General features: G+C 44.0%; 4 protein-coding genes across 14 annotated transcripts; 1 reads left to right on the top strand and 3 right to left on the bottom strand.

Moving 5' to 3' along the window:
* Positions 1–7,317: 7,317 nt before the first annotated feature.
* On the bottom strand, positions 7,318–15,182 carry LOC118398045 (E3 ubiquitin-protein ligase TRIM8-like). Of its 2 annotated transcripts, none has more exons than XM_052473705.1 (6): positions 14,998–15,182; positions 11,863–12,498; positions 10,300–10,395; positions 9,906–10,171; positions 9,575–9,690; positions 7,318–9,444 (listed from the first exon to the last, which is right to left on the bottom strand). In XM_052473705.1, the coding sequence occupies exons 2-6, from the start codon at positions 12,463–12,465 to the stop codon at positions 8,780–8,782; spliced, it is 1,746 nt and encodes a 581-aa protein (XP_052329665.1). In that variant the 5' UTR covers positions 12,466–12,498; positions 14,998–15,182; the 3' UTR covers positions 7,318–8,779. The 2 variants fall into 2 exon arrangements, with proteins under 2 accessions (XP_052329665.1, XP_035648915.2); XM_035793022.2 differs by lacking the exon at positions 14,998–15,182 and adding an exon at positions 14,601–14,729.
* A 15,694-nt stretch (positions 15,183–30,876) lies between these two features.
* LOC118398033 (uncharacterized) lies at positions 30,877–57,370 on the bottom strand. Of its 3 annotated transcripts, XR_004828552.2 has the most exons (5): positions 56,695–57,370; positions 34,731–34,890; positions 34,360–34,462; positions 33,344–33,433; positions 30,877–32,056 (listed from the first exon to the last, which is right to left on the bottom strand). XR_004828552.2 is itself a non-coding variant. In XM_035792997.2 (4 exons), exons 1-4 carry the CDS (start codon positions 57,094–57,096, stop codon positions 31,942–31,944), a joined length of 780 nt encoding a protein of 259 aa, XP_035648890.1. In that variant the 5' UTR covers positions 57,097–57,365; the 3' UTR covers positions 30,877–31,941. The 3 variants fall into 3 exon arrangements, 2 of the variants coding, with proteins under 2 accessions (XP_035648890.1, XP_035648899.1); XM_035792997.2 differs by lacking the exon at positions 33,344–33,433 and having other exon boundaries at positions 56,695–57,365; XM_035793006.2 differs by lacking the exon at positions 33,344–33,433 and having other exon boundaries at positions 56,713–57,363.
* A 2,097-nt stretch (positions 57,371–59,467) lies between these two features.
* LOC118398007 (serine/arginine-rich splicing factor 2-like) lies at positions 59,468–64,765 on the bottom strand. 6 transcript variants are annotated; one of them, XR_004828549.2, is made up of 4 exons: positions 64,251–64,765; positions 62,520–62,802; positions 60,967–61,042; positions 59,468–60,029 (listed from the first exon to the last, which is right to left on the bottom strand). XR_004828549.2 is itself a non-coding variant. In XM_035792970.2 (3 exons), the coding sequence occupies exons 1-2, from the start codon at positions 64,610–64,612 to the stop codon at positions 62,553–62,555; spliced, it is 612 nt and encodes a 203-aa protein (XP_035648863.1). In that variant the 5' UTR covers positions 64,613–64,765; the 3' UTR covers positions 59,468–61,042; positions 62,520–62,552. The 6 variants fall into 6 exon arrangements, 2 of the variants coding, with proteins under 2 accessions (XP_035648863.1, XP_035648841.1); XR_004828547.2 differs by having other exon boundaries at positions 61,315–62,802; positions 64,251–64,764; XR_004828548.2 differs by having other exon boundaries at positions 62,528–62,802; positions 64,251–64,764.
* Positions 64,766–71,415: 6,650 nt separating this feature from the next.
* On the top strand, positions 71,416–116,317 carry LOC118397990 (E3 ubiquitin ligase RNF157). 3 transcript variants are annotated; one of them, XM_035792927.2, is made up of 18 exons: positions 71,416–71,922; positions 73,312–73,409; positions 74,504–74,622; positions 81,321–81,409; positions 81,667–81,816; positions 82,120–82,237; positions 82,417–82,527; positions 82,908–82,955; positions 83,177–83,248; positions 85,308–85,467; positions 85,697–85,809; positions 96,576–96,808; positions 98,340–98,442; positions 98,525–98,633; positions 98,737–98,945; positions 103,946–103,994; positions 109,813–109,920; positions 115,256–116,317. In XM_035792927.2, the coding sequence occupies exons 3-18, from the start codon at positions 74,530–74,532 to the stop codon at positions 115,399–115,401; spliced, it is 1,911 nt and encodes a 636-aa protein (XP_035648820.1). In that variant the 5' UTR covers positions 71,416–71,922; positions 73,312–73,409; positions 74,504–74,529; the 3' UTR covers positions 115,402–116,317. The 3 variants fall into 3 exon arrangements, with proteins under 3 accessions (XP_035648820.1, XP_035648803.1, XP_035648812.1); XM_035792910.1 differs by lacking the exon at positions 73,312–73,409; XM_035792919.2 differs by lacking the exons at positions 73,312–73,409; positions 115,256–116,317 and adding an exon at positions 111,373–112,428.
* Positions 116,318–127,966: the final 11,649 nt, after the last annotated feature.

Below are 127,966 nucleotides of genomic sequence, written 5' to 3'. Positions count from 1 at the left end.
ATGGGGTTGAGGTCAGGGCTCTGTGCAGGCCAGTCAAGTTCTTCTCCACTGATCTTGACAAACCGTTTCTTTATGGACCTTGCTTTGTGCACGGGGGCATTGTCATGCTGAAACAGGAAAGGTCCTTCCCCAAGCTGTTGCCACAAAGTTTGAAGCACAGAATAGTCTAGAATGTAATTGTATGCTGTATCGTCAAGATTTCCCTTCACTGGAACTAAGGTGCCTAGCCCAAACCATGAAAAACACACCCAGACCATTATGCCTTCTCCACCAAACTTTACAGTTGGCACTATGCATTGGAGCAGGTAGGGTCCTCCTGGCATCTGCCAAACCTAGATTTGTCCGTCTGACTGCCAGATGAAGCGTGATTCCTCACTCCAGAGAACGCGTTTCCACTGCTCCAGAGTCCAATAGCGGCGAGCTTTACACCACTCCAGCCGACGCTTGGTATTGTGCATGGTGATCTTAGGCTTATGTGTGGCTGCTCGACCATGGAAACCCATTTCATGAAGCTCCCGACGAACAATTATTGTGCTGACATTGCTTCCAGACGCAGTTTGGAACTCTGTAGTGAGCGTTGCAACTGAGGACAGATGATTTTTACTCACTTCAGCATTCGGCGGTCCCGTTCAGTGAGCTTGTGTGGCCTACCACTTTTCGACTGAGCCATTGTTGCTCCTAGACGGTTCCACTTCACATTAACAGCACTTACAGTTGACCAGGGCAGCTCTAGCGGGGCATATATTTGATGAACAGAGTTGTTGGAAAGGTGGCATCCTATGACGGTGCCATGTTGAAATTCACTGAGCTCTTCAGTATAAGGCCATTCCACTGCCAATGTTTGTCTATGGAGATTGTATGGCTGTGTGCTCAATTTTATTTTTTACCTGTCAGCAATGGGTGTGGCTGAAATAGTTGAATCCACTAATTTGAAGGGATGTCCACATACTTTTGTATATATAGTGTACCTTACTGTGAATGTTTTCAATTAAAATAGTCAAAAATAGCATCTCGGCATAGAGCAATTTCTCAAGCGATAATTTTCTGGGAGATTTCTAAGTGGGCAGCGGAAAACTAAAAATGAGCTGTTATTGGCAGAAAGGTTTGGAACTCTTTCTTATTGGTCTATTAACTAATTTACTGCCTGGGGATGACACTAGGCAGGCAAAAACTTTGTCCCACCCTAACAGGCTGACATTTCAGGCAGTCTTTCAAACAGCTTACATTAAAAAGACATGATAATTTTCACTATTTCACAGTATTATTCCAGCCTCCAGAGTGGCACAGTGGTCTAAGGCACTGCATCTCAGTGCTTGAGGTGCCATTACAGACACCCTGGTTTGATTCCAGGCTGTATCACAACCGGCCGTGATTGGGAGTTCCCAAAGGGCGGCGCACAATTAGCTCAGCATCATCCAGGTTTGGCTGGTGTAAGCCGTCATTGTAAACAAGAATTTGTTCTTAACTGACTTGCCTAGTTAGAGGTTAAATTTGAAAAATGTATAGTGTGAAAATAGATATAAAATACAGGACAATCTGGGCCTTAAAGGCCTGTTATCTACAACAATCTGAATGACTAAGTTCTGTGGTTGGTTTATCTGTGCATAAAAGTCGTGTGTGTGGGCGATGTGGGGAGCCAGACAGAGGGGAGTGTGATGCCTATCTTTGTGGTGACGGGATTACTGTCTTTTTCTCCTCTTGAATCAAGACCGCTGAAAGTGCGAGAGATTGTGTGTGAGAGAGAGAGAGAGAGAAACCAGCACGCTTCATACCGGCCTCTTTCTCTTCAACCAATCACGTCTGAGTTGTGATGATTACAGATGAAACAGGAAACCGATTTCATATCCCACCAACAGATAGGAAATAGGTGGAAGTTGTACAGAAGGTGGGGGAGACGTGGAGGGGAAAACGATCATGCATTATAAGAATGTGAATCACTTTGAAATGTTAAGAAAAATTAAGCCATACTCTCAATACATCTCATACATCTTCCTCCCTCACCCACTAAGCCCATGTCTCCCTGAGTCTATCCTCCCATGAGCGCTACAGATAATAGGGTTAGCATATCAAATTATATTTGTCACATACACATGGTTAGCAGATGTTAATGTGAGTGTAGCGAAATGCTTGTGATTCTAGTTCAGACAGTGCAGTAATATCTAACAAGTAATCTAACAATTCCCCAACAACTACCTAATACACACAAATCTACAGGGGTGAATGAGAATATGTACATGTAAGTATATGGATGAGCGATGGCCGAGCGGCATAGGCAAGGTGCAATAGGTGGTATAAAATACAGTATATACATGTGATGAGTAATGTAAGATATGTAAACATTATTAAAGTGGCATTATTTAGAGTGCATTGTAGAAAGTGACTAGTGATCCATTTATTAAAGTGCCCAGTGATTGGGACTCAATTCCGGCAGCAGCCTCTGTGAATTAATGATTGCTGTTTAGCAGTCTGATGGCCTTGAGATAGACTGAAAAACAGTTTCTCTCTATCCCAGCTTTGATGCACCTGTACTGACCTGGTCTTCTGGATGGTAGCGATGTGAACAGGCAGTGGCTCGGGTGGTTGATGTCCTTGATGATCTTTTTGGCCTTCCTGTGACATCGGGTGCTGTAGGTGTCATGGAGGGCAGGTAGTTTGTCCCCGGTGGTACGTTGTGCAGACCGTACCACCCTCTGGAGAACCTTGCGGTTGAGGGTGGTGCAGTTGCCGTACCAGGCTGTGATACAGCCCAACAGGATGCTCTCAATTGTGCATCTGTAAAAGTTTGTCAGGGTTTTGGGTGACAAGCCAAATTTCTTCAGCTTCCTGAGGTTGAAGAGCCGCTGTTGCGCCTTCTTCACCACACTGTCTGTGTGAGTGGACAATTTGTTTGTCCGTGATGTGTACGCCGAGGAACTTCAAAACCTTCCACCTTCTCCACTGCTGTCCCTTCGATGTGGATAGGGGGACCTCCCTCTGCTGTTTCTTGAAGTCCACGATCATCTCCTTTGTTTTGTTGACATTGAGTGAGCGGTTGTTTTCCTGACACCACACTCCGAGTGCCCTCACCGCCTCCCTGTAGGACGTCTCTTCGTTGTTGGTAATCAAGCCCACTACTGTTGTGTCGTCCGCAAACTTGATGATTGTGTTGGAGGCGTGCATGGCCACGTAGTCATGGGTGAACAGGGATTACAGGAGGGGGCTGAGCACGCACCCTTGTGGGGCCCCAGTATTGAGGGTCAGCGAAGTGAAGATGTTTCCTACCTTCACCACCTGGGGGTGGCCTGTCAAAGTCCAGGACCCAATTGCACAGGGCAGGGTTGAGACCCAGGGCCTCCAGCTTGATGATGAGCTTGGAGGGTACTATGGTGTTGAATGTTGAGCATTTAGTTCAGTTTCTTTTGCCTTATTGGGTACAGGAAAAATGATAGCCATCTTGAAGCATGTGGGGACAACAGACTGGAACAGGGAGAGATTAAATATGTCTGTAAATACACCAGCCAGCTGGTCTGCGCTTGCTTTGAGGACGTGGCTAGGTTGCCGTCTGGGCCAGCAGCCTTGCGAGGGTTAACACGTTTAAATGTTTTACTCACATCAGCCACAGAGAAGGAGAGGGGAGGGGCGCAGTTCTTCGTAGTGGGCTGTGACAGTGGCACTGTAGTATCCTCAAAGTGGGCAAAGGTGTTTAGTTTGTCTGGAAGAGTGACTTCGGTGTCCGTGACGTGGCTGGATATCTTTTTGTAGTCCGTAATTTCCTGTAGACCCTGCTACATACGTCTCGTGTCTGAGCCATTGAATTGCGACTCCACCTTGTCCCTGTACTGGCATTTTGCTTGTTTGATTGCCTTGCGGAGGGAATAGCTACACTGTTTATATTCAGACATATTCCCAGACCTCTTTCCATGGTTAAATGTGGTGGATCGCGCTTTCAGTTTTGCCAGAATGCCACCACCCATTCACGGTTTCTGGTTAGGGTAGCTTTTAATAGTCACAGTGGGTACAACATCTCCAATGCACTTCTTTATAAACGCACTCACCGAGTCAGCGCATAGGTTGATGTTGTTCTCTGAGGCTGACCGGAACATATTCCAGTCCTCGTGATCAAAACAATCTTGAAGCTTAGCTTCCGATTGGTCGGACCAGCGTTGAATGATTCTCATCACTGGTACATCCTGTTTGAGTTTCTGCCTATAAGACAGAAGGAGCAAGATGGCGTCATGGTCGGATTTGCCAAAGGGAGGGCGGGGGAGGGCTTTGTATGCATCGCGGAAGTTAGAGTAGCAGTTGTCGAGGGTATTGCGTATGCGCGTAGCGCAATCAATATGCTGGAAGAGTTTAGGTAGACTTGTTCTCAAATTTGCTTTGTTAAAAATCTCAGCTACAATAAATGCAGCCTCGGGATGTATGGTTTCCAGTTTGCATATAGTCCAGTGAAGTTCCTTGATGGCCGTCTTGGTGTCTGCTTGAGGGGGAATGTACACAGCTGTGACTATAACTGACGAGAATTCTCTTGGTAGGTAAAATGGCCGGCACTTGATTGTAAGGAATTCTAGATCAGGTGAGTAGAAGGACTTGAGTTCCTGTATGTTGTTATGATTACACCATGAGTCCTTAATCATAAAGCATACACCCCAGCCCTTCCTTTTCCCAGAGAGGTGTTTATCTCTGTCGGTGCGATGCATGGAGAAGCCCGGTGGCTGAACTGATTCCGACAACATATCCCGAGAGCCATGTTCCCGTGAAACAGAGAATGTTACAATCTCTGATGTCTCTCTGGGAGGCAACCCTTGCTCGAATTTCATCTACCTTGTTGTCAAGAGACTGGACATTGGCTACTAGTATATTCGGGAGCGGTGTGCAAGTCTGCGGAGCCTGGCCAACTAGCCGCTTCGTCTGCTCCTTCGTTGTTTTGGATCGCCTACTGGAATTAGCTCCATTGTCCTGGGTGGTGGTCCGAATAGAGCATCCGCTTCGGTTAAGTCGTATTACTGGTCGTAATGTTGGTAAGTTGACATTGCTCTTATATCCAATAGTTCTTCCCGGCTGTATGTAATAAGACTTAAGATTTCCCGGGGTAACAATGTAAGAAATAATACATTTAAAAAAAATACTGCATAGTTTTCTAAGAACTCGAATCGAGGCGACCATCTCTGTCGGTGCTATGCTGGCTCGTTTATTAACAGAGTCATGTGATACTGTTTGTTGGCCAGGGTTGGTCTAAACTCCGTGCTTTGCTGCAGATTATCTGATCTACAATTCACCTCACTGTCCAAACCATTGTACATCAACTAGCTCTGGTCCAGGGCATTAAGTGCAGCTTGCTAATACTGAGCTCAGCGTTAGCAAGCCACACTAATGCCCTGGACCAGAGCTAGGTATCGACATGCTGATGATGAAGAGATTAGTGAACCTGCACATGCATAGCCTAGCTAGGAATATGGGTTTAAAGAAACGTATTAGTCAAGCCAAACCTTGTTGACGACGAGCAGATAGTAATGTCCTCCTCTCTTCACACACACAAAATCTCCCTATGCTAAAAGCTCATGATCTGTAATAGAAGACCATGTACTGTATCATGTATACTGGACATTTCTGAGTACCATTTAATGTGTAAATCAAACTATTATATATCATAAATGTGAAATGTATGATTAATGTATATGTAACAAAATAGCTGTAAAAAAAACAAAGTTACTGTTATCATCCAAAGGAGAATGAGCTAGCTTGCTGATGGGCTAATAAAAATACAAAAATAAAAACTCTCTCTCTGACACACAAGCGCACACACTAATAGTGGATCATCCCTGCTAGCTGAAGAGGATTGAGGTCCAAAGTGCTAGGTGGCAGAAAGCTTTAAAGCTACAGCGTAGTCAGCCTGAAACACACCCACCCTGATAGACAGATTCCTCTCTCTTTCTCAGATGTGCCTCCACTACCCATGAAGTTGCCACTGCAATAAAAACCTGCTGATATTACACTACTGATGTTAGTATGTAGTTCTGTTGGTGGGCGAAGTGGGTGGATCTCGGTCTCTCTTTCGGTAATTTCTCTGGTTAACTGACGACTGTGTGTGTGAGCTGCATGGGTGAGGGGGCGGACAGCCAACTCAAGATTCTGACCCAGATTCAGCCACCCGGCCCTCCACAGACCAACCTCGCCTCAGAGACAAGATGACTTCTCCAACCAGATTGTTTACTGGAGCTCAGCTTTCTTTATAACCTATCCTCAAGGTTTTACCAACTTCCCCACCCCTGACTCCACCAGAGACGGAGCTGAAAAACTTTGATCCAGTGTGTGAGATTGAGTGAAAGAGAGGAAGAGGCTTCCACCCATGACTCATCACTACAGAGAAAGAGTAGCACAACTTTGACTGTATGTCTACCACCCCTGACCACAGGGTCTTCTGGCAGCTTCACTCAGACGAACACCCAGTAAATGACAGGGTCAGTTGGATGTCCAATAATATGTGTGGTGGTTGTATTCTTATGTCTTTATGGGAGTCTCCCCTTCAACCCACTACATACCAAGCAATGATATTTACAGTGCCCTCTCATTTTTGGCACAGTGAAGCATTGTCTTTTCTTTTAATTCTATACTCAGATTTGAAATCAAACAATGACTGAGGTTAAAGTGCAGACTGTCAGCTTTAATGAGTGTATTTTCATGCATATTGGGTGAACCTTTTAGAAATTACATCACTGTTAGTACATATTCACCCCCATTTGGGGGGAGCAAAAGTATTGGGACAACTTCACATGTGTATTAAAGTAGTGAAAAGTTAAGTATTTGGTCCCATATTCATAGCACACAATGACTACAATTATCAAGCTTGTGGCTGCACATTTGTTGGATGCATTTGCTGTGTGTTTCGGTTGTTTCAGATTATTTAGTGCCCAAAAGAAATGAACGGTAAATCATGTAGGGGTCACTTAAAGTAAATAAGAATATGTTTAAACACTGCTACATAAATGTGGATGCTACCATGATGGTTAATCCTGAATGAACCTTGAATAATGAGTGAGAAAGTTAGACACACAAATGTCATAACCCCCCCAAAAACAAAATGCTCACCACCTGTTATTGTAATGGTGGGAGGTTATGTCTTGGGGGTATGATATTTGTGCGTCTAGCTTTCTCACTCATGATTCACGGTTCAGCCAGGATTATCCGCTATCATGGTAGCATCCACATTCACGTAGAAGTGTAGTTCAGTATCAGTAAGTAAAACTATTAACTTCACAGATCTGAAAATAAAGGCTGACAAGAGAAAAGAAGAAGAGACTTGAGTTGTGATCAAGAAATGGGGGGAAGTATCTTAAATGCCTTGATTTATTTGGAACCCTCCAATTGACATCCTTTATTTTTCATTTCAAAATATTTACAAAAAAAAGTTTCCCATTTTTTTTCATCTATTGGTTGACTGTTCTTGTAACAGTTCCTTTACAGCATTTTTTTAAACCAATGCTTAAGTCAAACAGTCCAGTTTCTCAGAAAAAGTTCATGAAAAAAAACCTCAACCATTACTTCCACTCATCTTTTTTATTTTTCACTTCTTGTTTTTTTATTTTTTATTCCAGAGTGCTTTATAAAACTCTTCCCCGCATGCTTACAGCTGCAAACAGGAAGCCGAAAGCGTGTGCTTGTTAAAAGGAAGTGACGTCACCCTGCAGGAAGTACATTATTAACGCATAGTCACCGTCACACTCCCAGATGCTTGAGTTGATTTGTTTGGTCTGTCCAGTACAGGCCATGTAGTTGCTCGCCGAGCCACCATCCTGTCTACGAGTCCAATTGTCTTCAAGACAAACATGATACCTGCTCATATGGTATGATTACTCATATGCCATATGGGAATCACTCATGTCATGATCTGAATATTAATAAAAACTTTTAAAAAAGGAGCTCTCTCAGATGGAAGAATTCAATCCAATGGGAAGCCTGGCAGCACAACGGAAGGGGGTCGGATCCCCTCTCTGATGGGATTTGGATAAATGGGAATAAAGAAGGTCCATAATGAAGTAAGTTTACAGTTGCCCCAAAACCATGATCTAGGGACAGGTTCTGCCATTTGACCCACTGATGTTTAAGGTTGGGACAGGTCAGCTGATCTTGGACCTGGGTCTACAGGGAGGGTAGCTAATCCTTGACCTGTCTACAGAGCAACTTCTACACAGAGAGAAATCCCAACACACCCCCACCCCCCCCCCCAAAGTGCATGGGAGGGGGTCCCAGTCCACACACAGAAGAGAACTTGGAAGAGCGAGTGTGTTCAAGCTGCACAGTACATCCCTGAACTCAGCAAGGGGAGGAGACAAAACCAGAGCTGTAACAGTAATAAACCATTGTTCTCTTTACAGTTCAGACCATGTTCAATAAACATGGAAAATAATTATAACATAAGGCTATCGATCTCACTACAACGGGGAAGGAGATGTCGCTAAAACATTTCAGTTGAGCTGAAGTGCTTCAGCGTCAACAGTTTTTGCACAAAGACACGTATATCATCATACAGTACACTGTGTCTGACAGAGAAAACTAATACATGTCAACCCTGCCCCCGAGAGTGCTTGTAAGTGCATCTATACGAGTCGTAACATGGTGCTTAGCAGAGGACTGTCCGTATAACATGTAGAAGTGAATGTCTGTGTGTACCTGTATGTATGTAGGTTCTGTGTTTGTCTACATATGTAGACGTGTTTATTTAACTAGTAGCGTAGTGCTTAGTAGAGAGCTGTTTGCCTGTAGAAGTATGTGTGTGTATAGATAAATGCATGTATGCGTGTTAACTGGTGACATAGTGCTTGGTGGAGGGCTGCCCATACAGGCCATAGAAGTCTGTGTGTCTGTGCGTCTGCTGTGCATCTATCCAGTCTCTGACAGCCAGCCCTTGCATGGCTGGCGCTCCAGAGGCCAGGCCAGGGGGAGGGGGGTAGTCCTGGGTGCTTACCCAGGGAAAGGAGCCTGAACGTGGGTAGGGAGGGTGGCCGCGGTGGCCCGACACAGAGGGTACCCCAGAGCAGTAGCAATTATCCATGGTACACACCAGGATCTTACGCCCGCCATACTGGGGGAGCACTGCCTGCTGAGAAGTATGGGAGGAGCTACCGCCAGCAGGGGGGAAGTGGGAGGGACCGAACACAGACCCTGAATGGTGATTTGTTAGAGAGCCACTTCCACTTCCTGTTCCGCCATTTTCATTCATGTGGGAGGAGCCACAGGGAACCAGAGGCTGCTGATTGGAGGATTGGCCCTCCCCGGGGGCAGAGTTTGGGCCTAGGTAGGGCTGCTTGGATGAGGAGTCCTTGAACCCGGAAGCAGAAGTTTTCCCAGTGCTTCCGTTGCTTTCTGGGAACGCAGAGGAGTGTTTGCGTTTCTCTGCCCCGGAGCCAAGGCCGCTGGGATACGCCTGGACGGACTGGAGGAATGAGGAGGGAGGGGCTAGGGGTGCTGGAGGGGGAGAGGTAGAGAAAGAGGGGGATCAGACTTACAAAGCTAAATATGAATTCCCTTGATCTACCAACACAAACAATCAGATACAGGTGTGAAGATTCTGTAAAGATGATTCTCTTAATCCTACCTTCCAGTGTTTTCCGTAGGCTCTTCTCCCTCTTGGAGAGTTCTGACAGGAACAGCTTAGAGTTGAGACTGCCCACCTTGTAGGGAGGGAGCGCACTTCCCACGCACGCTTGAGACCTGCAACACACAAATATGTATGCAACAAGCCTGGTATATTAGCGCTCCATTAAAAATATAGTTCCGGTTTGGTCTCCCTGTTACATGTCTGATCCTGTCATAAAAAGATATGTAAGGTGTTTGGAATTCTGTTCAAAATAAATAAAATAGTAATATGTATCATGACAATTGTAACATGACTACAGTTGTAATGTGTGCAATAAGCCATCTCTCACCTCTCCATGAGGATCTTGACAGGTTTAGTATTCTTCATGAAGCCCAGCTCCTCAGCCTTGCCGAAGGCCGTGTGGACCGAGCTGAGCAGCTTCTGGGCCTCGTGTCTCTGTTCTCCCAGAGCTAGAACCTGGCCCGCGTTCTCCTGGCAGAACCTAGAACGCGCCCGCTCTAGAACCTCCAGTGTTCGGGACAGGTCTTCTTCCAAGAAGTGCTGCATCCGCTGGTACTGCACACGCACCTCCTCTTTTAGCTCACACACTCTATCCTGTAGGAGAGAACACACACCGTTATACACACACACACAGTATACATGCATGTACATGGGTGTGTGCAGCCTGTGCTCACTGGCTGAGGTGTGGGAGAGAAAGTGTTTGTGAGAGAAATCAGACATACCTCCACCACACACTTGTCAGAGTCGAGTTTACAGAGCTGCTCATCGATATCCTGAACTCTCTCCTCAACCCTCTCCTGCTGCCGCAATAGATTTTGCTGAGAGAGAGAAAAGGTAATGTCATTAATAGTTGGGTTCGATAACTCCTCATACATACCTGAACAAATAAAATCATATGAGAAGAGAAACGCCATCAGGCCTCTAGGTGGCTGAGGCAGCCAATTTAGTCTCCATCTAACAAACAGTTTATCTGAGGGAGGGAGCTGTCATGGCAACCAAGCGCTATTTCTGGTGAATGAGGAATGAGCGAGAGAGATACTCTTCTCTCCTCCTTTCTCAGAACACCACATACACTAGGCCCACTCATGGTACTGTTGTCAAAACACTAGTTATTCTGCGATGGTGTTGGCACGGCTACAACACACATGCCCAGATTGGCCAAACCAGAGTGCCACGCCACAATTACACTTCCTGGGGGCAAAGATTATAAGTAGGGCAGGACACTGCTCTTATACCATCTCACTGCATGCCCACTGTAGTAGTGGTCTGTCACCTGAATGCTGATAGATTCAGGCTCAGAGCAGAATCCTGGGGCAGGGATGATGGGGGATGTTCAGTACCTTTAAGGGGTACTGGGGGGTGACTGATGGATAGAAATGGCATATCTAACATATTTTCCACCAGGACCCCCAGTGGAAAAGAGTGATATGGGGAGGTAGGTCAGTCATGCCCTGAGGAGGTGGGGTGGAGCTGGGGACCATGGTGGAGAGGTCATGGGGATCATCTCTACCCCCTCTGCCACCAACACAAGATGCACTTAAGCAGTAACACTGTCACAGTACATTAACTTCAGGCTCCCAGAGTCACTCATTACAAAAAATGGAGATGGTAGTCAGTCACAGGGAGAAAAAAAAAATCAGAGGACAGGAATTCACACTGTAGTTCACTATACAAGAACCTTCCTAACCATTCCAATGTGGTTGATCTCCCCCCCACACACAAAAACACAGACAGAGAGTAGGCTACTAACAAGGTAATGCACACAGAGTATTAACAGAGCCATAAAACAGAGTCAGAGGCAAGAAGTAGTCACCAATATGAGTCAGGAGAAAAGCCTGTATGACTGACTTGCCCCTCATATCCCCAACCAGGGGATAGTTTGTCATTTTTAAACCAACCACAGCTTTCCTTTCTAGAACCCAGCAAATAAGAGCATCACAAGAACAAAAAGGAAACCATAAACAACCATTCCTCCTCTTCTACCACAGAAGAATTGCACTTCATTCCTCCCCCTCCATACAACCCCCCCTTCTCCCGGCTGGCGGTCCCAGGCGAGGATGCACCTGTGCTGGGGAGATAAGGCTGGCTTAGACCCCTCATTGTTCCACCCCTCTAACACATTGTTTGTCACTCTCAACAGATGAGAATGGGGGTTGGATTGGATCACAATTGGAAAAATGCATACACCCGAGGACTGACAGTCCGACACACACACTTATCCCCAATTTGAGCCGCTTTGTTCTTAAATCAAAGAAGTGTGTGTAAAAAACAGATTTTAGTCTTACCCGTATATCGTTGCGGCGTAGCTCCACGTCAGTGACTCCGTGTCCGTGACTGGGATGGCATCGTGTGAAGCAGCAGTATTGACACACGGCTGTCTGTTCTGCCTCACAGTGGTACAGTCTGTACTCGTCGTGCTGAGGACACGTCCAGGCCTTGACTGCCTCAGCCTCCACCAGCAGGTGTCCCAGGGCGGAGCAGGGCTGCTGCAGGTGTGTCTGGACATGGCTCTGGCAACAGGGGGCACTACAGCGCAGGCAAACCTTGACAGCCGGGAGTGGGGGGCCACGGCGGCACAGAATACACTGCAGCACCGGCGAGGCGGCCTTCTCTACAGACAAAGCGTTGAACTTGTCCACGATGTTGGACAGCTTGTGGTTCTTCTCCAGAGCAGGCTTCTGACTGTAGGCGTGGTTGCACTCAGGGCAGCGGACCAGGGAGGAGTCTTTAGCCCAGGCTTCGGAGATGCAACCCCGGCAGAAGTTGTGCTTGCAGGGCAGCTGGATAGGTTCGGAGAAGACGTGCAGGCAGATGGGGCAGATCAGCTCCTCTTCGAAACAGTTCCTCCATGTCTCGGACAGGTCGGAGGTTGCCATGTTGGAAGCCATTTTGGGAGCGGCGGACAGACACGCGATGAAGACCTTCTCACATGAAAAAAAATAACAATCCTATGGATTGACTATGGATTTGTAGCCATGAAATAAGCCCCTGACTATAGATCAAATGTCTTGAGGACTGAGGGAAGACCTATGACTCTGTCCAGTATGTTACTAGTCCTTTAGTGATATTTGTCTATTGTGCAACAAACTCAGCAATAAAGTCTTATTATTATCACTAGCACTTTCAACCAGTTTAGTCCAACCGACTGGTGAATGATGTCCTCAGCTCTCAACTATTGCTTTAAATCCAGGCAGCAGTGCACATCCTGTTTGTGCAGAGCAGGTAAACCTAGGCAGATTCCACAGCCACCAGGAAAGGCCTCAGGGAAACGATGAAAAACACCCCGGTGATTACGACACACGGTCCGGGCTGACGTTATGCAAATTACCGTAAAGGGTTAGCAAGGCCTTCGCTTCTCTGAAATCACACGGTTAGGCAATAACCGGCTACTGTAACGGCTGACGAATGGTTCACTTTGTGCGTAGTATAGCCTAGGCCTAGTTCTCGCAGCTAAAAATGGTTCGTATTTCCAGCTACGGTATGATAGCAATAAAGGCACAGAGATCTACCAAGCAACACGGTTCAGACATTAAATTGAATCGGTCTAAATTAGGGTCGTTTGTACGGTTACATCACCGCCGAGGCGAATTTATTTCTATACAGCTGATGAAAGGCGGACGCTCACCTTTTCCTCTCCGTCTGCGTAGCCCTTCACTTTAGCTTGACAAGCTAGCCTTGACTTCCTCGTCCGCTTATGTTTGTTTCTCAATCGATTGAGGTCCAGAAATGAAGATAAGTAAAAGATTGCGTTTTCGAAATTATTCCTATACAGTCACCCTGAATAAAGCCATCTTTAAATCGATGAAGCTTGCCCAAGGTTGCTACAACGGCGATGTTCCAAAGGGCACATTAATTGTTATTTTATCCTCTTCCAATAATACACCGACTATTTTGGGTACGTTCACAATTAATACGATTACTCTCGTGACATCTTTTTGGTACAAGGATGAAACAAAAATACAAGGATTGCAAATCAGATACATGTGACAAGTGTCCTTAGCCCTTCAATAAACATTGCACCACGTTGCGACGGACTTTGATCCTCACAATAGCGACATAACTACAGCCTATTTGTTTGATGTGTAACGTCGTCAGCTATAAAGCTTCCACAGGCAACACTCGCATATCTGTACACAAGGCCTAGACTTTTCTCACCAAATACTCTTCTCGGCTACTTGGGCCTAATAAAGACTTAATTATTAAAAAGGTCCAACAATTCTTCGTTAGAAGGCGATTTACTGCATAGTTTATGGTTTACCCGACTTCAGTTCATAAGCACAAAACAAAGGCCAGGGTTTTTAGAATCCACTGGAATGTTGGCTTCTGTGGCGAGCCTTCGGATCATACACACAGACCGATCAAAACGTATCCAGGCCCAAAGATGTGTCCTGGCTTCATTCCTTTGGTTTATCAGGGACGGATCATAACTATTATCAGCTCACGTTCAGCTAAAACCATTTCACTCCACTGACTTCGTAAGCTTAATGAAATCGTTTTAATTCTGAGAAGTCATCTCACCATTTTCTGTCGCTGCACAAACAAATAAGACTACCTTACAATATTTACGACTACCACGGTTTTACATATTATTACACAAATGCACCAGTCTAATCTTAATTTAAAGGGGATGTCGCTATTCTGGCCTTGTTAAAGGTAGCGGTCATCAATCTTGCGGTCCTCATCAAAAAAAGAAAAATAATGAATCCACCGAGGATATAGGGCCTCGGTTATTCCCAAAACTCGTTTGGTTTGCAAATCACACCGAAACAAAAAGATTCCGTCGCGTTCAAACACGCCTCGCCAGTTCTTTCGGGTTAAGCGGTGTATATGTGGCCATTTTTCGAGTCCTTCTGTCCCGTTGTTAATAGCCGAGTAGCCTTGATCATCCAAATCCAATCCGTCTCTGAATTCTAATTTGCGACCCTCGTTTTTAAATCTCTCTCTCCCTCTTTCTGAGCGTAGGGGCAAGGAGGAATACTAGCTAGATAGACTAGTCGTTCAATCGGGTTAAACATCGGCTCACCCCTCCTTCCGGCTGGTCCCGTTGCTCCTCTACCATCACGTGACCTGTCACACAACCTATGCGTGTCACGTTTTTAAAGGAAGGCGTTGATGCGTAAGAACTGGAGATGAGCATATTCAAATATCTATTAAGAAGTTACGATACGTTTTTATTTTTCACAACTATAGGAAAAAACGTGTTTATACTCAAATGTTTCTCTCCACAGAAATCTTTAAAAGGATATACATTGTTTTACACGATTCAAAGATAAAATCATTTAAAAAATAGCCAAATAAATAAAATAAAATGGTATATGTCGCATACACATATTTAGCAGATGTTATTACAGATGGTGGCCTTAGGCCTCACTCCCCCTATCTGAGATATCTACTGCAGCCCTCATCCTCCACATACCCACCGATCCTGTAGAGGTTTTAAAGGTCCCCAAAGCACACACATCCCTGGGTTTCTTGTCTTTTCAGTTCGCTGCAGCTAGCGACTGGAATGAGCTGCAACAAACACTCAAACTGGACAGTTTTACCTCATTCTCTTCATTCAAAGACTCCATTTCAAAGACTCAACTTCATTCAAACACTCTTACTGACAGCTGTGGCTGCTTTGCGTGATGTGTTGTTGTCCCTACCTTCTTGCCCTTTGTACTGTTGTCTGTGCCCAATAATGTTTGTACAATGTTTTGTGCTGCTACCATGTTGTGTTGCTACTATGCTGTCTTGTCATGTGTTGCTGCCTTGCTATGATGTTGTCTTAGGTCTCTCTTTATGTAGTGTTGTGTTGTCTCTCTTGTCATGATGTGTGTTTTGTCCTATATATATATATATTTTATATATGCATATACATTATATAGACTGCTCAAAAAACGAAAGGGAACACTAAAATAACACATCCTAGATCTGAATTAATGAAATATTCTTATTAAATACTTTTTTCTTTACATAGTTGAATGTGTTGACAACAAAATCACACAAAAATTATCAATGTAAATCAAATGTATAAACCCATGGAGGTCTGGATTTGGAGTCACACTCAAAATTAAAGTGGAAAACCACACTACAGGCTGATCCAACTTTGATGTAATGTCCTTAAAACAAGTCAAAAGGAGGCTCAGTAGTGTGTGTGGCCTCCACGTGCCTGTATGACCTCCCTACAACGCCTGGGCATGCTCCTGATGAGGTGGCGGATGGTCTCCTGAGGGATCTCCTCCCAGACCTGGACTAAAGCATCCGCCAACTCCTGGACAGTCTGTGGTGCAACGTGGCGTTGGTGGATGGAGCGAGATATGATGTCGGAGATGTGCTCAATTGGATTCAGGTCTGTGGAACGGGCGGGCCAGTCCATAGCATCAATGCCTTCCTCTTGCAGGAACTGCTGACACACTCCAGCCACATGAGGTCTAGCATTGTCTTGCATTAGGAGGAACCCAGGGCCAACCGCACCAGCATATGGTCTCACACGGGGTCTGAGGATCTCATCTCGGTACCTAATGGCAGTCAGGCTACCTCTGGCGAGCACATGGAGGGTTGTGAGGCCCCCCAAAGAAATGCCACCCCACACCATGACTGACCCACCGCCAAACCGGTCATGCTGGATGATGTTGCAGGCAGCAGAACGTTCTCCACGGCATCTCCAGACTCTGTCACATGTGCTCAGTGTGAACCTGCTTTCATCTGTGAAGAGCACAGGGCGCCAGTGGAGAATTTGCCAATCTTGGTGTTCTCTGGCAAATGCCAAACGTCCTGCACGGTGTTGGGCTGTAAGCACAACCCCCACCTGTGGACGTCGGGTCCTCATACCACCTTCATGGAGTCTGTTTCTGACCGTTTGAGCAGACACATGCATGTTTGTGGTCTGCTGGAGGTCATTTTGCAGGGCTCTGGCAGTGCTCCTCCTGCTCCTCCTTGCACAAAGGCGGAGGTAGCGGTCCTGCTGCTGGGTTGTTGCCCTCCTACGGCCTCCTCCATGTCTCCTGATGTACTGGCCTGTCTCCTGGTAGCGCCTCCATGCTCTGGACACTACGCTGACAGACACAGCAAACCTTCTTGCCACAGCTCGCATTGATGTTCCATCCTGGATGAGCTGCACTACCTGAGCCACTTGTGTGGGTTGTGGACTCCGTCTGATGCTACCACTGGAGTGAAAGCACCGCCAGCATTCAAAAGTGACCAAAACATCAGCCAGGAAGCATAGGAACTGAGAAGCGGTCTGTGGTCACCACCTGCAGAACCACTCCTTTATTGGGGGTGTCTTGCTAATTGCCTATCATTTCCACCTTTTGTCTATTCCATTTGCACAGCAGCATGTGAAATGTATTGTCAATCAGTGCTGCTTCCTAAGTGGACAGTTTGATTTCACAGAAGTGTGATTGACTTGGTTGAACTTGATTTTTTTGAGCAATGTATACATACAGTGTAGCAAAAAATTATTTAGTCAGCCACGAATTGTGCAAGTTCTCCCACTTAAAAAGACGAGAGAGGCCTGTAATTTTCATCATAGGTACACTTCAACTATGACAGACAAAGAAAATGAGAAATGAGAAAAAAAAATCAAGAAAATCACATTGTAGGATTTTTAATGAATGTATTTGCAAATTATGGTGGAAAATAAGTATTTGGTCAATAACAAAAGTTTATCTCAATACTTTGTTATATACCCTTTGTTGGCAATGACAGATGTCAAACATTTTCTGTAAGTCTTCACAAGGTTTTCACACACTGTTGCTGGTATTTTGGCCCATTCCTCCATGCAGATCTCCTCTAGAGCAGTGATGTTTTGGGGCTGTTGCTGGGCAACACGGACTTTCAACTCCCTCCAAAAATGTTCTATGGGGTTGAGATCTGGAGACTGGCTAGGCCACTCCAGGACCTTGAAATGCTTCCTACGAAACCACTCCTTCGTTGCCCGGGCAGTGTGTTTGGGATCATTGTCATGCTGAAAGACCCAGCCACGTTTCATCTTCAATGCCCTTGCTGATGGAAGGAGGTTTTCACTCAAAATCTCACGATACATGATTCATTCTTTCCTTTACACGGATCAGTCGTCCCGGTCCCTTTGCAGAAAAACAGCCCCAAAGCATGATGTTTCCACCCCCATGCTTCACAGTAGGTATGGTGTTCTTTGGATGCAACTCAGCATTCTTTTTTCTCCAAACACGACGAGTTGAGTTTTTACCAAAAAGTTATATTTTGGTTTCATCTGACCATATGACATTCTCCCAATCTTCTTCTAGGTCATCCAAATGCTCTCTAGCAAACTTCAGACAGGCCTGGACATGTACTGGCTTAAGCAGGGGGACACGTCTGGCACTGCAGGATTTGAGTCCCTGGCGGAGTAGTGTGTTACTGATGGTAGGCGTTGTTACTTTGGTCCCAGCTCTCTGCAGGTCATTCACTAGGTCCCCTCATGTGGTTCTGGGATTTTTGCTCACCGTTCTTGTGATCATTTTGACCCCACGGGGTGAGATCTTGCGTGGAGCCCCAGATCGAGGGAGATTATCAGTGATCTTGTATGTCTTCCATTTCCTAATAATTGCTCCCACAGTTGATTTCTTCAAACCAAGCTGCTTACCTATTGCAGATTCAGTCTTCCCAGCCTGGTGCAGGTCTACAATTTTGTTTCTGGTGTCCTTTGACAGCTCTTTGGTCTTGGCCATAGTGGAGTTTGGAGTGTGACTGTTTGAGGTTGTGGACAGGTGTCTTTTATACTGATAACAAGTTCAAACAGGTGCCATTAATACAGGTGGAGGACAGAGGAGCCTCTTAAAGAAGTTGAAGGTCTGTGAGAGCAGGTCTGTGAGAGCCAGAAATCTTGCTTGTTTGTAGGTGACCAAATACTTATTTTCCACCATAATTTGCAAATAAATTCATTAAACATCCTACAATGTGATTTTCTGGATTTCTTTTTCTCATTTTGTCTGTCATAGTTGAAGTGTACCTATGATGAAAATTACAGGCCTCTCTCATCTTTTTAAGTGGGAGAACTTGCACAATTGGTGGCTGACTAAATTAAACTATGACACACTGTATGTATATATATACAGTACCAGCGAAACATTTGGACACACCTTCTCATTCAAAGATTTTTCTTTATTTTTACTATTTTCTACATTGTAGAATAATAGTGAAGAGATTAAAAAAAAGATATGAATAACACATGTGGAATCATGTAGTAACCAAAAGAGTGTTAAACAAATAAAAATATATTTTATATTTAATATTCTTCAAAATAGCCACCCCTTGCCTTGATGACAGCTTTGCACACTCTTGGCTGGCATTCTCTCAACCAGCTTCATGAGGTAGTCACCTGGAATGTATTTCAATTAACAGGTGGGCCTTGTTAAAAGTACATTTGTGGAATTTCTTTCCTTCTTATTGCATTTGAGCCAATCAGTTGTCTTGTGACAAGGTAGGGGTGGTATATAGAAGCCCTATTTGGTAAAATACCAAGTCCATATTAAGTCATTTCCCTTTGCTTGTTTGCGCTGTTCTTGTTCATCGTTACTTTAAGACATGAAGGTCAGTCAATGCGGAAAATTTCAAGAACTTTGAAAGTTTCTTCAAGTGCAGTCGCAAAAACCATCAAGCCCTATGATGAAACTGGCTCTCATGAGGATCGCCACAGGAAAGGAAGACCCAGAGTTACCTCTGCTGCAAAAGATAAGTTCATTAAAAAACTGCACCTCAGATTGCAGCCCAAATAAATGCTTCACATAGTTCAAGTAACAGACACATCTCAACATCAACTGTTCAGAGGAGATTGTGTGAATCAGGCCTTCATGGTCGAATTTCTACAAATAAATCACTACTAAAGGACACCAATAAGAAGAAGAGACTTGATTGGGCAAAGAAACATGATCAATGGACATTAGACCTATGGAAATGCAAATTTGAGATTTTGATTCCCACCTCCGTGTCTTTGTTAGATGCAGAGTAGGTGAATGGATGATCTACACATTTGTGGTTCCAATTGTGAAGAATGGAGGAGGAGGAGGTGTGATGGTGCTTTGCTGGTGACACTGTCAGTGATTTATTTAGAATTCAAGGCACAGTTAACCAGCATGGCTACCACAGCATTCTGCAGCGATATGCCATCCCATCTGGTTTGCGCTTAGTGGGACTATCATTTGTGCTTAGTAAGACTGTCATTTTCAACAGTACAATGACCCAACACACCTCCAAGATGTGTAAGGGCTATTTGACCAAGGAGAGTGATGGAGTGTTGCATCAGATGACCTGACCTCCACAATCACAGACCTCAACCCAATTGAGATGGTTTGGACTGCAGAGGGAAGAAAAAGCAGCCAACAAGTGCTCAGCATATGTGGGAACACCTTCAAGACTGTTGGAAAAGCATTCCTCATGAAGCTGGTTGAGAGAATGCCAAGAGTGTGACTTGGCATTAACACGTTTTTGTTTACTACATGATTCCATGTGTTATTTCATAGTGTTGATGTCTTCACTAATATTATACAATGTAGGAAATAGTACAAATAAAGAAAACCTTTGAATGAGTAGGTGTGTCCAAACTTGTGAATGGTATTGTATATACAGTGAATTCGGAAAGTATTCAGACCCCTTAACTTTTTCCAAATGTTGTTCTAAAATGTACTAAATAGTTGTTTTCTCTCATCAATCTACACACAATAGCCCACAATGCTAAAGCAAAAATATATTTTTTGAAATTTTTGCTCATACAGGGGCTTGCGAAAGTATTTACCCCCCTTGGCATTTTTCCTATTTTGTTGCCTTACAACCTGGAATGAAAATATATTTTGGGGGGGGTTGTATCATTTGATTTACACAACATGCCTACCAGTTTCAAGATGCAAAATATTTTTTTTACTGTGAAACAATCAAGAAATAAGACAAAAAAAACTGAAAACGTTTCACCCCCCCAAAGTAAGTACTTTGTAGAGCCACCTTTTGCAGTAATTACAGCTGCACGTCTCTTGGGGTATGTCTCTATAAACTTGGTACATCTAGACACTGGGATTTTTGCCCATTGTTCAAGGCCAAACTGCTCCAGCTCCTTCAAGTTGGATGGGTTCCGCTGGTGTACAGCAATCTTTAAGTCATACCAAAGATTCTCAACTGGATTGAGGTCTGGGCTTTGACTAGGCCATTCCAAGACATTTACGTATGTCCCCTTAAACCACTCGAGTGTTGCTTTAGCAGTATGCTTAGGGTCAATGTTCTACTGGAAGGTGAACTTCCGTCACAGTCTCAAATCTCTTGAAGACTGAAACAGGTTTCCCTCAAGAATTTCCCAGTATTTAGCGCCGTCCATCATTCCTTCAATTCTGATCAGTTTCCCAGTCCCTGCTGATGAAAAACATCCCCACAGCATGATGCTGCCACCACCATGCTTCACTGTGGGGATGGTAATCTCGGGGTGATGAGAGGTGTTGGGATTGCACCAGACATAGTGTTTTCCTTGATTGCCAAAAAGCTACATTTTTTGTCTCATTTGACCAGAGTACTTTCCTCCATATATTTGGGGAGTCTCCCACATGCCTTTTGGCGAACACAAAATGTGTTTGCTTATTTTCTTCTTTAAGCAATAGCTTTTTTTCTGGCCACTCTTCCATAAATTGGGGATGCTGGAAGGGGTGAAGGCGGCTCTGAGTCTGGGGGTCTGGACTGAGGCGGCCTGGTTTGCTGCTGTGCAGGATCAGAGGCAGAATGGGGAGTCAGGGCAGGTAGGGCCATGGAGGACGGATGTGGGCCAGTAGTGGCTAGGGTGGAGGGATCAGGGGTGGAAAAGAGTGGATGATGTAAAACTGTCACAAACAAAATAAATAGAAATGTTGTTTGGATTGGTGACATAACGAAATGGAAACAGAAAAAGGGAGCGCAAGAAGCACCATCCCGTATTACAAGCGGTTCTATGGCGATTTTACAGAAAAGTTCAGGCAGCTACAAATTAATTGGTGCACTCAGTCAAGCAAAGACATCTATGATTCAATTGTGATATACATTTACGGTGGAATTATTATGTACAGGAACCTTGTCATATCAGAATGTGGACAACTTGTCAAAGGACTATGGACAAATCAATTGTCAGAAAAATTAAGAGACATGGCGAGGCTAATTTCATTGCGAAGGCTCCCGGTGAGAGCAGTAATGCAATGAGGTTGTATGTTAAAACAAAAAAATGCCCAATGTCATCATGTAAGGATGATGAAACACCTATTGTTAGAATGTAGCAGAACAAAGGAAATCTGAGAACTCAGGCAAGATATTGGAGTTATCATTCAAATTGAACCAAATGCCATACTGTATGGGAAAATCGATGGGAAATTAATGAGATCTACAATTAGCTTTACGCCTCATCATATAAACCATCATCATGTAAACCCGGTGCCAAATGACAATTGAAAATATTTTGGTTTCCAGCCAGAGAGTTTCCTTCGACCTCATGTATGAGCAAAACATTTTTTTTTTTTTTTTTTTTTTTTTAATGCTTTGTCATTATGGGGTATTGTGTGAAGATTGATGAGATAAAACAACAATTTAATACATTTTAGAACAACATTTGGAAAAAGTGAAGGGGTCTGAATACTTTCCGAATGCATTGTATACAGTACTAGTCAAAACATTGGACATTCTACAATATTTTCTACATTGTAGAATGTTAATGAAGACATCAAAACTATGAAATAACCCATATGGAATCATGTAATAACCAAAAAAGTGTTAAACAAATCAAAATATATTTTAGATTTTAGATTCTTCAAAGTAGCCACCCTTTTCCTTGATGACAGCTTTCCACATTCTTGGCATTCTCTCAACCAGCTTCATGAGGAATGCTTCTCCAAAAGTCTTGAAGGAGTTCCTACATATGCTGAGCACTTGTTGTCTGCTTTTTCTTCACTCTGCGGTCCAACTCATCCCAAACCATCTCAATTGGGTTGAGGTCGGGTGATTGTGGAGGCCAGGTCATCTGATGCAGCACTCCATCACTCTCCTTCTTGGTCAAATAGCCCTTACACAGTCATTGTCCTGTTGAAAAACAAATGATACGCCTACTAAACGCAAACCAGATGGGACGGCGTATCGCTGCAGAATGCTGTGGTAGCCATGCTGGTTAAGTGTGCCTTTAATTGTAAATAAATCATCACAGTGTCACCAGCAAACCCTCCACACCCTCACACCTCCTCCTCCATGCTTCACGGTGGGAACCACACAAATCATCCGTTCACCCACTCTGCGCCTCACAAAACACGGCAGTTGGAACCAAAGATCTCAAATTTGGACTCATCAGACCAAAGGACAGATTTCCACTGTTCTAATGTCCATTGCTCGTGTTTCTTGGCCCAAGAAAGTTTCTTCTTCTTATTGGTGTCCTTTAGTAGTGGTTTGTTTGCAGCAAATAGACCATGATGGTCTGATTCACGCAGTCTCCTCTGGCCAGTTGATGTTGAGATGTGTCTGTTACTTGAACTCTGTGAAGCATTTATTTGGGCTGCAATTTCTGAGGCTGGTAACTTTAATGAACTTATCCTCTGCAGCAGAGGTAACTCTGGGCCTTCCTTATCTGTGGCCGTCCTCATGAGAGCCAGTTTCATCATAGTGCTTGATGGTTTTGGCCACTGCACTTGAAGAAACTTTCAAAGTTCTTGATATTTTCCACATTGACTGACCTTAATGTCTTAAAGTAATGATGGCCTGTCATTTCTGTTTGCTTATTTGTTCTCTTCTTGCCATAATATGGACGTGGTCTTTTACCAAATAGGGCTATCTTCTGTATACCACCCCTACATTGTCACAACACAACTGATTGTCTTAAAAGTATTAAGAAGGAAGAAATTACACAAATGAACTTTTAACAAGGCACACCTGTTAACCTGTTGAGTGTAGGGGGCAGTATTTTGATGTTTGGATGAAAAACGTACCCAAATGAAACTGCCTATTTCTCAGGGCCAGAATCTAGAATATGCATGTAATTAGATATCAGATTAGAGCAGACATTGTCTCTCTTGGAGCAGACATTGTCTCTCTCTCTCCTATTGAAAAAGCTATGGTCCGGTTGAAATATGATCAATTATTTATTGTAAAAACAACCTGAGGATTGATTATAAAAAACGTCTGACATGTTTCTACAAACTTTACGGATACTATTTGGAATTTTCATCTCCCCGTCATGGCCTGCCTGTGGATTTCTGAACATAACGCGCCAACCAAATAGAGGTTTTTGGATATAAAAATAATCTTTATCGAACAAAAGGAACATTTATTGTGTAACTGGGAGTCTCGTGAGTGCAAACATCTGAAGATCATCAAAGGTAAGTGATGAATTTTATTGCTTTTCTGACGTTCGTGACCAATCTACTTTGCTGCTAGCTGTCTGTAATGTTTTGTCTGCTGAGAGAGATGTCCTAACATAAATGCTTGGATAGCTTTTGCTGTAAAGCTTTTTTGAAATCTGACATGCCAGGTGGATTAATAACAAGCGAAACTGTGTTTTGCTATATTGCACTTGTAATTTATTGAAAATGAAATATTTTTAGTAATTTGAATTTGGCGCTCTGCAATTCAGCGGATGTTGATGAAAATGATCCCGCTAACGGGATGGGTGCGCCAAGAAGTTAATTGAAATGCATTCCAGGTGACTACCTCATGAAGCTGGTTGAGAGAATGACAAGAGTGTGCAAAGCTGTCATCAAGGCAAGGGGTGGCTACTTTGAAGAATCTCAAATCTCAAATACATTTTGATTTGTTTAACACTTTTTTGGTTACTACATGATTCCATATGTGTTATTTCTACAATGTAGAAAATAATCAAAATAAAGAAAACGGCAGTAGGTCTTCGTCCACCATAGCAGGCCATCCTTACCTGATGTAGGATGTGAAGCCTTGTGAGCCGCTTGTCATCCTGTGATGCCTGTTTGCGTTCCTGCATTGTGACTGTAGCTTCCAGTGGGGCATGTAGCATGTGGACCCAGATGTTGTCGCCCCCCTCTGTTGTCATGCACACCATTGATGCAGGTGAGATCGTCCTGGAGAGCAGGTCAGCCATAACATCGTTGCATCCTAGGGTGAACTCAAGATCATACTGGTTCAGATGATCTGCCCATCTGAAAAGCCATAGAGGCTTGTGTCTGGAAACCTGTGTGATCAGAAGTGCTGAGGGCCTGAGGGCTTGACGGTCTGTGCAAAGTTTAAATGGTCTGTCGTACAAGTACAAGTGCCAGCACTCGCATGCCCACATGCAAGCCAGGGCCTCCAGCTCTCCCACAGAGTACTTTTGTTCAGTCGGAGACAAAACCCGTGAGGCAAAAGCCAATGGCCGTTCCACACCTCCATGCAGTTGAGACAAAACAGATCCAAGGCGAGTGCCGAGACATCACAGGTGACAATCGTTTGTGCTGATGTGTCGAAGTCAGCCAGTGTTGGGATCGATGCGAGCTCTACCTTGAGCTCCTGCGTAGCATTTATTGTAGCGGGTTTGGCCGGGATAGGCCGTCATTGTAAATAAATAAAGGGTAAAAAAAATGTAAATAAATAGCATTCCAACAGTCCTGACCATGTTGATGGTGCGTCTTTTTTCAGAAGCCGTCGAAGAGGATCGGTTGTCTCAGCGTAGTTTGGAAGAAACCGTAAGTAGTATGTTGCCATGCCAAGGAATGACGTCAGCTGTGCTGCGGACTGAGGCTCATGCAAGGTGAGAATGGCATCCACATGGGACAGGATGGGGGTGATGCCCTGGCTGGAGAGCCTGTATCCAAGGAGCTCAACGTCTGACACCCCAAACACTTTTCAGTGTTGAGTCTGGCCCAGTTCTCAAAGAGCTGATGAAACACCTGCTGCAAGTCAGATTTGTGCTCTGTCTGTGATGCACCGTACACCACAATGTCATCCAGATAGATTGACACTCCAGGGATGCCTGCCAGAAGAAGAGTCATAATCTTTTGGAAAACAGCTGGGCGCGGAGCTGAGCCCGAATGGCATTTGTTTGTACCTGAACAGCCCCATACGTGTATTAATGCAGTGAGATCTGGACTATCATGTGCCAGTGGAACCTGGAGGTATCCCTGCCTCAGGTCAAGTTTGCTGAATACCGTGGACACCTTTATTTAACCAGGTAGGCAAATTGAGAACAAGTTCTCATTTACAATTGCAACCTGGCCAAGATAAAGCAAAGCAGTTCGACACATACAATGACACAGAGTTACACATGGAGTAAAACAAACATACAGTCAATAATACAGTAGAAAAATAAGTCTATATACGATGTGAGCAAATGAGGTGAGATAATGGAGGTAAAGACAAAAAAAGGCCATGGTGGCAAAGTAAATACAATATAGCAAGTAAAACATTGGAATGGTAGATTTGCAGTGGAAGAATGTGCAAAGTAGAAATAAAAATAATGGGGGTGCAAAATAAATAAATAAAATAAAATAAATACAGTAGGGAAAGGTAATTGTTTGGGCTAAATTATAGGTGGGCTATGTACAGGTGCAGTAATCTGTAATCTGTGAGCTGCTCTGACAGCTGGTGATTAAAGCTAATGAGGGAGATAAGTGTTTCCAGTTTCAGAGATTTTTGTAATTTGTTCCAGTCATTGGCAGCAGAGAACTGGAAGGAGAGGCAGCCAAAGAAAGAATTGGTTTTGGAGGTGACCAGAGAGATATACCTGCTGGAGCGCGTGCTACAGGTGGATGATGCTATGGTGACCAGCGAGCTGAGATAAGGGGGGACTTTACCTAGCAGGGTCTTGTAGATGACATGGAGCCATTGGGTTTGGCGACGAGAATGAAGCGAGGGCCAGCCAACAAGAGCGTACAGGTCGCAATGGTGGATAGTATATGGGGCTTTGGTGACAAAACAGATGGCACTGTGATAGACTGCATCCAATTTGTTGAGTATGGTATTGAAGGCTATTTTGTAAATGACATCGCCGAAGTTGAGGATTGGTAGGATGGTCAGTTTTACAAGGGTATGTTAGGCAGCATGAGTGAAGGATGCTTTGTTGCGAAATAGGACGCCAATTCTAGATTTAACTTTGGATTGGAGATGTTTGATGTGTGTCTGGAAGGAGAGTTTACAGTCTAACCAGACACTTAGGTATTTGTAGTTGTCCACGTATTCTAAGTCAGAGCCGTCCAGAGTAGTGATGTTGGACAGGCGGGCAGGTGCAGGCAGCGATCGGTTGAAGAGCATGCATTTTGTTTTACTTGTATTTAAGAGCAATTGGAGGCCACAGAAGGAGAGTTGTATGGCATTGAAGCTTGCCTGGAGGGTTGTTAACACAGTGTCCATAAAAATGGGTTGTGAGCCCCTCAGCTGTTGGTAGCGGGTACTTGTCGGGAATAATCTCTTTGTTCATGGCCCTGCGGTCCATGCAGATTCGAAGATCACCTTTTTAATTGGGCGCAACGACCAGGTTAGAGACCCAAGGACAAGGTATCAATGGGCTTGATGATGTCATCGTCCAGGAGGTTGTCAAGTCCCTTGAGAATGGGCTACCTCCGCAATGGCTGGATTACTGGCTTGGCCTCTTTGGTGACTGTAGGCCAATGGACAAAACCTCTGAGGTTACCTAACCCCTCAAACAGTTGTGAGTACTCCATACACACTGGTGTAGGCAAGTGCTGCACATGTGCAATCCTAGGGCATAAAATAAAGTCTAGTCCCAGGATGTTAGCGCCATCTATTGCAATGCAGAACTGTGTGGCCAGTGTGGATTTGTAACACACTGGCAGTGGGACAGTCCCAATGATTGCGATCGGTGTGTGGTTGTAGCTTTAGAGGGATACTGCTGGTCTCTGCAGTGGAACTTGTGAGAAGAATGATTCTTAAGTGGCATTGTTCAAAAGTGACACTTTTGCTTCAGTGTCACGGCCGTCAAAAAGAAGTGGACCAAAGTGCAGCGTGGTGAGCGTACATTTTATTTTATTTTAAAATGTTGCCAACAAAACAACAAACGAAAGAAACAACCGTGAAGCTTACAGGGCTAAGTGCCACAAACAAAGTTAACTACCCACACTGAAAGGAGGGAAAAGGGGCTACCTAAGTATGATTCCGAATCAGAGACAAGGATAGACAAGCTGTCCCTGATTGAGAACCATACCTGGCCAAAACAAAGAAATACCAAAACATAGAAAATAGAACATAGAATGCCCACCCAAATCACACCCTGACCAAACCAAAATAGAGATAAAAGCTCTCTAAGGTCAGGGCGTGACAGTATCCCCTCCAAAGGTGCGGACTCCGGCCACAAAACCTGAACCGATAGGAGAGGGTCTAGGTGGGCATCTATCCGCGGGGGTGGCTCTGGTGCGGGACGTAGACCCCGCTCCACCTCTGGCTCTTCTGTAGCTCAGTTGGTAGAGCATGGCGCTTGTAACGCCAGGGTAGTGGGTTCGATTCCCGGGACCACCCATACGTAGAATGTATGCACACATGACTGTAAGTCGCTTTGGATAAAAGCGTCTGCTAAATGGCATATATTATTATTATTATTATTACTTTGGTAGCGCCTCTGGTGTGGGGACCCTTGTTGCGGGCCCCGGACTGGGCACCCTCGTTGCGGGCCTTGGACTGGAGGCCGTCGCTGGAGGCTCCGGACTGGAGGCCGTCGCTGGAGGCTCCGGACTGGAGGCCGTCGCTGGAGGCTCCGGACTGGAGGCCGTCGCTGGAGGCTCCGGACTGGAGGCCATCGTTGGAGGCTTTGTGCCATGACTCCTCACTGGAGGCTTCTTGCCATGGATCATCACTGGAGGCTTCGTGCCATGGATCATCACTGGAGGCTTCGTGCCATGGATCATCACTGGAGGCTTCGTGCCATGGATCATCACTGGAGGCTTCGTGCCATGGATCATCACTGGAGGCTTCGTGCCATGGATCATCACTGGAGGCTTCGTGCCATGGATCATCACTGGAGGCTTCGTGCCATGGATCATCACTGGAGGCTTCGTGCCATGGATCATCACTGGAGGCTTCGTGCCACGGATCATCACTGGAGGCTTCGGTCTGGGCGCAGGCACAGGACTCACCAGGCTGGGGAGACACACAGGAGGCCTGGTCCTTGAAGCAGGCACAGGACTCACCGGAGTGGAGAAACACACAGGAGGCCTGGTGTGTGGGGCGGGCACCGGATACACTGGGCTGTGGAGGCGCACTGGAAGTCTCGAGCGCAGAGCTGGCACAACCCGTTCTGGCTGGATGCCCACTTCCACCCGGCAAATGCGGGACGCTGGCACAGTGCACACAGGCCTGTGAATGCTCACTCGAGACACCGTGCGCATCACCCCATAACACGGTGCCTGACCAGTCACATGCTTCCCACGGTAAGCACGGGGAGTTGGCTCAGGTCTAAACGCTGACTCCGCCAATCTCCCCGGCTTCCGTGACCGGGTCTTGTCCCCTGCCATTCTCTCCTCCCTGGTCCAGCTCGTCCTCCAGGTTGGCGCACGCTGCTTGGTCTCTTGGTGGTGGGTAGTTCTGTCACGGCCGTCAAAAGAAGTGGACCAAAGAACAGCGTGGTGAGCATACATTTTCTGTTATTTTAAAATGTCGCCAACAAAGCAACAAACGAAAGAAACAACCGTGAAGCTTACAGGGCTAAGTGCCACAAACAAAGTTAACTACCCACACTGAAAGGAGGGAAAAAGGGCTACCTAAGTATGATTCCGAATCAGAGACAACGATAGACAGCTGTCCCTGATTGAGAACCATACCCGGCCAAAACAAAGAAATACCAAAACATAGAACATAGAATGCCCACCGAAATCACACCCTGACCAACTCAAAATAGAGACATAAAACCTGTCTATGGTCAGGGCATGACATTCAGTGTCAGAACATCAGTCTCTAACAACAGTTTCTCCCTCAGTGGAGCACTTTATATTTTTTCAATGAACTGATCACCTACAAACGTTTTTGAGTGGTCCGAATATGCATGGTCCAGCTCTCTCAAAGAGGAGACAAACTGTGCTACGGACTCACCCGGCAGTTGAGCTCTTGTCTGAAGAGAAAACGATGCATGATCATACTTCATGCGCCACTGTAGTGTTCCTCAAGAGCTTGGAACGCCAATGCAAACTTGTTATCCACTGGCTGTAGAGTGGAGAAGACAAGTTGTCCCTCAGCTCCGAGACAGTGGAGTAAAATCTCCTGTTTTCGTGCGTCGGCAGCTCCATACAGATTGATAGCTACCGTATACAACTGAAAGGATTGAAACCAGGGATTCCATGGAACAGGTGGATCTCCAGGGACAGGGAGAAATGGAGATGGTGGAGGTAAGCTAAACACGGCCATCCTTGTCACCAAATGTTACAAATGCAAGGAGGCTTGTCGTGCAATTAAACTGAACACCTTTACTTCAGGTCAACATGTTAACAACTCGCACGCGCACAGTTTAGAGGAAACATTGCTTATAGGATACTTCAGATGTGCTTATGGCACACACTGTTAGGTACTGGTACCGGTCGGTACCGTTAAGGGTACATATGTGCACTTTTCAATATGTTGATGACGGTTGAGCACTTAATTTCTCCACTCCCAGTTCTACAGTTTTTGTAAGAGCTTGTGAAAATCAAGAGCTGCACTGTTAAGAGGGTTTACTGTGCATTTGTCATTAATTTAATGGCAGTTGGTCACCAGGAAGATACTTAATTTTTCAATAATTTACTCTCAGCGTGCTGCAAGAAGATATTGTAAAATTCACAGTAACTTACTGAGGCTGATCTCTGTCACGCTCACTGGCCCGATTGTGTAGCAGGAAGGTCAGTTTGCAGCCAACCAAGAGATTCAGGCCAAGTGAGTCCCAAGTGTGCTCACCACAAAGAATGCTTAGTAGTTGTTAACTAATGTTAAGCTATCTTGTAATGAAAAAAGGTCAGTGAAAGTACAGGAAGTTACTGGCAGCTAGTTGCCAGTTCAGTTTGATAAAATTCACAGAAACTTCCAGGCAACTAACTTCCATTAAGTTACTGTGAAATGCACATCCTCTTAACACTCCAGCTCTTTATTGTCACATGCTTTTACAAAGACTGCAATACTGAAAATGTTAAGAGGTGCTCAACCTTTGACAACATATCCATCAACTACTTAAACCGATACAACACTTCCACTGACGGTTGGCATAAATACAAAAAATGTAATAACTTGTTTCATGTACTTTCACGGCAACCTGTAGTGTACCCAAAAATTATAGTAACTATTTAACAGAGTAGCATTTCATGGCATAAAGAAAAACATGGTGGAGAGAGAAAGAACAGGATGATTCTTGACAACCATCACAGCAGTAAAGAACCCTGACACAATGATGACACCATAACTTGTATCAAATACACTGTGTTTATTGTTTTGAATGGTATTAAACCATTAAGTACCATTAAGAAGTAATAAACAGCAGTATCTAATGTACACAGGAGTATCTAATATACATGTTTGTGTTGGTGCCAATGTTGTGTTTGCTTGCACAGAGCTGTCTAGAGAAGGACATCTGCTGCATTGGAAACAGTAGGAGTGATAGCGATGGGTGAGAGAAGGATATGGGCGAGGAAAGGTAGGGAATAGGTGAAAGGAGAAAGGTGCATTCAGATGTTGTTTCACCATGAGGCTTGCCGAAACTATTGGCTTTCATGCGTGTGTACGGTATAAGAACCTCTTAGATCAGTGGTATTCAAACTCTCAGTCGGGACCCCATTTTTCTCCCAATAATATCTCGCAACTCCACCCCAAATCTAATGACAACACCTTCAAATCTGTACATTTAGATTTTTACATCAACAAAAAACCTTCAATTAATTATATTTTCATCTCTTATCAAAATGAAGAAACCAATAAATACATTTACTCAATAAAATTGTATTTTTCAAATGATCTTTCTCAAAAACATTACATTGTATATTGTCCCATACAATGTGTAATCTTGATTTTTTTGGAAAAACTATACAAAAAACTAAATCATGTTGGCGACCCCACTGCAGTTCCCCTGGTCGCGACCCCGACTTTGAATACCAATGTCTTAGATTGTATCAGACCAATCAAATGACTCAGGTCCAACTATCCAAAACCTTATTGGTTATTTCAACGCCTCAGAGTCTTCAGAGAAGGGTATGCGGTTCAAAATAGAGTGGACCATTGAAACAATGCCCCCTTAATCTTGATTGTCAGTTTCATGTGGGATTAACAGAGTAGAGTTTGGGAAGGTAGAGTTAGAATTAGTACAGAAAACTAGTAGGGTGTGAATAGAGTAGGGCTTCAGATGCTGTAGTCAGTTGAGTAGCGTGTGAGTAGAGTAGGGTTTCAGATGCTGTAGTCAGTTGAAGTAGGATATGAGTAGAGTAGGGGTTCAGATGTTGTAGTCAGTTGTAGTAGGGTGTGAGTAGAGTAGGGGATCAGATGGAGTAGAGTCTGAGCTGCTCCTCCACGTCTCCCTCTGACACCTCCCCAAACGTCTCCTGGTTCTCCTTCAGCAGCTGGAAGATGGCTGCCAGCTGCTCCCGTTGCACCCTGGGAAAAACACACAGGTAAACAAATCTGAGTCTCCACCCTGCTGCTCTCACCTGGTCAATGATAGAGATAGAGCCCACAGGGACCGAGGCAGGTTTAAAAAAAAAAAAAACTCTAGTGTACACACATGCACAGATGGTTAACGACAAGTGGTTCATGATACAGGTACAGAACATAGGTCAGCAAAGCTAGGTGCATCATGGAGAAACACAGCCAAGACAGAACAGGGAACATGGTGTGAGCAAATTGGCCACTGAACCGATCTCTAAAAACAAAAACATATGACCAGGCGGTGGAGGGTGGTATCATACAATCATCCTACAAGCCTTGTCTGGATAAAATCTGAAACAAAATACAATAATTGCACTGTTTGCTCTAAATGATCAAACCAGCAAGCCAGATGCAAAATAACTACCAAATAGAGTTTGGTGAGCGGATTGACATTTATTGGGATGAGTCTTGTCCTGGAGGCAGAACTAAGCGATTTCCGCTAGATGGGCCAGCTGCAAAGTCAAAATTGTCTATATTGTAAAAAACGTTTTTAAGGTTAGGCATTAGGGTTAGCAGTGTGGCTAGGATTAGTGTTAAGGTTAGGTTTCATATCTGCTTTTATGACTGTGGCTGTGCCAGCTCTAAAATAAATTTTAAAAAGCTCCAGTGACCCCTCTGCAGAGCTGCCTCCAGAACAAGACTCATGACAAAAAACAGCAAACTGCTTTTGGTGATGCAATGCACCACCTCTTGGTCAAATGGGGAATTGTCATATGAGTTGTATCAAATAGGGGAAGTGTCATCTGGTTTGAGGCGATCCATCAACTGTTAGGTCCCAATCAACACCTTACCCACCCCTGAGAAACACCTGATTTATATTTAACACATGGGAACCATGGCAACGTCCTCAGGGGAGCTGGGGGGATGGAGCAGGAAAGAGGAGGAGGGGGGTAATGGTTGATGAGCATGAGGTACGGATGAGAGACATGGGGATATGGGACTGGTCCAGTCCTTGAGGGCAGCAGCATCTGCTGGTCTCTCGAGGAATGCAGTTGAGAGACATCTGGTATAAGCGTGAGGCCAGGGGACTGGATGGTAGGTCACTAGATGGCCATGCTTGAAAAGGCAAGGGGCTTCAGAACTGAAACTTTTAAATACCTTTGCTTTTTAGTGTCAGTTTAGTTTAAGGTTAAAAATCACATCGGAGGTTAGAGTTTAAGCACATCCATCCGTTCTAGCATGGTCAGGCAATGACGACCCTAATGAATTAGCGCAATTCTTATGTTCATACATTACCATGTTTTTACTACAGCCCCTGTCTGTCTGCATGTCTGTCTGTCTGTCCGAGGGACTTACAGAGAGGTAAAGTCAGTGGTGAACTCTACCCTGCAGAAATAGAGAGCAGGACACAGATGTTACAGACAGACACCAGGCCTGGGTGCGTCTCTGAATAGGAGGCCTAGGTTTCTGCTGGAGTAAGATGAAGCTGCCCTGGAACACTGTTCTAAGGTCAGTTTTGTGTTATCTCCCTCAACTCATGGGGGTGCTTCCTTTTGTTCTTTCTTTCTTTTTTTCCTGTGCCTTGTGTTCAGAGCCCTGGTCCTAAGTCCCCAGTGGTGCCATGGATAGAAGCAGCTGCTAAGCACAGCCAGCCTCACAGAGACAACACACACTGACACACACTGACGCTTGGAGAGGAGGAGAGGGGCTGTAAGGTAGCAGAGGACGCTGGACAGGAGAGGGTTAAACAGTGGGAAAGACCATTTCTAACGGCCATGTCCAAAATCTGTCTTGCGTACTACTTACTAAAACTACATACTGTGTACTAATCGTACTACATACTATTTAGGATGTACTGTTTAGTTAAAATGTATGCAGTAAGTAACAAATAATAACATACTAAGCTCGTCCATACTGAGAAAGTGCCATGTAATGCGCAGTTGTTCTTGTTCCACGCCATTAATTTGTTTTGGTAGAGTGTGTCCCCTATTCTGATTATCAGTTGTTGTCAAACGCACACGGGTCTGAAAAGACAATTGTATTCTTCAAAAGTGTACAGCAAATTCTACTTGATGAAAAGCTGAAATTAGTATGTCACCCTGGCATTTAAAGCATACTAACTTTTGAAAATGTCACATCCTATAAAACGTTCTATATTCGCATACCCAAAAGGCCTACTATTTAGAAAGCACGTGTGGGTACTCGGACACGGCCAGTTACTGCTGGTATGCAGTAGCAGTTGAATATGGGGAAAGGGGAGGAAACTAGGAGAGGAAGCCCGCCAGAGAACTGAGATGCAGCCCAGCACTGACCTCTGTTCCTCCTCCAGCTCCTCTTTGGTCATCATCTTCTCCATATGGCTGGTCCGCAGCATGCCAGGGACGTATTTCAGGGGCACTTCCACTACCTCCATATCTGCTGAGAGAAAAGGCTCTCTTGGTGCTGTTTGAATCCCAGTGGTCATTCACCAGCCCAAGTCCTGAAGAGCTACATGCTGTGCATGCTTTTTTCCCCAGCCAACACTAACACACCTGAGTCTACTTATCACCAAGACCTTGATTAGCTGAAATCAGGGTGTGTTATTGCTAGGCTGAAACAAAAGCTGGCAAATTGTATAAGTCAACCGGACCAAAGTTGGTGGCCATTGCTCTATCCACAGTGATTGAAGCAGTGGCTTACTCACCGTTGCTGTACTCTGGGCTCTCTGTGGCACCCCCTGTCTGTCGGTAGGAGAAAGGGCACAGTAACGACCCCCCCTCAGGGAACTGTAGGTGACCAAAATCTCTACCTGGAATATCCACTGGCGCTGAGGCAGGGTTTGAGGTCGAGTACCGTTGGCCAGACTGTCAGAGAGGAAGAGAAACAGAAAGGGAGAGGTTGAGAAACATTGGACTAAACCAGCAGTTCCCAAACTAGGGATCACGACCCCACGTGGTTTCACCTGATATGAAAATGGGGTCACAAGAGAATTTCCAAAATCCGGAGAAAATAAATCAATAATATATATATATTATTCCCACGGTGAATGGCTAGGCCCGCTACGCTATGAAACCACACACTATTGCAGAGACTTTGATTTTACTGGCTGCAATTGATATGGTGAAAACAATGTGTGGGGAGGCAGAGGCACAGAAACTCACATCAATACCTTTGTCAGATAACATTGCAATGAAGAATATATGCTATTGCTAGCAATCAAGAGGAAACTCTGACTGAACAACTCAAAAACTCCTAATGCTCTCCAAATGGACGTTAGTTGTGAGGGCCCAGATGCCCATACATTGACTTATGTTCGCTATACATGTCAGGGGATGCTATTCACAAGGACATATTCTTCTGTCTCACGATTCCCGAGTAAGAAACGGCACAGGGGATGTTCAGTGTGCTGCGTGGCAATATTCACGAAAAACAGATTCCATGGGATCGAATGGTGGGCTTTTGTACAGATGGGGCTCCATCTATTGTGGGACAGCGGACAGGCCTCTACACTCTAGTTATGAATGTGTCTCCCTCTGCCATATGGACGCATTGTATGAGAGTAACTGGCAGCAAAAAAGCTGAGCATAGAAGTCAGACATATACTGCAGCAGGGGCAGCAGGTAGCCTAGTGGTTAGAGCATTGGGCCAGAACCAAAAGGTTGCTGGATCATATCCCCGAGCTGACAAGGTAAAAATCTGTCGTTCTACCCCTGAACAAGGCTGTTAACCCACTGTTCCCCGGTAGGCCGTCATTATAAATAAGAATTTGTTCTTAACTGACTTGTCTCGTTAAATAAAAACAATTTTGAAAAAAAGTAACTTTAATTGTAAACTACATCAAACCGCATCCACTGCGCATACGCCTGTTTGCAAAACTATGTGGAGATATGGGATCAGAACATGACACAGCCTGGTCTCAAATACTAGACGTAAATGTAAATCCAAGAGACTCAAAGTGTTGGTCCCATGTTTCACGAGATGAAATAAAAGATCCCAGAAAAAAAGTCCATACGCACAAAAATCTTATTTCTCTCAAATTTGTGCACAAATTTGTTTACATTCCTTTTAGTGAGCATTTAGCCTTTGTCAAGATAATCCATCCACCTGACAGGTGTGGCATATCAAGAAGCTGATTAAACAGCATGATCATTACATAGGTGCTACTGGTGCTGGGGACAATAAAAGGCCACTCTAAAATGTACAGTTTTGTCACACAACACACAGATGTCTCAAGTTGAGGGAACTTGCAATTGACATGCTGACTGCAGGAATGTCCACCAGAGTTGCTGTCAGGAATGAAGACTGCAGATGTGGCCAGGGCAATAAATTGCAATGTCTGTACTGTGAGACACCTAAGACAGAGCTACAGGGAGACAGGACGGACAGCTGATCATCCTCGCAGTGGCAGACCACGTGTAACAACACCTGCACACGATCGGTACATCCAAACATCACACCTACGTGACAGGTACAGGATAGCAACAACAACTGCCCGAGTTTGATTTGATTTGATTTGAGTTATACCAGGAACGCACAATCCCTCCATCAGTGCTCAGACTGTCCGCAATAGGCTGAGAGGGGCTGGATTGAGGGCTTGTAGGCTTGTTGTAAGGCAGGTCCTCACCAGACAACAACGTCGCCTATGGGCACAAACCCACCGTCGCTGGACCAGACAGGACTGGCAAAAAGTGCTCTTCACTGACGAGTCGCAGTTTTGTCTCACCAGGGGTGATGGTCAGATTTGCATTTATCGTCGAAAGAATGAACGTACTCTGGAGCAGGATCGACTTGGAGGTGGAGGGTCCGTCATGGTCTAGGGCGGTGTATCACAATATCATCGGACTGAGTTTGTTGTCATTGCAGGCAATCTCAAGGCTGTGCGTTACAGGGAAGACATCCTCCTCCCTCATGTACCCTTCCTGCAGGCTCATCCTGACATGACCCTCCAGCATGACAATGCCACCAACCATACTGCTCGTTCTGTGCGTGATTTCTTGCAAGACAGGAATGTCAGTGTTCTGCCATGGCCAGCGAAGAGCCTGGATCTCAGTCCCATTGAGCATGTCTGGGACCTGTTGGATAGGAGGCTGAGGGCTAGGGCCATTCCCCACTGAAATGTCCGGAAACTTACAGGTGCCTTGGTGGAAGAGTGGGGTAACATCTCACAGCAAGAACTGGCAAATCTGGTGCAGTCCATGCGGAGGAGATGCACTGCAGTACTTGATGCAGCTGGTGGCCACACCAGATACTGACTGTTACTTTTGATATTGACCCCCCTTTTTGTCACGGACACATTATTCCATTTATGTTAGTCAAATGTCTGTGGAACTTGTTCAGTTTATGTCTCAGTTGTCGAATCTTGTTATGTTCATACAAATATTTACACATGTTAAGTTTGTTGAAATTTAAACGCAGTAGACAGTGAGAGGTCGTTTCTTTTTTTGCTGAGTTTACATGCAGTCCCGTGTGAAAGCAGAGTTTCGATGGTTGACACTAAAAAGAGGAGGATCCCAACTGCTACTATGTTTATTTCTCAGCTGCTCCATTATAAGACCAGAGAAGTATACCAGGCTTAAAAACGAAATGTGGGAATGTGGCCTCCATTCGGAATCGGAGTGTTTATTTTTATTTATTTATTTAACCTTTATTTAACCAGGTATTTATTTAACCGTCTCTCCTTCCAGTTCTCTGCTGCAAATGACTGGAACGAACTACAAAAATCACTGAAAATGGAGACACTTATCTCCCTCACTAGCTTTAAGCATCAGCTGTCAGAGCAGCTCACAGATCACTGCACCTGTACATAGACCATCTGTAAATAGCCCAAACAACTACCTCATTCCCTACTGTATTTATTTATCTTGCTCCTTTGCACCCCAGTATTTCTACCTTGCACATTCATCTACTGCACTTCTACCATTCCAGTTTTTAATTGCTATATTGTATTTACTTCGCCACCATGGCCTATTTATTGCCTTACCTTCCTTATATGTCTTTTTTCCCCTGCTCTTGTTCCTGCCCATTTGATAATGGGCGATTCTAAATCGAAACACATTTGACATATTAGTAAAGACAATATTAAATTGAGTATAGTCTCATGGGTGAAAATATGATCACTTGATGAAAGAACACAATGAATGTACAGCCGTAGCTACACTGGAAGGCCAAAAAGATCAACAACCGCCCGAGCCACTGCCTGTTCCCCCTGCTTCCATCCAGAAGGCGAGGTCAGTACAGGTGCATCAAAGCTGGGACTGAGAGACTGAAAAACAGCTTCAATCTCAAGGCCATCAGACTGTTAAAACAGCCATCACTAACATAGAGAGGCTGCTGCCAACATACAGACTCAAATCTCTGGCCACTTTAATAAATGGACTTAATAAAGGTATCACTAGTCACTTTAAATAACGCCACTTTAATAATATTTACATATCCTACATTACTCATCTCATATGTATATACTGTATTCTATACCATCTACTGCATCTTGCCTATGCCGCACAGCGATCGCTCATCCATATATTTATATGTACATATTGTTATTCATCCCTTTACATTTGTGTGTATAAGGTAGTTGTTATGAATTTGTTAGATTACTTTGTTAGATTACTTGTTAAATATTACTGCATTGTCGGAACTATAAGCACAAGCATTTCGCTACACTCCCATTAACATCTGCATGTGACCAATAAAATTTGATTTGATTTAGCCAACGAACAGAGAGCAAGCTTTTTTTGCGACTTTTTCAAATAGTCAATAGGCTATATATAATCTTTGCAGCCCATATATGTTTATATATTCAAGACATTCTAAGGTTTGTATAATTCAAATTTGCCAAATAACTCTTCATCTAGTGTATAGGACCTGTTTCAAATTATCTCTTTTACGCTCAACAGAGCCACTTCAATTGCATACTTTTTTATTCTCAGGAATAAAATAAAATATAATTTTTGATCTTATTCAGCTAAGTTCAATTATATCTATTTCAGCCACAGATGACAGATGTAGAAAATCAAGCACACAACCATGAAATCTTCATAGACAAACATTGGCAGTAGAATGGCCTTACTGAAGAACTTAATGACTTTCAACACCTGGACTACTATTCAGTCGTGTGGTCAGATGCCACAAAGAGGAACCTTGGGAAAAAATAACATTCCTTAAATGTACACAGAGAGCTAACAATCATATGCATGTAAATCTCTCATGGCTCAAAGTGGAAGGGAGATTGACTTCATCACTACTTGTTTTTGTAAGAAGTGTTGACATGCTGAATGTACTGAGGTGTCTGTTTAAACTACTAGCACACAGCCCAGACACCCACGCAAACCCAACAAGACATGTCACCAGAGGTCTCTTCACAATGCCCAAGTCCAGAACAGACTATGGGAGGTACATAGTACCACATAGAGCCATGGCTACATGGAACTCTATTCCACGTCAGGTAACTGATGCAAGCAGTAGAATCAGATCATTTATTTTTATAAAACTACACCTTAGGGAACTGCGGGGAGTGTGAAGAGACACACACACACACCACACACAGGCAGAGAATCACATACAGATGATAAGACGTTCTACACACACATACACATGGATTTTGTATTGTAGATATGTGATAAAGTAGTGGCCTGAGGGAAGACACTTAATGTGTAAAAAAGTGTTTTTAAATGTAATGTCATTTAATGTTTTAAATTGTATATAACTGCCTTAATGTTGCTGGACCCCAGGAAGAGTAGCTGCTGCTTTGGCAGGAACTATTGGGGATCCTTAATAAATACAATAATACAAATGTGCACCACAAAGTCTGAACAGTATAGGCTAAGTTCTGAGGGGAAGGGGGACCAAATTCTTAGGGTGAGACACATGGGCTACTAACAGCTTACTACACAACATACACTTAGAATTACTGTTTAAAAAAAAAACCTTTTTCCACAAAGCAAAAACAGATTTGTAGAAATGTTGGCAAATGTATTCCATATAAAAAACAGAAATATCTTATTTACATAAGTATTCAGACCCTTTGCTATGAGACTCAATTGAGCTCAGGTGCATCCTGCTTCCATTGATAATCCTTGAGATGTTTCTACAACTTGATTGAAGTACACCTGTGGTAAATTCAATTGATTGGACATGATTTGGAAATGCACACACCTGTCTATATAAGGTACCACAGTTGACAGTGCATGTCAGAGCAAAAACCAACAATGAGGTCGAAGGATACAGGATTGTTCTCCGAGACAGGATTGATCTGGGGAAGGGTACCAAAACATTTTTGCAGCATTGAAGGTCCCGAAGAACACAGGGGTCTCAATCAATTGTCACTCTGACAGAGCTCCAGAGTTCCTTTGTGGAGATAGGAGAACCCTCAAGAAGGACAACCATCTATGCAGCACTCCACCAATCAGGCCATTATGGCAGAGTGGCCAGACAGATGCCATTCCTCAGTAAAAGGCACATGACAGCCCGGTTGGAGTTTCCCAAAAGGCACCTCAAGAACTCTCAGACCAAGAGAAACAAGATTCTCTGGTCTGATGAAACCAAGATTGAGCTCTTTGGCCTGAATACCAAGCATTACGTCTGGAGGAAGCCTGGCACCATCCTTACGGTGAAGCATGGTGGTGGCAGAATCCTGCTGTGGGGATGTTTTTCAGCAGCAGGGACTGAGAACCTAGTCAGGATCAAGAGAAAGCTGAACGGTGAAAAGTACAGAGAGATCCTTGATGAAAACCTGCTCCAGAGAGCTCAAGACCTCAGCCCGGGGCGAAGGTTCATCTTCCAATAGGACAACGACCCTTAGTACACAGCCAAGACAACACAGGACTGGCTTCTCTGAGTGGCCCAGCCAGAGCCCAGACTTGAACTTGATCAAACATCTCTGGAGAGACCTGAAGATAGCTGTGCAGCGACCCTCCCCATCCAACCTGACAGAGATTGAGAGGTTCTGCAGAGAAGAATGGGAGAAACTCCCCAAATACAGGTGTGCTAAGCTTGTAGCGTCCTACCCAAGAAGACTTGAGGCTGTAAATCGCTGCCAAAGGTGCTTCAACAAAGTACTGAGTAAAGGGTCTAAATACACTGTGATTATTCCGTTTTTTATTTTTAATAATTTTGCAACAAAAAAAATGAAAAACCTGTTATTGCCTTGTCATTATGGGGTATTGTATGTAGATTGATGGGGGGAAAAAACAATGTGGAAAAAGTCAAGGTGTCCATTACGAAAAAAGATTGCATTCAGAGTGCAGTATAAATGCAGCAAATACTGCATCCAAAATAACAGTTTTTTTACTGCAGTAATTTTGCAGTGTAACTGCAGTTAGAGTGCAGTATATCTGCAGCTAAACTGCAGTACAATGCAGTTATTCTGCATTTACTGTGTCCAAAATACCAGTTGACGGCAGTTACTGCACTTTTTTGCAATCTTTTTTTGTAAGGGGTCTGAATACTTACCAAATGCACTGTATGTATTTAATCAATTTAGACATATTAGCTATGTTTTTTTTTAAACGCAGTAAATGAGGCTGAATGAACTGTTTCGCTGCCACTGGAGGCTCAGCTGATAGCAAGGTGTAGCCGGTGTAATAATATACTCCATAGTGCTTAAAGGAAAGTGCCGCTGTCGGGGCAGATTTATGTAGGCCCTAACAGTTTGTGGCCACCGTTTGGCACCGTTATAGTGCAATTAATGTATTGTTTAGTGTTATGTAGTGGTTTGCTGGCATGCGTTTGCCCCAGCAATATTTACATGCTAAAATCCCCACGGGTCACAAGTATGCTCATTTTCCACTGATAGGATTACCTGTAAAGCACCAACTAAGTGAGAAGCTTGCAACGTGTTGGATCACTCTATTTATCCTGTCCTGTGTGTTTTGGTGCTGCTTGGGTCAAGCTTTCCTAAAGCATTAGCTATGGGGCGTGTCACTGCGATCAAAGTACCTTTTGTCTACTGCCTGGGAGCTACAGTGGACATGGTTGTCGGTAGGCTAATATTACAGTAACAAAGCCAACGGGATGTGAAATTGTATTTATTAATTAATTTTTTACATTTGCAAAAAATTCTAAAAAATGGTTTTGGCTTTGTCATTATGGGGTGGGGTGGGGGGGGGCAGCAATGTAATCCATTTTAGAATAAGGCTGTAATATAACAAAATGTGGAAAATGTCAAGGTGTCTGAATACTTTCCGAAGGCACTATATATCCCTGGTATATTACATCATTTATGTAACAGCATACAAGGAGTAGGCCTATTTTTGGACTCGTCGTTGTTGTGCTGAGCTCACTTGAACAGGAAGGTGGCACGGTTGTCCTTGTGGGCAAACTTTGTCATCAAAATCTGGCATTCTCTGGATTTATGGTGCTGGGAACTCAGGAAAAGATTAGGTTGAATCATGACGTCAGTGATCTTCAGGTCGGAAAGTCGGAGCTCTAGAAAGAGACCTGAGTTCCTGACTTGGAACTCAGAGTTGGATGACCGTTCAAAACGTATTTTCCCAGTATGAGCTTCCCAGTATGAACTTCCCAGTATGAGCTTCCCAGTATGAGCTTCCCAGTATGAGCTCGTTTTTTTATGCGAGTTCCCAGTTGCCTTGAAAGCACCAAAGTCAAAGTTCTGAGTTCTCAGTTGTTATGAACATGGCTGAAATCATGCTGAATGTATTCAATCTGGCCACGGTGTTAAGTGTGAATGTTTATCCTTTTAAGGTTGGAAAAGGTAACCTTTCAGAACAGATGTTTCAAATCCTTAAAACCAGACTTGGAACATACACCCTCTCCACCAAATAGTGATTGCTTTGCATCGGTTAGCCACAGATTCCTTCCAAACCACTTACTGTTGAATTTGTGATTTCTGACTTGTTTTGTAACATTTATGGCCGATGAGCACCAATACGTTTTATCTATACAGAACACAAATATAAACACTACATGTAAAGTGTTGGTCTCATGTTTCATAAGCTAAAATAAAAGATCCCAGAAATGTTCCATATGCACAAAAAGCTTATTTCTCTCAAATGTTGTGCACAAATTTGTTTACATCCCTGTTAGTGAGCATTTCTCATTGGCCAAGATAATCCATCCACCTCACAGGTGTGGCATATCAAGAAGCTGATTAAATAGCATGATCATTATACAGGTGCACCTTGTGCTGGGGACATTAAAAGGCCACTCTAAAATGTACAGTTTTGTCGCATAACACAATGCCACAGATTTCTCAAGGTTTGCAATTGGCATAGTGACTGCAGGAATGTCCAACAGAGCTGTTGCCAGATAATTTAATGTTAATTTCACAACCACAGATCATGTGTAACCACGCGAGCCCAGGACCTCCACATCCGGCTTCTTCACCTACGGGATGGTCTGAGACCAGCCACTCGGACAGCTGATGAAACTAAGGAGTATTAAAGCCCCTTTGTGGGGAAAAACTCATTCTGATTGGCTGGGGCTGGCTCCCAAGTCATGTGAAATCGATAGATTAGGGCCTAATGAATTTATTTTAATTGACTGATTTCCTTATATGAACTGAAATTGTTGCATGTTGCGTTTATATATATTTTTTATCAGTATATAATTTATCTTTATATGACAAGGATTGAAAAGTATTTGCCAGTAGACTGTCAACGTGATTCATGATGATGACTGTTTGTCTAGCTAGCTAGCTTGCTAAGATTTTTTAAGTATGATGTTAACATGATCAGTCTAAAAGCTACAGTAGATATAACGTGATTTGATGTAATTTTATCTGTGGTCAATGACCTTGTGCCTTCTTGGACGGGCACTTCTAATGTAAATCTATGGCAGCACCCAAGGGGTGAATATGTACAGTATATAAATATAAATATGTATAGTATTTTGCTAAACAGGTACGGCTCAAAACAGGTGGGGCTCGTCCCAAAATGCCCTGAATGACGGGTCGCCACTGATGTTTAATTCGTATTTTTTATTATAGATTTTTTGTATTTTATTTAACCTTTATTTAACCAGTAAGGGCTCATTGAGATTAAATACTCTTTTTCAAGAGCGCCCTGGCCAAGATAGGCAGCACCGAGTCATTACAAAAAAGATACAGACAGACATGAAAAACTACAAGTAATCAAGAAAAAAACATTGAATTCACAAGAGTATAAAACAGCAATTTAAAAACATTGACAGGTCAGGGAATCAGCCTCAAAATCCTTCATCCGTGATTTAAAAACACCAATTGGGACAAGTTCTTCCAGTTTAAAAGTATTTTGTAAGGTGTCCCAGACGATGGTGCAGAGTACATAAAAGCCCTTTTACCAAATTCAGTTCGGACATTTGGAACAGTTAGCAGGATAAAGTCCAGCAAACGAAGAGAGTACCCACCACATTTCTGAACAATAAAAATGCACAAATAAAAAGGTAGTAAACCCAAAATGGCTTTGTAAATAAAAGTATACCAGTGACTGAGCCTACGAGTGACTAGAGAAGGCCAGCCAACCCTGGTATACAAAGTGCAGTGGTGCGTAAGGTTTTTGCAGTTTAAAAAAAATCTCAAAGTGCCATGGTAAAGAGTGTCAATTGATCTCAAACACTGAGCGGAAGCATTCATATATAAAATATCCCCATAGTCTAGTAAAGGCATAAATGTAGCTGATACTAGCCTCCTTCTGGCTTCAAAAGAAAAACAGGCCTTATTCCTAAAATAAAATCCCAATTTCAGCTTCAATTGTTTTGTAAGTTGTTGAATATGCAATTTAAAAGAGAGGCCGTCATCAATTAAAATTCCAAGATATTTATTTGAGGTTACAACCTCAATCTCCTTGCCCTGACAGGTAGTAATAGGTGAAAGGTTCAGAGGTATATTTCTTGCATTAGAAAACAGCATTAGTTTAGTTCTCAGTATTATTGAGGATAAGCTTCAATTGACACAAGGTATGTTGAACAGTATAAAAAGCAGTTTGCATGTTCTGGAAAGTTTTTGTAAGAGACGAGGCACAACAGTAAATAACAGTATCATTAGCATAAAAATGAATTTGTGCATTTTGGACATTTTTGTCTAAATCATTTATATAAATAGTGAATAAGAGAGGACCAAGTACAGAGCCTTGGGGCACACCATTCAAGACAGAAAAATTGAACAGACATAAGCCCATCAAATTGAGTGCACTGAGTTCTATCAGACAGATAGTTAGCAAACCATGCAACTGCATGCTCCGAAAGACCTACACTCGACAATCTCTGCCTTAGTATAACATGATCAACTGTATCAAAAGCCTTAGAGAAATCAATAAAAAGTGAGACACAGTGCTGTTATTTGTTAATGGCTTCAGTGATATCATTTAAAATCTTCATGGCTGCTGTAATTGTGCTATGCTTCTTCCTGAAGCCTGATTGGTACATTGATAAAATAGAGTGAGTAATATTAATACATACAATCTACTTGCAGTGAAGCCGCTAAACATTTACATTACATTCAGTCATCTAACAGACGCCCATCCAGAGCGACCCACAGAAGCAACCAGGGTCAAAGCCTTGCCCAAGGGCACGTCGACAGATCTCCCACAAGGTCAAAATGGGGACCGAACCAGCGACCTATCAGCCACCGGCCCAAGCCACCGCCCTCAAGCCACCGTCCCCCAATGCACCAACAACCAACAAAATTAACAAAAGACAAAAAGGAGAAAAACAAAAGAAAACAGAAATCAACAATGCAAAAACAAAAGACATCAAGGACAACAAAAAATCATAACAGCAAGGCCAACTGAACACGTTTCAGTGCATGTATGGCACTATTTACATGTGTGTATGTGTGCACATTTGAATGCGAGTGTGTGTATATGCATGTGTACACGCGTACAAACACCTGCGCGGCATCAGCCTCGGGCAAACAGGCATTAGATCTCCCGGGTGGCGAAGTGGTTAAGGGTGCTGTACTGCAGCGCCAGCTGTGCCACCAGAGACTCAGGGTTTGCGCCCAGGCTCTGTCTTAACCGGCCGCGACCGGGAGGTCCATGGGGCGACGCACAATTGGCCTAGCGTCGTCCGGGTTTGGCCGGTAGGGATATCCTTGTCTCATCGCGCACCAGCGACACCTGTGGCGGGCCGGGCGCAGTGCACGCTAACCAAGGTTGCCAGGTGCACAGTGTTTCCTCCGACACATTGGTGCGGCTGGCTTCCGGGTTGGATACTCGCTGTGTTAAGAAGCAATGCGGCTTGGTTGGGTTGTGCATCGGAGGACGCATGACTTTCAACCTTCGTCTCTCCCAAGCCCGTACGGGGGTTATAGCGATGAGACAAGATAGTAGCTACTAACAATTGGGGAGAAAAAGGGTAAAATTCAAAAACAGGCATTAGATGTAACAATGTTGCCCCTCAGTATCATTTACAGTGCCGTGCGAAAGTATTTGGCCCCCTCGAACTTTGCGACCTTTTGCCACATTTCATGCTTCAAACATAAAGATAAAACTGTATTTATTTGTGAAGAATCAACAACAAGTGGGACACAATCATGAAGTGGAACAACATTTATTGGATATTTCAAACTTTTTTAACAAATCAAAAACTGAAAAATTGGGCGTGCAAAATTATTCAGCCCCCTTAATACTTTGTCGCGCCACCTTTTGCTGCGATTACAGCTGTAAGTCGCTTGGGGTATGTCTCTATCAGTTTTGCACATCGAGAGACAGAATTTTTTTCCCATTCCTCCTTGCAAAACAGCTCGAGCTCAGTGAGGTTGGATGGAGAGCAATTGTGAACAGTGGTTTTCAGTTCTTTCCACAGATTCTCGATTGGATTCAGGTCTGGACTTTGACTTGGCCATTCTAACACCTGGATATGTTTATTTTTGAACCATTCCATTGTAGATTTTGCTTTATGTTTTCGATCATTGTCTTGTTGGAAGACAAATCTCCGTCCCAGTCTCAGGTCTCCATCAGGTTCTTCCAGAATGGTCCTGTATTTGGCTCCATCCATCTTCCCATCAATTTTAACCATCTTCCCTGTCCCTGCTGAAGAAAAGCAGGCCCAAACCATGATGCTGCCACCACCATGTTTGACAGTGGGGATGGTGTGTTCAGGGTGATGAGCTGTGTTGCATTTACGCCAAACATAACGTTTTGCATTGTTGCCAAAAAGTTCAATTTTGGTTTCATCTGACCAGAGCACCTTCTTCCACATGTTTGGTGTGTCTCCCAGGTGGCTTGTGGCAAACTTTAAACAACACTTTTTATAGATATCTTTAAGAAATGGCTTTCTTCTTGCCACTCTTCCATAAAGGCCAGATTTGTGCAATATATGACTGATTGTTGTCCTATGGACAGAGTCTCCCACCTCAGCTGTAGATCTCTGCAGTTCATCCAGAGTGATCATGGGCCTCTTGGCTGCATCTCTGATCAGTCTTCTCCTTGTATGAGCTGAAAGTTTAGAGGGACGGCCAGGTCTTGGTAGATTTGCAGTGGTCTGATACTCCTTCCATTTCAATATTATTGCTTGCACAGTGCTCCTTGGGATGTTTAAAGCTTGGGAAATGTTTTTGTATCCAAATCCAGCTTTAAACTTCTTCACAACAGTATCTCGGACCTGCCTGGTGTGTTCCTTGTTCTTCATGATGCTCTCTGCGCTTTTAACGGACCTCTGAGACTATCACAGTGCAGGTGCATTTATACTGAGACTTGATTACACACAGGTGGATTGTATTTATCATCATTAGTCATTTAGGTCAACATTGGATCATTCAGAGATCCTCACTGAACTTCTGGAGAGAGTTTGCTGCACTGAAAGTAAAGGGGCTGAATAATTTTGCACACCCAATTTTTCAGTTTTTGACTTGTTAAAAAAGTTTGAAATATCCAATAAATGTCGTTCCACTTCATGATTGTGTCCCACTTGTTGTTGATTCTTCACAAAAAAATACAGTTTTATATCTTTATGTTTGAAGCCTGAAATGTGGCAAAAGGTCGCAAAGTTCAAGGGGGCCGAATACTTTCGCAAAGCACTGTACTTACTTTTTTTTATTTGACTTTACTTTTGACTTTTAACTTTGACAGTCATTCAATCCCCCACCTAGCAACTCCACTCCCACTTGTCTCCAATTCCACTTCCCAACCCTCACCTTCCCTCAACCCATCCCACATATCTCTGCTGGCCACCCTTTTCAGATTTCTATGCTCCATATATCTTCCAACTACGCTGTGATGTTTAACATACAATTGGAATCTATCTAATCGAATTGAATCCACAGATTGTGAGTTGAAGATAAATAATTTTGCTAAGATTATTAGTATATTAGTAATTGACTGACCTGGTCTCTCCAGATTTCTAGGGTCAATTTTAGATTATTGTAGTGTTTTTCAGCCATTCCTGAATTTGAGACCAGAAACAGGCTACCTTAGGGCAATACCATAAAAAATGGTCTAAATATGCAGAGCTCAGATGATTGTATGCACCAAATATTCAACATTTTGTTGGTGGCAAGAATTCTGTACAATAATTTTAGCTGAAAGGCACGAAGTCTTGAATCTTACGTAATTTTATATATCAACTCATACACCCTGTACCATGGAGTTGGTACATCAAAAATCTATTTTTATTCCTCAGCGAGTTTTGATTGTTTATATTTGGCAGATAGGGAATTGGTCTACCTCCTCCCGCTGCCACCTGCCTCCTCCTTTTTTGTGGTAATTCTGAAATCAATTGGTTGTAATCTTGGATTGAGCAGACCTTCCCATACAATTCTGATAACTCCATGAAAGACGTAATTCTACCATTCCAATTTACATCATGATTTTAAAACAAAATACCATTTTCAAACATATTTTCCGTAAATACAGGTATTTTATCAACCAGCATATTTGAGTTCAACCATAATATTTGTTGTATCTTTTCAGGGGGATGAAATTGAAATTGTAAACATCTCTGCAATGCTTGTTCGAAAAAGAGACACTTTGAAAAACGTTTAATCTTCAATTAATTGAAAATGAGACATGGCAACCTGCACAAAGGCAAAAAGGTCATTTTTAAACAATGGATGAGCTTTTCTTAGTAATCTACTTGAGAACCATTTAGGTTTCAAGTAAAAGCCCATCCCAGATAGAACAAAATATTTTTTGCTCGTATTATTTGAAAAACTGGTCATCAGGAGTAGGCTAAGTAAGTGAGTAAACTGAGATATGACTAAGGAGCTCATCAGTGTAATATTTCCATAAACAGAGACGTATTTACTTCTCCATGGTTGCAGGAACTTGTCTATTAATACTAGTTTTCTATTGAAATGTATTGTGGAGAGCTCATTTCTATCTTTTATGATATGAATAATGATATGAATAATTATTGTAGAATTATTACACTGTAGAATTATTACACTCAACGGAACGACTTGATTAGTGTAGTGTCAACAACGCAGCTACTGCCAGCTAGCCTACTTTAGCAGTACTGTATCATTTTAATCATTTTAGTCAATAAGATTCTTGCTACGTAAGCTTAACTTTCTGAACATTCGAGACGTGTAGTCCGCTTGTCATTCCAATTTCCTTGCATTAGCGTAGCCTTTTCTGTAGCCTGTCAACTATGTGTCTGTCTATCCCTGTTCTCTCCTCTCTGCACAGACCATACAAACGCTCCACACCGCGTGGCCGCGACCACCCTAACCTGGTGGTCCCAGCGCGTACGACCCACGTGGAGTTCCAGGTCTCTGGTAGCCTCTGGAACTGCCAATCTGCGGCCAACAAGGCAGAGTTCATCTCAGCCTATGCCTCCCTCCAGTCCCTTGACTTCTTGGCACTGACGGAAACATGGATCACCACAGATAACACTGCTACTCCTACTGCTCTCTCCTCGTCCGCCCATGTTCTCGCACACCCGAGCTTCTGGTCAGCGGGGTGGTGGCACCGGGATCCTCATCTCTCCCAAGTGGTCTTTCTCTCTTTCTCCCTTACCCATCTGTCTATTGCCTCCTTTGAATTCCATGCTGTCACAGTTACCAGCCCTTTCAAGCTTAACATCCTTATCATTTATCGCCCTCCAGGTTCCCTCGGAGAGTTCATCAATGAGCTTGATGCCTTGATAAGCTCCTTTCCTGAGGACGGCTCACCTCTCACAGTTCTGGGCGACTTTAACCTCCCCACGTCTACCTTTGACTCATTCCTCTCTGCCTCCTTCTTTCCACTCCTCTCCTCTTTTGACCTCACCCTCTCACCCTCCCCCTACTCACAAGGCAGGCAATACGCTTGACCTCATCTTTACTAGATGCTGTTCTTCCACTAACCTCATTGCAACTCCCCTCCAAGTCTCCGACCACTACCTTGTATCCTTTTCCCTCTCGCTCTCATCCAACACTTCCCACACTGCCCCTACTCGGATGGTATCGCGCCGTCCCAATCTTCGCTCTCTCTCCCCCGCTACTCTCTCCTCTTCCATCCTATCTTCTCTTCCCTCTGCTCAAACTTTCTCCAACCTATCTCCTGATTCTGCCTCCTCAACCCTCCTCTCTCCTCCCTTACTGCATCCTTTGACTCCCTATGTCCCCTATCCTCCAGGCCGGCTCGGTCCTCCCCTCCCGCTCCGTGGCTCGACGACTCATTGCGAGCTCACAGAACAGGGCTCCGGGCAGCCGAAATGGAGGAAAACTCCTCCCTGCGGACCTGGCATCCTTTCACTCCCTCCTCTCTACATTTTCCTCCTCTGTCTCTGCTGCTAAAGCCACTTTCTACCATTCTAAATTCCAAGCATCTGCCTCTAACCCTAGGAAGCTCTTTGCCACCTTCTCCTCCCTCCTGAATCCTCCCCCCTCCCTCCTCCCTCTCTGCAGATGACTTCGTCAACCATTTTGAAAAGAAGGTCGATGACATCCGATCCTCGTTTGCTAAGTCAAACGACACCGCTGGTTCTGCTCACACTGCCCTACCCTATGCTCTGACCTCTTTCTCCCCTCTCTCTCCAGATGAAATCTCGCGTCTTGTGAGGCCGGCCGCCCAACAACCTGCCCGCTTGACCCTATCCCCTCCTCTCTTCTCCAGACCATTTCCGGAGACCTTCTCCCTTACCTTACCTCGCTCATCAACTCATCCCTGACCGCTGGCTACGTCCCTCCCGTCTTCAAGAGAGCGAGAGTTGCACCCCTTCTGAAAAAACCTACACTCGATCCCTCCGATGTCAACAACTACAGACCAGTATCCCTTCTCTCTTTTCTCTCCAAAACTCTTGAGCGTGCCGTCCTTGGCCAGCTCTACCGCTATCTCTCTCAGTATGACCTTCTTGATCCAAATCAGTCAGGTTTCAAGACTAGTCATTCAACTGAGACTGCTCTTCTCTGTATCACGGAGGCGCTCCGCACTGCTAAAGCTAACTCTCTCTCCTCTGCTCTCATCCTTCTAGACCTATCGGCTGCCTTCGATACTGTGAACCATCAGATCCTCCTCTCCACCCTCTCCGAGTTGGGCATCTCCGGCGCGGCCCACGCTTGGTTGCGTCCTACCTGACAGGTCGCTCCTACCAGGTGGCGTGGCGAGAATCTGTCTCCTCACCACGCGCTCTCACCACTGGTGTCCCCCAGGGCTCTGTTCTAGGCCCTCTCTTATTCTCGCTATACACCAAGTCACTTGGCTCTGTCATAACCTCACATGGTCTCTCCTATCATTGCTATGCAGACGACACACAATTAATCTTCTCCTTTCCCCCTTCTGATGACCAGGTGGCGAATCGCATCTCTGCATGTCTGGCAGACATATCAGTGTGGATGACGGATCACCACCTCAAGCTGAACCTCAGCAAGACGGAGCTCCTCTTCCTCCCGGGGGAAGGACTGCCCGTTCCATGATCTCGCCATCACGGTTGACAACTCCATTGTGTCCTCCTCCCAGAGCGCTAAGAACCTTGGCGTGATCCTGGACAACACCCTGACGTTCTCAACTAACATCAAGGCGGTGTCCCGTTCCTGTAGGTTCATGCTCTACAACATCCGCAGAGTACGACCCTGCCTCACACAGGAAGCGGCGCAGGTCCTAATCCAGGCACTTGTCATCTCCCGTCTTGATTACTGCAACTCGCTGTTGGCTGGGCTCCCTGCCTGTGCCATTAAACCCCTACAACTCATCCAGAACGCCGCAGCCCGTCTGGTGTTCAACCTTCCCAAGTTCTCTCCACGTCACCCCGCTCCTCCGCTCTCTCCACTGGCTTCCAGTTGAAGCTCGCATCCGCTACAAGACCATGGTGCTCGCCTACGGAGCTGTGAGGGGAACGGCACCTCAGTACCTCCAGGCTCTGATCAGGCCCTACACCCAAACAAGGGCACTGCGTTCATCCACCTCTGGCCTGCTCGCCTCCCTACCACTGAGGAAGTACAGTTCCCGCTCAGCCCAGTCAAAACTGTTCTGCTCTGGCCCCCAATGGTGGAACAAACTCCCTCACGACGCCAGGACAGCGGAGTCAATCACCACCTTCCGGAGACACCTGAAACCCCACCTCTTCAAGGAATACCTAGGATAGGGTAAGTAAGGGTAAGTAATCCTTCTCACCCCCCTTCTCCCCCCCAACAAGATTTAGATGCAAGTGGCTGTTCCACTGGTTGTCATAAGGTGTATGCACCAATTTGTAAGTCGCTCTGGATAAGAGCGTCTGCTAAATGACTTAAATGTAAATGTAATGTAAATGAATAACAAGTGTGTCTATTTCACCATTAGTCCATTCTTTAGGTAAACTGCAAGGTAATGTAAAAGTTGTATTTTTATAAAGATCCAATACGTAATATTGTACACTTACCATAATTAGGTTTTAGTCCAGAGTCCAGAAAAGTTATCTAGATCTTCAATGAGACATTGCAGGGATCGAGCTTATATGACCAATATGAAAATGTGTGCACTCACTACTGTAAGTCACTCTGGATGAGAACATCTGCTAAATGACTCAAATTAATGGTCAATTACCACAAGACCGGCAGCTATTTTCATGACAATATTCGGCTTGACAAAATATAGTCTCATCTACTCCTCACTCCCCTCCCCCATTTCATTACCTCTCTCTCGGCAGGCTGCTGACCTGGCACTTGACTCTCCCCATGTGTCACCTTCACAATCACAGGCTTAGGTAGTCTCCCTCCCTCTGTGCTGGCGTGCAGTATGTCACATCTCCAAGGTGCTGACACCCCAGTGTTTCACACCTTTATGGTTTCTTCTCAGTATCTATGGTGATGGTTCATCCAGTCAGCCATACTGGACTGCCACCCACTGTGCACTTCAGCAAATAATTGAGGCGTGCTTGTAGGCTAGGTTACTAGCGGCATAGACATGACTCAGAGGTGATTTACTCTACCATAGAAATGTGACATTTGTGATGTATTGGCCAAGGCTCTTGTAGCCTATCCGTGTGAGAATGTGTGCGTTTGAGTGGTAAGGTGAAAGCAAACGACTGTAGATAAAAGTTGAGGGTGAAGTCAGTGGAGGTGCATCTGCGGCAGCCAAAAGTCAGACACTAATGTGGTTTTCTTTATAATGCCAAATTAAACATGGCACCAACCCCCATATCACACAGTGAAATTGTACAATCTGAGAGAGAGACTCAAATATCATATTTATTTGCATATAGGCTATCCACTGTAAAGCCTACATGAAGTTGGTTCCTGTTTCAGTCATGTCTTTGGTCACATCCGTGTGGGTCAAACAAATACGCCCTAATGATTGATTGACAATAGAGCCTCCCACAATGCAGGCGATGGCTGCAGTATGAAGTTGGTGAAGATCAACCACACCGTGCTTCTACACCTGCATTGCTTGCTGTTTGGGGTTTTAGGCTGGGTTTCTGTACAGCACTTTGAGATATCAGCTGATGTACGAAGGGCTATATAAATACATTTGATTTGATGATCACCTGCAGAAACTTGAAGTCAAAACATCATGACCTTTGATCACGATTTATGTGAAGTTCATGCAGTCAACATGTAGGCACAAGTCGTACTATTATTAACATAATGCAACACACTTTTGAAGGTGGTCACCGACTTGACAATAGTGATCCTCTCGAACGCGACCATTGTCAATGGCCGTGTTCAAGAGGATCAAAACCGTAAGGTATCATGGTTAAATTGTGAGTGACTGATCTACAAATAATAATGAGTTATTTATGATGCAAGGTTCTTTCTAGATCAGTCAGTCGACAGTCGCCTGCACTGTCAGCTGCAATTGCGAACAAGCCCATTGAGTTGGCTGTGTAGCAAACAGTGTTGACTTATTGGTCCAGAAAGCTGCATATAATGTGCATTACCTGCAATACCTACCTGACCAAGGAGAGAAGTGGTGTATTCTGTTGAGGGAATCTGTACTTTATACAATTGTAATGTGTTGTTGTCTCATGTAACTAGCTCTGGATAAGAACATCTACTAAATGACTAAAAAGTAATGTAAAATGTATTCTGTGACTAATATAATATATAAATTATATTATATTTGAATATACTGTTGGGTAAGTTACTTTTAAATGTAATCCGTTACAGTTACCTGTCCAAAATTATAATCAGCAACATAATTTGTGGATTACATTCTCATTAACATAATCTGATTACTTTGATTACTTTTCCCTTAAGAGGCGCAGGCTAGCGATTTTCGTCATGAATCTTTTTCTGGAGGCAGTTTTGCAGAGCGGCCAGTAGCTGGCACAGCCAGAAAATCAGATGATTTTATTATTTTGTTGTCATGGAGGACTGATTGAGCTCATTGCGTCGAGTTGAAAAAGAAATGCTGCTTTTGGAATGGCATGCATTGAGCACTACCGAAAAGTGCTATTTGCATATGAACAATTAATGCCATGTGCAGCATTTGCTATAGGCATATTGTTAACTTTTTTGTTTGTGACACTTTGATATCTCGATCATTTGCAGCTGTGGAAGTCTATCAAAAGTGCGCGAGTTTGCGCATATGCAGTTAGGCCTATGGATTTTGTGGGGGGTGGGGAATCAGTACGAATTAGATTGAGCAATAAAAACCCTACTCGTGGACTTCTTAAATTAAACAAGTTTTTGGAGCACTACAACACGGTTCAGTTCAGAAGAGAGGAACTCCCTTAAACTTTTATTCCTTAGTTTGGGATCCGTACTGCGGCTGTTGCAAGAGTGCATTGTTCCACTGGCTGTCCACTGGTCGCGAAAACAATGATTGATAGGTAGCTTAATCTTCTTCAATTGAACCATTATTGGGTTAAAATACACATATACATTTGTGAACAGCCATCAACAACAACCACAATCGGTACGGAGCAAATGGTTAAATGAGAGAGCAGCAGTGTAATTCCCATCAATGTGCTATGTAGATAACAATAATAATTATATCCGTATCGCCCGTAGTCTACACCACTGCTGTCGTCTTTACCTCCAAGTGTTTATTAAAATAGGATAATCTTTGGATGCCGACAGCAATCGCACCATTGGAAGACAGGCTGTAGCCTACAAAAACCCATACCTGCTATTTTCCCACGATCTACCAAATTAATTTGGTATCACTAACCAGGTCTCCATCCAACCTTTTTATGAGTAACGTAGTTTTCGGATAAAACATGTCATGTTAGGCCTGAAAGAAAAATAAAATTGTAGGTAAACGTTCCAAATGTCGACAAAATAAATGTTAGACACGGTGGGTTCTTTTTGTTTCGGTAAAATGAATTATGCGAGAAATGTCCACTAGAACTCGGGAAAGCATACAGTTTATTAGGCTACAGATTAAATAGCTTCAAGGGGTGGTGAAAGTGCAAGGTGATGAGGTTGATGCTCCTTTCCAATAAATATCAACGGGTTTTATTCTGGTGACATGATCATCTATGCTTGGCTGCCTTTTGACAAATAAAAATAATTTTACTAATTTGTCCATAATAATCTCATCATGTTGGTAGCCTATCCGCACTATTTATGTGAGCTGTTGGCTAGAGCACACCTGCCAATACCAGAGTAGACAAGCTCGCTATAACTCATTTTTTGTTGTTTTTGAGAAAACCGTTAGTAATGTTGAAAATGCGATGGCAACATTTAATTTGTATTTTTTTTATTAGATACATGGGAATTTAACCGCAAAATGTATTTGTATGTGCACTACGTCATCACGCACAGATTTATCCACACGTCAATTTGATATTGTTTATGCCGATTTTTTTATACTTGCATGAAAATCTGTTGCCAATTGAATGGAATAAATATCGAGGATCTTATTCTGGTGACATGATCATCGATGTTTGGCTGCCGTTTGACAAATAAAAATAACCTCGCTCCTGTCCATAATAATCTAATAATGTGTAGACTATACCTACACAGTAGGCACAAAACTATAGGAAGAGTTGAAAATGGGATGGAAACATATTGCATTTTAGATTTTTATTCGATGCATGAAAACTTCAACTGAAAAGTACATTTTGTGTGCACTGTCATCAAGCAGATTTTTATCAGCAAAAAGTATATTTGGTGAAAACACCACTAGTTGGGAAATGCACATATTTTCTTATGTGGATTCTAGAGTATTCCCATTAAAATATGTCACGACTCAATTCAGAAAAAAATAAGTGTCAAATATTTTTTTCGCAAACATCCCTTCTGAATTGAAAAGTAATCCTAGAAGTAATGTTTTCAAATATATGTAATCGGATTAAATGTAACGGAATACATCTAGTTTTATTGTAATCTGCTACTCCCCAAACCTGATGAAAAATATTAGGCATATACACTGCACATTATGTTAGCCTACCATAATGCCAGATTTCACCTTTTTCTCGTGAGCAGCATGGGTCCTAACTTCTGCAGCGGGCAGCCCCTCCTCAACTGTCCTTCTGTCCGCTGCCATCGGATCCATTATTTTTCCGACAGATCGACATTCACTGTCCTCCTCCGATTTGTCCGTTAAGGTTAGCCCTGCTGCTGTCCCCTGTTTCTCCGTAAGATTTACCGACGGTCCTGATTTAGCTAATCCCGTTTTCACATCCTCTCTCCCGGACTGCGCCAAAGATCCCTCCCCTGAGTGATCCGCTTTGGATGCAGCAGAGCCAGAGGACAAGACAGTAGAAGTATCGTTGGTGCTGAACAATGCTGTCACCAGAATAATAGCGAACAGCGTGAAAAGAATAGCAGGCAATATAAAACTTAATTCCATTGTTGCAGACTGAAAGCGAGTCGACTTTTCGAGCCAGCAAAATATGACCCGTTTGTCCTTTTGTCTTCTATTTTTGTCTGTTATAAAACATGTAGGCTCTACAGCCTATACCGGAGAAATACCGTTAAAAAAGCCTCTCCCTGGTATCCTCACTCATGCGATTGTCAGTCGGTTTGCATACCCTGCATCCCGTTCGCTTTGTTGCTGTAATATTAGCCTGCCGACAACCGTGTCCACTGGAGCTCCGAGACAGTAGTGGGAGAAAAAATGTACTGTACTTTGATCGCCTTGACACGCCTCGAAACGAAACGTAATTTCCTAAGGCCACGCCTCCATAGCTAATACTTTAGGTAAGCTTCACCCAAGTAGCACCAAAACACACAGGACAGGATAAATAGGGTGGCCATCACATTGCAAGCTTCTCACTTAGTTGGTGCTTTACAGGTAATCCTATCAGTGGAAAGTGAGCATACTTGTGACCCGTGAGGATTTTAGCATGTAAGTATTGCATGCCAGCAAAGCAACTACACAACACGAATTGCACTATAATAGTGCCCACAAACTGTTATGGCCCACATAAAGCTGTCCCGACACCCTACTGAAGTATTGCCCCGCTACATCAGTGGAGCCTCTGGCAGCGAAACAGTTCATTACAGCCTTGGGTATGATGTTACAGGCTTGGCACACCTGTATATGGGGAGTTTCTACGAATGTTCTCTGCAGATCCTCTCAAGCTGCCAGGTTGGATGGGGAGGGTCGCTCGCTGCACAGCTATTTCGGGTCTCTCCAGAGGCTTGTCCGGAAGCCACTCCTGCGTTGTCCTGTTGGAAGGTGAACCGTCACCTGCTCTGGAGCAGGCTTTTAGCAACAGCATACAAGACATATTTTTGGACTCACTGTTGTGCTGTGCTCACTTGAACAGGAAGGTTGGTCCTTCTTACTCCATACATTTTCCTGACACCCGAAAGTAGTCATTACATTGTGAATGCTTAGCAGGACAGAACAATGGTTCAACTCACACAATAAACACAGACTAACGAAACACAAATGCTTCGTTTGCATAATATAAAGGTATTTTAAATTATTTATACTTTCACTTCTGATACTTAAGTATATTTTAGCAATTACATTTCGATACTTAGTTGTATTAAAAGCAAATACTTTTAGGCATTTACTCAAGTAGTACTTTTTACTGGGTAACTTAATATTTATTGATTTTACTTTTAAAACTCAGCAAAACAAAAATGTCCTCACTGTCAACTGTTTTTTTTCTTCAAACTTAACATGTGTAAATATTTCTATGAACATAACTGAGACAAACTGAACAAGTTCCACAGACATGTGACTAACAAATGGAATAATGTGTCCCTGAACAAAGTAACAGACAGTATCTGGTGTGGCCACCAGCTGTATTAAGTACTGCAGTACATCTCCTCCTCATGGACTGCATCAGATTTGCCACTTCTTGCTGTGAGATGTTATCCCACTCTTCCACCAAGGCACCTGCCAGTTCCCGGACATTTCTGGGGGGGAATGGCCTGAGCCCGCAGCCTCCTTTCCAACAGGTCCCAGGCGTGCTCAATGGGACTGAGATCCAGGCTCTTCGCTGGCCATGGCAGAACACTGACATTCCTGTCTTCCAGGAAATCACGCACAGAACGGCTGGGGTCATGTCAGATCTTCCCTGTAACAGTGTTGAGAATGCCTGCAATGACAAGATCAGTCCGATGATGCTGTGACACACCGCCCCAGACCCTTCACACCAATCCCATTCCAGAGTACAGGCCTCAGTGTAACGTTCATTCCTTCGATAAACACAAATCTGTCACCCCTGGTGAGACAAAACCGTGACTCGTCAGTGAAGAGCACTTTTTGCCAGTCCTGTCTGGTCCAGCAACGGTGGGTTTGTGCCCACAGGCGACGTTGTTGCCGGTGATGTCTGGTGAGAACCTGCCTTACAACAGGCCTACATGCCCTGTCCAGCTTCTCTCTCAGCCTATTGCGGACAGTCTGAGCACTGATGGAGGGATTGTGCGTTCCTGATGTAACTTGGACAGTTGTTGTTGCCATCCTGTACCTGGTGTGATGTTCAGGTGTACCGATCCTGGGCAGGTGTTGTTACACGTGGTCTGCCACTTTTAGTCAATTGGGTACTTTTCCCACCACGGATGTTCAGGTTGGCGCTCTCACCTTACCCAAGAGACCATGTTTGTATTCGGCTTTATTAACTCAAGGATTATGGTTACAAAAAAAATGTATTGGCTCAATAACAATTATTTTATTTGTGTCTTGGCTAACTTTGAAGGAGCAAAGCTGCCATTATAGACCAGGCTCTCGCAAGATCTGCTCAAATAACAGTCCACAACAAAACTAAATTTGACATTTTTATTAGCCTTCACCTGGAGCATTTACAAGACATCTTGCGAGGGTTCACAAAAGAATACCGAGACTAATTTATCAAGCTAATGGGATGCCCTTTATCCAACCCTCATCTATCGAGCCATAACAGACTCTTCCATCAATGGATACAACCAGCTCACAACAGAGGACAAAAGCACAGCGGGGGGGTGTAAGGATAGTTAACCTGTTGGAACCAGCCTGATCAATAATACAATGATCAGACTGGTTCCACCAGGCTAGGGATGGAGAAAGAGAATAGTATTGGTACATCAACAATGGTAAGAGACCATAAGACAACAGAGGGAGAGAGATGGGATGATCAGATCTGCCACCACAGCAGTGATTGATTTATTCTTACAGACCAGAGCCAGGCAAACGGCAGCAGCACCAAGTCAATAGCAGGGCGGCAACTGCACCGGGCACTCACCGGGCACCGCAACACCCCCGCCAGCCACTGCACTGCCACCTCACCATCAGCACTGCATCGCACCTTAACAGCTAACCAGCAATACTCAACTGCTACACAACTGCGCCTAGTGCACAAAAGATGACACAAGAGGGGATTAAGTAAATGCATACCAGAGACAAAAAATTAACAATATACACAGAGTATAGAAAACATTAAGAACACCTGCTCTTTCCATGACAGACTAACCAGGTGAAAGTATGATCCCTCATTGGTGTCACTTGCTAAATAAACTTCAATCAGTGTAGAAAGGGAGGAGATGGGTTAAAGAAGGATTTTTAAGCATTGAGACATGGATTGTGTATGTGTGCCACTCAGAGGGTGAATGCGCAAGATAAAAGATTTAAGTGCCCTTGAACAGGGTATGATAGTAGGTGCCAAGGAACACAGGTTTCACCCAGAGGAGATCCAGCCAACTGGACAACTGTGGCAAGCATTGGAGTCAATATGGGCCAGCATCCCTGTGGAACGCTTTCGACACCATGTAGTCCATTCACCCATAAAATGAGGCTGTTCTGAGGGCAAAGAGGGAGGTGGAACTCAATAATAGGAAGGTGTTCCTAATATTTGGTGTACTCAGTGTACATACATGCATACATAAAAAAAAACTATCTGTACTCCTAGTTAGGTTAGCGAATTACATAAAATGTCAAATGTTTTTTATACAATTTAGGCTTATATGGTTTCTCTCTACATGCTGGTTTAGGGTAACTCTGCTAAATTCAACTCTCCAAAAGAAGAACAGCAGTAACTCAGTACGGGAATCGTTCTGTAGAGAATTAGACTATTAAATAAGGGCTTCAATTAATTTTTAAAAAGGGAGGGGAGGCTACTTCATAAAAGTTTAAATCAAATTAATATGCAACAAACCTGCACTAACAATGAGACAAAATACAATTAACCTCAAAACATGTTCTTCACTCTAGTCAACGGCATTACACGCATTGGTAAATATATAGTAGTCTATTTCTGGGCAACTGAAACATTTTAGACCAAGTCACAACCTTTTGGTCAGTATTCTGTTAGGCGTAGAGGTGTCCACTGGCAGACGTCCACAGAGAAGTTTCAATCGTCTGACATCTGGAAAGAAAACAAGACCAGCTGCATTAGTGGAGGTCGAAGGGTAGGTTGCTAGTTTGACACAACTAGACAATCAACTGTTCTCAATCTAAAATCAGATAGAAAACACCCCCTTTTAACCATTCCATTGAGGGCTCGTCAGTTGTCCACGTTATTGGCATAGAACAGAGTTCCTAACAACGTGGGATGTCTTCTCACTACAAGGCCCCCCCACCCACAGCTACCACTCAATTTGTTCTTATTTTTACTCAGGCATTTTTTGGACAACAAACCTTGGGGTCCTCCCTCCTGCACCAGTGAGACCAGACACAGAGCGGTACAGCCAGCAGCATTCTGTCGGTGGTCCTGTGAACATACAGTACCTCACCAACTGACAGCACGGACCACCGCACCGCCAGTGACGACCTGCTCCATAGCAACCGCCATCGCCCCCCACCAACAGCCTCAGGCAGGTCGCGTCACAACACACTAACTGCTCTTACACTGCCATCTGCCACACCCTCTCGGTTTGACAACAGGACACCGCAGCTTGGAGGAGAGAATTCCACATTTAGGTAAACGAATGTTTGATTTTAGCACCCCGCAATAAATATACCCCATCTCAATTTTTTTTATATAAGCCCTGGCACATTTTATAAATGTTGTAAACAAGTTTGGCCAACTACACCCCTGACCTGCAGATAACATCCACCCCAAACCAATGTTAGCTGATGTGACCGTTTGGGGATAAAACATTGGCAGACACCCACACACGGTTGATTAGATCTGTGGGCACATTCAGTGTGCACTGCAGGTATCCATCTCTATTTCCTGACTTTACTTTGTGTTGCTTGCACGTTCTACACACAACTTAACATTTGTTTTGTACACTAACATTTCCAGTTTCCTCTACAACACCAAGTAAAATTCCAGGGTCAGGATTCTGAAGTACTGACTGGTACACTGCAACTCTGGTTACTAAACACTCATATTCAAAGGACTATTAAGGTTGCAGAACACTGTCCAACTGCATTTGAATTTAACCTGCCCTGTCCTACCATAGAGTTCCTATAATGGCTCCTTACATAATTATGTGCCCTACATTCAGCAAACTATACTCAAACCATAGACAGACTAGTGCCCAGAAGCCAATTTTAGCATGGGCAACACCATTGAGGAATTGTATCACTTTGTAGTCAACGGGGTGGGACTTCCTATGGTTTAAGGATCACATAATTTCATCCAGGTCAACAGCAAATTAAGTATACTAGTGAGCAAACATTCCATAACTGCAGGTGGCAGTAAATCACCAACCATTCAGTTTGTTTACCAACTCATAGTAGAATAAAAATGTATGGAGATGGCCTCAATGGCACTGCACATGCTCTCACAGATGCCATAACAGGACAGGCGCAATGCGGCATCCTATAACTCTCTCTATGACTCAAACATATGTGGCTGTCTGATGGCCACCCCCATTCTCCCATGCCCTGTGTACCGTCTTACTGGGTCTGGCTTGGAACTGTTGTTACTAAGACTCGGTTCCGTTGTCCTCGGGGGATTTGGGCATGCTCTTGGACCTCGACCGTGAGCCTCTGTTAGAAGCCGGGGTGCGGCTGCGGGACCTTGATCGGGATGGGGACTTGCTCTTGCGGGGTGTGCGGGACTTGGAACGGGATCTGGAGTAGGAACGAGACCGTGAGCGGCTGTAGTCCCGGCCACGACTGCGGTTCCTGCTTCGGGAACGACTGTGTCTTCGCCGACGGGGGCTGCCTGAACGACTGGGGAAGGTCAGAAGAAAATGTAATAATGTTTAGTTAGATAAAAATAACCGCAACTTGGTTCATACAAGTCTGTTTTTTATTGACTAATTCGATTTTTCGATGGCAGCTTGCAAACTCAACTGATAACGTAGTAGCTAGCTAACTAGCCCAAAGGCCGGCAAATAGCGATATCACGTTGCTTCATCTTACCATCCAATGGGAAAATTATGTAATGTAAACTCGTACATCACCTTTGTCCGTACAATTGGCCTTATTTTAGCGCCCCAAAAACACAATACTTCCAGATCAACTGTAACATCAATACCATTGTAAATCACAATTTCTCCCCTGTCCAACAGAGTCAATTACATGACCTAAACTATGCCTGTTTTGGCATAATTCAAGCAGGCAATGAGCCCCGTCGGGTCTTTTTAAAAATGGCGGGTGGGGAAGCGAAACTAATGTGCGGTGAGAAGGAGAGATGTGGGAAAATTGCTTTTTTTCACTCGATCTGTCCAACCTTGTTGCCTCTAAAATGTAAATAAAACACTATAAAGAGTTTATATATGTTACATTACATACCTATTTGAAGGTTTGTGTCGAATTTGAATCGGGTTTTTAGGGAGGTGCTAAAGTGATCTTAGACGTAAACAGCAGCTTTGAGAATGTTGATTGCATGCAATGATGACGCAAAAAATGACTAGGTATCCCCCCTTATCCCCGTCACTGTCCATTTCTTGTTTTTAAAGGATGAGAGAAGTGCTACCTACACCTGGTGAAGAGCTATTGTAAGACCGAAATAGTTGCTTTATGCGTGGTGTACGTTAATACATGACACGTCTAGACGTAACAGAGGGTCCGTTTTTTTTCAACTTTTCCCCAATACTATAGAGCCATTAATTACCATGGCGATCAACACTTGAATAGAAACCTAGTTCACACCCCCGATTTTGAAGACAACACAGTCACTAGTCCCATTAGTTTTCTTTGTAGCCTCGTTTGAATGTTGCGGTTGCGCACATTTGTACGGAATGGGGTGAGTTTAAGTTGGCTATATCCCCCGCGGTCTTTTTTACAGAACATTTTCCATTCAGGCCACAAAGGTTTTAGTTCCTCTTTACCCGCCTTCTCGCCATTAAATAGAGTTGAGGAAATCAACACATTTGCAGCCTGAATGGTGAATATTTTATCTACAAAATCAGTCCACGGGGATGTCTATAGCCGCTGAATGCATTGCAATTGGATTGGTCAAATGAAATACCTAATTTGCCATCAGCTGGCCTATTTGCTACCAACTAGCTACGTTAACTATAAAAAGTTAAACTTGTTAGCTAAACTAAATACCATTGCACATTTAGCTGAAATTGGCCAGTATATTGTAGTTACATCAATATTACAATTGCTAGGTACACTTGGCTAAGTACAATGTTTTACTAAATTTAACTAAAACTGGAATCAGAGCTTACCTTCTGCTCCTGCGCCCGTAGCCTCCATGCCTCCTTGGGGGTCCACTGCCGCCTCGGCGCCCGAAGTGAGAGTCCGGTGGACGGCCATATCGCGCCATCTGCACTCGCAGTTCCCGCCCATCGAGCAAGGCCCCGTCCATGGCGTCCATCGCGTCTTCAGCGTCGCGCTTATCGTGGAACCTCACAAAGGCGAAACCACGGCTCTCCTTAGTGTACCGATCGCGGGGGATGTACACGTCTCCCACCCGGCCATACTTCTCGAAAACTCGGCGTAGGGTCTCAGGCGAGGTCCGGTACGTGAGATTGTCCACTTTGAGCGAGGACATACCCTCGACATCGGGCGGAGGCCTTCCGTAGCTCATCTTTGCTCCTCAAAATGAGATAGCCAGACGAAGATTAAAATATTTTTTGTAGACTAAATTTGTTTTTGTTTTGCTGATTTGTATGCTCAACTCACCCCGTTCTCTTAGCTGCTCGCACATGAAATGGCGGCTCAGGACCTTCCTTTCTGTGTTGGCTGGTAGACGGGTTAATAACTACTCCCTCTTGGAACTACAGCGCGCCGTAGCGGATTGGAGTGGCAGAACAGTTAGAATGCTAACTGACGGTGTCAAGATTAAAATAACAACAGAAACCACGTTTCCATCCAGTTTTTATGCCAGTAAAGCATACCATATTTTTTAAAAATCCCTGCAGTTGTGATGGAAACAGTCAATTTCGTTACAATGTTATAAATGCTGACAGATGATTTGTTCGTTAGACGTGGTGGGATCTTTTTGTGTCAGTAAAATGAATGATTCGAGAAATGGTAGTGGAACGAACGCCTTATGCGCAAATACTTATATAATAACCATCATATCGAAGTAAACTTGGAGTCTCACTGTGATATGTTGATGCATATAATTGTGAAAACTGTCTGGTTCGTGTAACTCTAGCTACAGTAGGTTTACTTCCAATTGGCAAGAGATTTTCATGCGAAAATTCTAAAATCCGCATAAAGAATAAGACCCTCGATATTTATTGGAAAGGAGCAACAGTATAGCTTCCGTCCCTCTCCTCGCCCCTACCTGGGCTCGAACCAGGGACTCTCTTACACATATCGACAACAGCCACTCTCAGAAGCATCGTTCGCCATCGCTCCACAAAAGTCACGACCCTTGCAGTGCAAGGGGAACAACAACTTCAAGTTCTCAGAGCGAGTGACGTCACCGTTACCTATTAATGCGCACCCCGCTGACTAGCTAGCCATTTCACATCGGTTACATAGGCACTTTGTGATCTAGGCTTCCCCAACAACCATAGCCGCGAGAAGTGCGGGTACTGAAGCTCCCCCTGATAAATCAGAATACAAATTTGTTTGAGTTTTTTATAAAATATTGTTTTCAACAGAATTAGTGCACTGGGCCTTTATTACTACTGTATGAGGAGACAAAAAAGTTGATTTTGGAGGTTTGGCTACACGAGACTAGCTATTGGGATGCTACCAGTGTGTATCATGTTCTAACACAAAACAGACCTATACATTTATTGTCGAATTGCCTATCAATATTTCTGTGTTGCCTAAGTTGATTGTTTATCTATTTCTTTCTAAATGTAAAATATACATTTGACTTGATAGATAAATATAATTACGCAACTTTGCATTGCATTATTAAGCCATCATCTGCTGTAGCATGGCAGTGATTCATTCCCACGTTTGGGGAAGGTCCAGTGGGAACTGCTTGCCTGCTGAATTGTACTGAGCAAAACCCATAGCAGACCCCATTGTCCAGATTTGTGCATGACGTCATGGGCAGCCATTAGATTTGTTCTTTGGGGCAAGAAGAGCATGGAGAGCATGAGCACACTCAGCACAGATAGCCATCAGCCTTGGTCGAAAATATATGTAAATCTTCAACCTTGCCATCAGCATCCCAGCACAGCCATACAAATGAGAGAGAAGGAACAAAAATATGTGGAACATTATATGGTGCTCAGGGCCGGCCCTAGTCGAGTCGACCGCTTAGGGCCCCACGGCCTCAACAAAGTAAAAAATATATATATTTAGGAACTCAATTGGCAGTCTCAATGTACTGTTGAGTGTTAGAATACTATAATACACAAGGTGCAATTTTGAAATGTGGTTGTGTATCAGCAGTTTTCTCTTGTTATATCAGTCACTGCAGTCACTCAATTAGCCCATGTAAGCTAACATTTTTTGGATTCGTTAACATATTTTAAGGCATGCTTTGTAAGTGGCCATATTTGTTGAGAGTCCTGTACCAATTTAAGTGATATGTGTAGTAGTTCCCTAGCAATTACATTTATATAGGGGACTGATCCGAGTGGCAGCAGGTCTTAAACGTTTAATGGTTAAATATTTAACCATGACCATTTGATCTGTTTTGCCCTGTAATCACAGCCAATTTTTTTTTCACCTTTATTTAACCAGGTAGGCTAGTTGAGAACAAGTTCTCATTTACAACTGCAACCTGGCCAAGATAAAGCATAGCAGTGTGAACAGACAGCAACACAGAGTTACACATGGAGTAAACAATAAACAAGTCAATAACACAGTAGAATTTTCTTTTTAATAAAAAAAAGAGTCTATATACATTGTGTGCAAAAGGCATGAGGAGGTAGGCGAATAATTACAATTTAGCAGATTAACACTGGACTGATAAATTATCAGATGGTCATGTGCAGGTAGAGATACTGGTGTGGAAAAGAGCAGAAAAGTAAATAAATAAAAACAGTATGGGGATGAGGTAGGTAAATTGGGTGGGCTATTTACCGATGGACTATGTACAGCTGCAGTGATCGGGTAGCTGCTGAGATAGCAGATGTTTAAAGTTGGTGAGGGAGATAAAAGTCTCCAACTTCAACGATTTTTGCAATTCGTTCCAGTCACAGGCAGCAGAGAACTGGAAGGAAAGGCGGCCAAATGAGGTGTTGGCTTTAGGGATGATCAGTGAGATACACCTGCTGGAGCGCGTGCTACGGGTGGGTGTTGCCATCGTGACCAGTGAACTGAGATAAGGCGGAGCTTTACCTAGCATGGACTTGTAGATGACCTGGAGCTAGTGGGTCTGGCGACGAATATGTAGCGAGGGCCAGCCGACTAGAGCATACAGGTCGCAGTGGTGGGTGGTATAAGGTGCTTTAGTAACAAAGCGGATGGCACTGTGATAAACTGCATCCAGTTTGCAGAGTAGAGTATTGGAAGCCATTTTGTAGATGACATCGCCGAAGTTGAGGATCGGTAGGATAGTCAGTTTTACTAGGGTAAATTTGGCGGCGTGAGTGAAGGAGGCTTTGTTTTGCGAATTAGAAAGCCGATTCTAGATTTGATTTTGGATTGGGGATGTTTGATATGAGTCTGGAAGGAGAGTTTACAGTCTAGCCAGACACCTAGGTACTTATAGATGTCCATATATTCTAGGTCGGAACCATCCAGGGTGGTGATGCTAGTCGGGCGTGCACGTGCAGGCAGCGAACTGTTGAAAAGCATGCATTTTGTTTTACTAGCGTTTAAGAGCAGTTGGAGGCCACGGAAGGAGTGTTGTATGGCATTGAAGCTCGTTTGGAGGTTAGATAGCACAGTGTCCAAGGAAGGGCCAGAAGTATACAGAAGTATGATCAACAAAGTTTACACTAGTGGCACCTGCATGTCAAAAGAATTCAGAGCAGCCAAATTATTATAGATGATGTCCCACACTCCATAGCGCATGCACAGCATAGCTTTTTTTGTCTTCTACCAAAACCTATACCAAACCAATCAGGTGGTTGTTAGACGAAACAAAGCTTCAGACATCATTGATCACGTGCTTCTGATAAAGTGATACAGGCTTCGGCACACGGCTTTGAAGTACACTGCTGTGTGCGATTTTGACGCATACCTTCAAATTATTTTGAATACCAGTGTATCCTTAACTTAAACATGTTCAGTAATGGTTACAAAGATGTTTTACTTGCTATGACAGTGATCTGTGTTTTATTAATTAACCTTGGTTGAATACACCAATTGTAAATTGCGAAGGACAAGAGCACCCACTAAATAACCAAAATGTAAATGTCTTTAAACCTTTCAACTGAGTTATATGGCATTTGGTAATTACAATTATATGCTGTAATTGTAATTAGAACTGTAAATTAGATTACAGTATCTGACTTGGTACTGTAAATTAGATTGCAGTAACATATTTGTTACGGTAAAATAGATTAGGGTAGAGTCGGGATAGAAGTAACACGTTTAGATCTTTCCTATTTACTCAGAGTTTGATAGAGCTTGTCTGGGCTCTTACTTCTGGTTTGTAATAATATTACCTTCAACAAATGTACTATCAGCCATAATTTCATGTGTGTGTTGATTTGAGTAATCAAATCAAATAATATTTGTCACATACGTGCTCAGCAGATGTTATTGCTATAGGTTCGATATATATGACAATTAACCATGAGATAACATCCACATGTTGCCTTACAATATGAATCAGACTAAAATGGGTTACATTATAGCTATATTAAACATTATTTCCTCATTCACTTTCATGGCAACAGAGTAGATGTTTTTCATCATTTTCAATGACTGTTCTACCCGAATCATCATGCCTTACCAATCAGTTGCGCTCAAGCTTTTCTTGTCAGAATTATTCAAGGTAGGCCTAATTAGTTAAGACCTAAATGGAAAAGTACTGCCAATTTAAACATCAGTAAAGAAAGGGCAATAAGAGGTGCATGAACAATAACCATTAAAAAAAATAATTATAGAAGCACTGTGGAACAAAAACCCTTAGCTAACCCTTGCATTTGTGTTTGTTCTACTCTTCCTTACAAGTGTCAGAGATATATGGGCTGCTCTTTTTTTGTGCAGTCTTCGTGTGACCTCCCAAGCAGAACAGGCACTGCACCCAGACCTCCCTGGCTTGGAGGAGCCTGTAACGGTTTTCTTTAGGTGAAGTAGAGGCGGACCAAAACGCAGCGTGGTGGTTATTCATGTTTTTTAAATAAAGACACTAGACATGAATAAACTAACAAAAACAATAAACGTGTGTTAAAAAAAAATAATAATAATAATAAAAAAACAGCCCTATCTGGTGCAAAACACATAGACAGGACCAATCACCCACAAACACACAGTGAAACCCAGGCTACCTAAATATGGTTCCCAATCAGAGACAATGACTAACACCTGCCTCTGATTGAGAACCATATCAGGCCAGACATAGAAATAGACAAACAAGACATCCAACATAGAATGCCCACTCAGATCACACCCTGACCAACCAAAACATAGAAACATACAAAGCAAACTATGGTCAGGGTGTGACAGCCAAAAAACTCATTTTAGACGAGACATGTGACATTGTTAGTGGCACGCTTCTGGTTAGCTCTCTTTTGAGCCCTCTGGCCACACTCATTCAAGCTGCGCTTGGCCTTTGGTTTGGCCTTTGGTCTCACTTAATTTATTTTCTCATCTTCCATGGCACACTTACTGTAACAGGTGTATCAGTGAGGATGGCAGTCGATCTTCCCCTTCTGCCCTTTATCACATCATTCCTGGGCCCATCGTTGGGCAAAGGTCGGACAGACTCAGAGCTGAAGTCCAAAATCGATGAACCTGGGACAGTGTGGAGCAAGTGATCCTCAGAGGTGGATTGGACTTGGACCTGCTGCTAGAGGTCTTCATGGATCCACCTGCACCCGAATACCCGAGACCCGATCCGGGACCCGAGTGGGTCTGGATCCTGAATTCTAAATAATGTTACGGGTCTGGGTCGAATCTGATATGATTGTCACGGTTTTGGGATTGTGTAATTTTAACTGACTTGACTGGAAGAGCCCTCACAGATCCAAATGCGACTGCTGCAGAGAAAGAGAGACATTTTATATTTTATGCTGCTTCTCTTGCTTTTCATGAGAGTGGAGCGTGTTGCTTGTTGTTGGCCAATCATAAGTCATCAAAGCGGCAATAGGCTACAGTCATAGACGGTGTCGTTCAGTTCCAAGAACTGGGAGCGGTTTGTTGGATTGAAACTAGTCACCCTTGACAGACTTGTTGCTTGTGCCTGGCGGATGAAGAAGCTGGGGTGCCTTTGGCGGAAAGAAGTAAACCAATCCTTCCCGGACATCTCCTTGGTGTCGCAGGTCTCAGGATACTTGAAGCGACAGTGTTGGGCAAGCTGATATGCACATTTCCTTACTTAAATAACAAACACAACATTTATTTAAAAAAAAAAATGTTAATTTTTTTTTATCCTTTTAAACATAATTAAAAAATAATTATAATTGTGAGTTTGCACTTTTGGGCCATTTATATTGTGTAAGACTACCTCTTTAAGTAAATATCTGCAGCCCTTAACAGATACTCCTTCAGACTCCTCTCCTGCTCCTCACTAAATACTTTGTTGTGGGCTCTGTAGGCTGGCATTCGGGCATTAGGACTATCCTTCAACCTCCTACAGTATCTTTAGAGTGTAACATGGTACACACCATGTGCTTTTGCTGCACCCCTGACTGACTGTACTCCTACCAGCACTTCTGGGACGCTCTTTTGTAGGTCTCTGGATGAAACCTTGCTCTGTCTGTTGTTTCGACCCTATTTCTGGGCATGTCCTGTCAATATTCTGTCAATAAACAAGTGAAACACAAATGAAAAAACATTCTAAGTTATTGAGGGGCAAAAGTAACATTTTCTTACTTCCGTCCCACCCCTCTCACTGTGAAACTTCTCCTTGCAAGCATCCAAGACTATCTAGCACAATAGTTCAAACCTATGCTGTCATTAAGTCACTAGATGGGTTAAGAAAATAACATATTTTTGGAAACGTAAAAGAAACACAACTCTACAACTGAAAAACAATTCCGGATCATTCTTTTTACTTTACCTCGCTTAAAACAACCTTCAAATGTTGACACAGCATGCTGATATCTTGCAGGGAGGTCATCTTCTGTATTAGGCACGTGCATGCCTCAATACAAAATTCTAGTTTCTTGTTAATTGTGAAAATGGGCATGGTACTTTCATCCTGGCTCTTCCCTACAGTAGCTGTACTGTAAAATAAATTAGCGTAAAAACTGCCGAAATTTCTCTACGCCTAATTATATCAGGAATCTTCAATTATTTATCTCCTCTGTCAAAGGGGGGCCACTAAAATGTTTTGCCTGCGATGTGAGGGACCCTAGGGCCTGCAAAAGGCTAGGGCCGGGCCTGACAGTGATAAATAGTGAGAGACCTCGTTTTCCCCCGAAACGCGCTGAATTGGAGCGAATAATGCATCACGAAGTGAATGGATAAATTGCTTTGCTATTAAAGGGGTGCATACTACTGCTTTTCTGTCAGAAAACAAACTAGCGATCGGTTTTGGCGACAACACCAACCCCACTGGGCTTTGGATAAAGCAGACAAGAACAACAACTAATCCCAGAACGAGCACAACCAGGCTATAGCTGCCACCGGCAGGGAACCAAGGACATAAACCGAGATTTTAAAAAATGGAAATGGCAGCACGAACTGGATTAAATGAAAGGGGGTAAAGGGGTTTTAGAGAATAGCGAATGTTTTCTTGTTATGTTCGTTAATTTGAGCTTTTGTTTTCTGTGGAAATGGGAGCTTTGACCAGCAGACAGAACGCAGGAGTGGAAGAGGTCGATATACCGTCCACCTCCGTGTACCGCTATCCACCAAAATCTGGTAGGTGCCTGTTCCCCATAGACGACAGTACATTTACATTTAAGTCATTTAGCAGACGCTCTTATCCAGAGCGATTTAGCCTAACAGGAGCGATCCCACTCAACCCACAGCATATTCCAGGACAGACTATATCTGCCTTCTCGGTTTGGGAAAAAAGACATAGGGATATGTTATTAGGATATTATAAGGCCTATTTATTAATATTCAGATAATTATAGGCCCATGACTTATTTGTATGATCTATTATTTAAATATAATGATGAATCACAATCATTACATCAGAGGACAAGGTGTCCGATACCCCGTATGCCCTGCATCCTGTCCGCACCTATAGGCCTCAGTACTAGGGTGGCTAAATGTGGATGTTTACCAGAGTGCCAATCATATAATTGTCATGTTTGAAACACACATGGAAAAACACGAGGCCTATGTGATGTTGGTCGGTCAGTATCAGCCTGACCACCAGCCCCCCAGCAGAATGACGCTGAAAAGCATTAATCCACATTCATTTTTTACAATTCCAATTAAAATAGGAAAAAGGAGCCAACTGAAGATTGCAGTGTGCAGAGGTGTACTGCTGATGCAGCGCACACAAGCGTCGCTCAGATACCTCTCACTATGGTGCTCCATTAGGTCTAGATCAAAGCTGAATCAATGTCTGTAAAGTCACATAATGTTTTATTTGTATTCTACATAACATAACTGAATATAATAGCATATTATAACGTTACTATTGAAGCGAAAACACCACCTAATTTCTTATGAGATTTAGGTTGATTACTTGAGTGAAAAATAAATATGCTCCAAAATGTAAAGCTGCAATATGTAACTTTTTGAGTGACCCTTACCAAATTCACATTAGAATGTGTTATATACATATCATTCGCATTGAAGCAAATCTTAGAAGCGGTAGATTTGTTTCATGTGCACTATTTTTATGCTTCTCGTTCGTACATTTTTGCATCTTTTACTTTTAGATGTGTACACCAGCTTCAAACAGCTGAAAATATAATATTTTTGGTTATGTAAAATATATTTCACAGCGGTTGAGATGGTACAATGATTCAGAAGGGGACGGGAGGTGCAACTCAATATGAAGGTGTCCTTAATGTTTTGTACACTCAGTTGATAAAAACAAACGTACTATTGTGCCCCTCAGTGACTTGCTAAGAGTGGGAATTGCCTCAATGAAATTGCAGGTTTTCATAGCATACATTTCAACAGCACAAGGTAAATGGACTGTACTGGAGCGCTCAATTGTCTCCCAATGAGTCTTTCGCTCCAGACGGCTTTCTTCCGCACATGAAACTAGATCTGCTCATTCAGCTACAGGTGGCGCTAAAGCAAAAAACTAATTGTAATTCACTTGTAAATAAATCATCATAACAGTTATGGGAGTCTGGGACCTGATAAACTGGACATCTACATCCAACAAGAGTTGAATGACAGAGGGATACACAAGCTAGAACCTTCTCATCGCTGATCTGGTAGGACAAAAAAGCATGACTGTGGCTGGCAAATTTGATTGTTTCTACCATGCCATGGTGTTCATCATGTTCTATTGTAGGTGACAGGGCGACGTGTTGTGTGGATTAAAACAGCATAAAACCGGTTGTAATCACAAAGCATGATCAAATTAATTAGCGAGCTGCAGTAATTTTGAGAAACATTGAGAGGTCATTTGGTACATTTTCTGGGTGAAATGAACTAGTTATCTACCTTTGATAAGCAGCAATTTCAAGTCTATCTAAACTAATATCGTTCTAACTCGGAAATATGAAGCTATTTCAGAATGAAAGTGAACTGGCTAGCGCATCATGCTTTGTGACATTATGTTAGCTATTCCCAGTAAGATAATGTGTTTTCATTTATTGCATCTGCATGCGTTCATGAGCTGGCTGCTCTTTCTAAATGGTAAATAGTATGTTCTAATCTGTTCAAAACAGTGGCAGCATGTGCAGAAATGGTCATTCGGTTTATGACATCCAAAAGTGAAACATGAGTATTCATGCTGCTGTTCAAAAGCACAGATTGCTTTATACATCTTCAAAAAGAAACTACTAGTAGTTCGAAAACTTGGCATCATATTTCTGTCCTAATGCTTTCTTGACAACTCCATCCACCATTGGGTATTCAGCCAATCAGCGCCCGCCACTGGTTAGGCCTACACTGTAGGCTGAGATCATTCAATAATTTATAAATGCATATTCCCACGAAACTGATGGAGATCAAATGATTGGCTAAACATAATTTGGTGTTTGAGGGAATTAAAAATAAAAATAAATAATTGAGACAATGTGTGTGGGCGTAGGCAGACGTTGCATTTGGAGGATGTATTATATGCATATTTTCTCAAATATGTGGTTAAGATATTTCTGATCTAAGATCAGTGGTTAGAGGCAATGTCTACTCAACCTATTCCCCGGAACCAGGGTTGGAACACCTTGACCTAGCTCAATGAGCTCCTGTAACTGTCCTCTGTTCATGTAAAAGGGGAGAAACAGAATTGGGCTTCTGTGTATATGAGGAGGTTGAATCTTTAGGATCAGGTTTGCTCAATTCCTCTTCTTGTTCCCCACAGGAAGTTACTTTGCCAGCCACTTCATCATGGGCGGGGAGAAGTTTGACTCCACCTACCCCGAGGGATACCTGTTCGGAGAGAACACCGACCTCAACTTTCTGGGAACCAGACCAGTGGTGGTACGGATTGTCACAGTACACTACACTACACAGGACTCTACACAGTACCGTACAGTACAATACACTACACTACATTACACTGCACTACACTACACAGTACACTGAAGTACTCTACACTACACTACACTACACTACACTACACTACACTACACTACACTACACTAGCTTCTAAGTCTCCAGCTACAATACTGTCTGTCTAATTATGGGTCCAGTGGGCTCTGTTTAAAAGTATTGCACCATATAGAGAATAGGGTACCATTTGGGCGGCAGGTTTTGTTCCAAATACCTCCGATCGCAATTTTCATCATCTCTGCTGTATGGACATGGGGAATACCATAGAATTCTGTGACTGGGGGTGTGGTATGTAGCGATTTCAGTGACAACAGGAATTGTATGTGAATTTCATCATTTTGAATTTGTATTAGGAAATTGAATTTAAATGTCATGTTTTTACATTTGTAATGTACAAATTTAATCATTGAATTTGTAAATTGAACTTGTATTTCATGAATTGAAGTGGAATTTAATGAATATTGCATTAATTCAAAAATGATATATAAATTCAATTGAATATTCTAATTCATTTATATATATTTATATAGGCCTGTTCAATTTCATTATGGTAGATATTACATTAATTGTCTGTGTATTACGTTTACAAACTATAATTTAAAGTTTATCAGAGTTTCATACATTCAACTTCTCAGATGCATTCAGATTCAGTTTTCAAATTCAGTTCTTTAAATTCAGGTTCAAAACCAAAGACAACACCTGGTACTTTACCAGAAACTGATGGCGGTTTCTGAAGCCAATGTGGCATTTTGAATAAATGCTCTTCCAATGAATTTGGCTCTAGCATTTGAAATGTTTTGGCTATGAACTACTATGACCCCATTTCTGAAAGCTAAGACTCTCCGGAACATGGACATGCCTTCTGTTTCCCTCTATGATGATGGCAGGATGCGTTAGAAGGGAGTTTCACACAAAAACTAAATTTGACCCCCATTAGAATATAGTTTAAATGCCCTGTCATAGCCCTTCTAATGATAGCCTTTCCACTCCCTATTTAACTTTGATCTGGGTTTGAACTAGGTCTCCTGTATCTCACAAGATTGTGTTAGTACACTTAGCTAAAGCCTATAGGGAGGGATACATTCAGGAAGTTCATGTAAAGGACGGCATGCAGCTTGCTTAACAAGTACCGCTTCCCCCTTATTCAGCTCATATATAGACTCGAACTAAGGACTTCTTCCTCGAAAACACCCTCCTGAAGAATTCCAACTCATCCTACTATTAAAAAAGGCCTTCTTCAATTGCACAAGGTGTGACACTTCAGGCTGAGGAGTGAGTTTCACAGATCCCCATCTGCTACACTAATGCAAGTCTTCAAGCCTTACCTGAGACCTGAAAACGTGTTAGTTTGTGTTACACAGTCTAGTTTTAAGCAGGGGAGGACATGGACATGTAGGCTGGTGGGGGGCCTGGAGGAAAAGGGCCAGTATGGGGGCCTCAAGGTAAGGAATGGGCCGGAATGGGCTGATTTATTGTAGATATTATAAGGTTAACATGTGACTGACTGGCTTAAGAATGTGTTAGCCTGTTGAGCTAAAACCCTAAACCACATATGTCAGAGTCAAGGCCCGCGGGCCACATCCGGCCCGCGAGAAGGTTTTTTACGGCCCCTGGGATGATCTTGATTTATTATTAGAACCGGCCCGCAGACCGCAGCAAGCCGGCAGCCCGCAGATCTTTTACACGCACCAATACTACATTTCCCACAATGCAACGGTGACGCACCGAGCAGTAGGCTGCTTCATTTCAATATTTATTGGCACAGCAGTTGTCAGCATCACAGTAAAATTAACTTTCAGATACCCATCAAAAATGGCAAAACGGAAGGTGGACACTGAGAACCGGGGTTTCAAACAAGGTGGGAGTCGGAGTATTTGTTCACGGAGGTAGCTGGAAAACCTGTGTGTCTTCTGTGTGGAGAAAGTGTGGCGGTACTGAAAGAGTATAATCTGAGACGACATTATGAAACGAAACACGCGGACAAAAACAAGAATATGGACATGGAACAAAGGCTACAAAAGGCAGAGGAATTAAAACGAGGCCTCAAATCTCGACAGGCTCTGTTCAAAAAGCCAAATCACAAGGCCAGGCTGCTGTCAAGGCCAGTTTTATTTTGGCAGAAGAGATCGCTAAATCAGCCCGGCCATTTACGGAGGGGGATTTCATCAAAAACTGCATGATTAAAGTTTGTGACGAAGTTTGCCCAGAAAAAAGGCAACTCTTTTTAAATGTGAGTCTGAGCAGAAACACCATTGCCGAGAGAGTAGACCAGTTGTCCATCAATCTAAAAGAGCAGCTTGTGAAAAAGGGAAAAGATTTCATTGCATATTCCTTGGCTGTGGATGAGAGCACCGACATTTCTGACATTGCCCAGTTGTCAATTTTCATCCGCGGAGTGGACTCCAGCCTAAGCGTGACAGAGGAGTTTTTGGCTTTACGTCCTATGCATGGCACAACTACGGGGCATGATTTGTATGAAGAGGTGTCAAGATGTGTAAATGAGATGGAGCTGCCTTGGGAAAAACTCGTGGGTTTGACAACCGACGGAGCACCTGCGATGTGTGGACACAGGAGCGGACTGGTGGCGAAGATACGGGAAAAGATGCAAGAGGAAAACGCGACAGGTGAGCTGACAGCTTATCATTGTATCATACACCAGGAAGCGTTGTGCGGTAAAGCCTTGAAAATGGAGCATGTAATGAGCATCATCACGCGCACAGTTAACTTTATCAGAGCCAAAGGTTTGAATCACCGCCAGTTCAAGGCATTTCTGACGGAGTTAGAAACGGAGCATGGTGATTTGCCTTATCACACAGAGGTGCGATGGCTAAGCCAGGGAAAGGTGCTTCAAAGATGTTTCGAGCTTCGTGAGGAGATTTGTCTGTTCTTGGACAGCAAAGGGAAAGACACAACACAACTCCGAGACTAAATGTTTCTGTGTGAAATGGCTTTTCTGTGTGACATTACGAGTCATCTGAATGCAATGAACTTGCAGCTGCAGGGTCGGGATCGTGTCATCTCTGATATGTACAGTACAGTGAAGGCATTTAAAACCAAACTGACTCTGTGGGAGACGCAGATGCGGAAAGAAAATTTGAGCCACTTTCCCAGCTGCCAGACCATGAAAGAGAAGCTCTCTACCAGTGCGTTCCCGAGCGCACAGTTGGCTGATAAAATAGGTATGCTTGCCGCTGACTTTCGACGCCGATTTGCTGACTTTGAAGCACAAAAAGCAGGTTGGAACTGCTCGGTAACCCATTTGCTGTTGACGTGGAAAGCTCACCACCAAACCTCCAAATGGAGTTGATTGACCTCCAATGCAATGATGCACTGAGGGCAAAATATGCGGCAGTGGGTGCTGCGGAGTTCGCCCGTTTCCTCCCCCGACACAATGCCCCAGCTGCGCATCCAGGCTGCTCAAACGTTGTCTATGTTTGGCAGCACATACCTGTGTGAACAACTGTTTTCTTTGATGAACTTGAACAAAACATCACACAGAAGTCGACTTACTGCTGAACACCTCCACTCAATTCTGAGGATTTCCTCAGCTCAGAGCCTTACCCCGAACATTGATGAACTTGTGGAAAAGATGGGACACCACCAAGTATCACCCTCAACCTCAAACAAGTGAACATTACTGTGCAATCACATATTTAGAGTTTTTACTCAGTTCAAGTTTAAAAGTTAAAGTTTAATATTTGTTTTCACTGCATGTTACTTCTCCTTAAACAAAGTGTTGTTTTTGATTAATAGATTTTTGCACTTTATTTTATTGTATTTCAATCCAATTATATTTTAAAAATATTTCAGTTGAGTGGATGATAGAAAATTGCTATTATTGTTTTTTTCTTTGAAGTAAATTTAGCCCACTTTTGCTAAAATAGAAAATATAGGCTACTGATGGTGCCTTGAATACCGGTTTCTTTCATTTAATGTTCATGTTATGGGGATTTTTATATAAAGGAAATTTGTCTTTTGTGTCTGTTGAAAATTAAAGATTACTGACAGAGCCATAAGAAAATATTGCTTTATTTATCTGATCATATTGGAATATATTTGTTAGGTTTTCAGTAGGTTCAATTAGGTTCACTAGACTATATGCGTCATTTAAAATTTTTTCAATGAACATTCGAACAGTCCGGCCCTCGGCTTGTAGCTAAATTTTTTATTTGGCCCATTTGACTTTGACACCCCTGCCCTAAACATTGGTCCTTTGACTTCGTTTTGTCACGCCCTGATCTGTTTCACCTGTCCTTGTGATTGTCTCCACCCCCTCCAGGTGTCGCTTATTTTCTCCAGTGTATTTATCCCTGTGTTTCCTGTTCCTCTGTGCCAGTTCGTCTTGTATGTTTCTAAGTCAACCAGCGGTTTTCCCGTTCTCCTGCTTTTTGCATTCTCCTTTTTCTGGTCCTCCCGGTTTTGACCCTTGCCTGATTCTGGACATTGTAGCCACCTGCCTGACCATTCTCCCTGCCTTGACCACAAGCCTTTCTGCCACTCTGTACCTCTGGGACTCTGATCTGGTTTTTGCCCTTCCACAACGGTTCTTTTGCCTACCCCTTTTGGATTAATAAACATTGTAAGACTCCAACCATCTGCCTCATGTGTCTGCATTTGGGTCTCGCCTTGTTAGGAGGAGGAGGTAAAAGGGGTGTAACACAGGTAGTTCGGTAACCACATTCATGTGATGAGTAACTTGTCTGAAAAGACCTGACAAGTTGCATTATCTGGTGCACAGGAGACCTGGGTTAGACCCTCGTTAGCCAAACTAACACGTCTACATGTCTCAGCCAAGATTGCTCACCTCATAGCCTTGCGAGCGGCCTAATCCCCCGAGCTTACATGAATGGTTTACTACACGTGATAATCAGTCTGGTATTTACGAGACTACTCTGTCTACCACTGTAAGTGTTGTTGTGCAGTAGGTCTGATTTAGAACCCAGTCAGTTATATTGGTGCTGTGATCTCTGAGTGGGAGGTCAAAGGGGGGTGAATTGTAACCGAGGGGGTTCGATGAACCTTACTGGAGATTTGAAGACTTCTGTTAGCTTCCTGAACTAATCCATATGGGCTAACATAGTGGACTGACAGTCTTGTGATATGCAGAAGACCTGGTTCGAACCCAGTCAGTCGCAAGATTAAATAGGGAGTGGGAAGGCTATCCATAGAAGGGCTATGACAGGGCCGTTCAACTATATTCTTATGAGGGGAACAGAAAGCACATCCATGCTCCAGAGGATCTTAGCTTTCAGGAGTGGGGTCATAATAGCTTACAGCCAAAGCAGTTCAAACGCTCTCTCTCTCTCTCTCTCTCTCTCTCTCTCTCTCTCTCTCTCTCTCTCTCTCTCTCTCTCTCTCTCTCTCTCTGTCATATCCTGCTATATAAGTCATACTGCCCTCTCTAAGCAGATGGCAATGCAGAACCACATCTCCCTACCCCACTCAGTACATTTCTCTCATCTGTCCCTGAGTTGTTAACTGTGATCTGCAGCATAGGTCTAGTCCCACTGCACTAGATATGTATAGCCTATATTATGTGTGCCCGTGTGTGTGGCTGGACCTCGACAGCTATAAACACCCAGGCCTAATATATTGGGGATTTAACAGCAGTTGACTGCTGTAATAAAGTCATATTCAGACTGCAAAGAGAGAGGGAAGGGAGTGTTTATGTGAGTGTGTGCATGAATGCATGTGTCTTCCCTGTACTGAAAAACAGCCTTGTTCCTACTCTACAGATCCCATAGCAGAATTCTCTTGGTGTGTGTGTGTTTTAATGAATGGTACAGTATTCAGTATAATAACACATCTGGGCCCATCAGGAACCTTTCCTGTAAACCACACACACACACACACACACACACACACACACACACACACACACACACACACACACACACACACACACACACACACACACACACACACACACACACACACACACACACACACACACACACACACACACACACACACACACACACACACACACACACACACACACACACACACACACACACACACACACACACACCTCCCCTTAGTCCCAGAAGAGGGTTGTGGAGGTATCTAACCACATCCTCCATTCCTACTAGACGGCATGTTCAATAGTGTTTCAAAGGTTCTTCCATACACATTTTTACAGTGCATTCAGTCATTTAGCAGACTCTTATCCAAAATGACTTAAGTGCACAGTAAGTGTATTATTCTAAAACAGGTACAGTATAACAACCACAGATCCAGATCACCGCACTTTAAACATTCTTTTTTAATAGCCCGGTATCAGGAAGATCAGTGCCAGTAAGAATAAAGAATAATGTCAATGAAATAGTTAAGCGTCTGACATAAAAAACATTTTTAGACCCACTCAACTTTCTTCTTACACAGAGTCAGCAACAAAAACACAGTTTGTGCAAAGATTGTGCAAAGTACAGTAAAACAATTGTGTAAAGAAAAGATATCTAATGTTTTAAGTGGGTATGCAGATAGGGTGTGCAGATAGTGTGCAAGCTTTCCAGCACCAACACACCTGATCAAGGGCTTGGGGATTAATACATCAGATCATGTGACCCTTTTGTTGTTGTTGATATTGTTGTTGATGTGACCTTTTGTGTTTGGTTCCTTTACAGTTCCCCTATGCAGCCCCACCACCTCAGGAGCCAGTGAAGACGCTACAAAGCCTTATAAACATCCGTAAGGATACGCTGAGGCTTGTACGGTGAGTATCTCTCACAAAACACACAATTGATTTGTAATTTATATCCCTTTTACTATTATTATTTCACTTACGCTGAGCCTGTGTTTTATTGCTCTAGTCCAACATCTCCACTTATCCCCCCCAGAACCAAGTCGAGTAGCTGGCCGGAGGCTTTCGCAAGCTTTGTTCTGGGTCCTGTGATTACTCCCTTTACTCTTACTATGCTAATTGTAACGGTGTGTAGATGATGCTATCTGTGTTTCGGTGTGGTATGTCAGGTGTATTGACGGCCTGAAGCTGCCAGGGGAGGAAGTGGCAGGGAAAAGCAAAGCCTGTTACAACATAGAGTTCACCTTCGATGCTGACATACAGGTGGCCATCACCATCTACTATCAAGCTATAGAGGAGTTCCACAACAGAGTGCCAATGTAAGTCTGTGTGTGTGTGCATGCATGTGTGTTTATCTTTCTGCACTCTGAGAAAAAAAGGCTTCCAAAGGGGTTCTTCCTCTGTCCCCATAGGAGAACCCTTTTTGGTTCCATGTAGAACTCTTTTGGGTAACATGTAGAATGGGTTATACTTGGAACCCAAAAGTGTTCTACCTGGAACCATAAGCGTTCTACCTGCATCCAAAAAGGGTTCTTCAAAGGGTTATTTGATGGGGACAGCTGAAGAACACTTTAAGGTTCTAGATATCATCTTCTTTTTCTAAGAGTGTGTATCTCCTATAGTTACCTTTCTCAGGACAGCTCTCTCCAGTCAGAAATGGTGCACTTTAAGAGAGGAGTCTGTCAGCAGTTCTGTCTGCCCTCACACTCCGTCAACCTGTCAGAGTGGGCCGATGAGGAGGTATGGGCTGTGTGTGTGTGAGCGTGTGAGTGTGTTTATTCATATTAGTAGGAAGTATGTGTGTGTGTGTTTCAGTGTATAACCTATCTTTATCTCCCTCTTTTCTCTCTCTTCCTCCACCCTCTCTCTCTCCCTCTCTCTCTCTCTCTCTCTCTCTCTCTCTCCCTCCGTCTTAAAAGTTGCTGTTTGACATGGATAAGGATGTGTTTCCCATGGTCATTCAAGCGACAGTAGACGAGGGGGAAGATCACATGGGTCACTCCCATGTCCTCCTGGCCACCTTTGAAAAGGTAAGGAGCTTGGAATCGGATGTGTGTTCAATTAATTTAAAGTTTGTCTATCATGTTTTGAAATGCAGTTGACTCTGGATTTAAAAGCATCCCACTGGGCATAAACTGGTTGAATGAACGTTGTTTCCACATCATTTCAACACATAAATAAACTGAGTGGAGTCATCAACTTAAAGGAATTTGAGGAATGTTTGTCTTTTTTTCATTCAACTTTTAAAACCCAGTGACGTGGTTAAATGTTATGTTGATTTCACGTTGAATTCATGTTAGTTGACAACCCAATAAAATGTAAATCAAAACTAGACGTTGAACTGATGTCTTTGTCCAGTGGGACTGGACTGGTATAAGCATTGGCTAAGTATCTACTGTTTGTTCCACAGCACATGGACGGAAGCTACTGTGTCAAACCTCTGAAGCAGAAACAAGTGGTGAGTTTGTTTCCACCAAGTTCTCCTCTTCTCTCTCTCTCCTCCTGCTCTCATCTCATCTCATCTCACTCTGAACTGTACCTTACCATCCCTTTTTCCTGCCTTGCTTACCTCTCTTTCCCCTCTCTCTTCCAATCTCTCGCTCCCCCTTTCACTATCATTCCTGGTATGTTTTATACTGAAACCTCTCTCATCCCCAACATGTTTCCTGTCCTCTCCAGGTAGATGGAGTGAGTTACCTTCTTCAAGAGATCTACGGCATCGAGAACAAGTACAACAGCCAAGAATCAAAGGTACACAGCTGAGAATTTGGTTGTTTAGGGACTACACTGTAAAGGGGTTCCTATGAATTTGACAGTAGCTTACAGGCAGCTCAGTGGCAAGTAAAATGATGTGTGTTATATTACAGTTCACCTACTGTAATATAAATAGGATATCAAAGCACAGTATAATACTGTAAAATTGACCTTATCTTACTGTAAAAAAAGAAGTACATCGGAATAAATGAATGAATGAACGGAGGGGAGGAGTTTGCTTTTCACAGTATTTTACTGTAATTACAAGGGATTGGTGCAAGCAGGTTGGCTGCTAGGTGAAGTGTTTACACATTACAGCAGGTTTATTCATGAATATTTGGTGTTTATATCACTTGCAATTCTAGAGGCATTCACAAAGGCTTCCAAACTGGTAGTGACTACAGGGCAAAACAGACCAAAGGGACATGGCAAAATGCTCAACCATTTAAGGTTTAAGACTTGTTGCCACTCCAATTTTTCCCCTATACCAGTGGTTCCTAAACTGTGGGACGTGCCCCCTAGGAGGGGCAAGGAGGCGGCCGGGGGATTCGGGGGTGCATCATACTCATGAGTAGTGCATCATCAGTTTTCCTCTTATCATGTCAGTCATTGCATACCTCAGAGAGCTATTTATAACTTGTCAGAAATGTTCCGATCAACTAGCCCATGTCAGCTAACGTTTTTTAGCTAGTTTTTGTAGGCCATAGATTTTGTAGTAATGTTCCTGTCACTCAAATATCACACGAATACACATTAGACATGGCAAAATGTATAGCATTATAAGAAAATTAAAGAGGGATGTGAACAACTTGAGTCAAGAACAGTGCTTGTGCCCATAGAAATAGACTTGGCACACACCAGCACAGGGGGGTGGGATGTTCCCCAGTGCTAGAAGGGGGGGCCTATGTGAAAAAGTTTGGGAACCCATGCCCTTCTTCTTCTTCTCATTACCAGCACCAACAGGACAGGTGTATAAATTCATTATACTTTATGACACAAAATAAGGAAAAAACTTACCCTGCCATCATTAAAAACCCACCACCCTAATTGAATTATATCTGGTCCTACACCAGACCAACAGCCTGGGAGGACAGGACACCACCACTCAACAAACCCTGTAACTCTTCCCCTTATACCATTAGATGGGGCATTATAAACACATAGGAGATCAATTTGAACTGCCTTCTCTCTCATGGGTGCAATAAATATAGCCTCTTACAAGGTGCACCTCAAAATATGTTAATGAGACAGAAACTATATCATGTATCCACTAGTCGTCAAAAGATTTTTGTCATTCCAAAGATATGGTACAGTACTGTTTTCTGTGGGGTAGAATTAGAGTACCAATCGAAATACAGCAATTCCACAACATTTTCCCACAATGCACCATCATTTACAGTATGCTGCACTAAAACGTTTCAGAGTATTTTACTGTTGATTATATCCAAAATTACCGTATAATTTACAGTTTTACGTTACAGTGTAGTGATCACAATGCTTTTTGTTAAAAACTTTCCAAATCACTCTCTGTAGAATTGGTTAGAGTATTCATAAGTTGCATGTTTCGTCACAATATTGTTTTGAACATTCGTTTTGGACTGATGCCCGACTGAGCTTTCTACTCAATACATTGTCAATTAGCGCTGAAGAAGATTTAATCAAAAGTTCATTACAGTGGCTTTGAAATACAATGACATTCAAAGGAAGTCAAATAACTAGTAGGAAACCCCTTTGTCATCATTTTGATGTCTCCAGATTGACTTTATATGCAGTATAACATTAGCTAGCTTGCGAAGATTGAGCTGAGGCCACCGGATTTTAGCCAGCTAACGTTAGCATTGCTAGCCATTTTTGACAAACTTTGCTAGCTAATGACATTTCCATCTGGCTATTTTATGACATGATAATGCTGGCAAAGTTGTTTCCTATGAATATGCAAAGGAATTTAATTATTTTTACAATATTGCTTGCTCAAGCTACCATACTGCTTTGTGAATGTAAATTATGTATTGATTGATTTATGTATTGATTGAATGATTGACTATGTTGGCCCCAGGTTGTGGATGATGAGATCAGTGATAACAGTGCGGAGTGTGTGGTGTGTCTGTCGGATGTCCGCGACACACTCATCCTGCCCTGCAGACACCTGTGTCTCTGCAATGCCTGTGCAGACACACTCCGCTACCAGGCCAACTGCTGCCCCATCTGCAGACTGCGTGAGTTTATGTCTATGATGCTACATAAGACCTTTGTAAGCCATATGTTGGCATTCCTAATACCTTCATAGCAATAGTTTTTAGATGCTTAGGACCTTCATAGCAATACCTACAGTAATACATGCTCAGTTATCAGGCTAACTGCTGCCCTATCTGCCGACTGTGTGAGTCTATAATGCTGCATAAGACCTTCACATCAATACTTAAGCATGTTATAATGCATCTTCAGCGTTCCGGGCGCTGTTGCAGGTCCGAGCCATGAAGAAGAAGCTGAGTCCTCTCTCTCCTGCCAGATTTAACCCCGTCATCACCTGCCAGACCTCTGACTCAGAGGAACACTCGGTAATATGTACACATACACACACTTTTAAAAAATTATATACACTGCTCAAAACAATAAAGGGAACACTTAAACAACACAATGTAACTCCAAGTCAATCACACTTCTGTGAAATCAAACTGTCCACTTAGGAAGCAACACTGATTGACATAAAATTTCACATGCTGTTGTGCAAATGGAATAGACAACAGGTGGAAATTATAGGCAATGAGCAAGACACCCCCAATAAAGGAGTGGTTCTGCAGGTGGTGACCACAGACCACTTCTCAGTTCCTATGCTTCCTGGCTGATGTTTTGGTCACTTTTGAATGCTGGCGGTGCTTTCACTCTAGTGGTAGCATGAGACGGAGTCTACAACCCACACAAGTGGCTCAGGTAGTGCAGCTCATCCAGGATAGAACATCAATGCGAGCTGTAGCAAGAAGGTTTGCTGTGTCTGTCAGCGTAGTGTCCAGAGCATGGAGGCGCTACCAGGAGACAGGCCAGTACATCAGGAGATGTGGAGGAGGCCGTAGGAGGGCAACAATCCAGCAGCAGGACCGCTATCTCCACCTTTGTGCAAGGAGGAGCAGGAGGAGCACTGCCAGAGCCCAGCAAATGATCTCCAGCAGGCCACAAATGTGCATGTGTCTGCTCAAATGGTCAGAAACAGACTCCATGAGGGTGGTATCAGGGCCCGACGTCCACAGGTGGGGGTTGTGCTTACAGCCCAACACCGCGCAGGACGTTTGGCATTTGCCAGAGAACACCAAGATTGGCAAATTTGCCACTGGCGCCCTGTGCTTTTCACAGATGAAAGCAGGGTCACACTGAGCACATGTGACAGACGTGACAGAGTCTGGAGACGCCGTGGAGAACGTTCTGCTGCCTGCAACATCCTCCAGCATGACCGGTTTGGTGGTGGGTCAGTCATGGTGTGGGGTGGCATTTCTTTGGGGGGCCGCACAGCCCTCCATGTGCTCGCCAGAGGTAGCCTGACTGCCATTAGGTACCGAGATGAGATCCTCAGACCCCTTGTGAGACCATATGCTGGTGCGGTTGGCCCTGGGTTACTCCTAATGCAAGACAATGCTAGACCTCATGTGGCTGGAGTGTGTCAGCAGTTCCTGCAAGAGGAAGGTATTGATGCTATGGACTGGCCTGCCCGTTCCCCAGACCTGAATCCAATTGAGCACATCTGGGACATCAAGTCTCGCTCCATCCACCAACTCCACGTTGTACCACAGACTGTCCAGGAGTTGGCGGATGCTTTAGTCCAGGTCTGGGAGGAGATCCCTCAGGAGACCATCCGCCACCTCATCAGGAGCAACCCCAGGCATTGTAGGGAGGTCATACAGGCACATGGAGGCCACACACACTACTGAGCCTCATTTTGACTTGTTTTAAGGACATTACATCAACGTTGGATCAGCCTGTAGTGTGGTTTTCTACTTTAATTTTGAATGTGACTCCAAATCCAGACCTTCATGGGTTGATAGATTTGATTTCCATTGATAATTTTGTGTGATTTGTTGTCAGCACATTCAACTATGTAAAGAAAAAAGTATTAGAATATTTCATTCATTCAGATCTAGGATGTGTTATTTTAGTGTTCCCTTTATTTTTTTGAGCAGTGTATATGCATACAGTAACATCCAAACGTTTGGACACAACTACTCATTGAAGTGTTTTTCTTTATTTTAACTATTTTCTACATTGTAGAATAATAGTGAAGACATCACAACTATGAAATAACACATATGGAATCATGTAATGACCAAAAAAGTGTTAAACAAATAAAAAATATATTTGAGATTCTTCAAAGTAGCCACCCTTTGCCTTGATGACAGCTTTGCACACTCTTGGCATTCTCTCAACCAGCTTCACCTGGAATGCTTTTCCAACAGTCTTGAAGGAGTTCCCACATATGCTGAGCACTTGTTGGCTGCTTTTTATTCACTTTGCAGTCCAACTCATCCCAAACCATCTCAATTGGGTTGTGTAAGGACAGACGCTGGGAGACGAGAAGGAAGTAGAGGGAGTGAACATTTAATAAATAACGAACATGAAACTAAACACGGACAGGGACAACAAAACAACATTAATGCTGACATGGGGAACAAACTGAGGAGCAGATAGATATAGAGGGGGCAATCAACAAAGTGAAGAAGTCCAGGTGTCACGTTGGTATGAAGAGATTCGGGAGACAGGCACAGGACTACGTAATATTTTATTTAAATTAAGCCCAAAGTACGGTGTGTTGTGTAAAGGCATTGGGAAGAATACCATACAAACACGTAACAAAACACAGGGTAGAAACCCAAAACAAAAGAGTGAGGAGTACCTCAAATAAATAACACATGCGCACAATGATTAACACACGGGACGAGACCTGTAATCATCTGCACAATCCACACAAAAAAAAGCAAAAAAGCCAAAACACAGGTACTCACACGCACCAACGAACATAGTAACAATAAACGACAGCCAAATGGAAACCAAAGGGCACACTTATACAAGTACTAATCAGTGGGAATAGGGGACAGGTGTGCGTAATAACAGTTACGGAGAGATCCGTGGCACCAGGTGAGTCCAATGAAGCAATGATGCGCATAATAATGGTGACAGGTGTGCGTAATGATGGGCAGCCTGGCACCCTTGAGCGCCAGAGAGGGGAGCAGGAGCAGGCGTGACCGTACTCCCCCTTCTAGGGGCGCCACCCAAGCGAGCCTGACGGCCCGGTCGAGGCGTGGGGGCCGGACGAGTCAGCGGAGGCGTGGGAGCCTGACTAGCCGGCTGAGGCGTGGGAGCCTAACGAGCCGGCTGAGGCATGATGCGGGATGGGAGCCTGCCGAGCCCGCTGAGGCGTGGGAGCATGACGAGGTGGCTGAGGGGTAGGTGCCTGACGAGTCGGCTGCACCCCCGGTTCCTTCGGCAGCGGCACCTGGACCCGACAGCACCAACCAAAACAAAAAACAAAACAAACTCCCTGATGCTTCCAACATTGGTGTCAGCATTTTGTAAGGAAAGATGCTGGGTGACAAAAGTAAGTAAAGGGAGTGAACATTTAATAAATAATGGACATGAAACAAAACACAGACAGCGTCTGGACAGGGAATACAAAACAACATTAATGCTGACACGGGGAGCGAACTGAGAAGCAGACAGATGTAGAGGAGGCAATCAACAAAGTGAAGGAGTCCAGGTGAGTCCAATGAAGTGCTGATGCGCATAATGATGGTGACAGGTGTGCGTAGTGATGGGCAGCCTGGCGCCCTCGAGCGCCAGAGAGGGGGAGGTGGAGGGGGAGCAGGAGCAGGTGTGACAGGTTGAGGTCGGCTGACTGTGGAGGCCAGGTCATCTGATGCAGCACTCCATCACTCTCCTTCTTGGTCAAATAGCCCTTACACAGCCTTGGAGTGTGTTGGGTTATTGTCCTGTTGAGAAACAAATTATAGTCCCATTAAGCGAAAACCAGCCATGCTGGTTAAAGTGTGCCTTGTATTCTAAATAAATCACTGACAGTGTCGGAATCAAAAATCTCAAATGTGTACTCATCATATCAAAGGTCACATTTCCACCAGTCTAATGTCCATTGCTCGTGTTTCTTGGCCCACGCAAGTCTCTTCGTCTTATTGGTATGTTCTGGTAGTGGTTTCTTCGCTGCAATTTGACCATGAAGGCCTGATTCACGCAGGCTCCTCTGAACAGTTGATGTTGAGATGTGTTACTTGAACTGTGAAGCATTTATTTGGGCTGCAATGTGAGGTGCAGTTAACTCTAATAAATGTATCCTCTGCAGCAGAGGTAACTCTGGGTCTTCCTTTCCTGTGGCGGTCCTCATGAGAGTCAGTTTCATCATAGTGCTTGATGGTTTTTAAGACTGCACTTTCAATGGTCTTGACATTTTCAGCATTGACTGACCTTCATGTCTTAAAGTAACAATGTATTGTTGTTTCTCTTTGCTTATTTGAGCTGTTCTTTACATAATATAGACTTAGTATTTTACCAAATAGTTATATCTTCTGTATACCACCCCTACCTTGTCACAACACAACTGATTGGCTCAAATGCATTAAGAAGGAAAGAAATTCCACAAATTAACTTTTAACAAGGCACACCTGTTAATTGAAATGCATTCCAGGTGACTACCTCATGAAGCTGGCTGAGAGAATGCCAAGAGTGTGCAGAGCTGTCATCAAGGCAAAGGGTGGCTACAAAATCTAAAATATATTTGGATTTGTTTTAACACTTTTTTGGTTAGTACATGATTCCATATGTGTTATTTCATAGTTTTGATGTATTCACTATTATTCTACAATGTAGAAAATAGTACAAATAAAGAAAAACCCTTGAATGACTAGGTATGTCCAAACTTTTGACTGGTATTGTATACAGTTGAAGTCGAAAGTTTACATACACCTTAGCCAAATACATTTAAACTCAGTTCCTGACGTTTAATCCTAGTAGAAATTCACTGTCTGAGGTCAGTTAGGATCATCACTTTATTTTAAGAATGTGAAATGTCAGAATAATAGTATAGAGAATGATTTATTTCAGCTTTTATTTCTTTCATCACATTCCCAGTGGGTCAGAAGTTTACATACACTCAATTAGTATTTGGTAGCATTGCTTTTAAATTGTTTAACTTGGGTCAAACGTTTCGGGTAGCCTTTCACAAGCTTCCCACAATAAGTTAGGTGAATTTTGGTTCATTCATCCTGACAGAGCTGGTGTAACTGAGTCATGTTTGTAGGCCTCCTTGCTCGCACACACTTTTTCAGTTCTACCCACACATTTTCTATTGGATTGAGGTCAGGGCTTTGTGATGGTCACTCCAATACCTTGACTTTGTTGTCCTTAAACCATTTTGCCACAACTTTGGAAGTATTCTTGGGGTCATTGTCCATTTGGAAGACCCATTTGCGACCAAGCTTTAACTTCCTGACTGATGTCTTGAGCTGTTGCTTCAATATATCCACGTCATTTTCCTACCTCATGATGCTGTCTGTTTTGTGAAGTGGACCAGTTCCTCCTGCAGCAATGCACCCCCACAACATGATTCTGCCACCCCTGTGCTTCACATTTGGGGTGGTGTTCTTTGGCTTGCAAGCCTCCCCCTTTTTCCTCCAAAAGTAACAATGGTCATTATGGCCAAACAGTTCTATTTTTGTTTCATCAGACTAGAGTACATTTTTCCAAAAAGTTCCCAATTGCAGTTGCGAACCGTAGTCTGGCTTTTTTATGGGGGTTTTGGAGCAGTGGCTTCTTCCTTGCTGAGTGGCCTTTCAGGTTATGTCAATATAGGACTCGTTTTACTGTGGATATAGATACTTTTGTACCTGTTTCCTCCAGCATCTTGATAAGGTCCTTTGCTGTTGTTCTGGGAGTGATTTGCACTTTTCACACCAAAGTGCGTTTATCTCTAGGAAACAGAACGCGCCTCTTTCCTGAGCAGTATGACGTCTGTCTGATCCCATGGTGTTTATACCTGCGTACAATTGTTTGTACAGATGAGCGTGGTACCTTCGGGCATTTAGAAATTGCTCCGAAGGATGAATCAGACTTGTGGAGGTCTACAATTTGTTTTCTGGGGTTTTGGCTCATTTGAGATTTTCCCATGATGTCAAGCAAAAAGGCACTGAGTTTGAAGGTAGGCCTTGAAATACGTCCTTAGGTACACCTCCAATTGACTCAAATTATGTTGATTAGCCTATCAGAAGCTTCTAAAGCCATGACATAATTTTTTTGTCATTTTCCAAGCTGTTTAAAGGCACAGTCAACTTAGTGTATGTTAACTTCTGACCCACTGGAATACAGTGAAGTATAAGTGAAATAATCTGTCTGTAAACAATTGTTGGAAAAATGATTTGTGTCATGCACAAAGGAGATGTCCTAACCGACTTACAAAAACTGTAGTTTGTTAACAAGAAATTTGTTGAGTGGTTGGAAAATGAAATTTAATGACTCAAATCACATCACATTTTATTGGTCACATACACATGGTTAGCAGATGTTAATGCGAGTGTAGCGAAATGCGTGTGCTTCTAGTTCCAACCATGCAGTAATATCTAACAAGTAATCTAACAATTTCACAATAACTACATTTTACACACAAGTGTAAAGGAATAAATAAGAATATGTACATATAAATATATGGATGAGTGAGGGCCGAACGGCATAGGCAAGATGCAGTAGATGGTATAGAATACAGTATCTACAAATGGGATGAGTAATGTAGGGTATCTAACCATTATATAAAGTGCCATTGTTTAAAGTGACTAGTGATACATTTATTACATCCCATTTTTAATTATTAAAGTGGCTAGAGATTTGATTCAGTGTGTTGGCATCAGCCACTCAATGCTAGTGATGGCTGTTTAACAGTCTGATGGCCTTGAGATAGAAGCTGTTTTTCAGTCTCTCGGTCCCCGCTTTGATGCACCTGTACTGGCCTCACCTTCTGGATGATAGCGGGGTGAACAGGCAGTGGCTCGGGTGGTTGTTGTCCTTGATGATCTTTTTGGCCTTCCTGTGACATCGGGTGCTGTAGGTGTCCTGGAGTACAGGCAGTGTGCCCCCGGTGATGCGTTGTGCAGACCTCACTACCCTCTGGAGAGCCTTACGGTTGTGAGCGGAGCAGTTGCCGTACCAGGCTGTGATACAGCCCGACAGGATGCTCTCGATTGTGCATCTGTAAAAGTTTGTGAGTGTTTTTGGTGACAAGCCAAGTTTCTTCAGCCTCCTGAGGTTGAAGAGGCATTGTTGCGCCTTCTTCACCGAACTGTCTGTGTCTGTGGACCATTTCAGTTTGTCCGTGATGTGTACGCCGAGGAACTTAAAACTTTCCACCTTCTCCACTACTGTCCCGTTGATGTGGATTGTGGGGTGCTCCCTCTGCTGTTTCCTTAAGTCCACGATCGTCTGCTTTGTTTTGTTGACGTTGAGTGTGAGGTTATTTTCCTGACACCACACTCCAAGGGCCCTCACCTCCTCCCTGTAGTCCGTCTCGTCGTTGTTGGTAATCAAGCCTAACACTGTAGTGTTGTCTGCAAACTTGATGATTGAGTTGGAGGCGTGCATGGCCATGCAGTCATGGGTGAACAGGGAGTACAGGAGAGAGCTGAGAACACACTCTTGTGGGACCCCAGTGTTGAGGATCAGCGGGGTGGAGATGTTGTTTCCTACCCTCACCACCTGGAGGCGTCCCGTCAGAAAGTCCAGGACCCAGTTGCACAGGACGAGGTCGAGACCCAGGGTCTTGAGGTTCATGAGTTTGGAGGGTACTATGGTGTTAAATGCTGAGCTGTAGTCGATGAACAGCATTCTTAAATAGGTATTCCTCTTGTCCAGATGGGTTAGGGCAGTGTGCAGTGTGATTGCGATTGCGTCATCTGAGAACCTATTGTGGCGGTAAGCAAATTGGAGTGGGTCTAGGGCATGGGTGCCAAACTCTGGCCCGTGGGCCAAATTTGGCCCGCGGGGTAATTATATTTGGCCCGCGAGACAATACCAAATTACTACTAGAGCTGGCCCGCCGGTATTATACAGCGCATTCACCACTAATACTACGAATCCCATAATGCTCTGCTGTTTTCGCGCGCCAATCAGGACAGGACCCAGAAACGCTCTCTCCTCTGTGACAGTAGTCATAGCAACATAGACGCTACAACTGTCAGCGAGCTAACCCTTCCCAAAAATGGCGAAAAGAAAGGCAGAAAACAGGAGCTTTCTGGACAAGTGGGAGGCAGAATATCTGTTTACATATGTAAAAGACAAACCTGTTTGTCTTGTTTGTGGAGTCAACGTGGCTGTAAGTAAGGAGTACAACATTAGACGACACTATGAAACGAAACACCATGACAAATACAAGGACCTGGACATGACTCAAAGGAGCCAGAAAGTAGAGGAGATGAAAAGAAGTTTGGTTTCACAACAGAATATGTTTAAAAAAGCCACATCACAAAGCGAGGCTGCTGTAAAGGCTAGTTATATAGTGGCAGCAGAGATCGCAAAATCAGCCCGGCCCTTTAATGAGGGAGAGTTCATGAAAAAGTGCATGATGAAGGTTTGTGACCTCGTATGCCCAGAGAAAAAACAAGCATTTTCAAACGTGAGCCTGAGCAGGAACACAGTAGCTGATCACACATGTGATCTTGCCACCAATCTGTATGACCAGCTGATGGAAAAGGGAAAAGATTTTGTTGTGTTCTCCCTCGCTGTGGATGAGAGCTGCGACGCATCTGATACTGCTCAGCTGTCAGTCTTCATCCGTGGAGTGGACTCAAATCTCTGTGTTACGGAGGAGCTATTAGGATTCAAATCAATGCATGGCACAACCACAGGAAAGGAAATCTTTGAGGAGGTTTCCAAATGTGTAACTGAAATAAAGCTGATAAACTCGTTGGATTAATGACAGATGGTGCGCCAGCGATGTGCGGTAAAAAGAGTGGACTGGTGGGCATGGTTCGGGAGAAGATGCGGGAAGAGAACTGTGCAGGTGAGCTAACTGTTTACCACTGCATCATACATCAGGAAGCACTGTGTGCCAAAGCCCTAAAGATGGAACATGTTATGACCACAGTAACACAGGTAGTTAACTTTATAAGAGCCAAAGGTCTAAATCACCGCCAGTTTAAATCTTTTCTGGAGGCGTGTGGTTCGAATACGCAGACGTGCCGTATCACACAGAGGTGAGATGGCTAAGCAGAGGAAAAGTACTGAACAGATGTTTCGAGCTGCGTGAGGAAATATGTCAATTCCTGGAAACCAAAGGGAAGGATACAGCAGAGCTCCGGGAGCAAAAGTTCCTGTGTGAGCTGGCCTTTCTCTGTGACATCTCGAGCCATCTCGATGCGCTGAACCTGCAGCTTCAGGGGCGGGGGCGCATCATCACAGACATGTACGCTGCAGTGAGGGCCTTCAAAACTAAACTGTGCCTGTGGGAGAATCAGATGCTGCAAGGAAACCCTTGCCATTTTCCCTGCTGCCAATCCATAAAAGCGCAGATCTCTACCGCCGTGTTCCCATGCGCACAGTTTGCTGAGAAACTCAGTGTTCTCGCCGCTGAGTTTAGCCAGCGATTTGCCGACTTCGATGCCCAGAAATGCAAGTTTGAACTGCTTAGTAATCCCTTCGCAGTTGAAGTGGAAAATGCACCAACCAACATCCAAATGGAGCTGATTGAACTCCAGTGCAACGACACGCTGAAGTCAAAGTATGATGCTGTGGGCGCCGCACAGTTTCCACGGTTCATCCCTGACACAATGCCTCAGCTCCGCACCCAAGCTGCTCAGATGCTCTCCATGTTCGGCAGCACTTATCTATGCGAGCAACTTTTCTCCTCGATGAAGATGACCAAAACAACTCACAGGAGACGTCTGACTGATGAACATCTTCGCTCGATACTGAGGATTTCTTCAGCTCAGAGCTTGAGCCCAGACATTGATGAACTAGCATCCAAGAAGAGATGCCAGGTATCTGGCTTGGGCACATCAGATTAGACCAGTGTGCAATAATTAACGTTTTCTTTATACACTTTTTCTTGCTACAAGGCATGGGCTTGAATGGTTGATTGATTTATTATCATTTTATTTGTAAAATTATTAGCCAGTGGAAAAAGTTGATTTTGGTATTTAAATCAGAAGGCTGCAAATAGAAAAGAGGCATACAATTTTTATTTACATTTTATTTATTTAATAAATGAATGCCATTGATGTGTTTTTTCATTTGAAATTCGATTTTGCATGTCTCCACTATTAAATTATTACATTTAAGTCATTTAGCAGACGCTCTTATCCAGAGCGACTTACAAATTGGTATGGTAATAAGCGATGCTTGTTTCATATTCAATGTTAAAGCAAAACTTGTTTGGGTCCATATTAAAAGGTTAATTTGTTCAATGTTGGCCCGTGACTTTGTTTAGGTTTTACATTTTGGCCCACTGGGTATTTGAGTTTGACACCCCTGGTCTAGGGTGTCAGGTAGGGTGGAGGTGATATGATCCTTGACTAGTCTCTCAAAGCACTTCATGATGACAGAAGTCGTTTAGCTCAGTTACCTTCGCTTTCTTGGGAACAGGAACAATGGCAGTCCTCTTAACGCATGTGGGAACAGCAGACTGGGATATGGATTGATTAAATATGTCCGTAAACACACCAGCCAGCTGGTCTGTACATGCTCTGAGGATGCGGCTAGGGATGTCGTCTGGGCTGGCAGCCTTGCAAGGGTTGACACGTTTAAATGTTTTACTCACGTTGGCTGCGGTGAAGGAGAGCCTGCAGGTTTTGGTAGCGGGCCGTGTCGGTGGCACTCTATTGTCCTCAAAGCGAGCATTGTCCTCAAAGTGAGCAAAGAAGTTGTTTAGTTTGTCTGGAAGCAAGACATGGTTATCTCTCCAACCTAAGTGTATGTAACCTTCGACTTCAACTGTATATACAGCTGTAGGCTTGGTGATTTTAGCTATCCGATTGGCCAGGGCAGTAGGTGCACTCGATTTAGCCACAGATCTCCCGGTCCACAGGGTAGGTGGAGTTTGTCTTTTCAGACAGGTGAAATGGTCCAAAATGGGAACACTTTGCCTACCCGGTTGGGGAGGGCTTCTGAATGAAGTGCACCTTCCCGCCAACAGAGCAACACGAAAAGATTTAATCGTTTGGTGATCGACTTGTCGCGATCGACTAGTTGGTGACCGCTGGCGTATAGCAATATAACAGCTCATCTCTTTTTTTCGTTCTCTCTACCCCTGTCCCATCCTTCCTCTCTCTCCTTTCCCCCCACCCTTCCCCAGGTGTCGGATCACATTCCCCCAGGTTATGAGGTCGTGTCCCTCCTGGAGGCTCTGAACGGGCCCCTGAGTGTGTCTCCCTCTGCCCCCCCTCTGCAGGACCTCTCTGGGGGCCACATCTCGGGGACCCTGCCCCCCTACAGCAGTGAGACCCACCCCACCCCGGCACACTCCATGTCCCCCCTGGACCACGCCACCTCAAGCCAGGGACTCAAACTGAAGAAGAGCGGCTCCAAGTAAGTGGAGCAAACACCTGGAGACATAGGTTGTGCCCCAAATGGCACCATATTCCCTAAAAGTTCATTCGTTTTCACCTGAAGTCTGTTCAAGAGTTGTGTACTACATGGGGAGTAAGGTGCCATTTGGGATGCAAACATACTGTACATTTGAATAGGAATTAATTTCCTATGACTTTTAAAGTTTTAGCTATTAGAAAATACACTATATATTCAAAAGTATGTGGACACCACTTCAAATGAGTGGATTTGGCTATTTTAGCCACACCCATTAATGGCAGGTGTATAAAATCGAGCACACAGCCATGCAATCTCCATAGACAAACATTGGCAGTAGAATGGCCTTACTGAAGAGCTCAGTGACTTTCATCGTGGCACCGTCATAGGATGCCACCTTTCCAACAAGTCAGTTCGTCAATTTTCTGCCCAGCTAGAGCTGCCCTGGTGAACTATAAGTGCTGTTATTGTGAAGTGGAAATGTCTATGAGCAACAATGTCTCAGCGGTGAAGTGGTAGGCTACACAAAATGGTAGGCCACACAAGCTCACCGAACGTGACCGCAGGGTGCTGAAAAAAATGTCTCTGTCCTCAGTTGCAACACTCACTACCGAGTTCCAAACTGCCTCTGAAAGCAACATCAGCCCAGGAACTGTTCGTTGGGAGCTTCATGAAATGGGTTTCCAAGGCTGAACAGCTGCACACAAGCCTAAGATCAGGCGCAATGACAAGTGTCGGCTGGAGTGGTTGTAAAGCTTGCCACCATTGGATGCCTTCTCGGGAGTGATGAATCACGCTTCACCATCTGGCAGTCCAATGGACAAATCTGTGTTTGGCTGATGCCAGGAGAACGCAACCTGCCTGAATGTAAAGTGCCAACTGTAAAGTTTGGTGGAGGAGGAATAATGGTCTAGGGCTGTTTTTCATGGTTCCAACTAGCCCCCTTAGCTCCAGTGAAGGGAAATCTTAACGCTACAACATACAATTACATTGTAGACGGTTCTGTGCTTCCAACTTTGTGGCAACAGTTTGGGGAAGGCCCTTTCCTGTTTCTGCATGACAATGCTCCCGTGCACAAAGCGAGGTCCATACAGAAATGGTTTGTCGAGATCGGTGTGGAAGAACTTGACAGGCCTGCACAGAGCCCTGATCTCATCCCCATCGACCAACTTTGGTATGAATTGGAACGCCTGCAAGCGTTCCGATTACGCCTGCAAGCCAGGCGTAATCGCCCAACATCTGTGCCCAACCTCACTGATGCTCTTGTGGCTGAATGGAAGCATGTCCCCGCAGCAATGTTCCAACATCTAGTGGAAAACCTCCCAGAAGAGTGGAGGCTGTTGTAGCAGCAAAGGGGGGACCAACTCCATATTAATGCCCATTATTTTGGAATGAGATGTTCAACGAGCATGTGTCCACAGATGGACACCTGCTACTATTCATGTAGTGTTTTTATGTCCGGACAAAGGGAGAGTTGTTAGAGTGTTTGCTGTGGTGTTTATGATTCTGACTGTTGCATTGTGGGATGTGTCAGGTCTATCTCCCAGAATTCTTCAGTGCTGCCAGGGGAGGAGGGAAAGAAGTCACAACACAGTGAATCAGAGGTTCAGGCCTGCCGCCGGAAACAACAACTTGAGGTACACTGACATTCTGACACAGTTTGTGTATGCGTGTTTGTCTGTGTCCGGTGTATGTTTGACCTTACTCTGTCTGTTCCAGAGTGGTGTAACTTCAGAGAGTGAGAACCTGACTCTATCCTCGTCTGGAGCCATAGACCAGTCCTCCTGTACTGGAACACCTTTCTCCTCCACCATCACCTCCCCCGAAGGTAGTCCTGCTGGGGCTGTCAGGGGTGGGCAATGGAAAATGTGTCCAATGTGTCAAATTATAAAACACTGTTAATTGTCTCCTCCTCTCTCTCTCCCACACAGACCCAGTGAGCAGTAGCCTGGCTCAGTCAGTCATGTCCATGGCTTTCTCCCACAGCCAGCACACTCAGATCAGCACTGACACCCTGTCCTCCATGTCTGGTTCCTACCTTGCCGGACCGGAGGGAGAGGTCGAGGGGGGAGACACAGAGGGGGAGAAGATCCAGGACGCACACATGGAGAGCCGGGGACCCTCACAGCAGGATGGGGAGGTGAGAAACATGAGGGGGAACAGAGGGATGAGAGAGGAGAGAGTGGGGTACTCCTAGAAAAATGGCTTGTTGTGATATAGAGAATACCCCCCCTCTCTCTTTCTCTCTGTCTCTCACTCTCTCAATTCAATTCAATGGGGATGTATTGGCATTGGAAACGTACAGTGCCTTCGGAAATATTCAGACCCCTTGACTTTTACCACATTTTGTTACGTCACAGCCTTATTCTAAAAATGATTAAATAAATGTTTTTCCCCAGCAATCGACACACAATACCCTATAATGACGAAGTGAAAACAGGTTTTTAGACATTTTTGCAAATGTATTAAAAATAAAAAACAGAAAGACCTTATTTACATAAGTATTCCAACCCTTTGCTATGAGACTTGAAATTGAGTTCAGATGCTTCCTGTTTCCATTGCTCATTCTTGAGATGTTTCTACAACTTGATTGGAGTCCACCTGTGTTAAATTAAATTGATTGGACATTATTTGGAAAGGCACACTCCTGTCTATATAAGGTCCCAGAGTTGACAGTGTATGTCAGAGCAAAAACTAAACCATAAGGTTGAAGGAATTGTCCGTAGAGCTCCGAGACAGGATTGTGTCGAGGCACAGATCTACGGAAGGGTACCAAAATATTTCTGCAGCATTGAACGTCCCCAAGAACACAGTAGCCTCCATCATTCTTAAATTGAAGAAGTTTAGAACCACGAGACTCTTCCTAGAGCTGGCTGCACGACCTTGGTCAGGGAGGGGACCAAAAAACCCAATGGTCACTCTGACAGAGCTCTAGATTTCCTCTGTGGAGATGGGAAAACGTTCCAGAAAGACAACCATCTCTGCAGCACCACCAATCAGGCCTTTATGGTAGAGTGGCCAGACGGAAGCCACTCCTCATTAAAAGGCACATTACAGCCCGCTTGGAGTTTTCAAAAAGGCACCTAAAAACTCTTGGACCATGAAAAAGAAGATTCTCTGGTCTGATGAAACTAAGATTGAACTCTTTGGCCTGAATGCCAAGTGTCACGTCTGGAGGAAACCTGGCACCATCCCTACAGTGAAGCATGGTGGTGGCAGCATCATGCTGTGGGGATGTTTTTCAGCGTCAGGGACTGGGAGACTAAGCGTGATCGAGGCAAAGATGAACGGTGCAAAGTACAGAGACATCCTTGATGAAAACCTGCTCCAGAGCTCTCAGGACCTCAGACTGTGGCAAATATTCACCTTCAAATAGAAAAACGACCCTAAGCACACAGCCAAGACAAAGCAGGAGTAGCTTCGGGACAAGTCTCTGAATGTCCTTGTGTGGCCCAGCCAGAGCCCGGACTTGAACCCAATCGAGCATCTCTGGAGAGACCTGAAAATAGCTGTGCAGCAACACTCCCTATCCAACCTGACAGAGCTTGAGAGGATCTGCGGAGAAGAATGGGAGAAACTCCCCAAATACAGGTGTGCCAAGCTTGTAGCGTCATAACCCAGAATACTTAAGGCTATAATCACTGCCAAAGGTGCTTCAACAATGTACTGAGTAAAGAGTGAATACTTATGTAAATGTGATATTCCATTTTTTTCCAATAAATTCTCAAACAAATCTATAAACCTGTTTTCTTTGTCATTATGGGATATGTGTAGATTGATGAGGGGGAAAAAATATTAATACATTTTAGAATAAGCCTGTAACATTACAAAATGTGGAAAAAGTCAAGGGGTCTGTTTGAACGCACTGTATGTTTACATCGCCAAAGCAAGTGAAATAAACAATACACAAAAGTGAGAAGAAACACATTTAAACATAAACCAAAAAATATTCAAAATTTACAGTAAACATTGCACTCAAAAAGGTTTCAAAAAGATAAAGACATTTCAAGTGTTATATTTATCAGCCATGTACAGTGTTTTAGCAATGTGCAAATAGTTGTAGTACGAATAGTGGGGGAAGATAAATAAACAGATAAATATTGGTTGTATTTAGAATGTTTGTGCTCCACTGGTTGCCCCTTTGTCATGGCAATGGGCCACAAATCTTGCTGCTGTGATGGCACATTGTGGTATTTTGCCTAATAAGTATGGCAGTTTATCAATGTTGGATTTGTTTTCAAATTCTTTGTGGGTCTGTGTGATATGTGGTCATACATTTGGCAGGAGGTTAGGAAGTGTATCTCAGTTTCCTTTTGTGGACAGTGGGCACTTCAGAACCAGGCCTGACTATGGCGACCTCTCTCAATAGCAAGGCTCTGCTCACTGGGTCTGTACATAGTCAATAATTTTCAGTCTCAGTGTGTACTGTGTACTCTCTGTTTAGGGCCAGATAGCATTCTAATTTGCTCTGTTATTTGGTTGATTCTTTCCAGTGTGTCAAATAGTAATCTTTTTGCTTTCTCATAATTTGGTTGAGGTCTAATTGTGTTGCTGGCCTGGGGCTCTGTGGGTTCTGTTTGTGTGTGTGAATAGAGCCCCAGAACCAGCTGGCTGAGGGGAATTCTCTAGGTAGATGAGAACTTCTCATCTGTAGATGAGGGCTTTGATGTGGAATGTGTGGGTATCGCTTCCTTTTAGGTGATCGTGGAATTTAACAGCTCTTTTCCAGATTTTGATGACTGTAGTCCTAATTCTGCTCTGAATGCATTGTTTGGGGTTTTGCGTTGTACACAAAGTATATTTTTTCAGAAGTCTGCATGCAGTGTCAATTGGGTGTTTGTCCCATTTTGTGAATTCTTGGTTGGCGAGTGGACCCCAGACCTCACAACCATAAAGGGCAATGGATTCTATAACTGATTGAAGTATTTTTGGGCCAGATTCTAATTGGGATGTCGAGTTTATGTCATAGAGGGCCCATCTTGCCTTGTCTCTTAGATCATTCACAACCTTGTGGAAGTTACCTGTGTTATTGATGTCTAGGCTGAGGTAGGTATAATTCTTTGTGTGCGCTAGGGCAACCGTGTCTAGATAGAATTTGTATTTTGTTGTCCTGGCACCTGGACCTTTTTTGGGGCACCATTATTTTTGTCTTACTGAGATTCACTGTCAGGGCCCAAGTCTGACAGAATCTGTGCAGAAGATCTACAGTGCCGTGAAAAAGTATTTGACTCCTTTCTGATTTTCCCTACTTTTGCATATTTTTGATACTGAATGTTATCAGATCTTCAACTGAAACCCATGATTAGATAAAGGGAAACTGAGTTTACATTTAACAAACAAAAAATGGATACTTATTTTATTTATTTCATAAACACAGTTATGCAACACCCAATGCCCCTGTGTGTGAAAGTAATTGCCCCCTTACACTCAATAACTGGTTGTGCCATCTTTAGCTGCAATGACTGCAACCAAATACTTCCTGTAGTTGTTGATCCGTCTCTCACGTCGCTGTGGAGGAATTTTGGCCCACTCATGCATGCAGAACTGCTTTAAGTCAGCGACATTTGTGGGTTTTCAAGCATGAACTGTTTGTTTGAAGTCCTGTCACATCTCAATTGGGATTAGGTCTGGACTTTGACTAGGCCATTCCAAAACTTGTTTCTTTTTATCAATTTTCATTGATAAATGAAATAAATGCAGATTTTATTGTCTTTCGGATCATTGTCTTGCTGCTTGACCCAGCTGTGCTTCAGCTTCAGCTCACAGACGGATGGCCTGACATTCTCCTGTAGAAGGCACACATGTTAATTGAAATGCATTCCAGGTGACTACCTCATGAAGCTGGTTGAGAGAATGCCAAGAGTGTGCAGAGCTGTCATCAAGGCAAAGGGTGGCTACTTTGAAGAATCTCAAATATACTTTTTCACAGGACTGTAGGTGCTGCTGTAGGCCTTCTTTGGTTGGGGACGGAAGCACCAGATCATCAGCAAACAGTAGACATTTTATTTCCGAGTCCCGTAGGGTGAGGCTGGGTGCTGCAGAATGTTCTAGAGCCCACACCAATTCATTGATATAAATGTTGAAGAGGGTGGGCTCAAGCTGCATCCCTGGCTCACCTCATGACCCTGAGGAAAGAAATCTGTGTGTTTATTGCCAATTTTAACACACACTTGTTGTTTGTGTACATTGATTATATAATGTCATATTCTTTTCCTCCAACACCAGTTTCCATCAATTTGTACATCAGACTCTCATGCCAAATTGAGTCAAAACTAATTTAAGAAAAAAACGAAATTAGAAAAATGTGCTTTTGTTTTGTTTATTTGTAAGGATTTTCAGGGTGTATACGTGGTCTGTCGTACGGTATTTTGGTAAGAAGCCAATTTGACATTGTCTCGGGACATTGTTTTCACTGCTATTGATGATACTGTAGAAGATTTTGCTGTTGACGCAGATTTCACGGTAATCATTGGGGTCAAATTTGTCTTCACTTGGTTGTGGATTGGTTCCAAATATTGTGAAGATGCCAGAGCTGAGGATAATATTGAGTTTAAGAATAGCCCATTTGAATTCAGGGGTCTGTATATTTTATCATTTAGTTCAGTATACCATCAATATACAGGCCTTTTTGGGTTGGAAGGTTTGTATTTAGTCCTGTAGCTTATCCAATGTAATTGGAGAATCCAATGGGTTCTGGTAGTACTTTTTAATAACTGATTCATAAATTATCATGTATACATTTCTGTTCTTGGTTCTTTGTTATATGGCCAAAAAGGTTGGAGAAGTATTTTATCCATACATCTTTATCCATAGGTAGCTCTTCGTGTTGTTGTTTGTGTTCCAATTTTCCCAGAAGAGATTTGATTCTATGGGTTCTTCCTTCACATTGAGCTTTCTGACATGCTGTTCCTTATTTTTTCTTAGTGCATTTCTGTACTGTTTTAGTGTTTCCTCATAGTGAATGAACTACCCATAGAGCCAAAAGAACATAACTTCTCAGTCGCTCAGAAGAGCAGGATTCAGAGTTACATATATCGTATTGTACCTAAACTATAGGAATGGCTATAGACTTTTTAAAAAATATATCAAATAGACAATACAATACAACACAACATGAATCTGTCTCTCTCCTTCTCACAGGGAAATGATGTCACAGAGGAACACTGCCCCTCCCCTTTCCACAAGCAGGGTAAATAGGACCTCTCATTGACCTCTCACCTCTGACCCCTCTCTCTGCTTTACCCTCCTCACTATCTGGCCATGCTGGAAAGGACAGAAGTACATGGCAGTCTAAGCACTAATACAATGTTACCCACTAATCCTAACTTAAAGCCTCACCCTAACTAACTCCTTGCCTAAGCCCTACATTGGGGAACAAATATCACCTGAACACTGCACTGTAAACTCCAATGTGCTGTCATCACAAAATGTACATGCAAAAACACAGATATTAAAAACAATTCCAAAAAATATACCTGCTGTAGAGCATGCTGGGAAAAAGTTAATTTGTTATTATACTTCTCATTTAGTTTTGAGTCAGTACCACATATACATTTTAAGTAGTAATTACCTTTCATTGACTTTGAATTCAAATTACTATAAATATTTAAGTAAAAAATGCCTCGGGGTTTACTCGCTCATCATTTCTTACAATATTTCCACTTTTGTCCTTTCTAACATGGCCTTTTAGTGACTGACTACCCTGTTACAGCACCCTATCCTGTAAACTACCATATAAAGCTCATTATTAGTGAGGTGGCAGGGTGTTTTAAGGGGTGCCATGCTAGATTCTCTCTATTGTAAATGATCATGTGGGCTAAAATACTGGTCACACTTTATTTGGCTAGTCCGGAATTTCCGTCTGTAGATGCTCGAACAATGGTCATACTATCAACAAACTACCTGTTGATAAGCAACTGCTTGCTAAGCTTACGGTTAGGGTTAGGGTTAGAGTTAGAGCTAGGGTTAGAATTAGAGTTAGGGTTAGAGCTAGGGTTAGGGTTAGAGTTAGAGCTAGGGTTAGGGTTAGAGTTAGGTTTAGAGCTAGGGTTAGAGTTAGGGTTAAGGTTAGAGCTAGGGTTAGAGCTAGGGTTAGGGTTAGAGCTAGGATTAGAGCTAGGGTTAGGGTTAGAGTTAGGGTTAGAGCTAGGGTTAGAGTTTGGGTTAAGGTTAGAGCTTGGGTTAGAGCTAGGGTTAGGGTTAGAGCTAGGGTTAGAGTTAGGGTTAGGGTTGGGGTTAGAGCTAGGGTTAGAGTTAGGGTTAGAGCTAGGGTTAGGGTTAGAGCTAGGGTTAGAGTTAGGGTTAGGGTTAGGGTTAGAGCTAGGGTTAGAGTTAGGGTTAGAGCTAGGGTTAGGGTTAGAGCTAGGGTTAGAGTTAGGGTTAGGGTTAGGGTTAGAGCTAGGGTTAGAGTTAGGGTTAGAGCTAGGGTTAAGGTTAGAGCTTGGGTTAGAGCTAGGGTTAGGGTTAGAGCTAGGGTTAGAGCTAGGGTTAGGGTTAGGGTTAGAGCTAGGGTTAGAGTTAGGGTTAGGGTTAGGGTTAGAGCTAGGGTTAGAGTTAGGGTTAGGGTTGGGGTTAGAGTTAGGGTTAGGGTTAGGGTTAGAGCATCTACATATGGACTATCCGAAAAAGTGTTACAACACTGACCATCGGTGAAACCATCACTAATCATCCGTTTGCACATATGCATTTGGTTTAGTGTGTGTGTGTGTCGTTGGTTTGCCAATGCTTGTGTATGTTTGCCTGCTGTGCTCCGCATTGCACTGCTTAGATTCCACAATCTGATATGCAATTGTGTTTACAGTATATTTGTGTGTGTGTGTTTCTCCCTCTCTTTTTTTGTGTGTATATGTTTGGAGTCATAGCTTCCCCACCTCTCCTTCCTCTCTGCTTTTCCTTCTCTATTCCACCATTCAAAAGTCAGATACATTGGGATTGAATCTCTAACCCTGCCTCTCAGTGTCCTCAGAGTTTGAGTGTGTATGAATGTGCGTGTGCGTGAACTCAGAGTTTGTGTGTGTGTGAATGTGTGTGTTTGTTTGTCCAGAGTTAGAGTGTGTGTCAGTGTGTGTGTGTTATTTATGAATGTGTGTTTAAATACTATGTCTGCATGTTTGTGTGTCTTTTGTGTGTGTTTGTTTGTGACATTATCTTAATCACCATGCATCTTCTTAATATGTATTTTTCTCCAGTCCAGTTGTAGTGGATGTGTGCATGTGTGGAGTGGTGAACAATAAACAAACAATGAATAAATGAGTTAATAAGGAAACCAAAGGAATCCTGTCTAAATCCAATCAAATCAAATCAAATCCAATTTTATTTGTCACATACACATGGTTAGCAGATGTTAATGCGAGTGTAGCGAAATGCTTGTGCTTCTAGTTCCGACAATGCAGTGATAACCAACAAGTAATCTAACTAACAATTCCAAAACTACTGTCTTATACACAGTGTAAGGGGATAAAGAATATGTACATAAGGATATATGAATGAGTGATGGTACAGAGCAGCATACAGTAGATGGTATCGAGTACAGTATATACATATGAGATGAGTATGTAGACAAAGTAAACAAAGTGGCATAGTTAAAGTGGCTAGTGATACATGTATTACATAAGGATGCAGTCGATGATGTAGAGTACAGTATATACGTATGCATATGAGATGAATAATGTAGGGTAAGTAACATTATATAAGGTAGCATTGTTTAAAGTGGCTAGTGATATATTTACATCATTTCCCATCAATTCCCATTATTAAAGTGGCTGGAGTTGGGTCAGTGTCAATGACAGTGTGTTGGCAGCAGCCACTCAATGTTAGTGGTGGCTGTTTAACAGTCTGATGGCCTTGAGATAGAAGCTGTTTTTCAGTCTCTCTGTCCCAGCTTTGATGCACCTGTACTGACTTCGCCTTCTGGATGATAGCGGGGTGAACAGGCAGTGGTTCGGGTGGTTGATGTCCTTGATGATCTTTATGACCTTCCTGTAACATCGGGTGGTGTAGGTGTCCTGGAGGGCAGGTAGTTTGCCCCCGGTGATGCGTTGTGCAGACCTCACTACCCTCTGGAGAGCCTTACGGTTGAGGGCGGAGCAGTTGCCGTACCAGGCGGTGATACAGCCCGCCAGGATGCTCTCGATTGTGCATCTGTAGAAGTTTGTGAGTGCTTTTGGTGACAAGCCGAATTTCTTCAGCCTCCTGAGGTTGAAGAGGCGCTGCTGCGCCTTCTTCACGACGCTGTCAGTGTGAGTGGACCAATTCAGTTTGTCTGTGATGTGTATGTCGAGGAACTTAAAACTTGCTACCCTCTCCACTACTGTTCCATCGATGTGGATAGGGGGGTGTTCCCTCTGCTGTTTCCTGAAGTCCACAATCATCTCCTTAGTTTTGTTGACGTTGAGTGTGAGGTTATTTTCCTGACACCACACTCCGAGGGCCCTCACCTCCTCCCTGTAGGCCGTCTCGTCGTTGTTAGTAATCAAGCCTACCACTGTTGTGTCGTCCGCAAACTTGATGATTGAGTTGGAGGCGTGCGTGGCCACGCAGTCGTGGGTGAACAGGGAGTACAGGAGAGGGCTCAGAACGCACCCTTGTGGGGCCCCCGTGTTGAGGATCAGTGGGGAGGAGATGTTGTTGCCTACCTTCACCACCTGGGGGCGGCCCGTCAGGAAGTCCAGTACCCAGTTGCACAGGGCGGGGTCGAGACCCAGGGTCTTGAGGTTAATGACGAGTTTGGAGGGTATTATGGTGTTGAATGCCGAGCTGTAGTCGATGAACAGCATTCTCACATAGGTATTCCTCTTGTCCAGATGGGTTAGGGCAGTGTGCAGTGTGGTTGAGATTGCATCGTCTGTGGACCTATTTGGGCGGTAAGCAAATTGGAGTGGGTCTAGGGTGTCAGGTAGGGTGGAGGTGATATGGTCCTTGACTAGTCTCTCAAAGCACTTCATGATGACGGAAGTGAGTGCTACGGGGCGGTAGTCGTTTAGCTCAGTTACCTTAGCTTTCTTGGGAACAGGAACAATGGTGGCCCTCTTGAAGCATGTGGGAACAGCAGACTGGTATAGGGATTGATTGAATATGTCCGTAAACACACCGGCCAGCTGGTCTGCGCATGCTCTGAGGGCGTGGCTGGGGATGCCGTCTGGGCCTGCAGCCTTGTGTGGGTTAACACGTTTAAATGTCTTACTCACCTCGGCTGCAGTGAAGGAGAGACCGCATGTTTTCGTTGCAGGCCGTGTCAGTGGCACTGTATTGTCCTCAAAGCGGGCAAAAAAGTTATTTAGTCTGCCTGGGAGCAAGACTTTCTTCTTGTCGTCCGTGATTGACTGTAGACCCTGCCACATGTCTCTTGTGTCTGAGCCATTGAATTGAGATTCCACTTTGTCTCTGTACTGACGCTTAGCTTGTTTAATAGCCTTGCGGAGGGAATAGCTGCATTGTTTATATTCGGACATGTTACCAGACACCTTGCCCTGATTAAAAGCAGTGGTTCGCGCTTTCAGTTTCACGCGAATGCTGCCATCAATCCACGGTTTCCGGTTTGGGAATGTTTTTATCGTTGCTATGGGAACGACATCTTCGACGCACGTTCTAATGAACTCGCACACCGAATCAGCGTATTCGTCAATATTTTCATCTGACGCAATACGAAACATGTCCCAGTCCACATGATGGAAGCAGTCTTGGAGTGTGGAGTGTCAGCTTGGTCGGACCAGCGTTGGACAGACCTCAGCGTGGGAGCCTCTTGTTTTAGTTTCTGCCTGTAGGCAGGGATCAGCAAAATGGAGTCGTGGTCAGCTTTTCCGAAAGGGGGGCAGGGCAGGGCCTTATATGCGTTGCAGAAGTTAGAGTAACAATGATCCAAGGTTTTACCACCCCTGGTTGCGCAATCGATATGCTGATAAAATTTAGGGAGTCTTGTTTTCAGATTAGCTTTGTTAAAATCCCCAGCTACAATGAATGCAGCCTCCGGATAAATGGTTTCCAGTTTGCAAAGAGTTAAATAAAGTTCGTTCAGAGCCATCGATGTGTCTGCTTGGGGGGGGGGGATATATACGGCTGTGATTATAATCGAAGAGAATTCTCTTGGAAGATAATGCGGTCTACATTTGATTGTGAGGAATTCTAAATCAGGTGAACAGAAGGATTTGAGTTCCTGTATGTTTCCTTCATCACACCATGTCTCGTTAGTCATGAGGCATACGCCCCCGCCACTCTTCTTACCAGAAAGATGTTTGTTTCTGTCGGCGCGATGCGTGGAGAAACCTGTTGGCTGCACCGCATCGGATAGCGTCTTCCCAGTAAGCCATGTTTCCGTGAAGCAGAGAACGTTGCAGTCTCTGATGTCCCTCTGGAATGCTACCCTTGCTCGGATTTCGTCAACCTTGTTGTCAAGAGACTGGACATTGGCAAGAAGAATGCTGGGGAGTGGTGCGCGATGTGCCCTTTTTCGGAGTCTGACCAGAACACCGCCTCGTTTCCCTCTTTTTCGGAGTCGTTTCCTTGGGTCGCTGCATGCGATCCATTCCGTTGTCCCGTTTGTAAGGCAGAACACAGGATCCGCGTCGCGGAAAACATATTCTTGGTCGTACTGATGGTGAGTTGACGCTGATCTTATATTCAGTAGTTCTTCTCGACTGTATGTAATGAAACCTAAGATGACCTATATCTCTATATGTTCATGTGCATGTGCATGTGACGTATGTTTGCACGCTTGTGTCACTGCTTCTTTGTGTGCATCCTCTGAGCCTGAGCCACATGCTAACCATCATCACATGATCTCACCCATGCCCTCTTTTACACACACACACACACACACACACACACACACACACACACACACACACACACACACACACACACACACACACACACACACACACACACACACACACACACACACACAACACAAGCAGAGTCATCGAAAAGCTACTGACCCCCATTTACACCCCCCTCTCCCTCCCCCTTGCTGTGCCTGGCTACTGTTGTTTGACCTTTGCCCCCGCTTGCAGGTGGGCGGAGCAGGTGTCCAGAGTTGGCCAATAACAATCACGCCCTCTGTGACACACCCTGTTTTGGGGGGCTGGACAATGAGCAGGTTCCCGACAGCCGATTCGCCGGTGAGTGGCAACCTACTGAACATGGACCAATCAAAGCTGAGACTGGGCATGGGGCGGGGTAGAGAGGGGGGATGTCAGTGAAAGGAAATAAGAAGGGAGCGAGGGATCATGGAGAGGAGAAACAGTGGAACAGAAGTCAGGGTAGAGAGACAATGGAGAGGGTGGAGCGAGAGGGAGACCGTTTTTAGTCAAAACTGAGGTTCCTATGTTTCTAGCTAAGATTTTAATTACAATAAATGGAGAAAGTGAAGAGGGGAGATATTCGGATTATATACCCCATAAAATGTCAGTCTACGAGAGTTGTTTAATCTCAAATGGCTCAGGAAATAGATTCAGTGACATTGAAGGAAGAAAATATTGACCCAAAGTAAATGAGGCTGTAATTGGTGATCTATCCATACCAAACACAAGACAGTCTATATTTCTCAGCAGTGAGAACAGGAGACTTCTTTCTTCTCATCATCCCCCCATCCTTCACTGCCGTGGTTGTTGTTCGTTCTTGTTGTATTTCTCAGTAGTAGGTAGTTATGCATTCTCTTCCCTCCTCTCCTCCCAGAAAAAAGCTCCTGTGTGTGTGACAAAGTGTGTGTGTCTTCACATTTGTGTGTGAGAGCGTGTATGTGAGAGCATGTGTGTGTGTGAGAGCGTGGGTGTGTGGTTGTTCTCTATGCTCCATCCCAGAGTTCCAAGTTCATGTTCAGTGTCTGCCAGCTCTGAGCCGCTTTGCTTATAGTCTGCGACTCATCCCTCCATCTCTCCTTCTCCTTCTCCTTTGCTTCTCCCTCGCTTGCCTGATGTCCTCTCTCTGCTGTGCTGAAGCAAGTTACAGTGAGGGAAGGGGAGTGAAAGGCTTTTTTCTCTATGCAAAGAGCAAGAGAAAACCCAGTGCAGTCTGTCAAGATCCAGGTGCTGGTTTTGGCAAGAACAACTAGTATCCAAAAAAGGGTGTAAAAACTGCCCTTTGGCTTTGTTTCTCTAAGTCTGTAGCACTCTAACATGGGTGCTGTTTCTGTGGCCACCAACTCTCAAACGACTCGTCCCTGTTTTCCGGCCTTTTTATCAAAAAGCTCAGGCCGCAGAGTGAACGCAGAGATTTAGAGGTCTGGCTACTTGAGAGCATTCTCTATTTTAACGGATGTCTGTTCTTTCAATGAAGAGACCACGTCGTTAACTCTCAAAAATGTGTCTTAAAAGGAAGTGAATCTTTAAGGACTCTGCCTAAATGTAAAAATATTATAATAATTGCAGACGAAGCCTTAGCTCCTCCCATTCCTGTAACTCTCAACGTATTTCCCCCACTGCCCCCTCACCTCGCTCCCCCTACTGTGGTTGTTGTCAGATGAATTCTCTGTGCCGTAAATGTGTTCTATTCTCTCTCTTTGTTTCCATCATTTAATATTTTCTGTCTCCTCTTCGATGCCCCTCCTCTCTATCTCTCTTTCGGATGGACAGATGTGGACTCATGCCCTGTGCACATTGAGGAATAGGTATGGCTATAGCTGTGGCTAGCTGATAGGTTAGAGATTGTTCACTAAACTTCGCACTTTTAGAAAAACTGAAAGCGCAAAGCACAGCATTTAATCATGGCAAGTAGGCAATCAAACAAGCAAAGTGTCAGTATAGAGACAAAGTAGAGTCACAATTCAATGGCTCAAACACGAGATGTATGTGGAAGGGTCTACAGATCACGGATTACAAAAAGAAAACCAGCCCCATCGCGGACATCGACGTCTTGCTCCCAGACAAATTAAACTTCTTTGCCTGTTTTGAGGACAATATAGTGCCACCGATATGGCCCGCTACCAAAGACTGTGAGCTCTCCTCTGATGTGAGTAAAACATTTAAACGTGTTAACCCTCGCAAGGCTGCCAGCCCAGATGGCATCCCTAGCCGCGTCCACAGAGCATGCGCAGACCAGCAGTCTGGTGTGTTTACGGACATATTCAATCAATCCCTAACCCAGTTGTCCCAACATTTTTTAAGATGGCTACCATTGTTCCTGTTCCCAAGAAAGCAAAGGTAACTGAACTAAATGACTATCGCCAGGTAGCACTCACTTCTGTCATCATGAAGTGCTTTGAGAGACTATTCAAGGATCATATCACCTCCACCCTACCTGACACCCTAGACCCACTCCAATTTGCTTACCGTCCAAATAGGTCCACAGACGATGCAATCGTCATCACACTGCCCTATACCATCTGGACAAGAGGAATACCTATGTAAGAATGCTGTTCATTGACTACAGCTCAGCATTCAACTGGGAATTCAACTGGGTGCAACTGGGTCCTGGACTACTTGCCGCCCCCAGGTGGTGAAGGTAGGAAACAACATCTCCATCCCTCTGATCCTCAACACTGGGGCCTCACAAGGATGCGTTCTCAGCCCTTTCCTGTACTCCCTGTTCACCCATGACTGCATGGTCATGCACGCCTCCAACTTAATCATCAAGTTTGCAGACAACTCTACAGTGGTAGGCTTGATTACCAACATCGACGAGACAGCCTACAGGGAGGAGGTGAGGGCTCTCGGAGTGTGGTGTCAGGATATTAACCTCTCACTCAACGTCAACAAAACAAAGAAGATGCACTACCTGTTATTAACCACTAGTAGCTGCATGATGTAGAGCAGTGACCTATCACCTTGGTCCTGGAGAGTCAAATGGTGTGGAGAGTTTATATTAGTTTCAGTCCAGCACTCAATCACCCATTTTTACTAATCCTCAAGGACACCTTGATTAGTTCAATCAGGTGCAGTCAGTGTTGGGCTGGTACAAAACCCTGCATCTAGCTACCGCAGCTCTCCTGTTTTTCAGGGACGAATCCAACTTGAGAAACACGTCTAGTAAAAGTGTTTTGTGCACATTTCTGAAGTTGGGATTGGTCCCTTATTGAATGTGCATCCAGCCCAGCAGGCCTCACTTTAACCACCCATCTCTATGACCAGTTACATGCTGACCACACTGCTCACGTCACGTGCGTTGCAAAATAATTGTGCACATACAGTGGCAAGAAAAAGTATGTGAATCCTTTGATCTGATCGTCATCTAAGTCACAACAACAGACAAAACATAGTGGTTTAAACTAATAACACAGAAAGTATTTATTGAGTACATAATTTAAACATTAACAGTGTAGGTGAACCCCTTGGCTAATGACTTCTCCAAAAGCTAATTGGAGTCAGGAGTCATCTAACCTGGAGTCCAATCAATGAGAAGAGATTGGAGATGTTGGCTAGAGCTGTCTTACCCTATAAAAAACACTCACAAATTCTGAGTTTGCTATTCACAAGAAGCATTGCCTGATGTGAACCATGCCTCGAACACAAGAGATCTCAGAAGACCTAAGATTTAGAATGGTTGACTTGCATAAAGCTGGAAAGGGTTACAAAAGTATCTCTAAAAGCTTTGATGTTCATCAGTCCACGGTAAGACAAATTGTCTGTAAATTGAGAAAGTTCAGTACTGTTGCTACTCTCCCTAGGAGTGGCCATCCTGTGAAGATGACTGCAAGATCACAGTGCAGAATATTCAATGAGGTTTAAGAAGAATCCTAGAGTGTCAGCTAAAGACTTACAGAAATCTCTGGAACATGCTAACATCTCTGTTGACGAGTCTACGATACGTAAAACACTAAACAAGAATGGTGTTTATGGGAGGACACCACGGAAGAAGCCACTGCTGACCAAAACCCATTGCTGCTCGTCTAAAGTTCGTGAAAGAGCACCTGGATGTTCCACAGCGCTACTGGCAAAATATTATGTGAACAGATGAAACTACAGTTGAGTTGATTGGAAGGAACACACAACACAATGTGTGGAGGAAAAAGGCACAGCACACCAACATCAAAACCTCATCCCAACTGTAAAGTATGGTGGAGGGAGCCTCAGTGTTTGGGGTTGCTTTGCTGCCTCAGGGCCTGGACAGCTTGCTATCATCGACGGAAAAATGTATTCCGAATTTATCAAGACATTTTGCAAGAGAATGTTAGGCTATCTGACCGCCAATTGAAGCTCAACAGAAGTTGTGTGATGCAACAGGACAATGACGCAAAACACAGAAGTAAATCAACAACAGAATGGATTCAACAGAAGAAAATATACCTTCTGGAGTGGCCCAGTCAGAGTCCTGACCTCAACCCGATTGAGATGCTGTGGCATGACCTCAAGAGAGCAGTTCACACAAGACATCACAAGAATATTGCTGAACTGAAACAGTTTCGTATAGAGGAATGGGCCAAAATTCCTTCTGACCGTTGTGCAGGTCTGATCCGCAACTACAGAAAACGTTTGGTTAAGGTTATTGCTGCCAAAGGAGGGTTAACCAGTTATTGAATCAAAGGCGTCACATACTTTTTCCACCCTGCACTTTGAATGTTAACACGGTGTGTTCAATAAAGACATGAAAATGTATAATTGTTTGTGTGTTATTAGTTTAAGCAGGATGTGTTTGTCTATTGTTGTGACCTCGATACATTTTGATCTGATCTTCATGACCAATTTATGCAGAAATCCAGGTATTTATAAAGGGTTCACATACTTTTTCTTGCCACTCTACATGTTATTCAATCATTGCAATCATCAGTCTGCTTAGCCAGGCGCTAAAATAGAACTTGGTTCTATTTGTGACACTTGATGCGCTGCAAGTCCCGCCTCCCCTATCTCAAAATTGTTTTTTATATATACCCACGTGGGTGATTGAAAGATGAACTGAGGTCCCGAATCCAGTCCAGTTGGTTGTGGTAATGCACCTTAAAGTTGGTTGCCAACCGCCATATAAAGTCCAAACAAAAAGAAGAAACCTAAGGAGTAGAGATTACTCGGAACAAACTCGGTTTACCCTTTTATCTGTGGATTAAAACCACGGAGTAGAGGACCTTGTGCTTTTCAGGTAAAATAACAACCCAATGTTTATATCCCAGGACAAATTAGCTGCAATAGCAAGCTAGTTAGCTAAATTGACATAAATGTTTAAGGATTTTTTGGACATGTCCCCAAATTAATATAGTTCAGAGTTTGTTTTGATATTTCAACCTGCGTGTCCTGATCACGTCTGGTGTGGGTGGACAAAATTAACATGCACTCGATGGCGGGCGCGCACGGGCAAGCGGTCTGGTCAGCATGTTAGACTGGCCAGCCACAGACTTTAGACTACCATTATCGCCCACTAAGTGGAGAGAGACCAGCGAGCAGTCCTCAACACAAGGGCCTGGCATGTTGTTTTTATTTTACATCCTTTATTTTTCTCTCTCTTTGGCTCTCTCTCTTTGGCTCTCTCTCTTTGGCTCTCTCTCTTTGGCTCTCTCTCTCTCTCTCTCTCTCTCTCTCTCTCTCTCAGGTCTGATGTATCTGGGAGGATATAGGCTAGTGTTGGAGCCCCTCTCCCACCACGCCTCCACCAGTAATATCAACCTGGAGGAGCAGAGGGTGGAGACAATGGACAGTCAGAGTCCCAAACACATACCTCCCACACTACGCCGCTGACCACACACACACGCGTCCAATTTCGACCTCAGTGCTATAACAGCACACACTGATATGTTATTTATTTTAGGCAACCTCATGATTGCGCAGTAGACCTTCCTTACTGCATCTCCTCACCTGATTAACCAACTCCCATGTCCCTCATCCATCCCGAGGCAGTGTCCTCACTCAACCATCCCACACTTCTCTTCACTCTGGACTAAAGAGGAGGAGCGTTTATCTCAGTTGCTAATTCTAAAAGGGAAGTTTTGAAGACGAGGATTGAACCAATCCACAGTCCAAGGAGACTGGTAGAGTTAGACCACTCCCTCCCTCAATGTGTCATAATGTCTTTCTTGTGTTTTGTGTCTTGAGTTCGTCTTTTGAGATGCCTCCCCTTGCCTCTAACAACCAACCAGTCAGGGGTCAGTGTACTCCGGTCCATGAACCAGAAATCTCTGGCCGTGGTTTTGCATGCAGCGCTCTGATGTCTCCAAGCAGCACTACTGTACTCAGCAGTGTTCTGTCCTCCCACAACTACCTGGTCTGAATGGGATTATCCTTGTTAGCTAAGAAACTGGACGGGCTGTATGTGATGGTGAATGGAGGATTTGATCCAAAATGGAGGACTTGATTTGCTCCAAAATGGTGGTAGATACTGAACTGTAAAGGAGACGGGAGAATGTACGATGCCGATGGAGTATGTGTAACTCAGAGGGGAATGTAATGATTTGTTTTGGGATTATTAACTATAGATGAATGACCTCTGAACTACCCCATGTTCCCCATGCACACCTTTCCCAACACATACACCACCCTACAAAAACACATGTGCTGTTTGATAGACAAACCTGACCCTTTTTCTCCTCATTTTGTGAAAACCTTTATTTTGTTTAATTGATGTTGTTTTTAGGGTAAAGCTCTCCTGATAATTTTGTCACATGTTCTTGTCTTTTATTTGTTTAAACAAAAATGTGTTGTTTATTATGTGGATGATTATTTTTATTTATTTTATTTCACCTTTATTTAACCAGGTAGGCAAGTTGAGAACAAGTTCTCATTTACAATTTCGACCTGGCCAAGATAAAGCAAAGCAGTTCGACAGATACAACGACACAGAGTTACACATGTAGTAAAACAAACATACAGTCAATAATACAGTATAAACAAGTCTATATACAATGTGAGAAAATTAGGTGAGAAGGGAGGTAAAGGCAAAAAAGGCCATGGTGGCAAAGTAAATACAATATAGCAAGTAAAACACTGGAATGGTAGTTTTGCAATGGAAGAATGTGCAAAGTCTAAATAAAAATAATGGGGTGCAAAGGAGCAAAATGAATAAATAAATTAAATACAGTTGGGAAAGAGGTAGTTGTTTGGGCTAAATTATAGGTGGGCTATGTACAGGTGCAGTAATCTGTAAGATGCTCTGACAGTTGGTGCTTAAAGCTAGTGAGGGAGATAAGTGTTTCCAGTTTCAGAGATTTTTGTAGTTCGTTCCAGTCATTGGCAGCAGAGAACTGGAAGGAGAGGCGGCCAAAGAAAGAATTGGTTTTGGGGGTGACTAGAGAGATATACCTGCTGGAGCGTGTGCTACAGGTGGGAGATGCTATGGTGACCAGCGAGCTGAGATAAGGGGGGACTTTACCTAGCAGGGTCTTGTAGATGACATGGAGCCAGTGGGTTTGGCGACGAGTATGAAGCGAGGGCCAGCCAACGAGAGCGTACAGGTCGCAATGGGGCTTTGGTGACAAAACGGATTGCACTGTGATAGACTGCATCCAATTTATTGAGTAGGGTATTGGAGGCTATTTTGTAAATGACATCGCCAAAGTCGAGGATTGGTAGGATGGTCAGTTTTACAAGGGTATGTTTGGCAGCATGAGTGAAGGATGCTTTGTTGCGAAATAGGACGCCAATTCTAGATTTAACTTTGGATTGGAGATGTTTGATATGGGTCTGGAAGGAGAGTTTACAGTCTAACCAGACACCTAAGTATTTGTAGTTGTCCACGTATTCTAAGTCAGAGCCACCCAGAGTAGTGATGTTGGACAGGCGGGTAGGTGCAGGTAGCGATCGGTTGAAGAGCATGCATTTAGTTTTACTTGTATTTAAGAGCAATTGGAGGCCACGGAAGGAGAGTTGTATGGCATTGAAGCTTGCCTGGAGGGTTGTTAACACAGTGTCCAAAGAAGGGCCGGAAGTATACAGAATGGTGTCGTCTGCGTAGAGGTGGATCAGGGACTCACCAGCAGCAAGAGCGACCTCATTTATGTTTACAGAGAAGAGAGTCGGTCCAAGAATTGAACCCTGTGGCACCCCCATAGAGACTGCCAGAGGTCCGGACAGCAGACCCTCCGATTTGACACACTGAACTCTATCAGAGAAGTAGTTGGTGAACCAGGCGAGACAATCATTTGAGAAACCAAGGCTGTCGAGTCTGCCGATGAGGATGTGGTGGTTGACAGAGTCGAAAGCCTTGGCCAGATCAATGAATACGGCTGCACAGTAATGTTTCTTATCGATGGCGGTTAAGATATCGTTTAGGACCTTGAGCGTGGCTGTGGTGCACCCATGACCAGCTCTGAAACCAGATTGCATAGCAGAGAAGGTATGGTGAGATTTGAAATGGTCGGTAATCTGTTTGTTGACTTGGCTTTCGAAGACCTTAGAAAGGCATGGTAGGATAGATATAGGTCTGTAGCAGTTTGGGTCAAGAGTGTCCCCCCCCTTTGAAGAGGGGGATGACCGCAGCTGCTTTCCAATCTTTGGGAATCTCAGACGACACGAAAGAGAGGTTGAACAGGCTAGTAATAGGGGTGGCAACAATTTCGGCAGATAATTTTAGAAAGAAAGGGTCCAGATTGTCTAGCCCAGCTGATTTGTAGGGGTCCAGATTTTTCAGCTCTTTCAGAACATCAGCTGAATGGATTTGGGAGAAGGAGAAATGGGGAAGGCTTGGGCGAGTTGCTGTTGGGGGTGCAGTGCTGTTGACCGGGGTAGGAGTAGCCAGGTGGAAAGCATGGCCAGCCGTAGAAAAATGCTTATTGAAATTCTCAATTATGGTGGATTTATCAGTGGTGACAGTGTTTCCTATCTTCAGTGCAGTGGGCAGCTGGGAGGAGGTGTTCTTATTCTCCATGGACTTTACAGTGTCCCAGAACTTTTTTGAGTTAGTGTTGCAGGAAGCAAATTTCTGCTTGAAAAAGCTAGCCTTGGCTTTTCTAACTGCCTGTGTATAATGGTTTCTAGCTTCCCTGAACAGCTGCATATCACGGGGGCTGTTCGATGCTAATGCAGAACGCCATAGGATGTTTTTGTGTTGGTTAAGGGCAGTCAGGTCTGGGGAGAACCAAGAGCTATATCTGTTCCTGGTTCTAAATTTCTTGAAATATCCTTCCAGGATACCCCGGCCAGGTCGATTAGAAAGGCCTGCTCGCTGAAGTGTTTCAGGGAGCGTTTTACAGTGATGAGTGGAGGTCGTTTGACCGCTGACCCATTACGGATGCAGGCAATGAGGCAGTGATCGCTGAGATCTTGGTTGAAGACAGCAGAGGTGTATTTAGAGGGGAAGTTGGTTAGGATGATATCTATGAGGGTGCCCGTGTTTAAGGCTTTGGGGGGGTACCTGGTAGGTTCATTGATAATTTGAGTGAGATTGAGGGCATCAAGTTTAGATTGTAGGATGACTGGGGTGTTAAGCATGTTCCAGTTTAGGTCGCCTAGCAGCACGAGCTCTGAAGATAGATGGGGGCAATCAGTTCACATATGGTGTCCAGAGCACAGCTGGGGGCAGAGGGTGGTCTATAGCAGGCGGCAACGGTGAGAGACTTGTTTTTAGAGAGGTGGATTTTTAAAAGTAGAAGTTCAAATTGTTTGGGTACAGACCTGGATAGTAGCCATTTAGACAGAACTCATGCATACATTCTACGGCCCGGGATCTTTGCGCCATGCTCTAGAGCTACAGAAGGACCGAACTCTGCAGGCTATCTTTGCACCGCCCCCTTTGGCAGTTCTATCTTGTCTGAAAATGTTGTAATTTGGAATTAAAATTTCAGAATTTTTGGTGGTCTTCCTAAGCCAGGATTCAGACACAGCTAGAACATCCGGGTTGGCAGAGTGTGCTAAAGCAGTGAATAGAACAAACTTAGGGAGGAGGCTTCTAATGTTAACATGCATGAAACCAAGGCTATTACGGTTACAGAAGTCATCAAAAGAGAGCGCCTGGGGAATAGGAGTGGAGCTAGGCACTGCAGGGCCTGGATTCACCTCTACATCGCCAGAGGAACATAGGAGGAGAAGAATAAGGGTACGGCTAAAAGCAATAAGAATTGGTCGTCTAGAACGTCTGGAACAGAGAGTAAAAGGAGGTTTCTGGGGGCGATAAAATAGCATCAAGGTATAATGTACAGACAAAGGTATGGTAGGATGTGAATACAGTGGAGGTAAACCTAGGTATTGAGTGATGAAGAGAGAGATATTGTCTCTAGAAACATCATTGAAACCAGGAGATGTCATTGCATGTGTGGGTGGTGGAACTAATTAATTGGATAAGTTATAGTGAGCAGGACTAGAGGCTCTACAGTGAAATAAGCCAATAAACACTAACCAGAACAGCAATGGACAAGACATATTGACATTAAGGAGAGGCATCCTTAGTCGAGTGATCAAAAGAGTCCAGTGAGTGGAGTGGTTGGTTTGGGGGTCACGGCGATTTAGACAGCTAGCCAGGACATCGGTAGCAAGCTAGCATAGGATGGAGGTCTGTTGTTAGCCACCTCTTGCGTTCCGTCAGTAGATTAGTGGGGTTCCGTGTGGTAGAGGGGATTAGTCCAAATCACACAACAACAAAAATAAAATAAAAACAATATATATAGTTAGTTATTATACAGTACCAGTCAAAATTTTGACGCACCTACTCATTCAAGGATGTTTCTTTATTTTTACTATTTTCTACATTTTAGAATAATAGTAAACAACTATGAAATAACACATGGAATCATGTCGTAAAAAAACTGTTAAACAAATCAAAATATAGTTTAGATTTAGTAGCCACCCTTTGCCTTGACAGCTTTGCACACTCTTAGGTATTTTCTTAAAACAGCATTGTTGGTTTAGGGCTTGTAAGTAAGCATTTCACTGTAAGGTCTACTACACCTGTTGTATTCGGCGCATGTGACAAATAAAATTAGATTTGATCTCAATTGGGTTGAGGCCAGGTCATCTGATGCAGCACTCCATCACTCTCCTTCTTGGTCAAATAACCCTTACACTGCCTGGAGGTGTGTTGGGTCATTGTCCTGTTGAAAAACAAATGAGGAATCCCACTAAGCACAAAAAGGATGGGATGGCGTATTGCTGCAGAATGCTGTGATAGTCATGCTGGTTAAGTGTGCCTTCTAAATAAATCACAGACAGTGTCACCAGCAAAGCACCCCCACACCTCCTCCTCCATGCTTCACAGTGGGAACCACACATGCTGAGAACATCCGTTCACCTACTCTGTGTCTCACAAAGACACGGCGGTTGGAACCAAAAATCTCAAATATTAATATCAGACCAAACAACAGATTTCCACTGGTCTAATGTCCATTGCTCATGTTTCTTGGCCCAAGCAAGTTTCTTCTTCTTATTGGAGTCTTTTAGTAGTGGTTTCCTTTCAGCAATTCAACCATGAAGGCCTGATTCACGCAGTCTCCTCTGAACAGTTGATGTTGAGATGTGTCTGTTACTTAAACTCTGAAGCTTTTATTTGGGCCGCTATTTCTGAGGCTGGTAGCTCTAATAAACATATCCTCTCCAGCAGAGGTAACTCTGGGGCTTCCTTTCCTGTGGCGGTTCTCATGAAAGACAGTTTCATCATAGCGATTGATGATTTTTGCGACTGCACTTGAAGAAACGTTCATAGTTCTTGAAATGTTCCGCATTGACTGACCTTCATGTCTTAAAGTAATGATGAACTGTTGTTTCTCTTTGCTTATTTGAGCTGTTCCATAAAATGGACATGGTATTTTACCAAATAGTGCCATCTTCTGTATACCACCCCTACCTTGTCACAACACAACTGATTGGCTCAAACGCATTAAGATGGGAAGAAATTCCACAAATTAACTTTTAACAAGGCACACCTGTTAATTGAAATGCATTCCAGGTGACTACCTCATGAAGCTGGTTGAGAGAATGCCAAGAGTGTGCAAAGCTGTCATGAAGGCAAAGGGTGGCTACTTTGAAGAATCTCAAATATAAAACATATGATATTTGATTTGTTTAACACGTTATTGGTTACTACATGATTCCATATGTGTTATTTCATAGTTTTGAATGAGTAGGAATGTCCAAACATTTGACTGGTACTGTATGTGAAATGATTAATTGTTTTGAAGTGCAACAATGAATGCACTTCTAGCTGTTACCTAGGCAACAGACTTTGCGGTGCATGAAACGATTGTAGAGTAAAACATGAAAGTCTAGGTCAGTCTCAACACCCCTGTAGAGTACCCACAGTGGTACACACCTCTGACCTTTCTGTATTGTCATTATGGGACGATCTCAATTGTATACTCCTTGCATCTTCTCTCTTCTCTCCTTGTCTTCTCAAAACCCATTGGAGGAGGTCAGAGTGGAGGGACCTCTGGCTTTCTCATCCAATGGGTTTTGAGAAGGAAATGAGGAGAGAGTGTGTGAGGAGTATACAATTGAGACCTTCCCAGTGTCTCCAAATGACAACCTATTCCCTATATAGTGCATTACTTTGACCCGAGCCCAATTCTCCATATTGTGCACTACATTTGACCAGAGCCCAATTCCCCTTTAAGTAAAGGTAGTAAGCTATATGGGGAATAGGGTGCCATTTGAGATGCATAGATTGTCAATAAGACACACTATAGATGCCCTCTTCCTTATCCCCAACTACAAGCTGGCAACAGCTCTCAGTTAGCTAGTGTTACACACTGTCAGCTCAAACACCCCTACCTGTATCCCTCTCATCTACGGTATATGGACCGTGGTTCACTTTTGTAGACCAGAGAAAGCCTGGGATGCTTCCAAAATGTAACCCTATTCCCTATATATAGTGCTCTCGATTAATTTGTGAAGGGAGCAATGTCTCGTGCATTGAGATTGTGGATGAGCTTGGTCAGGGTTCTAGAATAGAACAGAAAAGCCATGCTTACATTCCAGAATGGAGATTTATATGGTGGTCGACAGATTAATCGGAATGGCCGATTAAGTTTTCATAACAATCGGAAATCGGTATTTTTGGATATATTTTTTTACACCTTTATTTATTAACTGGGCAAGTCAGTTAAGAACACATTCTTATTTTCAATGATGGCCTAGGAACAGTGGGTTAACTGCCTTGTTCAGGGCCAGAGTGACAGGTTTTTACCTTGTCAGCTCAGAGATTCAATCTTGCAACCTTACGGTTAACTAGTCCAAGGTTCTAACCACCTGCCTCACGAGGAGTCTGCCTGTTACACGAAATCAAATCAAATTTATTTATATAGCCCTTCGTACATCAGCTGATATCTCAAAGTGCTGTACAGAAACCCAACCTAAAACCCCAAACAGCAAGCAATGCAGGTGTAGAAGCACGGTGGCTAGGAAAAACTCCCTGGAATGGCCAAAACCTAGGAAGAAACCTAGAGAGGAAACAGGCTATGAGGGGTGGCCAGTCCTCTTCTGGCTGTGCCAGGTGGAGATTATAACAGAACATGGCCAAGATGTTCAAATGTTCATAAATTACCAGCATGGTCAAATACTCATAATCACAGTAGTTGTCTAGGGTGCAGCAAGTCAGCACCTCAGGAGTAAATGTCAGTTGGCTTTTCATAGCCGATCATTAAGAGCATCTCTACCACTCCTGCTGTCTCTAGAGAGTTGATAACAGCAGGTCTGGGACAGGTAGCGCGTCCGGTGAACAGGTCAGGATTTCATTGCCGCAGGCAGAACAGTTGAAACTGGAGCAGCAGCATGGCCAGGTGCACTGGGGACAGCAAGGAATCATCATGCCAGGTAGTCCTGAGGCATGGTCCTAGGGCTCAGGTCCTCCGAGAGAGAGAATTAGAGAGAGCATACTTAAATTCACACAGGACACCGGATAAGACAGGAGAAGTACTCCTTCCCAAGTTCTTCCCAAGAACCTTCCCAAGTTCTCTCACGTCACCCCGCTCCTCCGCTCTCTCCACTGGCTTCCAGTTGAAGCTCGCATCCGCTACAAGACCATGGTGCTTGCCTACGGAGCTGTGAGGGGAACGGCACCTCAGTACCTCCAGGCTCTGATCAGGCCCTACACCCAAACAAGGGCACTGCGTTCATCCACCTCTGGCCTGCTCGCCTCCCTACCACTGAGGAAGTACAGTTCCCGCTCAGCCCAGTCAAAACTGTTCGCTGCTCTGGCTCCCCAATGGTGGAACAAACTCCCCCACGACGCCAGGACAGCGGAGTCAATCACCACCTTCCGGAGACACCTGAAACCCCACCTCTTTAAGGAATACCTAGGATAGGATAAAGTAATCCTTCTCACCCCCCCTTAAAAGATTTAGATACACTATTGTAAAGTGGCTGTTCCACTGGATGTCATAAGGTGAATGCACCAATTTGTAAGTCGCTCTGGATAAGAGCGTCTGCTAAATGACTTAAATGTAAATGTACTCCAGATATAACAAACGGACCCTAGCCCCGTGACACATAAACTACTGCAGCATAAATACTGGAGGCTGAGACAGGAGGGGTCAGGAGACACTGTGGCCCCATCCGATGATACCCCCGGACAGGGCCAAACAGGAAGGATATAACCCCACCCACTTTGCCAAAGCACAGCCCCCACACCACTAGAGGGATATCTTCAACCACAAACTTACCATCCTGAGACAAGGCCGAGTATAGCCCACAGAGATCTCCACCACGGCACAATCCAAGGGGGGGGGGGGGTGCAACCCAGACAGGAAGATCAGAAGATCACACATCTCAACCCACTCAAGTGACGCACCCCTCCTAGGGACGGCATGAAAGAGCACCAGTAAGCCAGTGACTTAGCCCCTTTAATAGGGTTAGAGGTAGAGAATCCCAGTAGAATAAGGGGAACCGGTCAGGCAGAGACAGCAAGGGTGGTTCGTTGCTCCAGAGCCTTTCCGTTCACCTTCACTTTCCTGGGCCAGACTACACTCAATCATATAACCCACTGAAGAAATGAGTCTTCAGTAAAGACTTAAAGGTTGAGACCGAGTCTGCGTCTCTCACATGGGTAGGCAGACCATTCCATAAAAATGGAGCTCTATAGGAGAAAGCCCTGCCTCCAGCTGTTTGCTTAGAAATTCTAGGGACAATTAGGAGGCCTGCGTCTTGTGACCGTAGCGTACGTGTAGGTATGTACGGCAGGACCAAATCAGAGAGATAGGTAGGAGCAAGCCCATGTAATGCTTTGTAGGTTAGCAGTAAAACCTTGAAATCAGCCCTTGCCTTAACAGGAAGCCAGTGTAGGGAGGCTAGCACTGGAGTAATATGATCCATTTTTTTGGTTCTAGTCAGGATTCTAGGAGCCGTATTTAGCACTAACTGAAGTTTATTTAGTGCTTTATCCAGGTAGCCGGAGAGTAGAGCATTGCAGTAGTCTAACCTTGTAATGGTTTTCTTCCGTTGAAGGAGAGGATCAAAGCGCAGCGTGGTAAGTGTCAAATCAAATCATCCAAATAAATCAAATCAAAATCAAATCAGATTTGATTTGATTTGGTAAGTGTCCATGGTATTTATTTAAACACATAAACTGAACACTCCATACAAAAACAATAAATGTAACGTGAATAACCAAAACCGAAAACAGTACCGTGTGGTGTAAAACACAGACACGGAAACAATCACCCACAAAAACACAGTGAAACCCAGGCTACCTAAGTATGATTCTCAATCAGAGACAACTAACGACACCTGCCTCTGATTGAGAACCATACTAGGCCGAACACAGAAAAACAACCTAGACACACAAAACATAGAATGCACACCCAGCTCACCAACACTAAAACAAGGAAAACACAAAAGAACCATGGTCAGAACGTGACAGTACCCCCCCCCCCTCCAAGGTGCAGACTCCGACCGCACAACCTAAACCTACAGGGGAGGGTCTGTGTGGGCATCTGTTCGCGGTGGCGGCTCTGGCGCTGGACGTGGACCCCACTCCATCATTGTCTTTGTCCACCTCCTTAGCGTCCTTTGAGTGGCGACCCTCGCCGCCGACCTTGGTCTAGGAACCCTAACCAAGGGCCCCACTATACTGAGGGGCAGCTCGGGACTGAGGTAGCTCATGACTGAGAGGTAGCTCATGACCGAGGGGTAGCTCAGGACTGAGAGGTAGCTCAGGCCTGAGGGGTAGCTTAGGACTCAGAGGTAGCTTAGGACTGAGGGAAAGCTCAGGACTGAGAGGTAGCTCAGGCTGGTTGACGGATCTGGCAGCTTCTGGCTGACTGACGGCTCTGGCAGCTCCTGACTGACTGGCGGCTCTGGCAAATCCTGGCTGAATGGCGGCTCTGGCAGATCCTGGCTGAATGGCGGATCTGGCAGATCCTGGCTGACTGGCGGCTCTGGCAGATCCTGGCTGACTGGCGGCTCCTTGCAGACTGGCGGCTCTGGCAGCTCCTTGCAGACTGGCGGCTCTTTGCTGACTGGCGGCTCTGGCAGATCCTGGCTGAATGGCGGCCCTGGCAGATCCTGGCTGACTGGTGGCTTTGGCGGCTCCACGCTGACTGGCGGCTCCACGCTGACTGGCGGGTCCATGCTGACTGGCGGCTCATGACAGACTGGCGGCTCTGGCGGCTCATGACAGACGGGAGACTCTAGCAGTTCTGGACAGACGGGAGACTCTAGCAGCTCTGGACAGACGGGAGACTCTAGCAGCTCTGGACAGACGGGAGACTCCAGCAGCTCTGGACAGACAGGAGACTCCAGCAGCTCTGGACAGACGGGAGACTCTAGCAGCTCTGGACAGATGGGCAGCTTAGACGGCGCTGGGCAGACGGCCAGCTTAGGCAGTGCTGGGCAGACTGGAGAGGAGGAAGGCTCTGTCAGCGCTGGACAGAGGAGCTCTGGCGCTTCTGGACTGAGGGGCTCTGGCACCTCTGGACTGAGGGGCAGAAGCTCTGGTAGCGCTGGACTGGCGGGAGACTCCGTCAGCGCTGGAGAGTATGAAGGCTCTAGCAGCGCTGGACAGGCGGGAGCACCTGTAGCCAAAGAACTGAGAGACAGCCTGGTGCGGGGTGCCGGCACTGGTGGTACCTGGCTGGGGACACGCACCTCAGGGTGAGTGCAAGGAACAGGGTCCTTTCCCGTCTAGGATCTCCTCCCAAGTCCATTTCTCCAAATAGTGCTGCCTCTCCCACTGCTGCTGCTGCTGCTGCTACTGCCTCTCCTGCTGCTGCTGCCTCTCCTGCTGCCTCTCCTGCTGCTTACCACGCCGCTTGGTCCTTTTGTGGTGGATGATTCTGTAATGTTTTTTTTCCGTTGAAGGAGAGGACCAAAGCGCACCTTGGTAAGTGTCCATGGTATTTATTTAAACACATAAACTGAACACTCCATACAAAAACAATAAACGTAACGTGAATAACCAAAACCGAAAACAGTACTGTGTGGTGTAAAACACAGACACGGAAACAATCACCCACAAAAACACAGTGAAACCCAGGCTACCTAAGTATGATTCTCAATCAGAGACAACGAACGACACCTGCCTCTGATTGAGAACCATACTAGGCCAAACACAGAAAAACAACCTAGACACACAAAACATAGAATGCCCACCCAGCTCACATCCTGACCAACACTAAAACAAGAAAAACACAAAAGAACTATGGTCAGAACGTGACAAACCTAGAAGTAACAAAAGCATGGATTCATTTTTCTGCATAATTTTTGGACAGAAAGTTTCTGATTTTTGCAATGTTACGTAGATGGAAAAAAGCTGTCCTTGAAACAGTCTTGATATGTTCGTCAAAAGAGAGATCAGGGTCCAGAGTAACGCCGATGTCCTTCACAGTTTTATTTGAGACGACTGCACAACCATTAAGATTAATTGTCAGATTCAACAGAAGATCTCTTTGTTTCTTGTGACCTAGAACAAACATCTCTGTTTTGTCCTAGTTTAAAAGTAGAAGGTTTGCAGCCATCCACTTCCTTATGTCTGAAACACAGGCTTCAAGCGAGGGCGATTTTGGGGCTTCACCATGTTTCATTGAAATGTACAGCTGTGTGTCATCTGCATAGCAGTGAAAGTTAACATTATGTTTTCGAATGACATCCCCAAGAGGTAAAATATATTGTGAAAGCAATAGTGGTCCTAAAACAGAACCTTGAGGAACATCGAAATTTACAGTTGATTTGTCAGAGGACAAACCATTCACAGAGACAAACTGATATCTTTCCGACAGATAAGATCTAAACCAGGCCAGAACTTGTCCGTGTAGACCAATTTGGGTTTCCAATCTCTCCAAAAGAATGTGGTGATCGATGGTATCAAAAGCAGCACTAAGGTCTAGGAGCACGAGGACAGATGCAGAGCCTCGGTCTGATGCCATTAAAAGGTAATTTACCACCTTCACAA

Source organism: Oncorhynchus keta, chromosome 2 (assembly GCF_023373465.1).
Source record: "Oncorhynchus keta strain PuntledgeMale-10-30-2019 chromosome 2, Oket_V2, whole genome shotgun sequence".
Lineage (NCBI taxonomy): Eukaryota > Metazoa > Chordata > Actinopteri > Salmoniformes > Salmonidae > Oncorhynchus > Oncorhynchus keta.
This window is presented reverse-complemented; position numbering and strand designations above follow the sequence as displayed.

Bases quoted from the DNA above. Each gene is read 5' to 3' on its own strand.
- LOC118398045 (XM_035793022.2), bottom strand. From the start codon at position 14,714: ATGCTCATCTCCAGTTCTTACGCATCAACGCCTTCCTTTAAAAACGTG. The intron at 10,396-11,862 runs GTAAGACTAAAA...TCTCTCTCTCAG, and splicing joins TACGCCGCAACGATATACGG to CAAAATCTATTGCGGCAGCA. The intron at 10,172-10,299 runs GTATGTCTGATT...TCTCTCCTACAG, and splicing joins CTGACAAGTGTGTGGTGGAG to GATAGAGTGTGTGAGCTAAA.
- LOC118398033 (XM_035792997.2), bottom strand. From the start codon at position 57,096: ATGGAATTAAGTTTTATATTGCCTGCTATTCTTTTCACGCTGTTCGCT. The intron at 34,891-56,694 runs GTAGGCTAACAT...CCTCTCTGACAG, and splicing joins AGGTGAAATCTGGCATTATG to TCTGGCCAACGGTACTCGAC. The intron at 32,057-34,359 runs GTCAGTGCTGGG...TGTTTTTCCCAG, and splicing joins GAGCTGGAGGAGGAACAGAG to GGTGCAACGGGAGCAGCTGG.
- LOC118398007 (XM_035792970.2), bottom strand. From the start codon at position 64,612: ATGAGCTACGGAAGGCCTCCGCCCGATGTCGAGGGTATGTCCTCGCTC. The intron at 62,803-64,250 runs GTAAGCTCTGAT...GACCTTCCCCAG, and splicing joins TACGGGCGCAGGAGCAGAAG to TCGTTCAGGCAGCCCCCGTC.
- LOC118397990 (XM_035792910.1), top strand. From the start codon at position 71,835: ATGGGAGCTTTGACCAGCAGACAGAACGCAGGAGTGGAAGAGGTCGAT. The intron at 103,995-109,812 runs GTAAATAGGACC...CCCCGCTTGCAG, and splicing joins CTCCCCTTTCCACAAGCAGG to GTGGGCGGAGCAGGTGTCCA. The intron at 109,921-115,255 runs GTGAGTGGCAAC...TCTCTCTCTCAG, and splicing joins TCCCGACAGCCGATTCGCCG to GTCTGATGTATCTGGGAGGA.